The sequence below is a fragment of the Gorilla gorilla genome, chromosome 11 (assembly GCF_029281585.2).
Source record: "Gorilla gorilla gorilla isolate KB3781 chromosome 11, NHGRI_mGorGor1-v2.1_pri, whole genome shotgun sequence".
NCBI classification, from domain to species: domain Eukaryota; kingdom Metazoa; phylum Chordata; class Mammalia; order Primates; family Hominidae; genus Gorilla; species Gorilla gorilla.
Genome location: NC_073235.2, coordinates 130,505,004 through 130,649,182, shown reverse-complemented (window position 1 = coordinate 130,649,182; position 144,179 = coordinate 130,505,004). Strand labels below are relative to the sequence as shown.

Here is a 144,179-nt window from a genome sequence, read left to right as displayed (position 1 = left end):
TCCAAGTGCAAAGTCTCATCTGAGATGAGGCAAGTCTCTTCCACCTATGAGCCTGTAAAATCAAAAGCAAGTTAGTTACCTCCTAGATACAATGGGGCTACAGGCATTGGGTAAATACAGCTGTTCCAAATAGGACAAATTGACCAAAACAAAGGGGCTACAGGCAAGTCCGAAATCCAGTGGGGTTGTCAAATGTTAAAGCTCTGAAATGATCTCCTTTGACTCCACATCTCACTTCGAGGTCACACTGATGCAAGAGGTGGGCTCCTATGGCCTTGGGCAGCTCCACCCCTGTGGCTTTGCAGGGTACAGCCCCCTTTTTCACTGCTTTCACAGGCTAGCATTGAGTGTCTGTGGCTTTTCCAGGTGCACAGTGCAAGCTGTCAGTGGATCTACCGTCTGGGGTCTGAAGGATGGTGGCCCTCTTCTCACAGCTCCACTAGGCAGTGTCCCAGTAAGGATTCTGTGTGTGGGCCCACACCCCACATTTCCCTTCCACACTGCCCTAGCAGAGGTTCTTCATGAGGGCTCCACCCCTGCAGCACACCTCTGAAGCCATGGCCTGAGCTGTGCCTTGGACCCTTTTAGCCACGACTAAAGTAGCTGGGATACAGGGTGACAAATCACTAGGCTTCACAGAGTAGGGGGGCCCTGGGCCCCACCCATAAAACAATTTTTTCCTTCTAGCCCTCTAGGCCTGCGATGGGAGGGGCTACTGCAAAGATCTCTGACATGCCCTGGAGACATTTTCCCTTTGCCTTCGCAATTAACATTTGGCTCCTCCTTAATTATGCAAATTTCTACAGCAGGCTTGAATTTCTCCTCAGAAAATGGGTTTTTCTTTTGTACTTGTCAGGCTGCAAATTTTCTGAACTTTTATGCTCTGCTTCCCTTTTAAACAGGAGTTTCAATTCCAAACCATGTCTTTGTGAATAAAGCTGAATGCCTTTAACAGCATCCAAGTCCCATCTGGAATGCTTTGCTGCTTAGAAATTTCTTCCACCAGGTACCTTAAATCATCTCTCTCAAGTTCAAAGTTCCACAGATCTCTAGGGCAGGGGCAATATGCCACCAGTCTCTTTGCTGAAGCATTGCAAGAGTGACCTTTACTTCAGTTCCCAACAAGTCCCTCATCTCCATCTGAGACCACCTCAGCCTAGATTTCATTGTCCATATCATTATCAGCATTTTGGTCAAAGCCATTCAGCATGTCTCCAGGAAGTTTCAAACTTTCCCACATCTTCCTGTCTTCTTCTAGCCCTCCAAACTGTTCCAACCTCTGCCTGTTACCCAGTTCCAAAGTTGCTTCCACATTTTTGGGTATCCTTACAGCAGCACCCCCCTACCTCAGTACCAATTTACTGTGTTAGTCTGCTTTTACGCTGATATAAAGAACTGCCTGAGACTGGATAATTTATAAAGGAAAAAGGCTTAATGGACTTACAGTTAAGCATGGCTTGGGAGGCCTCAGGAAACTTACAATCATGACAGAAGGCAAAGAAGAAGCAAGGCAGGCCGGGCGCGGTGGCTCACGCCTGTAATCCCAGCACTTTGGGAGGCCGAGGCGGGCGGATCACGAGGTCAGGAGATCGAGACCATCCTGGCTAACACAGTGAAACCCCGTCTCTACTAAAAAATACAAAAAATTAGCCGGGCGTGGTGGCGGGCGCCTGTAGTCCCAGCTACGCGGGAGGCTGAGGCAGGAGAATGGCGTGAACCCGGGAGGCGGAGCTTGCAGTGAGTCGAGATCGCGCCACTGCACTCCCGCCTGGGCGACAGAGCGAGACTCCGTCTCAAAAAAAAAAAAAAAAAAAAAAAAAAGAAGCAAGGCACCTTCTTCACAAGGTGTCAGGAAGGAGAGGTGCCAAGCAAAGGGGGGGCAGAGCCTCTTATAAAAACATCAGATCTCGTGAGAACTCACTCACTAGCATGAGAACAGCTTGGGGGAAACTACCCCCATGATTCAATTACCTCCACCTGGTCTCTCCCTTGACACATGGGGACTGTGGGAGTTATCAGGATTACAAGTCAAGATGAGATTTGGGTGGAGACACAAAGCTTAACCATATCATACACTTTCAAATTAGCCTTCCTAAATGTCCTCAATTAATTAAATCTGAACTCTTAATTTTTTATGTGTCAGAAATTATTAATGTGGGGGCTTGGGAAAAGTGTGTTTTATAACAGATACTCAGTTGGGCATACAAACATTGACAGCCCCAGAATTTCCATATAGTAGGAGCAGCTTAGCAGGAAAAAGCTGTGCTTGAAGTGAAGCATACTGACTTTATGAGTCTTTTATGTTTGTCTAAAGGGGCTTTAAGCAATCCGTTGGTGGAGGAAGAAAGCTTTAGCCTTCCCCTGACCGCAATCCCTTGGTGGTCACAGGTCTGCAAATATATTTTCTTTCATGGAAAACAACAGGCCCTTATAAGAATACTTATTCAGTAGTCGTTTCAACTCTCATCAGTTGTTTCAGTGAAGGAGAAAAACGTGTTAGAGTTGAAGCCTAACATTTGAAGATCCTTTTCTGGCAATAGAAGGGAAAGTGTGATTTGTATGTGCCTCTTATCCAGATCTCAGTATGAATAAAGAGACAAAGTCTAAAGATAGTTAGACCCAGACAAAAGAAGAATAGAAGTGTTAACAATTTTTTTTTTTTTGAGACAGAGTCTCACTTAGTTGCCCAGGCTGGAGTGCAGTGGCGCGATCTCGGCTCACTGCAACCTCCACCTCCTGAGTTCAAGCGATTCTCCTGCCTCAGCCTCCCAGTAGCTGGGATTACAGGCACCTGTCACCATGCCCAGCTAACTTATTTTTTGAATTTTTAGTAGAGACGGGGTTTCACCACGTTGGCCAGGCTGGTCTCAAACTCCTGACCCCAAATGATTCGCCTGCCTCAGCCTCCCAAAGTGCTGGGATTACAGGCATGAGCCACTGCACCTGGCCAGAAGTGTTAACTTTTATAATTCCACATAAAATATCCTTTTAAGTACACTGTAAGTATAGCTTAATGCTTGGAAGGGGAATTTGGCTGCCCGACTGAGCTTTAACTTGAATGCCACTTTGTTAGAAAAGCACTTAAGTATCACTGTACCCAAGCATCCTGGGAACACCAAATATAAACAAGGTCCCTGCTCCACTGAAAAGCATTCTTGTAAACAAAAAACTGTAATACACAGAGACTAGTCAAATGGCTCATCTGTTAAGTACTAAAGAAACTCTTTTTATCTTCTTCTCTTTGATAATGTTCAATTTTATAATTAGATGGTATGGGGGCGTGGTGTGTACAAGTTTGAGGTTTCCTATGAAGATGTGCTAGCTCTTGATTTAAAAGGGTCCATTTAGAATTATGGCAGATGCATAAATAATATAGTACCTGAATCCATTGCTTCAAGCTGGAAACTTTCATCAGAAGACTCAAGCGCAAAGAATAAATTTCTAGCAGGGTTCTGTCAAAGCTCATTGTTCAGAATAGGCTGTATCTGAAAACGCTGTTATTCACCTGTCTTCGTTACCTTAAAACTAAAGACTTCCACCCGGATAAAATTATACCTTTCCTGCTGGTTGATGTTTTAATAATATACACAGGTGGCTAAAGATTTATCAAAAGTGATTGCTGAAGTAATTTAGGGCAGTTTCGTTTGAGAAATGCATTTCCATCTGTTATTTTGCCATTGTGTTTTTGATAGAGCAAAACATGAAAATTATATTTAAGACTCAAAACTTTATATTTGTCAGGCTAAATATCTAAAAGGAAAACAAGACACCTCAGATTTGAAATTTATTTTGAATTACACTAAGTCTCTCTTTGACACATTTCCAAAATTATTAAATCATAAAATTTTAGAATTGGAAGAGACATGAGCAGAGCCAAAAAAAACCAGTCAGTCCTAGGTTCAAATATTGCCTATAACATTTCATTGGTCTGGCCTTAAATGGCTTTCAGGTGATACCATTTCAGAAATCACAAAGCTGAATTCATGCAAAAGAGAGTATATCAAATTCACGTTGCAGGAGTTAATGGAGGCATTAAAGACCCCTTCAATCTTCCTTTTCTTTGAAGAGGTATAGAAACAAAATTAACTCAAGGTGAAACAAGTTAAGATTCAAACGTTGTTTTTGAAGCTACAAATAAGTAATGGATACAATTAGAAATCATTGAACAAATATTTGAGTGTCTTTCACAGAAAGGCCTTGGGTGATACGTCCAAGGCCCTGGACTAGCAAGGAGTCTAGTCTGGCAGTCAATCAATTAGAGTCAGTATGACCCACCTTTGCAAAGACTATAATGGGAGAAAGTTAGCATGGCTGACTCTATCTTACTTCTACCCTTGCAAGCTGGCTGTCCTCACTCATTCCTGTGTGTAGGGTATAGGCCAAGCTAACCATGGGAAGAATTTAGTTTATAATTTACTTTTGAAGCAAGGATGATAATAGTCCCTCCCTAAACCTAACCCCTCTTTACTAATGAAAAGCTATAGCATTAGGATTATTGGAGGGGTCTGAATTTTGCTAAAATGTCAGTGTAGTTTCCTTTTCTCTCTTTTTTTCCTTTTCTTTTCATTTCTTTTTCTTTTCATTTCTTCCTTTTTCTTTTCTTTTTTTTTTTAACAGATAGGGTCTCATTATGTTACCCAGCTGGTCTTGAACTCTTGGGCTCGATTGATCCTGCTGCCTCAGCCACCCAAAGTGCTGGGATTACAGGCATGAGCCACCATGCCCAGCCAAGCATAGTTTCTGTAATCCTTTATCGCTCAGGAGTCATGGCCATAGGTCACAAGATTTGTGACTTCCTCAATTGCTCCTATAGATAACATCACTATTGCAGAACTTAAAGTTGGTCTTTTGAGATGTTGTTCAGACTTGTGCATGCTGACAACTGATTGACCCCACCCAGACCTGTGACTCGTGACTCAACTGGTGCTGTGCCCACCTCTACCCAGAGGCAGATTCAGTACACAAGGACCATTTCCCATACCCCTAAAATTTCATCACCAACCAATCAGCAGCACCCATTCCCTAGCCCCTTACCCACCAAAACATAAAAACCTAGCTCTGAGTTCTCAGGGAGACTGATTTGAGTAATAAATCCAGCCTTTCTGCTTGACCAGGCTTAAGTTAATTAAACTTTTTTTTGAGGCAGAGTCTCACTTTGTTGCCCAGGATGGAGTTCAGTGGCATGATCTCAGCTCACTGCAACCTCTGACTCCCAGGTTCAAGTGATTCTTCTGACTCAGCCTCCCGAGCAGCTGGGACTACAGGCACGTGCCACCACACCTGGCTAATTTTTGTATTTTTAGTAGATACGAGGTTTCACCATATTGGCCAGGCTGATCTCCATCTGACCTCATGATCCACCTGCCTTGGCCTCCCAAAGTGCTGGGATTACAGGCATGAGCCACTGCACTTGGCCTAAACTCTTTCTTTACTGTGATCACACTGTCTCAGTGAATTGGGCTTATCTGTGCAGCAGGCAAGAACACATCAGGTGATTACAAATATGCCCATAAAGTATAAGACTTACAAGCTAGGTAGAGGAAAAGCAAATGCTGTTCACTGACCTGACCTTGGCCATTGCCTTGATGTGGCTAGAGTTACAGCTATAAATATATCTGACTGCATTATGCAGAAGTGGTATTATATCTTCTATATCCATGCTGTCCAAAATGGTGGCCACTGGTGACATATGGTTATTGAGTACCCAAAATGTGGCTGGTGTGACTAAAGAACTAACATTTTCACTTTATTAATTTGATGTTAATCATATTGAGTTGACATAAGAATTACTGAATTTATTTAACTTGAATAAATGTAGTTTTGAAACAGATGCTTTTGCTTTAAGTTCAAATCAATTCTGGCTGGGCACAGTGGCTCACGCCTGTAATCCCAGCATTTTGGGAGCCCAAGGTGGGCAAATCGCTTGAGGTCAGGAGTCCAAGATCAGCCTGGCCAACATGGAGAAACCCCATCTCTACTAAAAATATGAAAATTAGCTGGGCGTGGTGGTGGGTGCCTGTAATCGCAGCTACTTAGAGGTTGAGGCAGGAGATTAGCTTGAACCTGGGAGGCAGAGATTGCAGTGAGCCAAGATCGCACCACTGTACTCCAACCTGGGTGACAGAGCAAGACTCTGTCTCAAAAAAACAAAAAGAAAAACAAACAAAAAAAACCAATTCTTCTAAAAAAGATATACCAGGCCTGTCAATGTGGGTGTGACTATTAAAGAAAAATGATTATTTGCTACTCAGTTTAGTTATTGGACAATTTTTACAACATGGTTGGAACAACTTGGATCACAATCTAGTTTTTCAACTGGGAATTTTATAAAACCTAAATACAAACAGCGTATTTCCAATGAAAATTTAGTGTCTGAATAAATATGAGTCTGTCTTCATTTTCTCTCTACTATGAAAATGTTCTCATTCTAATTGGTCTCAGGAAAGAGGGTTTCTGGTGAGTTTGTCCTGTGGAAGTCTCTGTCAAGTGAACCTTCCTTTTGAGGTGGTGATACCTGAACAGTTGGGGTTGGAAAGTGCAGAAGCTTGGCAGGTCACTGGTAAGATTCTTGAAAAGCCTTGACCTCAGGACAGCCTGTCTTTCCCTTTCTAGTCAAGTCACCATTCTCCAGAGCTATGCAGATCTGGGGATGCAGGGACAGCACTAGCCAGTGGTATGTATCTGACCAGGGGAGCAATCCAGGAACTACATTACTGACTCACAACAGAACTTATCTGGGTTTGTTGCAAAATGATTTTTTTTTTTTTTGTCTATAGAAAATAGAGTTGTCTCTTCCCTGAAACTTATTGTGATATTTTTGAATAATGTGTTCACTGTTCTTCCCAAGGTGGGTCAGTTTTATGTGTCTACTTGGCAAGGCTATCGTCCCCAGTCATTTAAACACTCTGGAAGTTCTATTTGCTTTTTTATTGAGTATAAATGAGAAAAATCTGAAAACGTGAGTGAGGATCAATGAGTAGTTGGAGTGTCTGTGGTGGCACTATCATTGTGGTTGAGGTCACCTTGGATCTCACAGCTATAGGTATGGGAATCCCAGCTCTGCTCTTCCACTCCCAGAGATAGCAAATCTGCAGAGCTATAGACTCGCAGAGCCAATATGCAGAGATGCACCTGCCTGAAGAGAAAAATACACATGCACAGACATGCATGAACACACACAATGATGCATAATCTCTAACAGTGAAGAAAATGTGGCACAGTAGTTTCCCCTTATCCACAATTTCACTTTCTGTAGTTTTGTTACTCAAGGTCAACTGTGGTCCTTGAGTAACCAAGGACCCAAAAATAATCAGTAAAAAGTTCCAGAAATAAACAATTTATATATTTTTAATTGCTTTCCATTCTGAGTAGCATGATGAAATCTTATGCCATCCCACTCTGTCCCATTTGAGAAGTGAATCATCCCTTTGACCAGCATGTGGCGGTAGACACTACCTGCCCTCAGTCACTTAGTAGCTGAGGGAAAAGAGAGATCACATTCACATAATTTTTATTACAGTATATTGTGATAGCTTTTCTAACTGTTCTATTTTATTATTAATTATCATTGTTAGTCTCTTATTGTACCTAATTTATAAATTAAACTTCATCATAGTATGCATGTACAGGAAAAACATAGTATATACAGGGTTCAATATTATATATATAGGTTTCAGGCATCCACTGGTGATTGGAACATATCCTGTAAGGATAAGAGAGGGATAACTTAATGTGGATTCCTGAATATCTAGTAAGCTCTCACACTATGAGAGTTATTAGGTTAAGTGCAGAAATATAAAACCAAACAGGCTAGATATTACTAATGTTCATCAGTATCTATTTTTCTTCAACTTCCATGTACTCAAAGGATTACATTCCTCCCCACATTTTTAATAGAGACAGGGTCTCACTCTGTTGCCCAGATTGAAGTGCAGTGGCACAATCATAGCTCACTGCAGGATCAAACTCCTGGGCCCATGTAATCCTCACCCCTCAGCCTCCTGAATAGCTGAGACTACAGGCACATGCCACCTGCCTCACTAATCTTTTTTTCTTTTTTTTCTTTCTTTCTTTCTTTTTTATTTGTAGAGACAAGGTCTCACTATGTTGCCCAGACTGGTCTTGAACTCCTGGACTCAAGTGATCCTCCCACCTTGATATCCCAAAGTTTTGGGATTACAGGCTTGAGCCACTGTGCACAGCCCTTTCCCCCTTTTTTTGAAGTTATGTATGGCCAGGTGACCAAAAAAACTGAACAGAAGTGTCATGTGTCAGTTGTCAGTTCTGAACTCTACAACCTCTCTGCCCTTGTCTCAGTGATCCTGAGACCATATGTTGATGTGGAGCAGCACATGAGTCATCCACAGAGAACTGGTGCCCTGAAGAGTCACCTAGAGTCACAGCAGGCTTACTTTACAGAAGTGAGAAATAAACTTCTGTTTTGTGGATCACCTAAGAATTGAGAGGGGAGCAATTTGTGTATTTCGTGTTTGTTTGTTTCTATAGCACAACGTTGCCTATCCTAATGAATGTCTAAGTAACACGTGGTACCTGCCCTCCATGTGCTTACAGTCTAGGAAGGTGATTTCAAGTGTCTCAGTGGCTTTAATAACATGTATTTATTTTTACCGAAATAATGAATTATTTCCAATTTATGAAGGCATTTATTTCCAAAGATGATGGAATGATCATTTCAATATCAAAACATGTATAAAACAGGAAAACCAAAAAATTCAAATATATTTAGAGCATTTATTCTCAACCTTGGCTATATCAGAATCACCTGGGAACATTTTCAAAATCCCAAGGTCAGGGCCCTAACTGTCAGAGATTCTGATTTAATTGGTCCACAGTGGAGCCCAGGCACTGGTATTTTTAAAGTTCCCTAGTTTCAGATTCACTGACTTTAATAATTGCATTAAGCTCCTGGGATAAGTCTTTTAAGTAGTCTTAATATTAAACATTAAATTAAAAATTAAATTTAACGTTAGTTAGCTTCCAGTTATCCAAAGGAAAATAGAAACACATTTCTCAACTGACAGGTGACTGAAAAAAAAAATGGCAGATGGGAGGCAGTACTAAAGTGCAGCTCCCACTCTGGATAGACAGAGCAGAATGTGGAGACTAGCATTGTGGACTATTGCTCCAAAAACTACTGCTGGAGTATACCAGAAAAGCCAAGAGAATCCACAGACCCTTTGAAGAAAGTGGATTGCTCCTGCAGGATCCAGGAGACATCTCAAATACTGCGCTGGTATCCACAGCTGAGAGAACTGAACACAGTTCACCTCACAGGACTCTGTCCGGACACCCCCAGTACCAGCCCAGAGCCTGGTAGCCCTGCTTGCTGGCTAGATTCAGAACAGAAATAATAATTACTACAGTATGTCTCTCAGAAAGCCACATCCCTAGGAAAAGAGGGGGTGTATTACATCAAGGGAGTACCCTGTGGCACAAGAGTCTGAACAGCAGCCTTGAGCTCCAGATCTCCCGTCTGACATAGCCTACCCGAATGAGAAGGAACCAGGAAAACAATTCTGGTAATATGACAAGAGAAGGTTCTTTAACACCCCAAAAAGTCGCACTAGCTCACCAGCAATGGATCCAAACCAAGAAGAAAAATCTGAATTGCCAGAAAAAGAATTCAGAAGGTCAATTATCAAGCTATTCAAGCAGGCACCAGAGAAAGGTGAAGTCCAACTTAAGGAAATCAAATAAATGATACAAGATACGAGGGGAGAAATCTTCAGTGAAACAGGTAGCATAAATAAAAAACAATCACAACTTCAGGAAATAAAGGACACACTTAGAGAAAATGCAAAACATACTGGAGAGTCTCAGGAATAGAATTGAACAAGCAGAAGAAAGAACTTCAGAGCTCAAAGACAAGGTTTTTGAAATAACCCAATCCAACAAAGACAAGAAAAAAGAATTTTGAAAATGAGCAAACCCCCAAGAAGTTTGGGATTATATTAAATGACCAAATCTGAGAATAATTGGCATTCCTGAGAAAGATCAGCATTCCTGAGGAAATTTAAAAGTTTGGAAAACATATTTGGGGGAATAATCGAAAAAACTTTCCCCGGCCTTGCTGGAGCTCTAGACATCCAATATAAGAAGCTCAAAGAACACCTGGGAAATTCATCACAAAAAGATCATCGCCTAGGCACATTGTCATCAGGTTATCTAAAGTCAAGACAAAGGAAAGAATCTTAAGAGCTATGAGGCAAAGCATCAGGTAACCTATAAAGGAAAACCTATCTGATTAGCAGCAGATTTCTCCCACCTTGGCCTCCCAAAATGTTGTGATTATAGGCATGAGCCACTGTACTGGGTCTTATGAAGGTATTTTGTAGAGGTGATTAAAATCCATAATCAGCTGACTTTAGGTAAGGGCAATTATCGTACACAGTCTGAATGGCCCTGATTCACTCAGCTGAAAGATCTAAAGAGAAGAATAAAAGCCTCTCAGGAGAATGAGATATTCCGCCTGTGGCAAAAGTTTCAGCTGACACTTATCCTGATGGCCTTCCCTAAGAATTTCAGACTTGCCTAGTCAGCCTCACAATCCTGGAAGACAATTCCTTACAGTAAATGTCTTTATGTTTTCTACTTACTCCGTTCATTGTTTGAACCTCGATTGATATACTCCCCCACCCTCACTAAATTATAAACCGTGAGGGAGAGGTGTCTGTCTTCCTTTTTATGAATCCCAGTACCTAGCAACACGCCTGGCCCATAACAGGCACCCAGTGAACATCAACACAAACAAGGCTACTCTGTGATCATGATGTGGGCCAAGACAAAAGACAAAACAAAACAAAAAAATCACCATACAGCCATCTGAACAGACACAACATGAGCATTGTCCAAGCCACGAAAATGACTTAACAGCCCCCTCTCCTGGCTGGTATGAGTGACAGCTGCTCCTTTACCAATTACAACTTTAACCTTGCTCTAGTTTGCTTTCTCAATGGATAATTTATGAAGACACACAATCATATAAAATTATTCTCACTTCCTGAGAGTATTCCATCTAAAGCAAAGAGCAAAGCCGGAAGGAAGGAAGGAAGGAAAGAAAGAAGGAAGGAAGGAAGGAAAGAAGGAAGGAAGGAAGGGGAAGGGAAGGAGGAACAATCTGGTTGAAGAGGTAAAACATGCAACATAAAGGGCAGGCCTTGAGACACAATAAATGCTGTTGGAATTCAGCATAAGGAGTGAGCACATCTGGCCATGGAGATCAGGGAAGATTTATAATATGACCTGGGGTTAAAGGATAGAGCGTGGCGGAACAAAAGTGTAGAGATTAGAAAGGGCATATCTGGACACGTCGGACAAGATAAACTAAACAAAGAATTCATGTGATCGAGTGAGGAAAAACAAGTGTGGAATAACAGATCATGACCAGATTTTGCACAATTAAATGCAGAACTTCATTCTTGCAGCCAGTGGTATCTTGCTATCTATCTATCTAACTATCTATCTCTCTATCTCAAGATTCAAAAAATTTTTCTTCAAATGCTTTTTACTTGGAGGCTAAAATCAAAGACAAAAAAAGTGTTTTTAATGGCACTCCTCTGGCTAAAGTTCAATATGGAAGACAGGATTCCGTGTACTCAGCTCCTCACTCACTGAGCTTTGAAAAATAGCTGAGGCTCCATAAAGCTGAGTTTGAAAATCAATGCTAAAGTCATGAGCCACGTTAGTATTAATTCATTCATGTATTTACTCCATCAATCAATCAATTAATTCACTATTTAGAGCACTCTAACATGCCACATTTTGGAGAAGCTCCGAGTAAGAAGAGAAGCTTCGTCTCCTGGTGGTAGGACCTGATTGAAAAGGGACAATAACACTCCTGAGGTTGCAGGTCTTTCTGGACATTACTGAGGTCCAGCAGCAGCCTCCAGGTCCTATGAGGCTTATTCCAAAGACAATGAGTCCCTGACAGAGGAGGCAAACTGTTGTGAACACTGTGGATGTGTACTAGCCACATTTTTCCTGACCTCATCTCTCCTCCATGAACTTGTGCCACAGCCCTGGGGAGATAAGTTAAAAACAAAGTGCTCCATCACAAACATCTCTATGAAACATTGGGGCAGCAGCAAAGCTGCTTTACAGCCCACACAGCAAACTGCTATAGCAGTGCCAAAAGGCACTTGAGGTGGAATAGATTTTTAAAATGGAATATGAGAAAATGTTATCTATGAAACAGGAAAAGGTGATGATCCCAGTGCCCAGTGGACAGAGATAGAAGCACTTGTCACTTCACCCGCATCCTGTCTTGGAAAAAGCAGGATGTTTGACAAATCCATGTAGTCCCAGGAGAATTCAAAGTCTATTTGCCTGGACCTTCTTGCAAGACTTTCCATTTTTCCCCAACCTCCTTATTTCCAAATGGCCTAGGTTCTTTCCAGCCAATGATCCTCCCATCACCCAGCAGGGCTTCAGCTCAGAACATTCTCTAAAAGATATCTAGTCTCCTCTTTTCTTGGTGGTTAGTCTTTTCATATTCTGTCTTTATTCATGGAATAGCCTATTCCTCACAGGGAACCAACAGATCTGTGCTCCCTGGCACTTTCAACTCTGAACTCCTGTCCTTTGTCCTGATCTCTTTGTAAACCCCCAGCCCAGGGCCAGTGTTAGGATGTGCCTTCTCCACACCAGTGCTGCACAGCCTAGCCCCATGGGAGAGAATCACACAATCAGAATGCCGATCGCTCCAGTAACTCCATCAACTCCAACTTTGGCTGCACCGCTGATGCTCCCCATCAGCCCTATATGATTCTCTTCAGTGACTATTCTCTCCGCAAAAAACACCTCATTCTCAGCAGACATCACCAGAAAGCAAAGTCATCAGGCATTAATTACTCAGGTCTTGGTGTTGCTACTGGCCTGATACTCAAAGCCAGGCCTTGGTGTTTTCCAGTTGAACACAACTTCACAGAACATCAGCATAAACAAGGCTACTCTGTGATCATGATGGAGATCAAGACCAAAAACAAGAGCACGCTAGAATCACGTCTGAACAGACGGAACGTGAGCATTGTCCAAGCCATAAAAATGATGAAACACCCCCATCTCTTGGCTGATATGAGTGACAGCTGCTCCTTTGCCAGTCACGTTAGGCTTGCTCTAGTCTGCTATCCCTATGGATAATTTATGAAGTACCCCAACATGCAGAATTATCCTCACTTCCTGATAGCGTCCAATATAGAGCAAAGTCCCTAAACCTAACCGAACACAAGCTCACATCCTATAAAAAATTCTCTCTAAAATTCGCTGAGACATTCCATTCTTTCCCAGGGAGTGCATTTTCTCTCCAAGGCATCATCAACCAAATTCGTTCAACTATAGTCATGTTCCTGGTGGTCTTCAGCCGGGGGATATTGACAAGAATGATAAAAAAAAAAAAAAGATTGTTTTTGTTGGGTTCTGTACTAAGTAATTTACATGTGTTATCCATTTAATCCTTTGATGATAGTGAGGATTTGTACTCATTGTAGACATGGAAACACTAACACTGAACCAAATAAAAAGCCATCCAGGCCGGGCGCAGTGGCTCACGCCTGTAATCCCAGCACTTTGGGAGGCCGAGGCGGGTGGATCACGAGGTCAGGAGATTGCGACCATCTTGGCTAACATGGTGAAACCCCGTCTCTACTAAAAATACAAAAAATTAGCCGGGCGCGGTGGCAGCCGCCTGTAGTCCCAGCTACTCAGGAGGCTGAGGCAGGAGAATGGCGTGAACCCGGGAGGCGGAGCTTGCAGTGAGCCGAGATAGCGCCACTGCACTCCAGCCTGGGCAAAAGCGCGAGACTCCGTCTCAAAAAAAAAAAATAAAGAAAAGCCATCCAAGTCACAGATCCAGCATAAAAGGTAGAGGGATTCAGGAGTCTGGCTCCTGAATGAAATAATGTATACAGTGGTCCATTTCCAAGACAAAGTGCCTTGAACCGGCTTAGGTCAGCAAACTACAGAAGAAACAGAGTATACTAGGCCCCTGCTTGGATAGCCGATGCCTGCTTGTCAGCCTCCCCCTCCCCCCGCGGCAACTTAGTTGCCTTTACCCAAACCGAAGAAGTTTAGTCTAAGATGAAAGTTTTCTAGCCTGCAAAACAGCTCGTTTTGTCTGTTATCAGCCTGCCCAGCTACTTAGGTCATAAGTCAAATACTTCAAGAGCCCCTGAGCTAGCTAGGATTGCAATGCATTGTGGGCTGCAACAAAATGCAGCAAGACAACCCTAAAAAAAAACACCTGGAGCCCCTGTGCAACAATTAATAGGTGACATGTGTGAAGACTGTGACCTCCCATAGTACTCAGCCTATGAGGAACCAGGGGAGGGACCTGTGCACTGGGGGTTAAATTGCCTGTGGAAACTGCGCTGGGTGTGCCTGCCTATCAGACACCTGATCTTGTAAGATCCTCATTAAAAGTCTCACGCTGTTCTCCGGGTCTCCGAGTTCATCCTTTGGGTTTGGATGGGTGAGTTTGTCTCACACTCCGGAGCTCATGCTCTTAATGATTTTAGAAATAAAAACAAAGAAAATTTAGCAAGACCATTGTCTTCCTCACATCCTCTCCTCCAGTCTCAGAACAGGAGCTGTTTCTCCTTATAATGTCAACCTCCCCCTCTGTCTGCTCTTTCATCCCTCCTCTTCCTCCTTAAGCAACTGGCTTCAGCAAATACCAATTTTCTTCATTTCTCTTTCCCCTAGGACCATCTTCTCAGTCAGAAGTAAGCCTCTTTCATTCTAAAAACAAACCACAATTACCTCCAATGATCCATGGTTCCTTCACCTTTTCCATCTCCAGCCCAAGTTCTGAAAACCCTAGTCTACATTTGCAAGAAGAGGATAATTAATAGGCATGCATGAATGGAATTTTGGAAGCCTATCTTTTCCAGTGTGGAGGGCAAGAGTCGGTAGGAGAAACTCAGAAAAGAGTACAAGAAAATAATGATATCTGCAGCAAATTCTAAAGTATGAGGGGGTAAAACTGTCCAGTTGTAGGGATAGGAAAAGGAATTTTAGAGTAGTTAGGTAAAAGTAAAATCACAGAGAAAGGAAAGCATGGCACATTTTTAGACCTAGTGAGTAGTCTATCTGCCATATTAGTTTACTAGGGCCGCCATAACAAAATACCAGACTGTGTGGCTTAAACAACTTGTTTACTCACAGTTTTGGAGGCTAGAAGTCCAAGATCAAGGTGCTCCCGTTCCTTCTGAGGTCTTGCTCCCTGGCTGGCAGATGGCACCTTCCCACTGTGTCCTCACATGCTCTTTCCTCTATGCATTTGCCTGCCTCGTGTTTCCTTCTTTTCTTATAAGAACACCAGTCATTGGATAAAGAAAAGATGGCACATATACACCATGGAATACTATGCAGCCATAAAAAATAATGAGTTCAGGTCCTTTGCAGGGACATGGATGAAGCTTGAAGCCATCCTCAGCAAACAAACACAGGAACAGAAAACCGAACACCGCATGTTCTTGCTCAAAAGTGGGAGTTGAACAATGAGAACACATGGACACAGGGAGGAGAGCATCACACACTGGGGCCTGTTACGGGGGGGTGGGGGAAAAGGGGAGGGAGAGCATTAGAACAAATACCTGATGCATGCAGGGCTTAAAACGTAGATGACAGGTTGATAGGTGCAGCAAACTACCATGGCACATGTACACCTGTGTAACAAACCTGCATGTTCAGCACATGTATCCCAGAACTTAAAGTAAAATAAATAAATAAATAAATAAATAAATACTTGAGGGGATGGATTAAAAAAAAAAGAGTACCAGTCATATTGCATTAGGAACCCCCCCCCCCCCCCATAACCCCGGTGGTCTCATTTTAACTTAATTACCTCTTTAAAGACGCTATCTTCTAATAATTACATTGTGAGGTACTGGGGGTTAGGACTTCAACAGATGAATTTTAGGAGGGACACAACTCAACCTATAACATCTGGGATATACAGGAGCAGGAAAGATGGGGCCAGAAATGCGGATTAGGATCAGCTCACAGATACCTGGGAATATAAGAATGGGAAACTTGAACTTCTTTAGATAGTGAGCTATATGAACACCTGAGATGACATACTTCACTCATTTAACCTTCAAAATTGAAGGTTAAATATGCTAACATGATTCATTTACAAATAAATTATCTTTGAATGTTATAATGTGTATTTTGCAGCAATCAACACTTCCCTCTAAAGAAACTCGCTTTCAGATATATATAGATATATATATATATCCACATTCTCCTATTTTTATCCTCTCCTTTCAAACCAACCCTAAGAGGAAGATCTTATAGATAGCAAGAGATTATCTGAAATGTACATATAGCCAATGCTACAAAAAGGTTTGGATTAATACTCATTAAGTATTAGCTCAAATTCTTGGGAAAGCAGCTAACGCTATTCTAAATATAGACCACCTGCTTTCCCCAAGGGAGTCAGTAAAACCTGAGTGACTCAGAAGCACATTGGAGAGACAAAGGCTCTGCTGCAGCAGCAATGAATGGTCTTCAGAAAGGCAGAGGAGCTGCCCTTGCACTTTGCAGGAAGGACAGTGCATGCAAGATCTTCCCTCCTGTCACACAGACAGAACTGATTCCAGCCTAGAAATGGCACATTCTCAATGGAGAAAGGGAAGGTCATTTTGTAGGTGAGAAAACTGAGTCACAAACGGAATTCTCAAGGTCTCAGAACCAAAACCTCGTGGAGCAGGATATTAAAACAGGCATTCTGATTCCAGAGTCGGTATTTTCAATCACCAAAATACTGTCACTCGTGAGAAATGGGCTGTCATGGCAGCCACCCCTCCTCTCAAATAAAAACCATTATGACAGTTTGATGTCAACAAAGCACCATTGACCTCCACTTATTCCAGGAAATGGCCACCACAGAAAACCTTCCACCCATAGCATTGAGAAATCCTTAAAGAAACTGCCAAATGTACCTGAAGACCAATTAGAAAATCACCCCACTTCCAAAGCTCCTGTCTTCATAGAATGCTTGTTAATGAGAGGCTGCCTCACATTTCCTGTTTTTACTCAATAAAACAGATTCTCCTCTGAACCTCTGATCGCCTGTTGAAACGCAAGTGACAGCAGATGGTTTCCCTGTCTGGTCTCAGACTTACTTTTGTCTTTGACAACCAAACACAAATCAGTTTGACCCTTTAGGTTTATAGTCATGTAAAAGTAATCAAATTCAAAGTACTTACAATTATTACACACTGAATCTACTGAAAACACAATAAATTTTATTAAAACAAAAATAATCCATGTCATACTCTGATCAGATATTAACATTAAAAGACATAATTGAGTGTTGAATTCCCTGACCACACGTGGTAGTCATGACTGAATCAATCCAGCTTTATAGTAACTTTTCCCCTTTGCAAATCTCTAAACCTCTAAGTAGGTTAAGAAGCCTCCTCCGTTCTGCACAGCAATGGAAATCATTGTTCATGAGGAGGAAGATGTAAATATCATTAATTAAGAGCAACTGACAAATCTTGAAATCTTCCTCCCAGTACTTCAGATGATAAAGTATTTTTATAAGAAAAATTAGAGCGAATTCATCAAATACTTAAAAAAATATTAAGGGTAAAAGTATTTCCCAGGGTGTTCTCATGTTTTAATTTGAACAGCAGTCCTGTAAAATAAATGATCATAATATGGCTTTCAACAGAGGGGCCTATGGAAAAAAATGGAACTATCACTTACTCACATTATTGGTCTATGTCCTCACAAATAGAATAGAAGATGTCTCTACAGTGCATCAGGCATTTGCCCCAATCTGCCAGTGTGGTCCTAAGTTTAACTATACCACAATCTGAGCATTGTTATGTATCCACTCAGAAACCTGATCTGTAAGGGACACAATACAAAGGTTACTCTTTATTCTTATGCAAGAAAAGAAGCAAGCGCTTACTTACCTGCTGAAAGATGAACACTGCCACCTGCTGAGCAGGAGAACTAACAAAAATGTGCAAAGTTATGCACTTTTAAAACTGTGACATTTTCTAGTTTTCATTAGTGAGAGCAGTAAAAAGTATTCACTTCGTTGTTAAGTGAAATACATGAACATCTGGCCTGTTGTGGTGATTACTTAAGATCCCATAGTCCCAAGAAAATAATAGAAAAGGCAACTTTTTTCAAAGCAGTCCATCCAACATTTCCCAAAAGGCATGACAAAGAGCAATCTTCACCTTCATGGTATTTACAGCTCCCATAGAGCCTTTCTGGAATTCCCATTGTTTGCATGGCCACAAGTACCCATATACTCATTTTTAAGCTTCTAAGTAACACAACGTGAAACTGCAAAGCACGACAGAAAATTTCAGACCAGAGAGAAACTGGTGGTTTTGCTCTGATGTGCAGCATTCACAACTGTATCACTTCCCCTTCATATGCTGAATCGATATTCATCCTACGAATTTCTTATATAGACCAGGGTGTTCCAGAGGAAAGGCAAGGAGAAGAAGGTGGGGGCGGGTAGTAAAAAGGGATAAAAGACTCAAAGTTATACCACCTCCTAAACATGTGTTGTCAGCTTAAATTAAGGCTCTAAGAATTCCTACTTTGTTCCTATTATTAAATGAACTAGTTATCCAAAAGTCTCGTAAATTGTAAAATATACAGATATTTGGAATTTTTTCTGATTATATTAGAAAGAAGTAACCTGGTAGGGCAGGAGGAAGCTCGGGCAATTAGCTAGAGGATTGTTTCAGTTTCTAGTGCCAGGGTGATAATGAGATTCTAGATTCTAGATTAACATGGAATAAGACTGGATAACTAGGATTTTTTAATTGAGGGAAATCTTTATGATTTGGGGGATAGATAGAGAAAATAAAGGAAAAAGGGAATGATAATTCTATTGTTAGCAGAAATAGCATTGCCGAGATGATACAGAAAATGGAAGGACTAGGGAAGGGAGTAAGCAGTTCTCTTTTAGCCTTGATGAGATTAAAATAGATGGCAAAATGCTTAAACTAATAAAGCTCTGTCCTCAATCTTGCAAGCAGGAAGGTTACTCAGGAGGACAGAAGCCAACATGCTAAGGATGGAAAAGTGGAAAGTCACCAAACTCTGGGTCCTTGAGTCCTCATGCCATTGCATAGCCACCTTTGGGACTGACATTGTTTTAATCATGATATTAATCATGGTATTTAATCATCGCAAGTATTCTGTTGCTTGCAACAAAAGCATTTCTAACCAAGACAGCAGCGAATTTGAATTCAGCAAAATATAAAGTAATCTTGGTAAGATAACAGGTTTTTTTTTTAACTTCAAATTTTGCTCCTTTGGAAACTTAAAAAGATAAATTGTTTTAGAGTAACAGTAGCAGCGAAAACACAGAAGATAAATTTACTTATAATTTAAGGATGATTGATGTGTTTTAAATGGCAATGTGAGACACACATGTATAAAAAGCATTGTTCAAAAGTGCATTTATTTTAATTTTAAAATGGGAATTATGCTAAATCATGAGCTAATATATTTTTATATATGAGCTGTTAGAAACTCTATTTCTTTTTATAAGAATAATCCTCTTTCATAGACTCATATAAGAAATCTAAACATATGAAGAAGATGGATTAGATCATAATAGTCCATATTGATGATTTCTTTACTTCTCAGTTCCTCTGTTCAATACAGAACCTTTAAAAGGATAATACTCTAAGAACTTTAACTTTTATTTTTAATTGATAAAAAAGATCTAGATAATTCTCCTTACAATACCTATAACACATTAAAGTCAGTTATATCTCAAGTATGATTTCTGAGGAAATAATACCGTGTTTTTTCTGGAGAAATGTGTTTAAATAAGATGACTAAGGTTTTATTCATAAAAATAATAGTAAATGTTGGCCAGTACAGGGGCTCACACCTGCAATCCCAGCAATTTGGGAGGCTGAGGCGGGCAGATTGCTTGAGCCCAGGAGTTCAAGACCATCCTGGGCAACATGGCCAGCCCTCATCTCTACAAAAAATAACAAAAAATTAGCTGGGCGTGATGGCGTGTGTCTATAGTCCCAGCTACTTGGGAGGCTGAGGTGGGAGGATTGCTTAAGCTCTGGAGGCAGAGGTAACAGATCACACCCCTGCACTCCAGCCTGGGCAAGAGAGTAAGGCCCTGTCTCAAATAATAATAATAGTAAATGTTGATTACTATGTTTATTATGTGCCAGATATTCCATTTTTTTTTTTTTTTTTTTGAGACAGGGTTTCACTTTGTTGCCCAGGCTGGTCTTAAATTCCTGGGCTCGAGTGATCCTCCTGCCTCAGCCTCCCAAAATGCTGGGATTACAGGTGTGAGCCACCACACCCAGCCTGTGCCAGGTATTCCTAATCCTAAAGAAGAGAACTATTATGATCACTTTTTAAGTAAGGAAATTGAGACACAGAGGAGTGGTCAGGTAACTTGCCTAATGATTAAGAGTTGGAATCAGAATCCACATGCAGGCAATCTGACTTCCAGACCCCACACATACCACACTACAACTCTTCAATGTCTTTTCCTGCAAACAAAAATAAAGTGGGCATATTATCACTTTTCTTATGATTCTAAGTATTCAAACACTTATTTTAAGTAGGTTGGAATATCTGAAAATCATAATAAATATTAAGAAAGACTTCTTCAACATATAAAAACTAGAGAAATAAGCCATTTTCTGGCCAAGGCCTTCCTCCACCTAAATTGGTCTATGGGATGTTGGATCTCCACTGCCATACATTGGCTGACTCTTTTGAATGATGTTACAAAAGCATATCACCCTTCCCTAAAGCAATCAAAGAGTTAGATAGGCAAGAGTCAGCATCTGCTTCTATTTTTTTTTTTTTTTTTTGGAGTTTTAAAAGAAGTAACCACAATGGGAAAAGGATAGACTCTTTAATAAATGATGCTGAAAAAACTGGATATCCACATAGAACAAATGAAATTGGATCCTTATCTTACATCATACTCAAGAATCAACTCAAAATGGATTAGAGATTTAAATATAAGACCTGAAACTGTAAAAACAAATCCCAGAAGGAAACATAGGGGGAGAGCTCCACAGAGTTGGTTGTGGCAAAGATTTTTTTTTTTTTTTTTTTTTTTGGTCATGACAGCAAAAGCACAGGCAGTAAAAGCAAAAAAAAAAGCAAATAAGATTACATCAAACTAAAAATATTCTCCACAAATAAGAAAATAATCAACAGAAAGAAAAGGCAACCACAGAATGGGAGAAAATATTTGCAAACTACATGTAAGATAAGGAGTTATGGTACAGCCATTATGGAAAATAGTATGAAAGAACCTCAAAGAATTGAAAATAGAACTACCATATGATCCAGCAATCCCGCCTCTAGATATATACATCCAAGGGAAATAATATCAGTATCTCAAAGAGGTGTGTGAACTCCCATGTTCACTGCAGCATTATTCACAATAACCAAGACATGGAAACCACCTAAGCGTGCATGGATGGATGATGGATAAAGAATATGTGATATCTATATATCCATATGGATATAGTGATACATATATGTCTATATCAATAAAGAAATGTAATATATATGTATATATGTCTCTTTATCTGACAATGTAATGTAAGAAAATCTAATACACATATATGTATATATCTTTATCATATATATATCACATTTTATTTATTCATATGTTCATCAATGAACACTCAGGAGGTTGTTTCCATATCCTGACAATTGTGAATAATGCTGCAATGAACACAGGTGTGCAGATGTATAATATAGATGCAGGCAGACCTTGGAGATATTGCAGGTTCAGTTCAGATGCCTGTGGCAGTTTCTTAAAATAAGACTGCAATAAAGGTTGCTGCATCAATTGACTCTTCCTTTCATGAAAGATTTCTCTGTAGCATGTGATGCTGTTTGATAGCATCTTACCCACAGTAAACTTCTTTTAAAATTGAAGTCAATTCTCTCAAACCCTTCTGCTGCTTTATCCACTAGTTTATATAATATTCTAAATCCTTTGTTGTCATTTCAACAATGTTCACAGCATCTTCACCAGGAGTAGATTCCATCTCAAGAAACCACTCTGTATATCCATAAGAAGCAACTCCTCGTCCACTCAAGTTTTATTGTGGCGTTGTAGCATTTCAGTCACACCTTCTAATTCTAGTTCTAGTCCTTTTGCTATTTTGAACCACATATCTTGAACCCCTCAGTCATCCATGAGTATTGAAATCAACTTATTCCAAACCCTTGTTAATGTTGATGTTTTGACCTCCCCAAAATGATTCATCATTCAAGATGAATCATGAATGTTCTTAATGGCAACTAGAATGGTAAAAACCTTTTAGAAAGTTTTCAATCTACCTTGCCAAGATCCATCAGAGGAATCACAATTTATGGCAGGTATAGCCTTACAAAATGTACTTCTTAAATAACTAGACTTGAGGGTCAAAATTACTCCTTGATCTATAGGCTACAGAATGAATGTTGTGTTAGCAAGCATGAAAACAAAACTAATCCCCTTGCTCATCTCCATCAGGGCTCTTGGATGACCAGGTGAATTTCCAATGAGCAGTAATACTTTTGAAAAAAAAAATCTTTTTTATTGCTGAGCAGTAGGTCTCAACAGTAGACTTAAAATATTCAGTGAACTATGCTATAAAAAGAAGTGCTGTCATCCAGGCTTTGTTATTCCATTTACAGAGCACAGATAGAGTTGATTTCACCTAATTCTTAAGGGACCTAGGATTTCAGGAATGGCAAATGAGCATTGGCCTCAACTAAAGTCGCCAGCTATCTTATCCCCTAGCAATAGAGTCAGCTATCCTTTGAAGCTTTGAAGTGAGGCACTGACCTCTCTAGCTATGAAAGTCCTAAATGGCATTTTGTTCTAATGAAAGGATATTCATTTACATTGAAACTCTTTTATTTAATGTAGCCACCTTCGTTAATGATTTTAGCTAGACCTTCTGGATAACTTTCTGCAGCATTTGCTGCTCACCTTGCACTTTTAAGTATGGAAGCAGTTTCTTTCCTTAAACTTAATGTACCAACCTCTGCTAGCTTGAAACTTTGCTTCTGTACCTTCCTCACCTCTCTCAACACTCATAAAATTGAAGATGGTTAGTACCTTGCTCTAGATTAGGCTTTGGCTAAAGGAAATATTGTGGCTTGTTTGCTCTTTCGTCCAGACCACTAAAACTTTCTCCATATCAGCAATAAGGCTGTTTTGCTTTGTTATCATTCATGTGTTCATTGGAGCAGTACTTTTAATTTCCTTCAAGAACTTTTCCCTTTCATTCACAAGTTGGCTATTTGGCATAAGAGGCCTAGCTTTCAGCCTATTTCGGCTTTCACTATGACTTCCTCATTAAGTTTCATCATTTATATCTTTTGATTTAAAGTGAGAAACATGTGACTCTTCTTTTCACATGAACACTTAGATGCCATTGTAAGGTTATTAATTGGCCTAATTTCAATATTGTTGCATCTCAGGAAACAGAGAGGCCCAAGGAAAGGGAAAGAGATGGGAAACGGCTGGTTGGTGGGGTAGTCAGAACACACATAACATTTATTAAGTTTGCTGTTTTATATGGGCATGATTCATGGTGCCCCAAAGCAATTATAATAGTAATGTCAGAGAATACTGATCATAGATCACCATAACAGATACAACAGTTTGAAACATTGTGAGAATTACCAAAAAGTGACACAGGGACACAAAGTGAGCACAGGCTATCGGAAAAAATGGCACTGACAGACTTGCCCCAGGCAGGGTTATCACAAACCTTAAATTTGTTTAAAACATGTAATATCCGAGAAGTGCAATAAAGTGAATTGCAATTAAACGAGACATGCCTGTATAAAGATATATGTAATATCATTTAGCCTGGACAAAGAAGAAAATTCTTTCATTTGCAAAAACATGGATGACCTAGAGGACAAAGTGAAATAAGCCCAACAAAGAAAGACAAATACCGTATTATCTCACATATGGAATTTTTAAAAGTAAAACTCAGTAGAAATGGACTAGAAGAGTGGTTACCAGGGGTCAAGGAGTGGGGAAAATGGGGAGAGGTTTGTCAAAGGGTACAAACTTGCAGTTTCAAGATGAATTAGTTTCAGAGATCTAATGTACAGCTTGATGACTATAGTTAAAAATAAAGCATATTTGAAATTTGCTAGGAGAATAGATCTTAAGTATTCTCTCCACAGGGGGGAAAAGGTAACTGTGTGAGGTGATGGATTTGTTAATTAGCAGTTTGACTGTGGTAATTATTTCATTTTGTGATATCAAAATATCACATTGTATACCTTGAATAATACAATTTTTATGTGTCAGTTATACCTCAATAAAGCTGAAAAACTAATAAAGCTTAAGAGGTTTGCTTTTAGAAAAAAAAGAAGCAGCCAAATTTTGGCAAAGTTTTCTCCAATCTAAGTTCTTGGCTTCATCATATTGGAACCTCCTCTTCCCAACAGTCCCAACAAAGGTTTGGTTTATTTTCTTTTGTGTTTGTTTACTTAATTTTTTTCCTTTATTAATTTTTTTTGAGGCAGGGTGTCACTCTGTTGACCAGGCCAGAGTGCAGTGGTGTAATCACAACTCACTGTAGCCTCAACCTCCCAGGCTCAAGCAATCCTCCTACCTCAGCCTCCCAAGTAGCTGGGACTACAGGCCTACACAATCAAACCTGACTAATTTTTAAATTTTTTGTAGAGATGGGGTCTCACTATGCTTCCCAGGCTGGTCTTGAACTCCTGGGCTCAAGGAATCTTCTGACTTCGGCCTTGCAAAGTGCTGGGATTACAGGTGTGAGCCAGCACACCCGGCCTGTGTTTGTTTTATTTTTTTCTTCTTGAGGGTTAACATCTATAGATAACCCAAGAAGTAATTCTCACTTCAATTCATCCTACCTATACATCTGATTCTCCTCTCCCATATTAAATCTTTTCTACTTAAGAACGCAGTGTAATGGAGCCAGCATCCCTGGTTTCTAAAACCAGCATCACCACCTAATATCCAGATGCCCTTGGCAAATTACGTAACTTCTCAGGGACTCACTTTCCTCGTTTTTAAATCAGGGCTTGTATCTACTTTGTAACAGTTGTTAGGAAGATTAAATGAGATGTTCTACGTAAAGTGGTTGGGCATTACTGGCACATGGTAAGCACTTAGCCATATTGGTATTATTTGCATTATTAAGAAAATGAGTTCTAGAACACGTTCTGGGGATCTGCTGTACACCACAGTACCTATAGCTGACAATAAAGTATTATACACCTTGAAATATGCTAAAAGGATAGAGCTCATGTAAAGTGCTTGTACCAGCAAACAACAAAAACCACAAAACAACACAAGCAAATGGTTGAAGGTGATGAGTATATTTAGTACCTTGATTTTGCTGATGGCATCATCTATGTCCAAACTCATGAAAATGTATACATTAAATATATGCAATATTTTATATATTGATTACATATCAATGAAGCTCTTTTTAAAAAATGATTTCATAAGATTTTCAGGCATTCTCTTGCTTCAGATTCAGGCCTTATTAGTGCTTGTACTTTTAACATTAATTTTAATATGCATTTGGGTACTTTTACACAAACCAAGCTTTTAAAAAACATTTTAAAATATTTCAGCAGTATTCAGGTTGGTATTTGATCATTTTCTCTCATACGTCAATTGTTTCCCACCCAGATTTTATTTATTTATTTATTTATTTATTTATTTATGTTTTAGTGTATGTGTGAGATGCAGTCTCCCTCTGTCACCCAGCCTGGAGTGTAGTGGCGTGATCTCGGCTCACTGCAACCTCCACCTCCTGGGTTCATGCGATTCTCCTGCCCCAGCCTCCCGAGTAGCTGGGACTACAGGCCCCCACCACCACGCCTGCCTGATTTTTTTTTTTTTTCTGTATTTTTGGTAGAGATGGGATTTCACCTTGTTGACCAGGCTGGTCTCGAACTCCTGACCTCAAGTGATCCACCTTCCTCGGCCTCCCAAGGCACTGGGATTACAGGTGTGAGCCACGGTACCCGGCCCCACCCAGATTTTTAAATGCAATAGTCTGAATATTCTGTTTAACTTTTCCTTAGAAATAAACCTGCCAACATTTTTCTCAATGTATCAATACAGAAGATATTTGCCATTAAATGAGATCCACATTATTTCCCTTACTTCACCCTAAAAACATACATCATAAATACACATGTACAAGGAATTTCCTCCAAACACTTTATTCAACAGAAATTATAACAATAGGCTTCAAAGTAAAATCCAGGAGACACGTTGTTAAGTTGTTCTGGTCTCCTTTTCCAGTATCATAATGCTTTTAAAAAACAAACACAACTGAAATAACTGGTGGCATTAGCCAAACATTACGCTGTGTCCTGCCATCGCCATCAAATAATAATATTGGAGTGGCATAACTTTGTCATGTTTAATGGTCATATCCGTGAAATGAAGGACAGTTGTAGAAATAGTTGACTTGCAGAAAAAGAGAAAGTATAAGAAATATTTAGAGAGCTGCTGTCTGTGAAGTTCCAGTTCTTGATTACCGTTGCTAGCAAGGTTGCTCACTGACCAGCTTCCTTCAGTCAATGCCATATCCTACAGGTATTATCCTTGCTGCCTAATAAAACAGATTTCATGGAGTTATTTTTTTCTTCATTTCATTCACCTCATTCTCTCTTTCTACAAGTTGACATTTTCTGGGCCATTGGTAATTAACAACTTGCTAAATGGGCTAGGTTCTCCGCGCCTAGCTGCAGAGTCTCTGAGCAGCTCAGGCATTGTTGAAGTAGTGATTTTTTTTTTTTCACGATACCAGCTAGTTGTAAATTAAGCAGGTACGCATCCTGCTTACTTACACTAGCAAGATTCATGGCTTCTTAGAATGGGAGAGAACTTGAGAATGCAGCCACCTCAGCCATCCCCTCTGTCATCCCCTCAAACATCACCACCCAGTGGTAATACAGCAATTTTGAATATCTCCAGGTTTGGGTGATAAGCTTAGGAAGAGGCAGGACGTACCACTTTGGAACATTTCAAATTTTAGGGGGTTTTTCTCATCATCAGTGGGCACTACTGGTTTTCTCACCTTCAGGGACCAGGCACATAACATCAGTATAAGAAGTGTGAGTGCCTTAGGAATTAGGAAAGCCTATAAAAACCATATCCCACAAAATGACACTTCATGTTTTAACAAATGTAACGGTCATGCCAGCTATTTTTCTGCCATTTACTTTGTGATTCTAAACCCAGCCTCAGGCAGCCCACTACAAAATGCCTGCAGTTTATCACACCGGGGTCCACTGGGAAAATAGAGTAGATTCTTTCAAATGAAGTGATTGCTCTATCGATGGCAAGAGAAAAGTGTCACCCCAATCTAATAAGCTCTGTTGTCTAGTGAGCCAATGTTAAGCACTTTGGTGCTTTGGGATACACTAAATTAATCAGTGGTATCTTTGAAGAGCTCAGGAATGTATGTGCTGGCACCAAAGCAAGACACAACAACAAAAATTCTTTTGCTAAACTCTCCAGGGTCTTCTGTGAAAACCGGTTGAGGGAAGAAGTACTGCAGAGCCAGCCTCACATGAGGCCATGTGGACTAGGAAAGGCTGGTCTTCCTTCTTTCTCACTCCCTGCAGGAGCGCCCTGTGCCCTCCATCATAGTCCCTCACCTCTTTTCTCATCAAGGAGAAGGATTTGATATTGTGTTCACAACAAAAATCTATGGCTTGTTTTCCCTGTGCTTTCAAAGTACCTACATCTTAGTTAACACTTGAAAATCATAAGCCCAAAGATTTTGAAGATCATAAGCCCTGTGATTTTGGAAACTGTCCATCATTAAGTAGACTGGGGAAGCATTTTAGGTGGTAAGGGGAGATAATTCTCAGCATCCCTGAAGTTATCTGACAAGGAAACCACCTAACTGGCCAATATGTAAAGCCAGCCTTGGGCCTGTGGCATTTAACTTATTAGACTAGTAATTTTTAAATTTGCTCAACATGATGAGAATCACTGGTACTTAGGCAGATCTGGTCTTCTGTGCTCACTTAGGGTGCCCTACTCCACACTACTGTGGCACCCATTCCCTGCCAAGGCCTCCCCTTGAGGCACTGCACTAACATGATACCATCATCTTGTCATTTTTCTCCCCTTTCCACAATCTAAACTACCCTTTTCTTATGAAATGTTGCTAATATTATTAATTCACCTTAAACTGTTAATGGTTGAAAAATGGTTAATACATGTTCTTTTCCCCCCAGACATTAGTGCTTTAGCAGGGGAGAAAACAACTCTGCTCAAAGAATAAATCTCTAATGGGCTATAAAGCCAACTGGGGAGAATTTTGATCCTGACTTGTTTTGGTTACTAAAGCCAACTGGGGAGAATTTTGATCCTGACTTGTTTTGGTTACTAACACTTACTAACATAAACTGAACTTTTTTCTTGAGACAGAGTCTTACTCTGTCACCCAGACTGGAGTGCAGTGGCCTGATCATAGCTCACTGAAGCCTCCAACTCCTTGGCTCAAGTGCTCCTCCAGCCTCAGCCTCCTGAGTAGCTGGGACTACAGGTGCATGCCACCATGCCCAGCTAATGCTCTATTTTTTGTAGAGACGGGATCTCACTATGTTGCCCAGGCTGGCCTCAAGCATTGTTTCTGCCTCAGCCTCTCAAAGCACTGAGATTGTTGGTATGAGCCAATGTGCCTGGCTGACTAAATATTAACCATTCAATTGATAGAAAACACCTGGGGAAATTTAGTAACCTGTAAGGCAGGCTATCAAATTGTTACCTTATCTAGAGCAAATAAAATTCAAAGTTCACAAAGCCTTACTACAGTCAATGGCAGCGCTCACTCCTGTGGGTCCTCATAAAACTAAAATTAAATAATGAAAATATGAGGGCAGGCCAAGATGAGCTAGTGACTCCAGAAAAGAGGTAGGGAATGGGAATGAACTCCTGTTAGTATTCAGCTTGGGAACTCTAACAGCCAATCAAGAAAAAATGAGTCTATGGTGTTGATGTCTTCCATACCTGTAATGACTATGTTGCCTTTATAGTTGAAAGCACATGAAAAGATTTCATCAGTGTGCCCCTCAAGAACCTGGAGGCACTGGCCAGTCTGAGCATCCCAGATTCTAGCTGTTTTGTCAGAGCTGCCAGTTAGAAGACGGTTCCCTTGAGGGTTGAAAGAAATCTGCAAAAGAGAAAGAAAAATGATCACAGCTTTGTGTAATGGTTCCCAAAACATTTCTTATCAGCAAAAAAAAAGACATTACAGCACATGTCACCTTCCTAGTCTGGTATTTATTCTTGCATAGAACAATTTCTTAATGATGGAAAAAAATATTGCAGGGACTAGTACATGGAAACTAAAATCCAGAGAGAAAATTTAATTGCCTACTCCTCACATTTCTAAGAATAAAGACCAAAGCATCCTTATAATTTGAGTATTCCCTACCCAGCTTCTTTCCAAAGATGCACGATGCCCTTCTCTGTGCAAAGACGCAGGGCCCTGATGTGGATGAACACACGAGTCAGGATCCTTCGTAGCCAAACCCTGGTGTCATCTTTGTGGTCAAAAGCACACAGATCCGGGCCAGGGGCGGTGGCTCAGGCCCGTAATCCCAGCACTTTGGGAGGCCAAGGCAGGTGGATCACCTGAGGTCAGGACTTTAAGACCGCCTGGCCAACATGGCGAAACCCCGTCTCTACTAAAAATACAAATTTAGCTCGGCATGGATGGTGGCACACACCTGTAATTCCAGCTACTGGGGAGGCTGAGGCAGGAGAATCGTTTGAACCTGGGAGGTGGAGGTTGCAGTGAGCTGAGATCATGCCACTGCTCTCCAGCCTGGGTAAAAGAGCAAGACTCCATCTCAAAAAAAATAATAAAAAATAAAAATAAATAAATAAAAAATTTTAAAAAAGCACACAGATCCTTCTGTAATCTGTGCCATAGAATAAGTGAATGTAGAACCTACAAGAAAGGATGTTCTCATCTACTGCCACCCCAAGTACAGCATTTTCCATAAATACGCTTCTGTGCCTCCCATGTGCCAGGTGTTGCCAATTGGCATCTGAGTGACTATCAAAGGAGCCTGTTAGTCCTGCATCTCTTGGGGTGTCACACTTACATCCCCCTCTAATCACCAGAAGACAGAGATTCGGGCCATCTCCTCAATGACTGAAGGTTTGAGGAGGGCAGGGCCGTATCTGTTTTTATCACTCTGTTACCAGTGGCTGTGCAATGCCCAGCACAGTGGACACTCTCTAAAAGTGTTTGTTGAATGAGTGAACACTTTAGCTTTGCACCCCATAGAAATGCCCTTACCAGATGCCAATTCAATAAGTAATATGTTCATTTAAAAAGCATAAAATGTAATGAAATAGCACTAGAGAATTCTTTGTATTCACTCATTCATGAAAATAGATGTTTACTTGTGGAGGAGACACACAGATGTCTTAATAGCTACCTAGCCAGACACTCAGAAACATGGGCCAGGCTTCCTCCTCATCCTGCCTCCCACACCCCACTTTTCCATCCCCTCCTGCCATCCATAAGCCTCCCAGCTTATGAAGAGGCCATAGTCTGCATGCGCTGGAGACCACCACTGACCAGCCAGAGGGCAATGATCACCAGCTGTAGGTGCAGAGGCAGAAAGGCCGAGAGTACAGCCTGGGGCGGGGTTCCAGGGTCTAGAAGGGGCCTTTAGAAACCTAAAATCATCAAGCTGATATTTTGCAAAGCAGGAACAAATCTGATCTCAGACAGGGAACCAAGGGATTGGGCTGAGCTGGGAGGTGAGAGCCACCAAGTCCTAGCCTACTCTACGAAGTTCTGATGACACATCTAAACTTCAGATCACTGACTGGGTGGGCCTGCTCTGTGAATGATCCTTCGGGGGAAGTTTATACAAAATCCTAAAACACAGCTTTGTAGTTTCAAAATGGATAATTTTATAATTTAATTTTAATTATAATTTTACATATTTCCAGGAACTACTTCCTCAATAGCATCTAACTTACAGAACACTTGATACTTGCTGCACAGCATATTTTTCACACAACATAAACTTATGTGTTTACCGGAACCAGGAAAAGCAGTTTACACTCTCCTTAAATTGCCGTATTAAGTATCTTCAGCTAACTAAATCTTTTGCTGACAGTGGAGGCGAATGTTGTTCCACACTTTTTAAGAGGTTTTAGAAATCATTTATTATGCTAAGTTTGAGGGCACAGTTAAAAATAAAGTCTTTAGGTAAGTGATTTCTAGAAAAAAACATGAGACAATAGAACAAATCTTAATCTTAGTACTTCAATTCCAATAGACCTATTTATACTGAGCATGCTTTTTTTTTTTTTTAGATAGGGTCTTGCTCTGTCACCCAGGCTGGAATGCAGTGGTGCAATCACATCTCACTGCAGCCTTGACCTCCTGGGCTCAAGCAATCCTCCTTCCTCAGCCTCCAGAGTAGATGGGACTACAGGTGGGTAACACTATGCGCAGCTGACTTCTTTTGTTTTTTGTAGAGATGAGGTATCCCTATGTTGCCCAGGCTGGTCTTGAACTCCTGGCCTCAAGCAATCTTCTCACCTCTTCCTCTCAAAGTGCTGAGATTATAGGTGTGAGGCACTGCACCTGGGCCCTGCTCTTTATTTTTTGAAAGTAAATAAACTCCTCCAAATGAGAAAGCGACTCACCTTTGAAATTTCACCTTCATGACCTTCCAGTTTGGCAATGCATTTTCTTGTGGCAGCACTGAAAATTCTTGCTGTTCCTTTTTGAGAGGGGTGGGGATATATATAAATTCATCTTAAATATAGAACTTCGGATAAAAGACTTTGCATTGTATAAATATATATCCCCCGACACACGAGCTCTGTGCTAAGTTCATCTTCTTGCCTGTGGTGAGAGCCAGATACTTAATACTCTAAATGCCTGCTGGTCCCACTGCAGGAGAGGGTGAGAGGGAGCTCCTCTTTAGCCCTGAGCTTATTAGAAGAAATAATGTATTCCAAGGTAGAAAAGAGACCAAGAAACAGGAATCCAGAAAGAAAAAACTTTAACAGAAAAAGAGGAATTAGAGCAAGTTTCAAGAGGCAGGTGATGAAATAAGCAGCAAGACCAGCATGATACAGTAGGTGTGAGTCTGAGTTTCTGCAAGGTACACAAGGAACATCCCAAGAAGGAGCATCAGCCGCTACTCAACAGGCAAAAAACAGGCTTCAAAAACCCTTTTCTACAGAAAAAGCTAATAGAATGCTTTTTCCCTGCTCTGCCTCCAGAGCCAAAAGTGCCAAGCATATATTAGCCATTCAATAAATAGCTGTAGGATGGATGGATGGATGGATGGATGGATGATGGATGGATGATGGATGGATGGATGGATGGATGGAGAAATGGATGGAATAAGTACTATGGACATTTCCTCATAAGTAAAGGATGAATAAGTTAAATAAATAAGTATTGAAAGTGAAAAACATGAGTAGTAAAATTTTTGTTAGAAGAAAAGTTACAATTTGCCTTGCCAGATGAAGACTGCTTTTTTAAATCTCTGATTATAGCATTACATAGTAGTAAAATATAGCAAGGATACAAAATTGTAGGTACTTGATTTGCATCCAGAGAAAAGTAAAATATCATAATAAATTTTTTACTTGCCTTTCTGACAATGTCAACTTCATGAGGAGGTACAAAAAATGACAAAACCTGCCATTTTAGAATTAACGTGATTAAAAAATATATAACTTGAAATTCGGTTGGACATTTCAAAAGCCTTAAAGGGAAGTGACCAATTTGGTTTCAGAGTCAATAACATGAAAGAGAATGTCCTGCACAGATCTACACTCTAAGTTTTATAAAACTATATGTCTAAACTTCAGAAAACTCAGAAATAATATGGCCTGCAACACTGTAATTTTTTTACAGATAGGGATACAACTAAAGAAACAAAAAAATCGGCTGGGCGCAGTGGCTCACGCCTGTAATCCCAGCACTTTGGGAGGCCGAGGCGGGTGGATCACGAGGTCAGGAGATCGAGACCATCCTGGCTAACACGGTGAAACCCCGTCTCTACTAAAAATACAACAGATTAGCTGGGCGCGGTGGTGAGCGCCTGTAGCCCCAGCTACTCGGGAGGCTGAGGCAGGAGAATGGCGTGAACCCAGGAGGCGGAGCTTGCAGTGAGCCGAAATAGTGCCACTGCAGTCCCACCTGGGCGAAAGAGCGAGACTCCATCTCAAAAAAAAAAAAAAAAAAAAGAAACAAAAAAATCAGCCTTCAGAATAATTTCAATAAAGAAGAAAAAGTAGATAGATAGATTGATAGATGGATAGATGGATAGATAGATAGATAGATACTGTCATGCATGGTCATGACGGAGACGACACAGACATAGCTTAGTGTCACATGTTGTCAGAGAGATGACATAAACATAGTGTAGGGTCAAATGTGGTTATCAAGGAGATGACGCAGATACAGTGTAGCGTCATACATTGCTGACAAGGAGATTATACAGACATAGGTCAGAATTATGGAGCTGACACATACACAGTGTAGCATCATACATGATCATCAATAAGATGATCCAGATGTATAGTAGTATCTACACAGGAGTCAGAATGTTAACATAGACATGCTGTACATCATATGAGGATTTAAAGGAGATAATGCAGACATAGTATAGCCCGATGTGTGATCACTGTCAAGTTCAGGTAGATGAAAAAGACATAGTGTAGCATCACATATGATCATCAAGAAAATAATGGAGACTTCACGGGTCATATGTGGACTACAGAAGATGATACCCAAATAATATAGTATACATGGCCATCATGGATATGACATATATCCATGATTATCATGAGTAATTGTCTAGAAGATGATGCAAAATAGTATAGCACTCTACAAGGTTATCAAGAAGATTACAGAGAAATAGTATAGCATCATACTTGGTTTTCAAGTAGATGACATGCACATTGACATTCATAATACGTGACTATCAAAGAGAATGACCTTGGTTTAAACATCATACATAGTTACCAAAGAGACAACACAGTCATAACAGCATCATATGTACTTCTCAAGCAGATTTTGCACATACAGTGTGGCACCATATATAGTTGTCAAGGTGATAACACAGATATCTTGCAGCATCAAATATTGTCATCAGTGAGATTACTCATAATATCATGCATAAGTATTTTTAAATTGATGTGAACATAGTATAAATTAATGTACTGCTGTTAAAAACAATGCAGGCATAGCATATAACCATAAGTGGTTGTCAAGGAGATGATTACATATTAGATAGAGTGTAGCAGTACATTATTTTCAGGGTAATAGTCATACAGGGTCTCAGTAAGACAATGAAGACATAATGTTGCATCATACATGGTTGTCAGGGAAATCACAGAGATTTAAATGCCACAGATGTTTACTAGAAATATGTGACTGATAAAATAGCTATCATGAAAATATGCAGAAATAATGTATAATCATATGTAACTTTCAAGGTGATGGCACAAACACTGTAGCATTATAAATTGTCCTAAATGAGATGAACTACAGCATAATATCATAAGGAATTTTCAAGGACATGATATAGACAATAGTATAACATTGATGTGGTTATCAAGAAGAGGAAGTAGATACAGTGTAGCATTATATATGGCTATTAAGGATATGACACATAAGATAGCATCACATATGGCTGACAGAGACAATTATATTTTAGCATAATAACTGGGAGTAGTGAGATGAAACATAGTACATATATTCAGTGTTATCAAGAAGACCAAAACAGAGTCTAGTACCATAGGATTTACTACAGACAGGGTATGTTACAGCATCACACATCTTTCTCAAGGAGATGATTATCAGAGGTTATTGTCAAGGAGGTGTCACAGAAATAGTTTAGCATCACACAGGGTCATTGCAGAGAAGACATAGTTATAGTATTAATCCCACTTGGTGTTCAAAGAGATAACGCAGACATCTTCCGGCATCAAACATGGTCATTAGGAAACTGACCCATAAAATAGCATACTTTATGGATATCAAGAAAAAGAGGCAAATATAGAATAGCGTATACATAGTACTTAAGTTGATGACACATAAGTGATGACACCTACATAGAGTAACACCATACATTACCATCAAAAAGATGACCCATAATAGATTGTCATTTGAGAATACTGTGGAAATAATAAAATCATAGTATAGCATCATATATCATCATCAAGTAAAGGATGAAGATATAGTTTACATCACTACACAACATGGATAAAAGCAGAGCATCATATATTTATCAAAGTGTGCTACAGTAATACTATACCATGACACATACTTAATAAAATTATGATGCAGACAGAGTGTGGCACCATATGTTTTTGTCAAGGGTATGATGCAGACATTATGTAGCATCACTGTCATCAGGGAGTTTAGCCATAGTACAGCAGTATCATACATGGCTCTCAAGGAGGTGAAAAAGTCATAATGTACCAATATATGTAGTATGTTAAAAGATGATACAGACATAGTATAGCATGATATGTAGTTGTCATGGTGGCCTATAGCCTAGAATTATATATGATTATCAATGATGCAAACATATCATGTGATTAAAAGGATGACATATATTAGTACAACATTATCTAAGACAGATATCATATTGATTCCAACATAAATTTCAAGATGGTGATGAAAACATGTAGCATCATAGGTGGTTTTCAAGGTGATGACCCTGATAAGAGGTAGCACAATACATGTTAATGCAGACAGTGAAGTAGACATCGTGTATCCTCATAAGTGATCATCAGTGAGATGCGGCAGACAATACAATGCCAAATATGGGCATAAGGGAGATGACATAATCTAGTGTAACATCATATGTAATCTTCTTGGATATAAGGTGCACAGAGTGTAGCATCATACATGGTTTCCAAAGAGATGACACAGAGTGGCATCATGTATGGATATCAATATGATGGCTCAGCATAGAATCATAAGTAGTAATCACTACTTATGACAAATAACATAGATCACTACTTATGACAAATAACATAGATCATCAATGGTTGTAAAGGAGATTTGGTATACATAGTATAGCATCATAGGTGGTTATCAAGGAGATGGTGCATATAGTATTATAGCACCAGCCACGGTTATCAAGTTTAAGATGCAGACATATTGTAGCATCATACATTATGGTCAGAGAAATGACCCAAAATATAAGATAATCCTCAGTACAGGATCATAGATGATGAAGACACAGTATAGCACCATATTTGTTTATCAAGGAGGTGGTGCAGACATTGTACAGCATCACTCACGGTTATCAAACAAATGAGGTAGACACAGATGTGATGTGAGGTCCTATGTGTTTATCAAAGAAATGCCACATAAATATTGTTGCATTATAAAGGCCTTTAGGAACATGAATAGACCTAATGTAAAGAAAGAGAGAGAGAGAGAGAGAGATACAGATATATGACTCTCTCTCTCAATAGATTAGATAGATGATGATGATGATGATGATGATGATAGACAGATAGATAGATATGATGACTGTCTTCTGGCAGAAGGTGTAGACATGTTGTAATGTCATACATGATGATCAGGGAGATGACAGAGACACTGTAGCATCTTAGTGGCCATAAAGAGCATGACATACGCATAGTACAGGGATATATGTGGTGCACAAGGATTCTACAAAGATTGATTTTAGAACCATACACAGTGCCAAGGAGATGACACATGTATAGTATCATATGGTTATCAGTGGGATGATGTGCATGTAGAGTACCATCAAATATGGGAATTTTAAAATGGCACATAGGATAGCATTACACATGAATATCAAGGAGATGACATGCATGAATGCAGCACTGTGGGTTTTCCTCATGGAAATAACCTATATTATGGCATCATAAATGTCACAAAGGAGCTGGTCCATATAAATATCAGGCATCATATGTGGTTATCAAGGAGAAAAGCATTATCCGTGATTTTCAACATGATGAAACACACAGTATAATGTCACATGTGGTTATCAAGGTGATGACTCAGAAATAGGGAGATATAACACATGGTTATAAAGGCGGTAACTTAGTATATCATCTATAGTTATTAAGGAAATGAAGTACACATAATATAACATCATATGTGGATATGAAGGATATTATGGGGTCATGTTTTAACACAATATGTGGCGATATCAAGACCCAAACAAAGGATAGTGTCACAAATCATCATCAAGAAGATGATCTTCTTATGCATGGTTCTGAAAGATGAATCCTAAAATTGCATGTCACTTTGTTATCTAGGAGATGATTCAGATATAGTACAGACTCATACATGATTGCGATTGTAAAGGAGATGACAGAGAAATAGTTTAGCAATATACATGCTTGCCAAATGTTCAAGCTCCTTTGTAGCATTTACGATGCTATAAGCAGTGATAATATTGTACAACATATAGCTGTCAAGGATGGGGCATCAAACATGATCATCAGTGATAGGACCCAAAATTTGGCATCATATATGGTTGCCAAAGAGATTTGGAGTGATAGTGTAGCATACATAGTTGTCTAAGACATACAGATGCAAACGTATGTGAGCACAATCCACAATTATCATGTTTATCATTGCAGACACATGGCAGCTTTTTATATGATCATCAAGGAGATAACCCAGAATATACCATCCTACATGATTAACAGGTAGGGGATGATGGCAGTATAGCTTATGTATGGTTTTCAACAAGGTGACACAGACATAGGGAAACATTTTTGTTTTCAAGGAAATGAAGAATACAAATGAAGCACAATAGGCGGTCATCACTGAGATGACAAACACAAAGTGTAGCAATGTCCAGACCTCCAGTGATATGAAACAGACATACTAGACAGTGCAGCATTATATATGATCATCAAGAAGATAAGGAACACAGCATGTAGCATACCATATTGTTGACAGCAGATGACACAGGCATAGTTTAGCATCACATCCAGTGATCAAAGAGATGAACACACCGGATAACATCAAACATGATTACCAAGAACGTGACATAACTCGGGCGGCTGAGGCAGGAGAATCGCTTGAACCTGGGAGGCACAGGTTGCAGTGAGCCAAGATCGTGCCACTGCACTCCGGCCTGGGCGACAGAGCGAGACTCCATCTCAAAGAAAAAAAGAAAAAGAGAAAGAAGGTGACATAGATATAGCATAACATCATACACGTTGACCATGGAGATGAGGCAGAATGTAACATTATACTTGGTTCCAAAAAAGACAATGTACACACATAAGTCAGTATAGTATGGTATGGTATGGCATAGAAGAGTAGAGCATAGCGTAGCACAGTATAGACAAACAGACACAGCACAGAGCCAAATATTGTTGTCATGAAAGGATCCACACATAGTGAAGCAGGATATATGGTCATGAGAAAGATGAATCAGATAGTATAGGGGCATACGTGTCAGAGAGATGGCACATATGTAATGTAGCTGCCATTTGTGGCCATCAGGGAGATGACGTAGACATAGTTCAATCTCATAAAGGTCCTAAAGAGAGGTAAGAGATAAGATAGCATCACATGTGGATATCAGGGATATAACACATACGTTACACGCATCATATGTGGTAGTCAGAAAGATGATACAGAAAGAGTACATGTGGTTATTAAGGCAATGACACAGACATAGTGGAGAAATTATAAGTTGTTGCCAAGGAGAGGATGAAAACATGTTCTTACAAATAAAATGATCATCAGGGAGACAAAGTAAATATATTGTAGCATCATCCTTAAATAACTAGGCCATGTCACCCATATAGCACAGCCCTTTGTACAGGGCATGATGAAGTTACAGTGTAATATAAGTGGTTTCAAGAAGATGATAAAAACATAAAATAATATGCAGTTGTCAGGCAGATGCAGCAAACACACAGTATGTCATATGTGCTATTATATGCTGAATTGTGTCCTTTTAAAATTCATATGTTGAAGTCCTAATTCACAATATCTCAGAATGTAATATATATATAATATATATAATCATGTATAATTATGTATATATACACATATATGTATGTGTATACATATATATAACTATACATGATTCCTAAATATATGCAAGCATAGTATAGTTTCATCCATTGCCAAAAACATGATGAGACATAGTATAGCTTCATATACAATTGTCAAGGATATGGCTCAAAAAATAGTATAAGCTTACTTAGGTTTTCAGAGAGATAATGCAGATATACGGCAGTGTTATACGTTATCAGGGAGATGACACATAGCATAGTGTCATACAAGACATCAGGGTCTCATGGATGATTGGATGCAGAAAAAAAGTATTTGGGTGATGACACATGATTTTGTGTCATATGAAGATACCATGGATTTGACACAGATATGTTGTAATGTCACAGGTGCTTAACATGAAAATGAAGCAGACATATTGCAGCATCATAAATAGTAGTCAGGGAAATGATGCAAAAGTATTGTATCATCATACCCTGTTTTCCAAATGGCATGGACATAGTGTAGTATCATATTTGTAGGTCCTGGAGATTAATTGTAGCCTAGTGTAATAAATGGTTATTATGAATATGATGCCGAAATAGTATAAAGTAACATATAGCATCTTATGGGGTTGTTAAAGGGGTGATATAGTAATAATATAACATCACACATCATTGTCCAATACATTTCAAATAATGTAACACCACATATGGCTGTCTAGAATATGAGGGGTGTGTGTGTGTGTGTGTGTGTGTGTGTGTGTGTGTGTGTGTTCATCAACGAATATATTCATCAAGAAGACAGGGTCTCACTCTGTCACTCAGACTGGAGTATAGTGGCATAATCATAGTTCACTGTAACCTTGAACTCCTGGGCTCAAGTTATTTTCCTCAGCTTACTGAGTAGTTAGGTCTACAGGTGCATGCCACCACACCTGGCTAATTTTTGTTTTAATTAGCTAATTTTTGTTTAATTTTGTAGAGATGGGGTCTCACTATGTTGCCCAGGCTCGTCTCAAACTCCTGGCCTCAAGCAATCCTCCCACCTTGGCCTCCCGAAGTGTTGAAATAACAGGCATGAGCCACCACACCTGGTCATGATGCATATATTATATAGCATCATACATGATCATCAAGGAAATTGTCATAGTACAACATCATATATGACTATCAAAGAATAAGGTAGGCATAACACATGTTTTAGGATACCTCAGAAACATCACGATGTTGTATTTGGTTGTCAGGGAGATGATGCAGATATAGTATAATGTCATATGTGGGTAACAGGATATACACACACAGTGCGGCATTGTGATGGTTAATTTTATGTGTCAACTTGACTGTGTTAAGGGATACCCACGTGGCTGGTAAAACATTGTTTCTGGGTGTGTCTGTGAGGATGTTAGACTGAGTAAATAAGAGCCACCCTCACCAATGTGGGCAGGCATCATCCAATCCATTGAGGACCCAGATACAACAAAAGGTGGAGGAAGGATGAAATTCTCTCTTCTGGAGCTGGGACATCCATCTTCTCTGGCCCTCGGTCATCGAGCTTCTGGTTCTCAGATCCCCAGACTCCAAGACTGACACGAGTGCCCTCCTCAGTTCTCTCAAGTTTTTGGCCTCAGACTAAGAGTTACACCATTGGTCTCCCCAAGTTTTTAGGTTTTCAGACTTACACTGAATTATACCACTGACTTTCCTGATTCTCCAGCTTGCAGATGGCATATGGCAAGACTTCTCAGCCTTCATATATAAATATGTGTGTGTGTATACTTATATAATATTGGTTATATACTATATATATATGTGTGTGTGCATTTATATACTATTGGTTATATACTATATATAGTATAAACAGAATTATATATATAGTATATATAGTGTAATACATATAAATATATAATATATAAAAATGTACAAATATATAATATTAAAAATACATAAAATTATATATAGTATAAAACAGAACAAATAGGAGATAGATAGATAGATAGATAGATAGATAGATAGATAGATAGATATCACCACCTTTCTAAAGGTGGTGATGTGATATAGTGGACCCTGCAGACATGTTGGCCAGGGCAATGAGGTATAAATACTATAGCATCATACATGGATTTCTAAGAAATACTAAGATATGGAATAGTATCATATATGGTTATAAATAATTGGATAAAGATACAGTATAGTATCATACATTATTATAAAGAGGATAAAAACAGTGTAAATTAAACATAGTCAGATACATGACATAGATACAATATAGCATCATATGTGGTCATCAGATAGATAACATAGACTTGGTGTAGCTTCATACGTGGTCATCAGGTAGATGGTATCGATGTAGTTTAGCATTATCTGTATCTTCAGGAAGATGACACATAGTTCATACTTCAAATTCTATGCCTCACAGAATAGCATCACGCATGGTATGTGATGTCATGATATGACATAGACTTAGTATAGCATCATATATGCTTGCCAAGGAGACATAGGATGATAGAGACCTAGTATAGTACCATGTGGTTATCAAGGATATGGTGTAGACATAGTTTAGTGTAAAATAGGAAATTGTCAGGGAGATAATGTAGAAATTGTATAGTGTTAACACATGTTTTTCAGGAATATGCTGCAGACATAGAGTAGCATCATAAATACTTGCCAGGGAAATAGTGCAGACACAATGAATCATCACATATGTTTGTCAAAGAGATGACACATAATATAACATCATATATGGTTGTCATGGGAATGACTTGTTGTTCAGTATCATAAAATGTTATCCAGGACATGACGCATGCATAGTACACCAATACAGATGGTCGTCACTGAGATAATAAAAACATCATATAGCATTGCATGTGGCTTCAATGAGATGACGTGGACAGAGTGTTAGTATCATACATATTTGTCAGCAAGATGATCATGGTTTTGCATCATATATGATTATCAAGGATATGATGCAGATATGGCCCAGCATCAAATGTGGTTTTAAAGGAGTAGATGAAAACACAGTATAGCATAATATGCAACTTGCAACAAGATGATGCAGATACAGTGTAGAAATAAACATGATCCTTAGGCGATAAGACAGACACAATATCATGTCACATGTGAGCAACAGGGAGATGACAGATATAGTGTAGTGTCACATGTGACTGTCACAGGATTGAAGCACACCTAGGATAGCACCATATATGGTTATCAATAAGATGACACATAGTGTAGAATCACAGTGGTAATCAAAGAGACAGTGTATAGCATAGCATAATGTATGCTTATCACAAAGATGCAGTAGACATAGCGGAACAGCACATGTGGTTATAATAAAGGAGATTATAGCACCATTGATGGTAATTAAGTTGACAAGGCCAACATAGGGTAACATCATATGTAATCATCAGGGAAGCTGGGCGCAGTGGCTCACTCCTGTAATCCCAGCATTTTGGGAGGCCAAGGCAGGTGGATCATCTGAGGTCAGGAATTCGAGACCAGCCTGGCCAACATGGAGAAACCCCGTCTCTACTAAAAATACAAAAATTAGCCAGGCATGGTGGTGCATGCCTGTATTCCCAGCTACTCGGGAGGCTGAGGCAGGAAAATTACTTGAGCCTGGGAGGCGGAGGTTGCGTTGAGCCGAGATCGCACCACTGCACTGCAGCCTGGGCAACAGAGTGAGACTCCGTCTCAAAATAATAATAATAATAAAAATCAGGGAGATGACCCAGAATATAGCATCACATACAGATATTAAGAAGATGACAAAGACCTCATATACCTCGTTATGTAGGAGGTGACACAGACATTGCATAACATTACATGTGGTTATCAGGTATACGGTATAGACACACTATTGTGCCATACATGGTCACGATAGAGATGAGACATGGTTTTTTATCATAGCTGGTCATCAAAGAAATGACCCATAGTGTAGAATTATGCATGGTTATCAAGCAAAGCATAAATCTCTCCAGAAATTAAAAGAATGAACAGATCACCTACCATCGGCTGAAGCAGTTGCAATAAGCTTTCCAGTGTAATCAAAGCAGCTGTCTAGTATTTCATCATCATGGCCTGTTAAGGTTGCCACACATTTTCCATTTGTAGCATCCCACAGCTACAATTAAAAGAACAAAAAACAAAACAAAAAATACTATGACTTTCTGTCTGAAGTGTGAAGATGGCCAGTGGTCTTCATGACATGCTTACGGCTGGTTAAATAACTGTGCAAAAATCACTTGTGTAATTCATGCATGTTCAGTTAGATTTACTTTGATTCATGACCAGAGACCACAGCCAACCATCAAGCAAGGCACACTCTAGCCACAGAGAAAACCAAAGTCAGACATTTAGAATCTGCCACTACATTAAAGAAAGAAAAAATATCTCAACGTGTATGCTTTACTGGTTGGTGAAGAGTTGTGCTCTTTTTATAGGAAGGACATCAAATGATTAGGAGCTTGATATAAAACTACAATGTCAGAAAATGGAAAGTACATTATAAGATTATATTTGTTACATAAACAAATGATAATTCCATAGCATAATCTCTTAGTAACCATTTTTTAAGTATAGAAACTTAGGGACAAGGAAACACTGTGTTTGAGGCTCCTTGAGGGTCACTCTACTAATTGAAGTTCTATAAATGAACAGTGGGATATTAAATAAAAATAAAATGCCTTCTCAAATAAGATATTTAATATACTTGAAGCAATTCAAATTGCTTTACTACATCACAATTCCTTCAAATTTGGAAAATCCAAAACTAGAAATTTTAAAAATTACCAACTATTTTTTGTAAATTAATATCTTAATTTTATATCATCTTTGAAATCTGTTAATGTTACAATGGATATCTGACACAGTAAAGAGTATAGACACAACATAAAGCAAAGATATTTATTTATTTCGCTCACCATGCAGGTTTTGTCCATAGAGCCAGTTAATATTAGAGAGCAATCCCAATTGAACGAGGCACTGCTAATCTCAGCACAATGACCAATTAAGATATTTACCTTCCTACAACACAAAAATAATTAAAACTAGTGAAAGATATCTTACTTCAGTATATGCACATGAATAATGAGGCCAAGCCCATCTGTGTAAGCTAATCTAAAATTTGGTTTTTACAAAATAATATATTTGATGACAAATATGGCTCTACTATTGCTCAAAAAGAAGCTACCAATAATTTCATTTCAGCCGGGCACGGTGGCTCACGCTTGTAACCCCAGCACTCTGTGAGGCCGAGGCGAGTGGATCCACGAGATCAGGAGATAGAGACCATCCTGGCTAACACAGTGAAGCCCCGTCTCTACTAAAAATACAAAAAATTAGCCGGGCGTGGTGGCGGGCGCCTGTAGTCCCTGCTACTTGGGAGGCTGATGCAGGAGAATGGCGTGAACCTGGGAGGCGGAGCTTGCAGTGAGCCGAGATCACGCCACTGCACTCCGGCCTGGGCAACAGAGCGAGACTCCGTCTCAAAAACTAACTAAATAAATAAATAATTTCATTTCAACAAAAATGTACTTAGATTTTAAACTATCAAAATAATGCTACTTAAGGCAACATTTCAAAAAGACATGGGTAACAAATAGTAAAGGCCGTAAGAAGTATTCTTACACCGGATGAGCGCACCCCTGGTTGTTCAGAAACTACACATTAAGTAACTGAAAGGTCCTTCTTCCTCTATCATTTCTTGTTGCATACATCTTGGTTGTCACCCCTGATAATTAGCCCCTCTATTAAATCACAGACAAATCCAAGAGTAGAGTTTTCCAACACAAATATGCTAATTTAGTTAACTTCCTAGCAACTAGGACCAAAAATCATTAGGAAGGAAATTGAAGTTCTTGGACTAAATTAATTTGGGAAATTAACTAAGAGTTTTTATTTATACATGATATTCATGCCTAACATAATGACAAGCCATTGAAATCTGATTATCCATGGAATAAATAATAGCTATATAACCAGACTATTGCTAACATTCTCCTTTTATGTTGCTGTTTGTCATTATTTGCTCAGAATTCAAAGAATGCACATATTTTGTGAATCAGAAATATCATTAAAGAATGAATTAATTTACATTTTCAATATGTCCTATTTTTATGGAATCCAAAGCAGAGTTAATAGATAGTAGCTTAAACTAAAAAATAACAGAGGGTTTTCTGAACCCCCTGATCCAGGTTAAAACAATTCTTAAGAACTAAGAATTACCTTCCAGTATCAGCGTCCCACACTACAACTGTATGATCAAAAGACCCCGTGATGATTCTGTCTCCTGAGGTGTTAAATGACAAGGAGATGATTTCGGCAGAATGTCCCTAGAAAAAGTGCAGATACTGTCAAGTATACCTGCAGATAAAACAATTTCTGCAAGCGTACAGTATCAGTCTAAAAGGAAATGCTGGAGAAGGCCGAGCTCTAGGAACGGAGGTCAGCGGTTGGCTGGGGTGAGGATGGGGAGTGTCTGCACGTGGGCACAGGGTTCTTTTCGGGGTGATGGAAAGGTTTGAAAACTAGGTTTTGGTAATGGCTGCACAATTCTGTGAGTTTACTAAAAATTAGTGACTTACACACAGCTAGTTCATTTAACTTAATAATATTTATTAAAAACAAAAGAAAGAGGTTGTATTTGGGGAAACTAGAGGACGTCCTTTACATTGCCTTGGAAACACTACAAAGCAGGGGATGCCATGGGCTAATAACACATGGTGTGCAAAAGTAAACAGTGTATGAAATAAAACTAATTACTTTTAAAAAGGAAATTATTAGGATAACTTGACATGAAATCGATTGATAAATTCCTGCCTTTGGCCTGACTTTCAGCTGGTTACTATCTAGTGTTAGTGAATCAAACTGTAAGATAATGGGAAGAAACCACTTTCCACAGAAGATTCTGGAACTCTGATAAGGGGATCCTGGTTGGAGTACATATATCCCTTGATTCCTTCATTTTTTTAGTAAATTAACATAAGTATATTTTTAAATAATACAAAGAATTAGAAAAGTTGAATTATAACTTGATTTTTCTGATTGATTTCAAAGGACAAAATGAAATGTAGTTGAATATTCGAATTCTAAGTACGCAAAACAAATTCACCCTCTGTCGCAGACAGGTGTGCCAAGCAGGACCCCTCCCATTGAGTGCTCTTAGGCACGTCTGTAAAAGGAGTCATTTTAGTTGAAAGTGCGGCATTAATGGGGGCCTTTCCCTGCACATTTGCCTGAAAGAAGAGATAGTAATGATTTAAAAAAAAAACGAAAAAAGAACTGAGAACAGAAAGAGTATACTTACACTAATAATGCTAGATACTCAGATTTAAGAAAGAAAAGCCATTACTGTTATTTTAAAATGGTGATTTTTTTTTCTTTTGCAGTCCATGTTTTAACTTGCTTAGAAAAAGCTTTCTGAGGAAACAAATCATGTTTTTAAAAATGTATTTACAATTTTGAAAGGACAAGGAAACTGAATTTCCCATCCGGCTGTTCCTGCTGATTACAACATAGGGTCACTCTAGTTTTGTTGCGGTGACTTGGGCTGGGGTGGGAGGAAGGGGAGAGTGACAGATGGCGGGGAGGTGCTGGGCGCATGGTGGTGACACACAAGAGCATGCCCCACAGCACTCACTCTGTGGGCAGAGCCCTTTGGCCTTTTCCCCTCTGGTCACTTGCCCCTCTGTCATTTCAGACTTTGTGATACAGGATGGCTGAAAGACCAGCGGGCAGAGGAGAGTGTGCTCACAGTCATTGCTCTAAGGATTCTCTTGTCATGGTTCTCCAGTTCTGCCTCTTCCAAAAGTGCCAGCCTCCACCTGCTTTCCTTTTAGCCAGAGAGATGGTGATGGTTTCTAAGATATAGTTTATGTGTTTTGCAGACTAAAGTTAGTCAAAATAAAAAGCTCCTTGGACTTCCCCAGCACCTCCACCCAAGTCTTTGGAATAGCCAGGAAACCAGTAGGGACACTCTTTCACCATTAAAATTTGAAAACCAGCAACTCAACAACCTCCAACTTAGAGCTCATTTTGTAACAAAAACACAAATAAGAATGAACACAAATAACAGGCTTATTAACATTATTGACATACTCTTAAGGTGTTAACTTCCTCGCCATTCTGAATGTCCCACAATTTGGCTGTTGTGTCCATACTTCCAGTCGCCACCAATGTGCTTTGAGGGTTAAATGATAAACACACCTAAATTAAATAAAATGGGAGAAATTTTAGGAAGACAGAGTTTCAAAGTGTAAATTATACACAGAAAATCTTCCAGATGCAATTACCTTACCAGATTCCGTCTAATTCTTTGTACAAAACCCCACGTATGTGTGACCTGCTACCCCCAGGTTGAGTCCTTCAGAGTCCTCCTCTTGAAAAGAGGCTGCTTGTTCTCCCACAGCACCCAGCTAAGGCTTGGAGGGGCACTAGCTCCCTTTGCCACTTCCAGACCACAGAAGAACAAGAACAAAAGTGAAGCCCACCTCCTTTAAGATCCGTGCTATATGGCTCTCCTTCTCCTTGCTGCTGTCACCACAGTCCTTCCAATCACAGCCCCTCACTCATCAAGAGACTACTGGCTTGTAGTCTCAATGCCAAGTCTTAGGTGGCCTTCACGTGGGCAATCCATCCAGTTCCCCCAGACCCATGCCCCGGACAACTCTTCAGTAATCTCTCCCATGGCCACACCATGGACCTTAGTATTATCTTCTCTAGAAGATTCACCACCAATTCACCAATCCAGGGTCAAAATTTCCCTTCCCACTCCCCTCCCCCAGAAGATCTTTCATCTCATTGAGACATCTGCCTTTTCTCCTGGTCCATCCTCCCCATTCAACTGACACCCCGGAAGCATCACTCCTCCCAGTATCCTCGATACTGTTAGTCCCTATCTATCTAATGCACCTTCCGTACCAACTCCTAACATTAACTTTTATCAGGCAAGGATTTTATCCAACCACCTGCCTCCCTGCCTCATCACCCAGCCAAGGTAGCTTAAGAGAACAGCACAGAAAGTTACTGGTATTGCTCTTTCATGCCTCTGTCCTCAGTAGAGTCCTCAGCACTGTTCCCTACTTTGTTTAAGATGCCTCTGGCTCTATACATTCTCCCATTCCCCACTCCTGCCTCTACTTCCATCGTCACCCCTCCTCAACAGACATCCTGGCCTCCTACCACTTCCCCGAGAAAACTCTCCTGTCAGGTAGGAACTTCCTGATCTTACTTTCCTTCCCCTCAGTCTCGGATGCAGAGGGATCCTTCCACCCATTCTAAGAACCCCTTCCCTGCACACCTAGGGGAGAGGCACCTGCTAACTTTTCCTTCCCTGTAGACTAGATCCTTTTCAGTGGCCTGTAAATATGTTTGAGTAAATCCTCCCTTGATCTTATGTACCCCTCTTAGTAACTCTTCTTCCTCCTTTACAACCAAATTTCTTGGGAAACAGTCTACCATCATTTTTGTCCATCTTCTGCTCACTCTTCAACTCTTCTGAAACCACTCTGGCTAAATGCCCAATCCAGGTTTGACCGGTCATCCCGCTTAACCTCCCTGACATCTGCAGCACTGAATCCTTTGTTCTCTAGTTTCCCTCCCTTTCTTCTTGTTTTTCTTTTTTCTTTTTGTATCATTTGAAGTTCTCTCTTCTCCATCCTCCCAAGATTCTGTCAGTCCCTCTCCATACTCTACATTTTCCTCTGGGCAATTTCAATTGTTCATTGGTTTCTACTGCCACCCAGATGCCAGTGACTCATGCATCCAAGTCTCTTTCCCAGACCTCACTGCTCAGTTCCAGTCCCAAAGAGCCAACTGCTAAATGGATGCCTCTGTTTGGCTATCACACAGGCAGCTTATATCAATCTAAGACACAAAAGTCATATAGGTGCAAACCTGCTCCTCCTCTTTTACGCACAGAATTGGTGAATGGCACTGCCCATCATGCAAACACAAAATCAGGGAATCCATCCTGGGTTCCCCTTTTCTTTTATGCCTCATAACTACTTAGTAACCAAGTTCTACTCACATTCTCTTCATCTATCTTTACAACAGGCCTTCATCATTTTTCACCTGGATTTCAGCAAGATCCCCAACTGGCCGATAACTCTGATTTTACCACCCTCCCATTTCTTTTTCACAGTGCCACAGAAATAATCGTTCCAAAGAGCACACCTGATCATACCATCTCCTAGCCAAAAAGTCTCAACAGACTTTTATTTTGCATTACCTACAAAATAAAATCCAATTCCTTAGCATAGTATATAACCTCCTGCATACTATGGCCCTTGCCTGCCTCTCCTACTTTAATTGCTCGCACCCTGTGACCTGAATTTGAATGGGCTATAGGTGTGCCAAGGCATGGACACTTTTAACCCAGGCAGCTGGGCAGCAGCAGGAATCCTTGCCCATCACCTCTGGCCATGCACAGCAGGCAGCTCCCTTCAGTGTGCTGCAAATCCACATTCACATATTCTGCACATGCTACCACATGGAGGGTCAGGAAGTTCTGCTCTGATCACACAGAGCCACCTGAGTTTCAGGCACACATCACTGTTGCATACCTCTTCTCAGCATTTTCCAGGGCTGCTCGGTCTGCCTGGAATGCACATGCCACCCTTCTGGGAAGTCTTTCCTGAACACCTTTCCTTGGCTCAGGAGGCCACACTGCTCCCTCTGTGTCCACACTGAAATCCCCATCCACTTCTGACACTTACAACACATCTTTGAACTTATCCATTGACACTTTTACTCCTTCTATTGAATTGTAAGAATTGTGTCTGATTCTCTCAGATACCCTAAGCGTGTAGGCCAGGGCTCCACCCATAGTCAATATTTAATAAATATTTATTGGATGGATGTTGTTGACTGTGAAAAAGATGAATGTCTCCCTAGGAATTATATCTAAAGAAAATATCCCCCAAAATCTAAAGGAGTGTGGAAAAATGGTCACACTCTAAGGACACACATTATATTTTTCTTTGACTTTGGGCAAGTTACTTAAGCTTTCAATGCCTCAGTACCCTACTCTGTAAAATGGGAAAATACCTTCCTCTTAGGGTTGCTATGAGGCAAAACTAAGCTAATACCTGTCTATGTAAAGGGGCTTAGGACAGTGCCTCTCAAACAGCAAGTGCTGTCAAAGGGTCAGTTATGTTTCACTGCAGTATTTCCAGTCACTAGCAAAGTAACTTCAACATAGCATGAGTTCTTTATGGATGAATATACCATGAATTTTTAGGATGAGTGTAAATAAATTTTACTTCTAAAATAAGCAGCTTGTTTTTGTTCCTGTTTTAAGGTGTACATAAATAAGCAGAATACAGGACCCTTTCCCATCTCCAGGTACTTTCCTTATCCTCAAGACATATTTCCAAGCATTTCACAGTCTGTTCTAGGTATCTTGTTCCTAAGTTCCAGGGGTGGGTGTGGGTGCTAGCACTTGAACACTGCTGGCAGATTGGCTGTCACCAACTATTCACAAAAGCTGTCGCCACTGTGGCTTGCTTTTCCTCCCTCCACCCCTGTATGTTCTTGTTTGCTCTTTCTGGTTCACAGCAGGTATCTTTTTTTCCAGTGAATACTGAGGTTAAAAGACCTGTCACTCTTTGTTATCAATCTCCGCTCTTCATCAACTAATAGTTATTAGCACATTCTTTTTATGTCTCTGTTCAATTCAAAAAGTACTGAGCTATATTTCCCTACTGACAGTTACGGGAGAGGTGGTTATATTTTGTTTCCTCCTTTAGCCTTTTCTCTCTTTGACCCTCAAAAGTCTCTATTATTTTTATACTACTACTGCATTGGTAAAGTGAGTACCTTCTATTTGTGGATTCTCTTTTGGTATTATCCACTTAAGAGTAACTTCAAAGTACAACAAAGTTAGTGAGTTAAATATTTAAAGAATCATTCTACCTAATGAAGGCCAGAAATGGAGGGAAAGGTGTGATCCCCATTAACAGACCAAAACATAACTTGGGGATTTGTTAAAATCAGATCATTTTTTCCTTATTTAAATCTTTGATTAAAACCATTTAAGGTATTACTAATCATTAGGAGCAGCAGCCTGTTTATTTTTAAGAGCTATCATCTGTTCTTATGGAACGCCAATTATTGCACTAATTGTTATCAGATATGTCTCAGAATTGGTCAAGGACAAGGGCTTCCCAATATTGAAAGCTGTTTCGAGTATCAGACTATTTAGGCAAATTTGAGCTCTAATGCTATACAGAGAACAATCAGCCTAAATATTTAAATATTTCACATAGTAGTTTAACAATTATTTTAAAAACCGTTTTTATAACTTAATTGACCCTCATTGAGTCAGTACTTTAAAGAAAAGTCAATTAAAAAGTAAGATTGGTTATTATATTTATAAATTTATCATATTACGTGTCTACTTAGTCAATGTAGGATACAGTTCTTTACAGAATCTGCAAGATATTAACTAGAGTAATTTTTAAATTATATTGGTACCACCATATAAATATAGGCAGACTAAAAACATGGGGTAGAATTTGAAAATTAATTATAAAAGTAGCCCCACTACTTTTATAATAGAATCCTAAAAAGACACAGCAACATAAAATATAATAATAAGGCCAGGTGCAGTGGGTCCCGCCTGTAATTCCAGCACTTTGGGAGGCCGAGGCGGGTGGATCATGAGGTCAAGAGATTGAGACCATCCTGGCTAATACGGTGAAACCCCATCTCTACTAAAAATACAAAAAATTAGCGGGGCGTGGTGGCGGGCGCCTGTAGTCCCAGCTACTCGGGAGGCTGAGGCAGGAGAATGGCATGAACCCAGGAGGCGGAGCTTGCAGTGAGCCAAGATTGTGCCACTGCACTCCAGCCTGGGTGACAGAGTGAGACTCCGTCTCAAAGAAAATAAATAAATATATATATATACATAAAATAATAATAAATTGTTAAATATACTCACTATTTCTGCGGTATGACCCCTGAAGGTATGGTAACATTTTCCTGTTTCCACACTCCAGAGTTTACAAGTTTTATCAAAGGACCCAGTGGCGATTTTGTCACTAAGATTTAAAAGAAATGTAGATTATTAAAAAAAAGACACATTATATAATAAACTGAACTAAGATAAGAGATATTCATACATGAGTAAAAAATTTACTTCACTTCTAAAGCTATAAGCAATCTTAAATTTGTTTCAGTGGATAATAAAATAAAAGTCTAATTTTTGAGTGGTATCGATTTACACATTTAATTTTAAAGGTTTTATATTAAAGTTATAGGTATATTTGTTTGGGATTATAATAATTTTTAAAATGAGTTTAATGAATGTAGCAAAAGGTTTAGTTTAGAAAATTACTTACAAATTAAAATAAATAATGTATAGTATGAACTGTGTAAACATAGAAAAATGTTAATAAGTATATGGAAAAGAATAACATTGAATGTAAAAGAAAAATGAAAAAAGATAAATCCCATTAAAAATATGGTTAATAAGGTTTTGAGAATTTAGACAGTGCTTGTCCTCTTAAGGAAATAATGCCTATATTATTCCAGTTGTAAGAGGGTTTAGAAAGGAAATACAAAGACTTCAGTCACTTTCAACTAAGAGGCTTCTCATATTGACTGCGGGGCAGAGCTAACATCAACATCCAACAAGCAAGAGTAGATTACCCTGTTTGTCCTTTGATCTTGGAACTAAAACCTTTCTTTTAACCCTGGCTTACAACTGTCTTTTACACCAGCTCTTCAAGATGTTCACCCAATTGGATTATCATTTACAGTACAAGCTCAATTTCCCAAAGTGTAAGAGATCTCACGACCCAACACATATATCCTAAAGCAGACTAGAAATGTATATTTATCCAGACTAACATTGATGCCTTGATTCTCCCCCTTGTCCCAGGACACCCATATTTCTATAGTGTCTAGGTGGTCTCTCAGACTAAAGCAAAGTGCCACCCTCTTTGTCAATGCTCCAAGGGCAGCTTGTACTGGCAAACACTTACCCACCCAAAGCTTCCTAACAGCGTGTCTGACCTGGATTTCTCCTCTGGTTTCCAGCCCAGGGCATTTTACTTCAGCTGCTGATGTCTTCCAATACGTGCTCAAGATAAGCTCAAAGCCCTGTGCTTTTTTTTTTTTTCTTTTTTTGAGACAGAATTTTATTCTGTCACCCAGGCTGGAATTCAGTGGTGCGATCTCAACTCACTGCAACCTCAACCTCCGGAGTTCAAGCAGTCCTCCTACCACAGCCTCCCGAGTAGCTGGGACTACAGGCACATGTCACCATGCTTGGCTAAATTTTTTTTTATTTTTTATAGAGATGAGGTCTCACTATGTCCATTCTTTATCAGTTCCATCAATTCATTTTTCCATCCTTCCTGACCCTCAAACATGAGTGTGGAGTTGCTGTTGTTTCTTGACTGATATCTATTCTATCACAAACTGTTCTCTATATCCACATGACACCACATTATAGAAGATATCTCTCATGTCAATGTGTTTGAGAATTACTTTATTGAATCAAAGCTTACTCCTGCCCTAAGGTATAAAGCAGATAAACAATAAATTGGTTGAAGTTTTTCCTTTCTTTCTCTCTCTCTCATACACACACACACACACACACACACACACACACTCCCTCTTATTCTTTGGTGATTGTGTTGAATTTATGCTACTGAAACCCCAATGACCCCAAAGTGCAATGAGAAACACTGCATTCACGCATACATGAATCATCAGGCGAAGATAACTGATTGGACACGTGGGTTTTTCATCAGGGGCTCTTGGTAGAATTCAGTTGAAGAGTCAAAAAGTATCCCTCACCTCCCCAACAAGAGAAAACTTCATTCTCAGATAGACACCCAAACACATCATGTTTGTTAAGTAGACTATTAAAGGATATGGCATTATGTTATAGAGAATATCCTTTAAATAGCATTGCAGTGAAAGTAGGAATTATACCAGATGTAAAATAGTGTCATTTATAATTTCAATAAAATCTTTATCTTTTCATAAGCTGGTATAATAAGGTATTATAAAAACTGTCATTCTCTGGAATATAAAAATGCATAGATCAAAGTTAAATTTTCTAAAACTTAATTGGAACGCTTAATCATTTTAATATACCAATTTAAGTTGGTGCCATCACAATTAACATGTTTTGAAAGGGTACTACATTTCTAAAAGATATTATATTGGCAACCTAGATATCAAGTTTTTTAACTGTAATATAAAATGTCTATTCTAAGTGTATCAAATTTTTATGAAATTCCTCTATTCTTCCTGCCCCTTCCCAAGCAATGAGTGTATTATGGTATCATGAGTGTATTGTCATATCTGCATCCTAAATGACCTCATTGTGTCTTGTTTCTTCTCACATCCAAACCCTCTGACCTCTTCTGTCTGCCAGAGCTATCCTTCTATTTAAAACATCATTTTCATCTTTCCCCTTTTTGTTCCCAAATCCTTGATGGCAACTCGGTCCCACAGGACAGAGTTTAAACTCCACTGAATGCTCTGACCTCACATACTTCTGTTTCTCAACATGAAATGCTCACTGCAGAGACTGGCCACTGAGTCACTACAGAGACTGGCCACTAAGTCACTACAGAGACTGGCCACTGAGTGTGCCCGATGAATCCCCTCCTGGAGACACTGAGCTGCTGAGGTCTCTTTGCCCCGTGTGTCCTCTCCACTGCTCACCACCCTCCATCCTTCTGGCGTCTGCTTTCGGCTCACACCATCTCTAAAGACTCTTACCAGGAGAAATCAGGGTGATCACTTTCTTGTCTTAATTGTTAAATCATTTACTGTTTTGTTCTAGTCATCATAACACTATAGTAAATGAACCATATTTATAGAACCAGCTTCCTTTATGGAAAAATTCATTTAGCATGTGCAATCATGAAAAAATACTTGCTTGTCTAAAAAAGGTACATTCCATTAGATATAAATATGTATTTATTTGCCAATCTTTTCACAAGAGGCCACTGTCTTTCTTTGACTGTGTGTCAGCTAAGTGGAGTTCACCATCTGTCTTTCAGAAATCGTATCAAACCTCTACAATATCTAGTTTTCTTTTCTTGCAAGTGGAATGAGAACTTAAAGAACTTAAACATACGTGCAGAACAATCTTGAGTGCAGAATTTTTCTAGATTTTGACAGTGTGCTTTCCAATTGAACATTGATCTCCTCCACAACTTCATTTAGTTGTGAAACAATTTTTCAAAGATTTGCCTTATTTATGCTTCGCTAGAAAAGACCAGCTTTCTTTTCACACTCATATTTTACTGGTTTATGTAATATTTAGTTAAATTACACGTTATGTTACACAATTACAATTGAAAGTACAACCAACATAAGCACATTGGTTGACAAATACAACTAACTCTTGATCAGCTTAGAACCTAACCAGTGGGAGGAGGATGCCCATTCCAGTGGGTATGTTCACTGCTATAGATGTTCAGGGTGCCATGGGAATCAGCAGTGTGTCATGAGGAAGAATAGAAGACACTGTGTAATCTCCTGTTCATTATCTAGAGGTTGGTTTAAAAATACTTCTGTTGTACTTGGTATTGTTATTTAGCATGTTGCCACACACATTTTTTTCCTGCCTGGCAAGACTGTAAATTAACTTCTAAATGAAGTAAACCATGCTGTGTGTGTATGTCACATTCCCCCAGAGGCACCAGCCCAGAGCTGTGAACATCAATAGGCAGTGCCTGTCGGAACTCCCAAGGATTGAGAGTCAAGTCTTGCCTGAGCATGAACTCCAGCTCTCCTCTTTACTACCGTGTGATCCTTAGAAGCATATTTGAACCTTGTATTCTTTTTTTTTAAGACAGAGTCTCACTCTGTTGCCCAGTCTGGAGTGCAATGGTGCGATCTGGGCTCACTGCAACCTCTGCCTCCTGGGTTCAAGTGATTCCCCTGCCTCAGCCTCCCGAGTAGGTGGGACTACAGGCATGCGCCACCATGCATTACATACATTAGCCCAGCTAATTTTTGTATTTTTAGTAGAGATGGGGTTTCACCACGCTGGCCAGGCTGGTCTCAAACTCCTGAGCTCAAGTGATCCACCGCCTCGGCCTCCCAAAGTGCTGGGATTACAGGTGTGAGCCACCACGCCCAGCCTTAAACCTTGTATTCTATATGAGGATAGTGATAGCTAACCCAAAGACCCTTTTAAGCTTTGAAGGAGGTATCTAAAAGGCTTCCAAAGCACATACCAAGCACTCAATAAATTTAGACCTCTTGTCTTCTTCCCTTTCTCCCCAAGCAGATGGAGGGATGAGTAAATGAATTAATAAACAAATAAGTGAAGGGATGAACACACCCGTAAGGATTGTTGAATGCTATGGCATAAACCACATTCCTGTGGCCCTCCAGGGTGTTCAGCTCCTCTCCAGACGCAGTGTCCCAGAGCTTGCACGTCCGATCATAGCTTCCTGTGATAAAGCTAACACAAGGAATATAAACATGTTGCAGGGAAGAATGGCAGTGTGTTAATAAAGACTTCATGTTTTACCTGTAGGATAATAACTCTATTTATTATGCTGCTTGTTTGTTTGTTTGTTTAAGAGGGAGTCTCGCTCTGTCACTCAGGCTGGAGTGCAATGGCGTGATCTCAGCGCACTGCAACCTCTGCCTCACAGGTTCAAGCAATTCTCCCGCCTCAGCCTCCTGAATAGCTGGGATTACAGGCACCCACCACCACGCCTGGCTATATTTTTTGTGTGTGTTTTTAGCAGAGATGGGGTTTCACCATGTTGGCCAGACTGGTCTTGAACTACTGACCTTAAGTGACCCGCCTGCCTCAGCCTCCCAAAGTGCTGGGGTTACAGGTGTGACACACCACGCCTGGCCTATTATGCTTTTTACAATGGAAATCATGTGTGCAGAACAAAAAGTTAAATTGAGAACAATGTCTAAATTGTGATATATTCCATTGTTCCCTCCCCCAACCCCCACCCCACCCCCGAGACAGAGTCTTGCTCTGTCGCCCAGGCTGGAGTGCAGTGGTGCGATCTCAGCTCACTGCCACCTCTGCCTCCGGGGTTCAAGTGATTATCCTGCCTCAGCCTCCCAAGTAGCTGGGATTAGAGGCGGGCCACCACGCCTGTCTAATTTTTTTTTTTATTTTTAGTAGAGACGGGGTTTCACTGTGTTGGCCAGGCTGGTCTCCAACTCCTGACCTCGTGATCTGCCCGCCTCGGCCTCCCAAAGTGCTGGGATTACAGGCGTGCGCCGCCACACCTGGCCTATATTCTGTTTAATAAACAAATGAATGGTTCCTTTAACATAGCTATTCTTCTACAGGAATAGTGAATAGAGTGTAATGTAAAATAGCAGCATCTTAATCATTCCTTCAATATTCAATTAGGAAAGAGACTTTCTTTCTAAAATATCTCTGAAATCAAAATATTGCTTCAAAAGTATAACAAAAATATATTTCCCCAGCACAGAAAACAATCCACAAAATTGAAAAGCCAGTCTGAATGTCAAGTGGTAACAAGAAAAGGTGAAGAAAATTCTAATAGCAAAACTCAACTAAACAGGCAGGTTGACAAGACAAGGTATCTTTGATTCTCTCCTAGGTATTTTCCTTCTACCATCTTCTCCCACAGACTTCCTCTACCTTTGGACCAGATGCAAACTCACATTTGCAACTATACACATATATACTATAGATACTTTTATGGGTTGAAATATATACCCTCAAAATTTATATGTTGAAGTCATAATCCCCCAGAACCTTAGAATGTGAATGTATTTGGAAATAAGATCTTGCAGATATAATTATTAATAGTTAAGTTACAGCTGGGCATGGTGGCTCACGCCTGTGATCTCAGCACTTTGGGAGGCCAAGTTGGGCAGATCACCTGAGGTCAGGTGTTCGAGACCAGCCTGACCAACATGGAGAAACCCCGTCTCAGCTAAAAATACAAAAAATTAGCTGGGCGTGGTGGCAGGCACCTGTAATCCCAGCTACTGGGAAGGCTGAGGCAGGAGAATTGCTTGAACCCTGGAGCTGGAGGTTGCAGTGAGCCAAGATTGTGCCATTGCACTCCAGCCTGAGCAACAAGAGTGAAACTCCATCTCAAAAAAAAAAAAAAAAATTGTTAAGTTAGGATGAGATCATGCCGCAGTAGGGTGGGCCCTAGTTCAATACATCCTTATAAGAACAGGCCATATAGACACAGACACGCACAGGGAAAACCATGTGAAGATGAGGGCAGAGCTCAGGGTGATGCTTCTCCACACCAAAGATTGCCAGCAAACCACCAGAAGCTACAGGAGCTGTGGAACAGCTTCTTTCCCAATGCCTCAGAAGGAACTGACCCTGATGACACCTTGACCTCTGACCTCTAACCTCCACAACTGTGACACAATACATTTTGGTTGTGTAAGCCACTCAGTTTGTGCTACCTTATTATGGAAGCCTTAGCAAACTGCTTATTTTATGTCTAGTTTATGTTTATTTTATGTCTGTAGGTCAAGACGAGGCATCTCCCTCATCTCTCCTACCTAGCACGTCGCTCCCAAGCTGATCACAGCCATGCTCTCAACAGAGACTTGAAGCTGCTGTTTGCCATACCCCAAATCACTGACCTAGATGGAAAGTGCCTGCTCTGAATAGACTGATCACAACCAACCAAGTTAGATATGAGGCCACCCTGCCCGACTCATTCCTGAGTTGAGTTCTTCAGCAGCTACATTTGCTGAGAACCCAATATGCCTCCCATTCACTGCAGCACAAACACGACACAAAACTCAGATTAGAAGAGTGGCAGAAAGGGTTTATATTTCTCCTCAGTATCCAGGGGGTACTGAAATCAGAAAAATGAATATATTATATACTTATCTAACTGGAATCTTTGATAAATAAACACAGAAATTTGTTTCATTGCTAAAAATTAGAAATAAAAAGAGAATCTTACCATGAGCCCGATTTGTTAAGTGCAATATTAGTCAGTGGCAATATATGTGCTTTGAGAACCTTCAGTGAAAGAAAACACCGTTTTTTAGACTCAAACCAAATTAAATTTGTTAGTTATAACTTCAAACCAATGAAGACATTCAATTTTTTCGTAATTACACATCAGAAACGGGCAATATCTGATTTACCTTTAGACAGTGCTATGTGGCATCTTATTGATAGCACTAATTTGTAACATTTTCTTTTACATATGGCATGTGGTTTTGTATATATGTATAAACTGGGTATGTAGGAAATACACTAAATATGTTTCAATAAAGATTTGACAATGTATTATGACTTTATGAATCCTGAAGCTCCTTTAGTGTCAGAATATGTCTTCCTTATCTTTCAATCCCTACAACATCTAACACACAGTGAATGTTTAATGAATATTTATTGAACGCATATACATAAATTGGACAATCTATTAAGAGTGATTGGCTGGGCTGGGACAGTCCAAGTTATGTCTGTTACCAAAATGTAACTATGAATAGCATCTACTTTCACCATCAAAAATGTTCCCTTTGGAGAATAAATTGAGACACGCTAGTTATACAGCTCATATTTGAAATTAAACAGTGCCACCTACTGGACAAAGAAATGTTACAAGACTATAACATCCTCTTCCAGAAACGAATGCCTGGATATTTTGTATCAGGCGAGTCTATAACTAATAATTATATGTTACTATCATAATTATATTCAAATCATAAAAGATAAAAGCAGTGTAATATGAAGTAATTCTAAGGTAATGACAAAGGAAAATTAAAAGCTTTCCTTGAAGTACTAAATGACTATATTTGCTATATTTAATCATCAAAAAAACTATTTAAAAAGCATATTTACATCACATTAAAATTATATGTCATACAAATAAATAATTTACTGAAATATGGTTTAGTTCACATGAAAGCAGAAAATACGAAATGTTGATTTGTCATAAAACACAACTTCTTAATGTTACTTTAACTAGAAAAAAGCTTTAGTTATTTCATAACTTAAAACTATCTTAATAATAATAACCCTTTAAATTTATCATTATATGAAGAGCTGAAATCTTTATTTAACCTCTCAAGGAATAAGTGTTTTGGATTTCACTCATTCATTTAACAAATAATTATTGGGACAATCTTAGCAAACATATGTGAGGCACTACAATCAATCACTGACATGCCTTTTTCATGAAAAAATATTTTTAGGGAAAGAAAAATTAATAAAATATCAATCATTTCACTGAAATTCTTCTATCTGATTTTTTTTAAATCCATTACCTTAAAAAGATAGAACGTGTGGTTGCTGTACTGGCCGAGTTTCTCTTGCAACCTCTGTATCAAAAGTTTGACTTGCTCTGTTCGTGAAGCTGTGAGTAGAGGTTCTGCCTTCTGGATTTCTTCTACTAACGCACTGACATCAGTGCTGAAATACACCCAAAAAAGAGTTTCTTTCATTTTATGTCAAAATTTGCATATACCTATATTACATGAAGAATTGATTGTATTGCTTCATGAAGCATTTATAAATGTCATTTATAATGTCATTTATAAATGTCATTTGACATTTATAAAATGTCAAAAACACCATTATCTTTCCCAAGAGATATCTGGGGGTGGGGCGGGGAGTATCATACAAATCAGTAAATAGATGATGGCAGGAAAGGAAGAAGCTTGGAATTTCTACAACACGTTTTTCCAAAGCTAAGGCTTGTTTCGTGGAGGGTGTGCCAAGAGTCTAATGTTCTCACCTAGTGTTGTGGTTTGAATGTTTGCGTCCACTCTAAAATTCATGCTGAAACATGTTCACCAATGTCACAGCATTAAGAGGTGCGGCCTGAATAGGTAATTAAGTCACAATGGTGGAGCCCTTCTGAATGGGATTAGAAGCCCTGATAACAAGGCTTGACAAACAGAGTTCATCCCTTTTGCCCTTCTGCCCTCTGCCATGTGAAGACGCAGCATCAAGGTGCCATCCTGGAAGCAGAGTGCAGCCCTCATCAGACGCCAAACCTGTGGGGGCCTTGATCTTGGATTTCTCAGTCAGAACTATGAGAAACAAATAACCCTGTTTCAGGTCTTTCTTGTTATGGCAGCACAAAATGAATGAAGACATCTAGGAAGGCCTAGTCCATACTAGTTCTGAACATGAGCTCTTTTTCTTTCTTTCCTGTTTCTTTTGAATGAACATGTATTGAATGTTCCCAGCAGCATACTTTTCACTTTACATATGTTCTCTTATTTAATCCTGTAACAATCTGCTAATGTAATGCTTTTATCATAATTATTTTAGAGATGAAGAAACTGAGGTTCAGAAAGATTAGATTTAAAATATTTTTAGGAAAAGAGAAAAATGCCTAACCATAAATTTAAAGCATCATAAGACTAATATTAATATTTATTATAGACTAAAATATTGTTTCCCTGAAAGATAACTGGTCTGAAAAATACACAGATAGATTCAAATTTTCTCTAGCATTCAAATAATTCATAGAAATTCTGAAAAATGTTGCTGGCACAGAATAACATTCGTTCAAAAAAAGGTATCAATGTATATAGACCATGAAGCATCCAAAAAAGAGCCATTTTACAAATCATGTCACACACGTGTCCAGAAGATGTACTATGCAGATTCCCCCACCTTTAAGAAAGAATCAGGCCCAGAGTCAGGGTTGGAGCTTTGTTGCCTGACAGCTTCTAGCTGCAGCTCTTTCAGGCTGCACCTTGGCGTTCCAGGCCAGGGCTGCCTCTTCTCTGGTGGCTCTCCGTCCACAGCTGAGCAGGGGCAGAGCTAGAGCCTGGCCGTTTCTCCCTGTGAGGCACTCCTCTAGCTGGCAAGTTTTGCTCCTGAGCTCTTCCAGATTGGCAGAGATTCTGTTGTCCTGCCTCCTTCATCGAGGTCAGATGGCTCCTCCTGCCTGATCCTGCTTCTGCTTCATGCCCTGGACTGTCACAAGTGTCACTGCCCAATAAACCTTTGACTCACCCACTTCTGTCTCAGTATCCACTTCCCATGAATGTGGCCCCTGATAAGTATCCCCCTCTTCACCTCATCAACAAACATTAAGCTCCAGTTTTGTGCAAGGCACCTAGCTAGGAACCTGCTCATTCAATTGACATTTATTGAGTTGGTACTATTGCTTTAGCACTGGGTGTGTAAAAGATATGGTCCCAGCTCTCAAGAAACATAATCTATTAGAGTAGGAGTGAATATTCTGAACAAAAATGAACCAGGGACCATCCATAATAATAACTTGGATAAACCCTGAGATATTTCATTGTCAAAAAGATAATTAATTTCATAACAATTAAAAGGGTAAAAATGCCCCTTTGAAAAGTTTTCAACAACTTGTATAAAAACAGATTTCCTCGCAAGATCCAAATTAACCAGATAATCTACACTCTCCAACCCTGTAGGATTTTCATGCAATAATTCCAGCATGTCATCTATGGTGCCAGTGTTTTTACAGGCACAATACTTCCAGATTCTTGCACAAAACTAGAAATAAAATTCACACTTTTTTGAGACATTTATTTACTTTCTCATATCACCAAAAGGTCATGTTTATGAGTGGCTATGCCTTATATCTCCTCAGGAAAGCATAGCACGATTGAGTGACTATAGTTAATATGAAGACTTTCAAAGTGTTGAGTGCCTGGATTCACAGCCCACAAGTCCTTTTTGAAATCACCTAATAATTCATACTTCTTAGATATAAAAATCTGTGGTTTTGCAGAATGTCTAGCTGGAGGTTATTCTCTCATATAGAAGCTTATCTGTACCACTTGTGTGATGTTCTATGTTGTACAAGTTGTTTCTCAAACTAGACAAAAAGCCTATCAAGTGTAGGGATTATGAGTAATATCTTTACAGCCTCTTATAGAATCTAACCCAGATTAGATTCTTACGTATGTGTTGAAGGTACATATACATAATTGCTGACTAAATAAACGAATGTCTCACAAAGAAACTTCCTGCGTGCTAGCATCATCAAACAAATCAATAACATGTTCCATTTACAAAAATCACAGGTTGGGTTTGATATTAGGCCTCATCTTTTCTGAAAATAACAAAGATTATTGTATTCAATGACACTATCTGTGCCACTGTTTATTCTTTGATTTTAAAAAAATATCAATTGACTACCTTCTTTGTGCCAAGCACCTGAAATAAGACTTGGACCCTACATAGACCATCATCCTCTGAGCCATGCCCCATCCCCACCCTAGACACGTGCTCCCAGGAACATCAAACCTCTCAAGTGGCAGCAACTCCAGGATTAAGAGAGCCCCTCTCTCTTCAGTTATGCTGTCAAGCGGACTCATTATAAAACTAGAGAGCAGCCCATATAAGAAAGCTCCTTTTGCTTACGGTCTCAGGCCACAAACCTAAAACACAACATTTTTGTTTTGTTTCTTTTGTGATTTTCACCCATTGAGATTATTTTCACCTTATCTGAACTTAGGCTCTCACAGGATAATCACTAGTCTGACTCTCTCTTGAAGTAGGATGTTTGTTTGTTTGTTTGTTTACAAAGACAGGGTCTTGCTATTTTGTGTTGCCCGGGCTGGTCTCAAACTCCTAGCCTGAAGTGGTCCTCCTGCCTTGGTCTCCCAAGATGCTGGGATTACAGGTGTGAGCCACCACACTTGGCCTTGGCCTTGAAGTGGAGTTTTGTATGAGATTTCTTTTCTTTTTTTTTAAAGACAGAGTCTCACTTTGTCACCCAGGTTGGAGTACAGCGCCGCGATCTCAGCTCACTGCAACCTCTGCCTCCTGGGTTCAAGCAATTCTCCTCCCTTAGCCTCCTGAATAGCTGGGACTACAGGCATGCACCACCATGCCTGGCTAATTTTTATATTTTTAGTAGAGACGGAGTTTCCTCATATTGGCCAGGCTGCTCTCGAACTCCTGACCTCAAGTGACCCTGCTGCCTCGGCCTCCTAAAGTGCTGAAATTACAAGCGTGAGCAACCACGCCCAGCTATTTGCATTAGATTTACTAAAGAGAATGAACTCTGGGTGTTATTACATCACAAGGGGTTTCCTCTGGGCTAATACCAAGCTTCAGTAATAGAGATTAGGTCTGCCTTTTCTGCCCCATGACAATTAATGAGGAGGAACATATGCAGTCAGCCCTATGAAGTATTTAATAAGAAAATAACAGGCTCAGTAATATTCTTAAAACTCAGTAACAAGCACTTCTCAAAAATGTAAAGGTCACTGGTTGGGCACAGAGAATCGCTTGAACTCAGGAGACGGAGGATGCAATGAGCCGAGATCGGGCCACTGCACTCCAGACTGGGCAACAAGAGTGAAACTCTGTCTCAAAAAAAAAGGAAAAAAAAAGAAAGAAAGAAAGCTCAGCAAAAATAAGGGAAGTCTGAGAAACAGTCGCAGCTTAAGGAAGCTTAAGGACACATGATGGCTAAACGTCATGTAGGATTCTGGATGGAATCCTGGAACAGAAGAAAGGAATTAGGGAAAAACTAAGAAAAACTGAATAAAGTGGGCCTTAGCTAATAATTATGTATCATACTGGTTCATTAATCCTAATAAATGTACCCCGCTAATCTGAGATGTTAACATCAGGGGAATCGGGGTGTGGAAACTCTACCTTCACAGCCTTTCTAAAATTATAAACTAAAAGGTTTATTTTTTTTAAGACCTTAGAAAAAAAAGAAAAGAGTGATAACCCTTTTCCCACTTTCTCTTCATTCAGCAAGACCCTCAGATACAACTCCCTGAAACAAACAGAAACTAACACACCACAGAAGAACAATTTTTAAAAAATAATGTATTATCTGCAGTTTATGCAGCTCATCCACACATCACTCTGTGTCAAGGCTTCCCAGCGAACATTTACTTGTTGAATCCTACAGCTTACTTACCTGGGACCAAGATCAAGCAAATCTATGGACTTAGTCTTTAATTCTCCATGTTTTTCATATTCCAACATAATTCCTATAGAAATAAACAAACATGTTATAAAACACTTACGATGACCACCTATGTCAAAAGTTAACCTACCTTGCCACAGTTTTTTCCATTTTTATTTTTAAAATTTTTAATTTTTTAACAAAAAATAAGCAGTGATATCTAGTTCCAAAACAAGATCATGTAGACAAACTTTTCCCCGGTCCTTCCCTCTAAATATAACTAAATACCCTTGAAATTGTCCAACAGACAATGATAAAATAATAGAAAGTTGGATGGAAGAAGGTAGACTGGCTATAGGTTTCAGGGCTTGAGGAACGACTACATGGTGAGATTCCTGGATTTTCTTTTTATCGCTGCATTCCACACCCCAAAACTAGGACAAGAGGGCCCTATTCCCTGACCCACAAATGGGGCCCCTGCAAGCAGTCTGATCCCCCAGTGGAAGCTTGGGGCTGTTCCAGTTCCCAGTGCACATTCTGGGCCCCAGCAGGCAGTTGGATCTGGCTGCAGCCCCATCAACAAAGTCCTGGGACCTCCCAGACCCCACTCCACAGCCAGGCCATTGGTGGACGATCCTATCCACTTGCAAAAGGGGCAACGGTGACATCCAGGGATATCTCAGACCTCATTCCACAACCAGGCACTGAGGCAGCCTCAGCAAAGCCCTGCGTCTCCCTGCCTTCCAGCCAGCAGCATAATCAGGCCGGGAAGTGACCAGGAAGGTCACTCAGTGACAGCAGGCCTACTAGGGAAGTACCTTCTGCACCCTGCAGGTGGCTCCAGCAGTGACTGAGCAGGAGCCTTAGCAGTACCCGAAAAAACAAAGGACAGTAACATTGCAAGGGCCTAGGAAACTACAGACACCATTGTAACTAACGCCCGCAAAAGTAGCCCAAGAGCACATATGCCAAATCTAAGCAGATTTCGCCAAATTAGAAGGTTTAGATAGGATCAAGGATCCCCGTAATAATCAAAATGTCTAGGATACAATTTTTAAAAAATCACCTATTATACCAAGGACAATCAACAAACACCAATACCAAGATGAATCAGAGGTTGGAATCATCTGACAAGGACTTTAAAGAAGATATTATAAAAATCCTTCAATAATCATTTACAATTTCACTTGAAACAAATGAAAAAATGGAAAATCCCAGAAAATATTTATTAAACCAAATGAGGATTATAGAATTGAAAAATATGATAATGAAAATAAAAAACTTGCTAAGTGAGTTCAAAAGTAGAGACGACAGAGAATAGAATCTGTGAACTTGAAGATGGATCCATAGAATATATTCCATCCGAACAGCCCAGCGCTAATAAAAACTGGACAGAGCCTCCTAACCACCTTACTCTACTGCCTCTGTCTGTGGATATAAACTAGTACATCTCAAAAATTTGGCTTCAGGATCACCTTACACTCTTAAAAATTATTTAGGACACCAAAGAGTTTTTGGGTTTTTTCCATATTAAAAACTAAAATTGAGAAATTTTTTAAATATTTATTAAGTTGTTTTAAAACAACAGTAATTCATAGCATGTATTTTTATAAAGTTTTTGTAAAAATAACTATATTTTCTTGCCCCTAAAAAGACTAAGAAGAGTAGCACTGTTTTATACTTTCACAAATCTCTAATATCTGGCTTAAGACAATGGATTCTCATCTCTGCTTCTGCATTCAAGCTGCTGCTAAATGTTTTAAACAAAGTATAAGAAAAGAATGTAGTCAGACACTGATACGTAGTTGAAAAATGAAGGAGTATTATAATTGCCTTTTTATATCATTGTGAACATTTTTTGATATTATATTAAAACACAACAAATGGTAACTTCTTAAAATTAGTTGCAATATAGAATCTGAAACCATATTAGTGAATTTTCCATATGCTTGCATTAAACCTCATTGGTCTATTTCACACTTTCGATGGATCTTTTATTCATGCATGGTCCATGCATAATCATGCACTGGACATTTGAAAAATACTGATCTACTAAGTTATGCATATATTGTAACTGTTGACATATTTCATCACACAGTATCAGAAAGTAACATTTACCATTTTCACTACCAATTTTTATCATAAGAAAACTCTTACTGTTGGTAAGCTGTCAAGATTATGGTGGTAAACAAAAGTTTTCTGAACTTATACTTTTTGCTTGAAAGCTAAAATATATCACTAGCAAGAAATGCTGATATTTTTGCTTGAAAGTTGTGGGCTCACATTCTTCATTTTCAAGAAAATGTCTGCCAAAATGTCTGAGTCTGAAAACCATGTTGTTTCTCAGTCACTCTTTCAAGTAAAAACGCTTTTCCATGAAAAAAAGTTGGTTCATCTCGTAATTCAAGCAACCACCTATATTTTCCTTAAGACAACTGTATTAGTTTATTTTTATATTGCTATAAAGAACTGCCCAAGACTGGGTAATTTATAAAAGAAAGAGGTTTAATTGACTCACAGTTCCTCATGGCTGGGGAGGCCTCAGGAAACTTACAATCATGGTGGAAGGAAAGGAGGAAGCAAGGCACCTTCTTCACAAGGTGGCAGGAAGAGAATGAATGCAGGAGGAACTACCAAACAATTATAAAACCATCAGATCTTGTGAGAACTCACTCACTATCATGAGAACAGCATGGGGGAACTTCCCCCTGATCCAGTTACCTCCACCTGGTCTCTCCCTAGACATGTGGGGATTGTGGGGATTATGGGAATTATAATTCAAGATGAGATTTGGGTGAGGACACAAAGCCTAACCATATCAACAACTATCAGACTTCACTGTAGAGCAGAAGTGCTTTCTTAGTACTTCCTATTTCATCACCTGGAATACTCAAAATACATGCACTCCTATGTTAATATTTTGCTACATTAATAATTTTTACTGCTTCATCAAGGAAATCCTCAAGCAGAACTAGGTTGTTCTGTTGGGATTTTTTTTGTTGTTTTCCTATTGTGAGTGTGTGTCAGTGAAGAATAAATACAGTGACCACTATTAGAGTTTGGTGTCACTGCCTCGATTTGTAGTAAGGCACCAGCAGTTTCACATTCCACTGCTTCTGCACCATTAGTGACAATGTCAGCACAGTGTAGAAAAGGAAGTAACATCTTATTGTTATTATGAAAAATAAGTTTGACCTTGAGACCCTGCTGAAAGTGTTCAAGGGTTCCCAGGAGTCCTCTACAGTTTGAGAATCACTGCTATAGACCACAGTTTGATATAACAGATATAATTTAGCAGTATTTCAGATCAAGGGAAAATAGGAAATGTTGCCAAAACACTCTATTTACTTTTCAAAAGCACTGAGCCATTGAGAAAGAATGTGGCAGAGGCCAAGTGCAGTGGCTCACGCCTGTAATCCCACCACTTTGGGAGGCCAAGGCAGGTGGATCACTTGAGGTCAGGAGTTTGAGACCAGCCTGGCCAACATGCTGAAACACCGTCTCTAATAAAAATACAGAAATTAGCTGGCATGATGGCAGGCACCTGTAATCCAAGCTACTTGGGAGGCTGAGGAAGGAGAATCGCTTGAACCCAGGAGGCGGAGGTTCCAGTGAGACAAGATTGCACCACTGCACTCCAGCCTGGGCGACAGAGTGAAACTCTATCTCAAAAAAAAAAAAAAAAAAAGAATGTGGCAGAGTTAAAAAGTGTATACTTGGCATCAGATAGATCTTCAACCCCTTATTTATGTCACGATCTGGCAAATGTCAATTTTCTCATCTATGAACCTATAAGTTTGCTGGTTGAGATTAAATAAGATGTATATGAAGCACCTGGCATAAAGTCTTAATGAATAGTGCTTATTTTCTAGCTATTAATCAAATGCTACCTTGTGGCATATGCTACATGGTCACCTTGTATTACTTAAATTGCATTTATGCCTTCTCTTTCCAGTGAGATTGTAACATCTTTGAAGAAGGAAACATATCCATGTTATATGCTTCCCTATATTCCCAAAAAGACCCTTCTCAGGGCAAGTCATGATTTAAGCACAGCAGGCCTGTGATTTGTGTTCAGGTTCAAGTACGAGCAACACATTCAGATCCCTCTCTGAATTCCATTTCTCTATCAGCAGTGCCTGCCGTTATCTAGTATCTTCACGATCTTTCAAAATGCTCCAGCAGTGCTTGCCGAATACATGAACTAACTGGTGGATGATGGGAAGACTGTCCTCAAATTGCTTAATGCATTGGACATTCTCTGTCCTTATAGCACCTGGCCTTTCAGAAATAATCAATACTATAAAGAATATGTCCTCCTTCCTCAAATATACCCTCTTTAGGCTTTTTATAAAATCTCTTCTTTCTCTTTTTCCAATCACTTTGTTATTTTTTGTTCTCCTTTGTCCTCTTTTGCCTGACCTTTAAACACTAAGCATCTTTAAACTTCAGGTCTACAGATTCTTCTCTTCTCACCTTACATTAAATTCATCGGTACCATGTCTTTAATTACCATCAACATGCTGAGTATTAATTGCAAATCTCCAGTCTATATCTCCTCTGAGTTCCAGATACATAGACGTCTCCCTATCACCTTAAAGAGTTCAGGATCTTCTCCTTCAACACTGCTTCTCCTCTGGAGTTTCTTCCTCAGTGTTGGACATCACTACCCACTCAGCTGCACAGCTATGATCTCTCAGAAGGAATTTTTCTCAACCCTGTCTTGCTGCACGGATGTGCTGAAACCTAAACAGGTAATCCTAGCAGCTGTTGCGTAATGAACTGCAAGATTTTAGAACAGAAAAGTAATTAAAAATGCTTTTAGTGACTCAAGAAACTGCCCAGAACACTACAGCACAGCAAGCAAATGCTAGTTAGAGGATAGTTTGGCATAATTTTGTTTTGTTGTTTTCCCCCCAGGAAGTAGTTCTTTTGTACTAAAGACCTGAAACCAAACTCTAGTATCAAAAGCAAACTTAAAAAGAAAAAAAGAAAGATTCTGTGGAGAGCCAACCAGTACTTAGTTCCCTAGAGTAAAAAAAAAAAAAAAAAAAAAAAAAGACTGTTCGTGTCACATTAAACTTTTCAGCAAAATATGGACATTACAGCATTGTTAAAATATTTTTAAACCTAGCTGTATGCCACATGTTATAAAAAAGATTTAAGGTGCTTACAAAAGATAAATAGAATAAAAAAAGCTAAGACTGGAAGAAGATAAGAAAGAGATGCTGTATCCATTGAAGATACAGTTAATGGCAAGATCACATTTATAATTGCAAAGAAAATTACTGAATATCTAAATATAGAATTAACAAGAAATGTGCCAATCCTAAATGTACTATTGAATATAAAAGAAAATTGTGATAAATGAGGAGGCACATTTCTGGATGAGAAAACCCAAGGCTGTAAAGATGTCAAATTTATGAAGTTAATGTAATTATAATAATTTTACTTTTTGAAATGTGAAAATTTACTCTACCAGATATTACAATGAACTATAAAACAATAAAGTATGGTTTTGATACAAAATTAGATCAGTATAATAAAATCATCTATGCATCAAAATTTAAAAATAAAGTGAAGGTAATATTTCAAGTTAATAGAGAAAGAATGTATTGTTCAATAAATGATGTAATAATATTTCAAATTAATAGAGAAATAATGTATTGGTCAATAAATGATGCAATAATCAGTTGGATTTTTTGAAAAGTTAATAAAATAGATTTCTGCCACAAACAATGTACAAAAATATTCCAGGTTGATTACAAATTTTAATATTAAAAATAAAATATAAAATATTCTAGATAATATAATGGATTTGTCTCTTAGTGTCTGTAATCACCTTTGTAAGTACATGAAATACAATAGCTATAAAAGAAAAAATTGACAAATTTGTCTAAAATAAATTACAAGCCTCTGTACAATAAAAGATACCACAAAGTTAAAGGCAAATAATAATCAGCAAAGAAGTTTCAACCATAACCACAAAGCTTTAAGAACTTAATATCCCATTACTGGGTATATACCCAAAGGACTATAAATCATGCTGCTATAAAGACACATGCACACATATGTTTATTGCGGCACTATTCACAATAGCAAAGACTTGGAACCAACCCAAATGTCCAACAATGATAGACTGGATTAAGAAAATGTGGCACATATACACTATGGAATACTATGCAGCCATAAAAAATGATGAGTTCATGTCCTTTGTAGGGACATGGATGAAATTGGAAATCATCATTCTCAGTAAACTATCGCAAGGACAAAAAACCAAACACTGCATATTCTCACTCATAGGTGGGAATTGAACAATGAGAACACATGGACACAGGAAGGGGAACATCACACTCTGGGGACTGTTGTGGGGTGGGGGGAGGGGGGAGGGATAGCATTAGGAGATATACCTAATGCTAAATGACGAGTTAATGGGTGCAGCACACCAGCATGGCACATGTATACATATGTAACTAACCTGCACATTATGCACATGTACCCTAAAACTTAAAGTATAATAATAATTTAAAAAATAAATAAATAAATCAATAAATAAAATAAATAAAAATAAAAAAAGAACTCCAAAAATGATTTTTAAAAAGAAAATTGGACAAAAGTCAGGAGCGGTCAACTTACAAAGACAGACAATGACCAATAAACAAACCAAAACAAAAAGTCCCTAACTTCGTTATTAAGAAAAATTACAAAACAAAATAGATGTAAGTTTTACCCATCAAATTAGCAAAGATTACAAAGACTGATAATATTCCACATCAGCAGCTTGAAGACACAGGCACTGTCACGTGTTAGGTGGCTTCTTTCAAGGCATGACTGCATCTTCAGGGGGATGAGGCTCATCTTAGCTATTCCTTGATGTATTTTTCATTATTTGACTATACATAAATATTTTATAAAAGTAAGAGAAGCCAGGCATGGTGGCTCATGCCTGTAATTCCAGCACTTTGGGAGGCTGAGGCAGGCAGATCACTTGAGGCCAGGAGTTCAAGACCAGCCTGGCCAACATGGTAAAGCCCTGTCTCTACTAAAAATAGAAAAAAATAGCCAGGTGTGATGGCACACCCCTGTAGTCCCAGCTACTTGGGAAGCTGAGGCACGAGAATCGTTTGAACCCAGGAGGCAGACGTTGCAATGAGTTGAGATTGTGCCATTGCACTCCACCCTGGACAAAAAAAAAAAATTAAATTTAAATTTAAAAAGTAAGAGAAAAACAAGAAAATAGAAAAAATGATAGGGATCAACATATTTTCTTCTTCATTTTGTTAGAGACAGAGTCTTGCTCTGTTACCCAGGCTGCAGTGCAGTTGTACAATCATCACTCACTGTAGTCTCGAACTCCTAGGGACCCATGCCATTCTTCTGCCTCATTTTCTTGAGTAGCTAGGACTATAGGCCCATGCCGCTATGCCCAGCTAATTTTTTAATTTTTTGTAGAAACAAGATCTCACTATGTTTCTCAGGCTGGTCTTCAACTCCTGGGCTCAAGCCATCCTCCTGCCTCAGCCTCTCAAAGTGCTGGGATTAAAGGCAGGCACCACCATGCCCACTTGATCAACATTATTAGAATATAAACCCTTGAAGATCAAGATCCCTAAAAAGCTATTTGAAAATTCAAGAAAGCTACATATTTTAAACATACAAGGTCTGTATCAACGCGAGGTGTCATTATCATCAAGGGAGTGTTTCTTTCTGTACTATAATTTTAGATTTTTTGCATTATATATGAGGGTATTTACTATGTGCTATTTATTATTGAGGAAATAAATGCTTGAGTAAATAAATGATGTACACAATGAATAAGCAATAAAATAATAATCTGTAACTCAGAGAAAGGTTGGAAAGAATTAGCACTTGGCAGTCCACAGAGTATGATCTAATACCCTAAGGAAATGCATTTTTAACATTTTAGCAAATAAGTTAACAAAAGTCTGCTTTCTTTATTCACTACTTGTTTGTAATAAAGTAAAAAGGTTCGAAGTCTTCAAGCTGACTACTAAAAATTGGTGGGGATGCTGTACAAATGGATCTGGAGAATACACTACAAAATTGAAACATGTACATTTGACTGCTTCGCTGTGACAAAACCTCTAGGCCAGGGGTCCCCCGACCCCACTGGGCCCTGGACCAGTACCAATCTGTGGCCGTTAGGGCCCAGGCCACACAGCAGGAGGTGAGCGGCAGGCGAGTGAGCATTACTGCCTGAGCTCATTCAGCCTCCTGTCAGATCAGCAGCAGCAGCATTAGATTTCCATAGCAGCAGGAACCCTATGGTGAACTGTGCATACAAGGGATCTAGGCTGCACACTCTTTGTGCAAATCTAACTAATGCCTGATGATCTCAGGTGGAACAGTTTCATCCCAAAACCATCCCCCTGGTCTGTGGAAAAACTGTCTTTCATGAAACCAGTCCCTGGTGCCAAAAAGGTTGTGTAACATTGATCTAGGCAATATGTTCATCCCTCTCATTACTGAGCTCCAATATGAGCAAAAGGCTGTGATATGTGCCATGAAGAATAAAAGCAGAAAACAAACAGTCCAGGAGCAGTGGCTCACGCCTATAATCCCAGCACTTTTGGAGGCCAAGGCAAGTGCATCACTTGAGTTCAGAAGTTTGAGACCAGCCTGGCCAACATGGTAAAACCACATATCTACTAAAAATACTAAAATTAGTTGGGTGTGATGGCACATGCCTGTAATCTCAGCTACTCGGGAGACAGAGGCAGAGGTTGCAGTAAGCCAAGATTGTGCCACTGTACTCCAGCCTAGCTGACAGAGCAAAACTATGTCTCAAAAATAAAAATAAATAAACAAAGATGCTGCCAGAAATACATGCTTTTCTTCAGTGACTGTTTCCCATAGTATCTTAATAATCTTGATTTTCCCTTGATTGTGCATTATTCAATAAATATAATTCCCAAAACACTTAGGTAAGAACCCTCTATTCCTCAAATTTTTCAGTATATTAAAAGGGCATGCTTCAAATGATATTAGTATTCTTTACTTAGATTATATATTCAATCAACAGAAACCTTTAAAATGCTCAGAATGTTAACTAGTTTAGTTAATGTTGACTTAATTCCTTCTCCTGGTCTGAGAACTATGGACTTCACACAATAAATGAAATATAAAAATTGTCATAACTGAGTTAGCTGAAAAGCACATAGTCAACACCCACTCTTCCCAAAGCAAAGAGCTTATGAATTAATAAATATGACCAAGATGAAAAGGAATGTCCCATGTTTGGTTAGCCATGTCACTGGCATGTACATTTAGCCTTTGGGAATGTAGGCAGGGAGAGGGATAATTCAGTAGATAGCAGCAAGACAATGCCCCTGACCTATACGTTATTCAAAAGAAAGCGGGAGGGCGAAAATCAGAGGATTAGGAGGCAAAACAAAACTGCTCTATATGCAGAAGGGATAAAGGCAGCACGGGAATGATTCAGTGGAATAATTTTTTCCTATCTGATAATGCTATTATTGAAACACCCACCTGCTATTCAGTAGTATCTTGGAAACTTGCATATGATTTGGCTCACCAAAGATTGGAATTCAGAAATTAAATGTCAAGCATGCTAAGTAATATGACCTCATTATAAGATAAGCATTAAGGCAATAGTTGCAAACATGAGTCAAGAGAATTACGTGAGCCTAAGAATCCTAGGCTTGGCCGGGCACAGTGGCTCACGCCTGTCATCCCAGCACTTTGGGAGGCCAAGGCGGGCGGATCACGAGGTCAGGAGATCAAGACCATCCTGGCCAACAGGGTGAAACCCTGTCTCTACTAAAAATACAAAAAAAATAAATTAGCCTGGCGTACTGGCGGGTGCCTGTAGTCCCAGCTACTCAGGAGGCTGAGGCAGGAGAATGGCATGAACCCAGGAGGTGGAGCTTGCAGTGAGCCAAGATCATGCCACTGCACTACAGCCTGGGTGACAGAGCTAGACTCCATCTCAAAAAAAACAAGAGAATCCTAGGCATTTAGAGCTGAAGTAGATCAAAGATCACTTATCTGGCCCTTTCCCACTTCAGGAAGAGTTTGAGGCATTCTGCTTAACACACATCATCTCATTAAACTCACTTATTCAACAAAAACATTAATGTCATTTTATGCACCAGGCTCTCCTCTGGGTGCTAGAGATAAGGAGCAAACAAAATAGACAAAGTTCCTACCTTCATCAATCTTTTATTCTCGTGGGGAAGAATAAGCAAAATAAATGAGTGAAACAATGATGAGTTGGATTAAGATAGCCCCAAGGAGGAAAGACAAACCAGGGAAAGGGGCTGTGAAATATCATGGGAAGAAGATAGAAATGCTCAGAAAGGAGACATCTAAGTCTTCACTTTACACAATTTTGAGGAAAGACTTTAAAAATATGGGGCACTAGTGATACAAATGTCCATGGGTAGATTATTCGAGGCAGAAAGAACACCAACTGCAGACCCTGGGTGGGGACACCTCTGCCCCATCCAAGGAACACCAAGGAGAGGAGTGTTGCTGGAGGGAAAAGTCGAAAGTGGTGAGGTCAGGGAAGCAACAGGGGGTGAGATTTTGCAGGGCCTTGGGGATCATGGCCCTTTTACTTTAAACGAGCTGAGAAGTCATTGGAGGGCTAGAGCAGAAGAGTGACATGGTCATATTTATGTTCTAACAGAGCCATCCCATTGCCATATAGACTGAAGAGGGGCAAGGGTGGAAGGAAGCTTTCAAGCTAAAAAGAATGGTAGTGGTCAGGTAGTAGAAATTGTTGGATTCTGCATATATTTTGGAGGCAGGACTAGCAGGATTTGTTAGTGGATGTGGAGATGAGAGAGAGGAGACAAGGAAGAGTCCAAAATGTTTGGCATGAGTAAGTGGAGAAATGGAGCTGCAATTTGCTGAGATGGGGAAGACCATGGGAGACCCCCATATGAGATGTATGGTGGACATTCAAATGAATGTGTCGGGTGGGCACTCAGGTACTCAGGACTATGCGGGATGGTTTGTTTTTTGTTTTTTTGTTTGTTTGTTTGTTTGTTTTGAGACAGAGTCTCGCTCTGGCACCCAGGCTGGAGTGCATTGGCATGATCTTGGTTCACTGCAACCTTCACCTCCCAGATTCAAGCGATTCTCCTGCCTCAGCCTCCTGAGTAGCTGGGATTACAGACCCGCACCACCACACCTGGCTAATTGTTTTGTATTTTTAGTAGAGACGGGGTTTCACCACGTTGGGCAGGCTGGTCTCGAACTCCTGACCTCAGGTCAGGATAGTTTTTAAGCCTTGAGAATGGATGAGATTGCGTAGTGTATGAGTGTAGATAGAAAGGAGAAATCCAAGGTTGGGGCTCTGGAGCACTCCAACATTAAATAATCAAAAAGAAGAAGAGGAACCAACAAGATAGACACAGAAGAAGTGACGTGAGACAGGAAGGAAAATAGAATATGTGTCCTGGAAGCCAAAGAAAAGCAGAGTGGTTGAATGCTGCTGTCAGGTCAAGGCAGGCAAGGACTGTGGCTTGGCCAGTGGATTAGCAATGTGAATGTCATTGGAGATCCTAAAGTGGGCAGTTTCAGTGGGGCAATCAGCGTGAAAACATGATAGGAAGGGAGGACAGCACTTGGGGAGAGTATTCTTCCAAAAAGTTTTCTCTACTCTGAAGAGAAAGAATCAAATAAGATAAGAAGCTGGAAGGGTCTAGTAGACCTGTGAGGTGGTGCTGTTGTCACCATGTACCCATGCTTTGATAGAATAAAACAAATTGCCCAAGTTTTTTTATTATTGTAGATGGTGAGAAGCCGTTATTCTGAACCCAGAGCTCATATTCTTAACCTACGCTCCACAACAAAGGGATGAAAGCAAGAGCTTCATTTATTGGTACATCTATGGGAACCAGCACAGGCCTATGGGCAAAAAGAGCCGAAAGAAAATTATGGAATACTTAAAGGAAACAGACTATCAGTCTTAATTTTAAATTTTCTATATACTATATACCTATGCCTAATTTAAATTTCGTAGATACTCTCAGCCTGATGCAGTGGCTCACACCTGTAATCCCAGCACTTTGGGAGGCCAAGACAGGTGGATCACTTGAGGTCAGGAATTCAAGACCAGCCTGGCCAACATGGTGAAATCCCGTCTCTGCTAAAAATACAAAAATTAGCTGGGCTTGGTAGTGCACACCTGTGATTCCAGCTACCTGGGAGGCTAAGGGATGAGAATCATTTGAATCCAAGAGGTGGAGTTGGATTGCACCACTGCACTCCAACCTGGGTGACAGAGCAAGACTCTGTCTCAAAAATTAAATTAATTAATTAATTACATAAAATAAATTTATCTAGATACTGTCATATATATAGCTTTCTCATATTATTTTAACTGGAATTCTATGAAGGAGAAAATGCATGTCTTTTCTACAAATGTCAACTTCCCATTGGAGAAAGTAGCTGTCCAGGATCGGTCTTCCAGGGAGGCAGAAGCAGCATCCCTTAAGATTTTCAGTGTTTATTTTCAGTAATTTCCATACCTGACCTCTCATCAAACACATCCATTTATCCATACATTCATTCAACAAACATTCCTGATCTTCTATGTCACCAAATCTCTTCTGGAAGCTGAGGGTGCTACAATGATCAAACCACACTAAGATCTTAGTTCTCACGAAGTTTACATTAAATGGGAAAGGGGCAGACATTTGAAACAAAACAAGTAGAGTTTTGGATGATGACAAATAGAATTTTTAAGCACTTTATGGCATAGAGTAAAATCAGCGCAGGCTACTTTGAGTAGGTAGGAAAGTCTCTTCAGGTGGTTGACATTGATTGAAACTGAATGAAGAAAAGGAAGGAGCTTTTCCTAGCTCTAGGGAAAGCTGGGTCCAAAAAACGAATGAGTGAAAGGCCCTCTCTTAAGTCATAGAAGAACAAGCTAAAGAAGTCAGAAGTATAGTGAGGGTAGACAAGTGAAGTGTTAGAAGTCAGCAGCACAGGATGAGCCAAATCCCACAGGTTGTGGATCGTATTCTAAGCATGATAGGAAGCTATTGGAGATCTTGAATTCAGATCCCACTGGCTCCTAGTGGCAGATGGATTGTAGGAGATGAGGGCGAAAACCAGGAATCCAGTTGAAAAGCCACTGGAGTGGCTCAGCCAAAGGGAATGGTGGCTGGAATGGAGGGTTGGACTAGGTTGGCAGCTGGAAGGGATATTAGACCAAGAAATCTGTGCTATGGAAAGAGGGATAATCTGATGGATTCACAGAATATTTTGGACTTAGAGCTGGCAGAATGATAAAGAAATGCCGGGGGTTGGGGGGGTGGGGGAGGCAGTGAATGATCACAGGAGAGAAACAAAAAGTGACCACCTAGGTTTCTGGCAAAAAACAGGCTGGGTGATGATGCCTTCTACTGGCAGGGCACAGTTTGAGGAAGCAGCAGGATTGGGATGGGACTGGAAAAAAGAAATCATGAGATCTCCGTGCGATACCTCATCGGCGATGTTGACCAAGCAGTTGGATGTGTTGCGGGGAAAAGTGAGATACTCAACCTTAAATTCAAGTCCCACCCCTCATAAAGCCATTCTAAACAAAACCGGTCCAAAGTATCTTACCCTCCTTTGAAATCTTTATGACACTTCCTATCCAAACTTCACTGGGCAAGTGTATTTGGTTATCTTCTGCCTTGTGGCATGTTTTGCAGATTTTTTCTTTTTTCTTTTTTCTTTTTTCTTTTTTTGCAGATGTTTCTAATTCAGAAGACGAGTTCTGAATGAGAACCCAAGAATTGCACTCCTATTTCTGTCCCTAAGAAGCTGGGTGATCAATGGGTGTCACTTATTCTTTAAAGGTGACCATGTCCTCACCTAAAATTAGTTAGGCAAGGATTAGGTAATTAATGTATTGCTTATGTTACTAAGTAATAGTTAAGTAATTTATTTCATAATTACTTCACTCACTGAAATCAAGCACTATGAACTTCTTTAAAGGTCCATAGCACAGAGCACAAAGCGTGTACGCAGTAGGCACTCAATAAATGCAGACGGACTGATATGCACAGTCAAGCTAAACTCTTTAAATTCCTAAAAGAGTAATTGTTAATGTTTTGAGGAAAAGTCCGGCATCTGAAGGAATGAGGGGCACAGGTTGGGAAGTGCCCGACTTCCTGTCCCACCTGGGGACCCCGCCGCCTTTCAGTCGCCGCGCCCTCCTCCGCCCCAAACCCTCCCAGTCTGGGAGCCCAGGGTCCCACGTGGGGATGACGGGGCCGGGCTGGTGCGTACCTGGCGGGTAATACCGGAGCAGGAGGCTCTTGAGCTTCATTTTCTTGCTCTCTTACCCCCGGCCGATGGGCTTCGTAGCCTTGGAAACGGCTAAACAGCAGCGGGACCCGGGTGCGCATGCGCAGGTTGCACCGAGCGGTCCTGGGGCGCAGAGCTGGCAGGTCTGGCTCCGCGGACGGTTGGTGGTGACCCGGGGCTCCGGCGCGCGGGGGGCGAGTGTTCTGGAGGTGTCTAGAGTGAAAGAGGTGAGGGCACCTCTTGTCCTCACTAAGGGCGACCTCAGAGGAGCTAGGCATGGCCGGGAACCGACGGCCTAGGCCACAGCCTGGGCTGCATGCGCTTTTTTAGCACACTGCGTTTCCCAAAAGGAAGGCTGGGAGGAAAAGCCCATCGCTAGTTACTACTCTGGGGCCCCAGCCCGTGCCCTGTCCTTGTCCTCCCAAAAGAAAAATGACCTCAACTTAATATTTTGCATTTCCTGACTCTGTGCCCTACATTGCTTTAAACGGTGTATGCACACATACTCATACAATCCTAACAAGGTGCGAGTTATGCACCACTTCTTAAGGATGAAGTAACTGAGAATTAGAGAAAGTGGAGAACTACCAGAGGTCGCAGCCTAAATGGATAGGTGGGAATGGAAGGCAGGTGCTTCGGAACCTATACCAGAAAGCCTACACCTGTGCTCTCAACCTGGGCTTAAAACTCTCCAGGCCTTCATGCGGCTTGTCCAATTTCTTGCCAGCATCGTTGTTTGCCTGCCACGTTTCCATCAGAAAGCCTGCGGAGAGACAGAGTCAGCCAGCCAGCTTGTCAATTTCCTTTAAGGAATTTGGCCTCAATTGGAATTTCTCAAACTTGAGTAATTCCTGTGTTATCTGCGCAACTATGAGCCATATCTCTCCTTACCTCTTCCAGAGATCCATACCTAAGTTTTAAGTTCTTAAAATGTCTCTAGATTGACTCACTTATTTTACTTCACTTTGTAAAATGTAATTTTAAAAATTACCTTTACTTTTACAGTTACTGGCTGTTTACTGAAAATTATATGAAATTTAATTCCATCTGTGAAGTTTTTATTTCTAAATTTAAAATTATATGAAATTTTCAGTAAACAGCCAGTAACTGTAAAAGTAAAGGCAATTTTTTAAAGGCGTTGAATTGCTTGTTAAAGGCTGGGCCATCGGGAACTTGTGCGTCCATCTCAGGGAGACCTGGCCTTCAGAGATGACAGCATTCAGCCCCAGGAGGAGCCTGCAATTCGTCCTCGGTCTTCCCAGCTTGTGCCCCCCATGGGGATACAGGACAGTAAGGAGCCAAACAGAACCTGCTGCCTGAATGGGGGAACCTGCATGCTGGGGTCCTTTTGTGCCTGCCTCCCCTCCTTCTATGGACGGAACTGTGAGCACGACATACGCAAAGAGAACTGTGGGTCTGTGCCCCATGACACCCGGCTGCCCAAGAAGTGTTCCATGTATAAATGCTGGCACGGCCAGCTCCGCTGCTTTCCTCAGGCATTTCTACCTGGCTGTGATGGCCTTGTGATGGATGAGCAACTCATGGCTCCCAGGACTCCAGAACTACCACCGTCTGCATGCACAACTTTTATATGCTAGCTGGCATCTGCCTTTCTATACAAAGTTACTATTAACTGACATTGACCTATTTCCAGAAATATGATTTTAGATATCATGCAAATTTCATGACCAGTAAAGGCTGCTGCTATAATGTCCTAACTGAAAGATGATCATTTGTTAGTTGCCTTAAAATAATGAATACATTTCCAAAATGGTCCCTAACATTTCCTTGTTACCAAATACTTCTTACCTCTTTGCCCTGCCCTCCCCACAAAAACTACTTCTTTTTTCAAAAGAAAGTCAGCCATATCTCCATTGTGCCTAAGTCATGTTTCTTGATACATGTAATTCTACCAAGGTCTTCTTAAAATGTTCTTTTAAACAATTGAATTATTATCTTCAGATTATTAAAGACCAATCCTAATGTGGACCTTAGGATACAGTTTTGAGTAGAGTTGATAAAAATCAATTAAAATAGTCTCTTTAAAAGGAAAGAAAGCCTCTTTAAGGGGAGGAAACAGAGGGCTGAAGGAATGGAAGTTCATCTGCATGTATGCAGGGAGACTGGGTAGGAAAGAGGAAGCAAATGGGAGAGAGAGGTTGGAAAACATAAAATGGGTTACTTGATGGTGATTAGGTGGGTGTAGAGAAGAAAGTTAAACGGCTAAATGGAAGGGCAAGTTTCCGTCATCTATAGAAAGCTATATGAGACAAGGACTCCGATTTTTTTCCCAAAGGTGTTGTAAAAAGAATGAAGTCTCCTTATAAAAAAACATTATACCTCAATGTCCCCAAGAAGATTGCTTAATAAATTATGTTTCCTCCAAGCTATGCAATTCTTTTAACTGTTGTAGAAGAGAAAATGTTCACAATATATTTAGTTGTAAACCAAATGATAAAACTACATACTGTAAAGCCAACTTTTAAAATACATTATATATATGCGTATGCCCAGTAAAAATGGAAAATATATTGACCTAAAGGCATTGAATTACTATATACTACTATATATTACTATATTACTATATACTAATTACTATATACTGCCAAAGACTCTGAACCCAAAACCATCCCTTTCTTTGTAAACAAAGGAAGGAAGAAAGGAAAGAAAGAGGGAGGGAGGGAGGGAGGAAGGGAAGGAAGGAAATTAGCAACTGTTTGAGATTGTTAAGACAGGCTACAAGACGGAATAGCACTCAACTGAGCCTTCCTACTTGATGTGTTCAGAAGATTGAAAAGATCGTTGAGATAGCAAAGCCTTTGCTACTAAGTGACACAATTTAACCCAATATAAACGTGCAAAAAAGAAATCATCTTTTTCTCACCAGTAGTAAGCATCCCATACTTGGAAAACAGGGAACCATATGAAATCCAAGCTCTCTCCCAGCTCAAACTTTCTCCTAGCCATTAAGACACTCTGGAAGGACTTACAGAGGGAGGGGCAAAGAGTTTGTTCTACAGAAATGAGAAAGTCTTTCGTAGATTTTGGTCACCTATGTTATTGCTTGTGCTCATGCCATTTACAATGTGATCTTTGGGTGGGGCACCCATTTAAAACGTGATCTTTGGGTGGGGCACAGTGGCTCTTACCTGTAATCCCAACACTTTGGGAGGCCAAGTTAGGAGGATTGCTTGAACCCAGGAGTTCAAGACCAGCTTAGGCAACAAGGCAAGATCCAGTCTCTACAAAAAAATTAATTAGTTGGGTGTGGTACACGCCCCTACTGTCCCAGCTACTCAGGAGGCTGAGGTGAAAGGATCACTTGAGTCAGGGAGGACATCACCAATAGTGGGACAAACTGACATATATTACCTAGTATTACGATGCACTGAAGAGAACACAGCAAAGCCGGGTGCTGTGGCTCATGCCTGTAATCCCAGCACTTTGGGAGGCCAAGGTGGGCAGATCATGAGGTCAGGAGATCGAGACCATCCTGGCCAACATGGTGAAACCGCATCTCTACTAAAAATACAAAAATTAGTTGGGCGTGGTGGAACGTGCCTGTAATCTCAGCTACTCTGGAGGCTGAGGCAGGAGAATTGCTTGTACCAGGGAGTCGGAGGTTGCAGTGGGCCAAGATCGTGCCACTGCACTGCAGCCTGGTGACAAAGCAAGACTCTGTTAAAAAAAAAAAAAAAAAAAAAAAAAAACAACCAGCAATTCTCTGGAATTCCTGCCCAAAATGAATTACTTGACTCAAATCATAAGGAAACATCGGAGCAAACCAAATTGAGGAAATTGTATAAAATAACTGTTGACAGTCAAGGAAAGAAAACTCTAAAGAAATACTTGAGATTAAATAAATCTAAAGACGACAACTAAATGTACTGAGTGATGATAGATCCTGAACCAGAATAATAATTACTTACAAAGGGCATCGTTGAGACAATGGATGAACTCTGTATATAGGGATTGTGGTTTAGATAATAGTATTTTATCAATGTTAAGTTTCTTGACTTTGATCATTGTACTGGTTATGTAAGAGAATGTCCTTGTTCTTAGGAAAAGTATACTGATTTATTTCAAAATAAAAGGGCATGCTGGCGCCCTGATCTCAGACTTCCAGCCTCCAGAACTGTGAGGAAGAAGTTTCTATTGTTTGTGAGCCACCCAGTCAACGGTACTTGTTATGGAAGCCTGAACTAAGACATTCCCACCAGGACCTGCCTTGAACAACCAGAAACTAAATAATGAGTAGCAGTAATTTTAATCTCCTAAACCAATCCAGGCTAATACAGTGAAGTCACTCTAGGCTTCAGTTCTCCAAGCATGGTCCCCGGACCAGCAGGGTCAGTATCACTTAGGAATTCATCAGCAATGTACCTTTTCGCCTCCCCCAAGTCCCGACCTACTGAATCAGCAACGCTGATGGTGAGGTCCAACAACCCATGTTTAAATGTGCTTTCCTGGTGATTCTAGTGAATGATGAAGCTTCACAGCCACTGTGCTAGCTTAATAGGTTACACTGGCTTGGACAGAACGAAGTGAGTGAAATTGGGCTTCATCTCCAATGATCAGGTCTTTCTGTGTATTCCAGGCAGTCTTCCCTGATTGTCAGGAACAGTAAATTGGTTGTTCAACCACATCCTTGAATGTAAATGAGACCCAGAAACAACACGGGAAGAAGCTGGAATTTTCTACATAATTGGGTTTCAGATGCTCCAATGCACTGAGAGAGGACAGTGGACATCAGGCTGAGGGAGGAATCAGAAGGTACCTGGGAGGATGGGAGTTAGGGAGGGAGGTAGTCTCTAAAATCAAAATATGTATGGTGGCTCTGGTGGCTCACGCCTGTAATCACAGTGCTTTGGGAGGCCAAGGCAGGAAGACTGCCTGAGCTCAGGAGTTTGAGACCAGCCTGGGCAACAGGGAGAAACCCCATCTCTACAAAACGTACAAAAATTAGCCCAGTGTGGTGGCACTCACCTGTAGTCCAAGCTACTCAGGAGGCTGAGGTGGGAGGATGGCTTGAGCCTAGGAGGCGGTGGTTCAGTGAGCTGAGATCACACCACTGCACTCCAGCCTGGGTGACAGAGCCAGACCCTGTCTCAAAAAAAATATATATATATGGATGTAGTATATCTATACATACATATATTTATATTTATAGAGAGAGAGAAAGAGGAGGAGGAGGAGAAGGAAGAAGGAGTCAGCCCGGGGGATCCAGATTCTGTATTTTTGAGGCTGGGCAAGGTAAGAGAGGAGTAGGGCTTCCGGCTGTGGCTGGGCTTGGTGGATTCCATTTGGCTCAGCTTCTCCTGGAGAAAACCAACTTCAGTGAGATGACTGCATCACTGGTGTTGGAGCCTCACTGAGAGCAGCAGATAAAAAGAGAGATGCAATCCTCTCCTAGAAAGAGAAGGCACAGATGCTCAGAGCCAGGCAGGAGCAGTCTGCTGTGCACAGGGTTTAAAGGTGGCCTCATCACAGCAGGCCCCAGAGCAGAGGAACGGCATCAGGGTTGGGGTATATGGATCAGACATCGCCATTTACCCTCTTCCTCTGCCTGCCTCCATCCCCACAGCAGGACTCAAAAGCATCTGATCTTACCTGGGACTTGAAAACTAACAGGGCCAGGGCCACTAATTGTATCATTCAATAAATGTGTATAAAGGACCTGCTGTTATAGATCTAATTCTGAAAAATATTGCAAGGGAGTTATTCACAGAAAGAATCAGACTTCGGGTGAGTTTGAAATGATTGTAGGTTGCCAGGTGAGGTGGCTCACGCCTGTAATCCCATCACTTTGGGAGGCCGAGGCAGTGGACCACCTGAGGTCAGGAGTTTGAGACCAGCCTGACCAACATGGTGGAACCCTGTCTCTACTAAAAATACAAAATTAGCCGGGCATGGTGGCACCTGCCTGTAATCCCAGCTACTTGGGAGGCTGAGGCAGGAGAATCGCTTGAACCCAGGAGGCGGAGGTTGCAGTAAGCTGAGATCATGCCATTGTACTTCAGCATGGGTGACAAGAGCGAAACTCCGTCTAAAAAAAACAAAACAAAAAAGAAGAAAGGAAGAAATGATTGTAGGTCAGTGGGAGAGAGACCTCTAGGTGTGACCAAATTTACATTCACTGATGGGTCAATGCCAGTACATGGCAGGCTGATAAACAGCTGGCACAGCTGATAAACAGCTTTGCCACTGAGGCATTAGAGCAGAATGCCTGACTTGAAGCCTACCGTTTTCTAGACATGCGATCTTGGGCAAGGTCCATCACCTGTCTGGGCTTTAGTTTCCTCATCAAAAAGCTAGAAATGATCATCGTATCCAATTCATAGAGTTGTCACTATGAGCCTGATTCACTTGAAACATTCTGTAAGAATTAGGGACGGTGATGATAATAATAAGCATTATTACGCTAAACTTGTTTGAAACTGAGGAAAGGGCATGTACATATCATTTCCATTTCAATTGATGATCTAGGTCAACAATTGCTCCAACTGCAATTTGGAATCTTTCGTGTGATCCTTGACAAGTATACCTTGCTAATTATATCAATTAGTGTTAGTACAGTTGGCTTAAACATTAAAATTAGTTTACATTTTTAAAAACATAACTACTTTCTCTGCGGACCCAAATAGATTTACTTTCTTAAATAAATGGCCTAGAGGATCTGGAAGGGAAGAATGGATTCTATACCTTACCAAGCTAGAGACAGTCCAGAGAAGAACGATACAGGTGCAGAAAGACCAGAGATATCTGGAACATGAACCAGAGACCCTGGGGTGGGCATAATGCCACCCTTTGTGACTGGCACACCATAGGTCCTTGATTAGTGAGTGATTTTCATTATGATTTGGAAGAGGAAGTCATTGATTATGTGCAGAACTAGAGGGCAAGGCTAAGAGAGTTGGATTCATGGAGGCAGATGTTGGCTCCCTATAAAGAACTCCATGCCAGTTTGTCCAGTAATGGATGAATAGACTAAGCTGTGTCCAAAAGTATGAGAATTTCCCAGCACTGGAAATGTTCTAGCTGAGGCAGTTTGACCGGTTGCCAAGATGATTGTAAAACATGATACTAAGTCGGCTGAGAGACAGGACTAGATACAATTTTCCTTTCGTTTCTGTGGTTCTATGATCTTGTACTCGCTGTGCGTCTGTGTGTTTTCACAAAAAGATAAATGTGGAAAGGTATGAAACAGTGGGTTGCTCGTTGGAAGACAGAAGTTCCAATCCTGCCCTTTCATTGATGACCTTTAAGCAAATCGTTTGCCCTTCTAATCCTCAGTTACTCAACTGCAAATGATTTTCGCTCATTCCATTCAGCACTCACGCACCACGACTCACTTATTCCTGCTCTAGCTTTGATTCTTGTCATTCCTGCCACCCAGTAAGCCTCCCACGTCAGCTGTTCTAAAGCCTCACCCAGCGAAGAATGCCTTGTCCACATGCTCAGTTTGATTTTCTGCAACAGTATGTGCTGGATGTGGAGTTCACATCACATACTCCAAAATGTCCCTACCATACAATGCCTGCCTCCAATCCCTATGCCAACAACTGCATCTGGCCACTTTCAAGTAAACTCGCGGGACCCTAGTGATGGTTCATTCATTCATGTTGAAAACTCCATTCTATTTGGTGTTACTTGTCTGATTTTTCTTCTTCTTACAGGGTTTACTCTAACCTCCTGAAGGATCTGATACAATAGCCCTTTGCGGATTAATGGAGAAAAGGTCTGAAATTATTAGCCTTGGTTGTCATTGGTTCTATGCTCCCACTTGCATTATAATGCCCTCCTCAGCTTGTCAGGGTGCCTCCTACCACCTCACTGCAGCAACTTGCTGAAATGTCACTGCACCCTGTTTCAGCCCCCAGAGGACGGTCTGCTGTATGCCACTTCTGGAGTCTCTCCTCTTGGCCCTGGGTCCCTTAAAGAACCTGTAGTTCTTGGTGACTTCCATGCCCCACCCTGGGGTCCAGTGAACTTCTAAATACCTAAACTTGCCAGTTTGACAGATAAATTAGTCATCTTTCTCCAGCCTGCATCAGGCTGCCATTTCCACTCAATGCCCACTCCTTTTTGCAATGCATGAAAGCTGCTTTGTGAGGCTTGCTGGATTTACAGGATCACCTCAGAGAAGCTCGGCGTCATTTATCTCTCTTCTTGGATCCCAAAATTCCAAAGAAGTTCTCTCCTGCCCTCTTACCTCCAACTGTGACTAATTGTCTCCCTCCTTCTCCCTTCTACCCGGTTAAATGAGTCATTCTCTAAATATGCTGATGGTAGTGGGGCTGGGGGTTGACTGGAATCAGATCACTGGTGCCCTCTGCCTTGCCTGAGAAAAAGGCCCTGGCTAGGCTTGTGAATTTCATGCAAACAGGTAAAGACATCCTGCCATGCTTTACATGGTGCCACCGCTAGCACAAGCCATGACTTTGGGCAGATTAGGGAAAGGCATCAGCTGGACCTCCAGGCCTAATGGGGGCATTCCCGCGGCCAGGAAACCCAAGCTGAGCAAGGGCCAGCCTTTGCCCCACTCACTGGCAGGGCTTTGGGAGCTATCCAGACTGCTCAGTGGGCCACCCAGCCCTGGACACGTGCCCAGGGGGCAGCTGATCATTGTAGGCTCCCCCTAGACTAGCCCTGCTCACAAAAAGCCTTCACCTCTCCACACTCCCTCATGAGCTTATACTCTCCTCTAATGTACTTGGTTGCAAGTTGCTTTTCAATGAAAATGAAGTGAGGGAAAGATGGTGCAATGTGTAATTACATCAGACCTGCCAAGAGTCAGACTTTTGATGTTGCTGATGAGTTCGTCCTCTTTAGGGAGGCCTGATGGCCTGGAAAGGACACAAATGTGAGTCAGAGGAGCTTGACGTTTGAATGCCCGTTCTGCCACTTACTAGCAGATCCCTTTTAGAACCTCGATTTGCTCAAATCAAAACGGGGATAATAATACTATCTGCCTCATGGGGCTACTGTATAAAACAAATGATGTAAATATATACAGTGGGCTGTATACCCAATTTCTAGGCACCTAAAATATTTTTTCGTTGAACATTATCGTAACGGAATTAACCACCTCTATAACTAAATTGTTTAACTCTGGAATACGTGTTGATATGCAAAATACATCTAACCATCTATTCCAAATAAAATACCACATCGAGGGATTGTTGCAATTAGGTCAAGGTTATTTATCTGCTAAATAGCTCACTGCCAGTAGGGGGCAGCAGTGTACACCTGTTTTATAAGAGCATTTACATTCTTTCCGCAGGGTGACTACCGTCAATAATAACTTAATTGTATATTTTAAAATAACTTAAATAATGTAATTGGGTTTTTTGTAACTCAAAAGATAAATGCTTCAGGGGATGGATAACCCATTCTCCATGATGTACTTTTTTTTTCCAATCCTCAGAGACATCTGAAATGTGCTTATTTCACATTGCATGCTGTGTCAAAATATCTCATGTACCCTATCAATATATATACCTACTATGTACCCACAAAAATTTTTACAAATAATAAAAATAAAACTTTTTATAATAAGATAAACAATAAATACAACAAAATATTCAGAAAAGGAAGGAAGGAAGGAAGAAATGAAGGAAGGAAGGGAGGGAAGAAGGAAGGGATCCCAGAGCCTAGGCCAGACAAAAGAGCCTAAGTATTGAGCAAACTCTTTCCTTTTAGCTACCTAAAACTTATCTTTGAAATAACTTGGCCGGGCGCGGTGGCTCACGCCTGTAACCCCAGCATTTTGGGAGGCAGAGGCGGGCAGATCACTTGAGATCAGGAGTTTGAGACCAGCCTGAGCAACATGGTGAAACCCCGTGTCTACTAAAAATACAAAAATTAGCTGGGTGTGGTGGTGGGCGCCTATAATCCCAGCTACTTGGGAGAATGAGGCAGGAACATCGCTTGAACCCGGGAGGCAAGAGGTAGCAGTAAGCCAAGATTGCACGCCACTGTACTCCAGCCTGAGTGACAGAGTGAGACTCCGAGAAAGAGAGAGAGAGAGAGAGAACTCCTTGCCATGACACACAAACATGCTAGCAATGGTAACAATGATAATAATTAACATTTATTGAATGCATACTTTATACCAGGCTCTGGGTTAATTGTATCACCCAAATCATCTGCTTCTATCTTCACAAAAACTATGCAGTAAGGACCATTGTTCCCATTTTACAGATGACAAATTGAGGCTTTGAGAGAAGAGCACAGCTTGATACGCCCTCTCTGTTTGAGGCCATTTTGAAATAGTTCTTTATTTAGCCAACTTTACTTGCCTTGGTCTAAATTTTTTACTTTTTAAATTATTTTCTTATTTCCTTTTGCAAATACAGAACTGTTTATACTACTGCTTCTCTGAGGTGCGTCTGTGCCGACTCAACACCACACGGTCCCTGCAGGACTTACCGTAACAAATTCCAAGATGATAATAGCTTGAATGTGTCTCAGCCAGGATTTTGGCTTTGTGTGTGTCAACTGAACTGAATATGTGCTTGCTGAAAAGTGACATTTTAAAGCAGAAAGGGAAATATCAGCTTGTTCTTATTTCTTGTTTTCAATGGAAATATATACAGGAAATACTTAAAATGATAAAAACTTTTAAAGCCTATGGTTTTATGCTTGTTACTGCCTCGGTTAACTTTGTTCCCAGGACATAAATCTCACAGACTGCCCAGCATCTCAAAAGAGCAAGAGTAGTAGGTAATGGGGGGAAGGTGTAGCTGCGCAAACCTTGGCTACTCTCCCAAAGGGGGATTCCAGATCCTCTCCACCTCCTCTTTCTTTCTCAGACTCTGTTGGCACTCCCTTTTGTCTTGAAGCTCCTTTCGCTTTTTCCTGCCTTTCTGTCTTTTTTCTTTCTCTCTTATGTTTTCGTTCCATGTTTCTGTCTCCAACTCTGCCTTTGTAGCAGCTCCTTTTCCTAAACCATCTCTTTCTTCTTCAAAGCCCTCCTGAACAATCCCTTTCCCCTTTTCCTCATATTTTATCAGTTAAGTCCTTTTATTTCCAAAACTCTGACATGGCCACATTGGCAGCTTTGGTGGGTTGGCTCATTCAGTTCTGTTTCATTCCCCTGCCAGTGGGCCTAGTGCCTGCTGGAGACCGCAGACAGCTTCAGGGCCCAGGTTCCACATGTGGCCTGATTCCCATCAAGCAGGCAACACCCAGGTGATGCCCGTGCCATCTGGGAAGCAGAAGCAACATTGGCAGGTAGAGTCGGGGCTGCCGCAGGCAAGCTCAGCCCGGTCATCATGGGGGTAGTCTGTTTCCTTCTGCAGCAGCTCTAACAGAGCTCTTCACAGCTGGGCTCTAGCATCATGGATGGTGACAAGCCGAGTGCAGGCCATTCAGAATGCCAACGAGATTGTGGCCCACAGCCATCAGCTGTGTGCTGGTGTCCCAGTTCCCTATTCCCTGATCACAGCAGAGTCGGCCACAGGCCTAGTGAACAGTTCTGCAGTGTTATTTTGGCAGACCCACCTGAAAATTCTGCTCAGAATCTGTTCTCGCCCACTAATGATTTGGAAAATGTACTTCCTGTTTTGATCACTTTAGTTAAAACTACCACCGAGTCCTACCCAATCATTAATTAGTAAAAGAAGTGAATAGAGACTGGGCTCAGTGGGTCACCTCTGTAATCCCAGCACTTTAGGAGGCCAAGGCAGGTGGATCACCTGAGGTCAGGAGTTCAAGACCAGCCTGACCAACATGCTGAAACCCTGTCTCTACTAAAAATGCAAAAATTAGCCAGGTGTGGTGGCGTGTGCCTGTAATCCAAGCTACTCAGAAGGCTGAAGCAGGAGAATCACTTGAACCCAGGAGGCGGTGGCTGCAGTGAGCCGAGATCGTGCCACTGTAATCCAGCCTGAGTTACAGAATGAGAGAATGAGACCCTGTCTCAAATAAATAAATAAATAATAAATAAATCCACACTGGCTGTCAGTCAGCCTCCTCCCCACCAACTCCAGTTTATGCTCAATGGGCTCGTTAATAAAGTGGTGTAAGAAGCTGGCATAAAGGTAAGGCATGGCCCATAGAGGATTCCTTGTCACCAAGGCTGGCCTGTCTATTGCCACTGGGCTGGCTTGCCAATTGCACTGCTACGTATCCAAATTGCCTGCAGCAGCAATCAACCTTGCAGCCCATTCTTTTACCATCCCTGGAGAGCCAGGCTGACACCCACCAGAAGGTTGATTATGTTGGAACTGCTCATCACAAAGGGGACAGAAAATTGCCCACAGTGAAAAAGACTTATGCTAGATAAGAATTTTCCATATCTGGCCGGGCGCAGTGGTTCACGCCTGTAATCCCAGCACTTTGGGAAGCCGAGGCGGGCAGGTCATGAGGTCAGGAGATTGAGACCATCCTGGCTAACATGGTGAAACCCCGTCTCTACTAAAAATACAAAAAATTAGCCAGGCATGGTGGCGGGCACCTGTAGTCCCAGCTACTTGGGAGGCTGAGGCAGGAGAATGGTGTGAACCCGGGAGGCGGAGCTTGCAGTGAGCCAAGATCTTGCCACTGCACTCCAGCCTGGGCAACAGAGTGAGACTCCATCTCAAATAAAAGAATTTTCCTTATCTGCCTGCTGTGCTCCCTCCTGCAACACAATCTGCCTTGTCCATCATCCTGGTATCCAAACAATATTGTTTCTCACAAGAATCAAGGCAGTCAAATGGTTCTCTTCTCTTACCACATACCTTGCCTGAGCAACTGGCCTATAGAACACTCAGCTCCAGGGCCGAGTGGAAAAGCAACACTTGGCCGGGTGCGGTGGCTCACGCCTGTAATTCCAGCACTTTGGAAGGCTGAGGCGGGTGGATCACTTAAGGTCAGGAGTTCGAGACCAGCCTGATCAACATTGCAAAACCCCATCTCTACAAAAACACAAAAATTAGCTGGGCATAGTGGTGCACATCTGTCATCCCAGCTACTCTGGAGGCTGAGGAAGGAGAATTGCATGAACCCAGGAGGCAGAGGGTGCAGTGAGCTGAGGCCGTGCCAATGCACTCCAGCCTGAGTGACAGAGCCGAGACTCCATCTCAAAAAAAAAGAAAAGCAATATTTGTTAGGTTGGGGTGTGTTGTTCTTGATGTGGTTTTTTTGCTGTGAACCAGCACCCGACCATCTTGGGTGCTGTCTCTCATGGTCAGAACACGTTGTTCTGGATGCCAATGGTGGGAATGTGAGTGGCATCTCTTCACATTCCACCCAGTAATTTACTCAAAAAAGTCTGATCATGATCTATTCGACTGTGATTCTGCTTGTTTAGACGTCTGAGATCGTAAGAACAAAATTATTCCACCATTAGACACACCCATGTTCCCGTAACTAAAAACTACCCTTTGGCCATTTCAGGTTCCTTTTGTCCCTGAATAAACAAGCCAAAAAAAAAAGCAGGGGAGGTATTTACCACATTGACTGGGAAGAGTAGACTGATTATCAAGGGGAAATGGAGTTCCTGTTAAATCATACAGTTGATGGGAGAATATTCCTCAAACCCAGAAATCTTGTCATGTCAGGTGGTAAAAGTCAGTGGAAGACCATGGGAACCAACATGACAAGGACCTTCCTAGGGTTCATGCCATTCACAAAGGAAGGTTTGGATGACCCCCCCTAAATAAACACCCTAGCCTGCTGAAGGCAAAGAGATCACAGAATTGGCAGCGGAGGAGGAAATAGACACAATAAATACCAAATAAACCTCATGATCAGTTGCGGAAATGAACACTGTTCATCGTTATAGCAAACTTATTTCTTCTTTCCACGCTGTGTCTTATTTTTTTCTCTCTCCCATTTTTCTACTATTGAGACAGCCAGGTGGGAGAGGATCCCCAGAGAATCTCCAGCCTCTCCAACCGGCCTGCGTACTGGGAGGAGCCACACAAGTTCATGCTGTTTGCAACAGGGAGGAGCCTGGCCTGTCCTCTTCCTGTGTGGAAACTGGGATTCAAATGGCTGAGCAGGAAGTCCTCTAATGGGGACCCTGGCCTAGCTGAGAGTTCCTGTTTCCATCTTTTCTAACTTTTTTACCCACTAAAACCCTGGGTTTTTTTTTTTTTTTTTTTTTTTTTTGAGATGAAGTCTTGCTCTGTCGCCCAGGCTGGAGTGTAATGGTGCAATCTTGGCTCACTGCAACCTCCACCTCCCAAGTTCAAGTGATTATCCTGCCTCAGCCTCCCGAGTAGCTGGGATTGCAGGCACCCATCCTCATGCCCGGCTAATTTTTGTATTTTTAGTAGAGATACAGACAGTCTATTGGCCAGGCTGGTCTTGAACTCCTGTCCTCAGGTGATCTGCCCACCTCAGCCTCCCAAAGTGCTGGGATTACAGACGTGAGCCACCTCGCCCGGCCATAAAACCCCGTCTTACCATTCAAATTGTCAGCGAGCCTAAATTTTCATGGCTGTGGGACGAAGAACCCCATCTTCAGATGAATTAAGGAAAAGTCCTGCAACACGATTTTACATGAGGCTTTTTGGCGGGTGTTAACTTCATAATTTTGTCCATAGGTTATAGTAAAACCATACAGGACTGTGGTTAAACTAAAGAAAGAAGGACTAAACCCCAGAGATGAACGCTGCAACTGATGACATTTGCGGTCCCTGCTTTGGGAAAAAAGTATTCTCATTTGCATGAGGGATGGTTTATTGCCATCAAGAGAGCATTTTTTGTTGCTATTGTGGTTTGAAAGTTTAAGTGTGGGAAGATGGGGACGCATGGGTGTCAAGTGGTCAAAGCTTTGGTCTATGGCAAGAATTGGACTTTGGCTCCATCAGCTCCATCCCAACCCCCATGGACTTGGCTCCACTGCAAGCTGGAGGCTGAGAAACCAAAGACTGCATTTCTGAGGCATCCTTCCAGCTCAAGTTTTTTATGTGACCTTCCCACCCAAGCCCTCTCTGAGCTGTGAGAAAGAATGGGAGCAGGGTGTTTAAACCCAAATCTGAGCTATGTTCTTAGCTGTGATGAAAAGTTCAAGAGTGTTAGGAGGCCGGGAGTGGTGGCTCACACGTGTAATCCCAGCACTCTGGGAGGCCGAGGCGAGCAGATCACCTGAGGTCAGGAGTTTGAGACCAGCCTGACCAACATGGTAAAAGCCCATCTCTACTAAAAATACAAAAAAAAAAAAAAAAAAAAAAAAAAAAAAGAAGTGTTAGGGTCAGAATGGTGGGAGTTCGAATTCCTACTCTGCTACCTAAACCCTATGAGAATGTGGACAATTTACTGACCTTCTCAGAGCCAAGCCTCAGTACACCATGTGTAAAATGTTTATCTGTACCTAGAAGAATTATCCCAAGAAGTAAGTGTAAACCACCTTGTAAAGTACCTGGCACAAATCATGAAATGTCATTTCCCTATCCCTTAACAATGATGATCTCTGTGGCAGTCAGACAACTGGCCATATCTTTTTCAGGGATACAATGAGTAAAAAGTGTGCAACATTACAGGAATGATAAGAAAAGAATTTCTATTATCTAGCAGGGCATAAAGCCAGGGAAAATCTTATCCTAACTGGGGTCTGATTTCTTTTTGCAGGTAGAAAGTTATCGGGGTAAAACCTCCTTTAGAATACAGGGCCAATATCATATTAAAACTTCTGGACTATATCACTGTTTAAACGTATGGTTAAATGTACCTGAACATAGTTTACAGGTAACAGAACTGTGTTCATATGCAGCCTCCTGCTTCCACTACTACCTTGATTTATTTCTCTCTTGAAGCAGGAAGTGCTATTGCCTACAGGGATTTTTTTTTTTTTGTATTCAAGTTAATGTTCCTAAAATATGTTGTTATATGCTCTCCACTTTCATGGTAAAGCAGAACTATATTGAAATGCTTATTATCAAAATTCACGCATGATTTTAACCTATAGACATGAAAAGAAAAAAATTCAAATCATTTTTTCACAGTGGAAACCCCCACTTTTTAAACAATGAATTGTCAGGGTTGGCTGTCCTACTGAGACTACTGTTCTAGAAATGTTTGGCACCTGATAACCCTAGGCAGAACAAGAAAGCTATTCATTATCCAGTAACAAAATATACAATGTTAGATGTATTTTCTGGTATCAACTTCTCAGTACTTCCCATGACTAAGGTGGAGGAAGGAAGTTCTCCTTTCAGAGAGCTGGTTTGGAGGAGAGAAGGGATTATTTTCTCTTTTATTGAAATATGTCATGGGTTTGATGAAAGTTATGTGTGATACTTAAATATTTGCAGACTATACTAATTTGATTTTTCTATTGTAACCAGGAATATAGAGACAATGAGCAGATATTTAGATATATACCTATATAAGTAGAGTACACCCATACATTAATGGTAATAGGAATGGAATAAGTGAAAGAATAGGAGATACAAGAAAAAATAACTAAGAGACAGATGGCTTCAGAAGAGGAAAAGAAGATACTAAATGTAAAGAAAGAGGGACATAAAAATAAAACAGAGAGAGAGAGAACTCTAAAATATAAATAGAAGGCTGGGCACAGTGGCTCACGACTGTAATTCCAGCACTTTGGGAGGCCAAGGAGGGAGGATTGCTTGAGCCCAGGTGCTTGAGACCAGCCTGGGGAACATGGAAAAACCACATATCTACAAAAAATATAAAAATTAATTCAGTGTGGTGGTGCACATCTGTGGTCCCAGCTACTTGGGAGGCTGAGGTGGGAGGATCGTTTGAGCCCAGGAGGCAGGGTTTCAGTGAGCCAAGATGGAGCCGTTGCACTCCAGCCTGAGTGACAGAGCCAGATCCTGTCTCAAAAAATAAAATAAAATATAAATAGGAAACACAGTGATAAAGAATCTGAACTCACTACCTGGGTTTTGGAGTAAGTATAGGAATGGAGTTGTTTATTTCTCTGTCTCCTTTACCTGCCAAGTCAACGAATTCACCACTGCATCACTCAAGCTCAGCACAACGCCAATAAACCAATAAAGTCTTGTTCCATAACTGAGTGAGGCTGAGGAATCATCATAGAACTACTGAATGTTAGTTACAAAGACCTTGAAAGGTACACTCTCTTTGAAGCCAATGTTCACCCTATCTTGGTTCTTTCTGGTAACAAACAATACACTTCTCAAGACAGTTGGAGATAGATAGCTTTCTTCTAATAGGATAAAACCTCCTGCCTCTACCTACCAGTTTAGCCCTTGGAACTGTACCTGGCATATCTAACTTCTCTTCTACAGGACAGCCCAGCGGAAGCCAGCTTTACATGGCCTTTAAGATCACCTCGAAACCCCACTGATTCCTCACACCACAGTTTCCAGTGCCTTCATCTTTATGACTCCAACCTGTAAGAGCATTTTCCTGATCTTCTTTTTTCCTTTCAAAGCATGGCTTCTTCTCTTGGTGTGGTCGGAACAACACAAAGGAAAGGGCCATGACTGCCCTCATTCCAGAGACTGAACGTATAATACTATACCTTCGATTCAAATGACTTTTCTTTGAGTGGCCACATGGTAATAAGAAGAGCTCACCACTGAAGAGCACTTTACAGCTTACATGCCTCATGCCTCACACCGAAACAGTCTTCATCCTCTCCTTTGGGTACAAAGCTCTGGGGAATTTTTGAAATAGGACAAGGAAGTTTGTCTTTGATCAAACAAACTTCATGCACCAACTCTCCTTCCCACCCAGGGATGTTCCCAAGTGCCTTTCCACCAGCTTCTGCACTTAGCAAAGCTGACTCACCCTTACTTGCCAACATGCTGGGAGCTTCTCCATTAACTTCCCTTCTCAACAATCCCCTCCAAACCCTTTCCCAGCCAAGCTCTTCTTCTTCCTGCCCAGCATTCTGGTTAAGGGGATAAGTGCTGAGCCAGGTTACGTCATTACTCAGGGCATGAATCCAGACAATTGATTTGACCTTCATTCCCTTTCCTGTAAAATGAGGATAATAAAAATGCTGACCTTCTTAAGTCCCTGAGAGACATAGCAGTAAGTGGAAACCCCTCAAATGGGGCTGGGGAACCAGAAAGTCCTCAAGAAGCATTAGTTAGTATCACAATGCTTGTCCTGGGTCTGCCACCTGAGGAAGCCCCGTGATTTATTCAGTCACACTTATAAAGACTGGCTGACTACTGGCTTCAAACTGTCACGTGCAGGATTCCTTACACTGAGCTCCTGAAACTGTGTGCACAATTATGTGAATACAAGCATATTTCCCCTGAAATTCTTTACCCCAGGTGCAAAGTAGAGTCATCTGGAGAGCTTTCAGAAACCACTGATGTCCAGCCCCATCATCCCCAGCCAGATATTCCCATGCAAAGCATTCCTAAGTAAGGCCCTGGCACTTCTCCCAGTAAACGTAACAGGCAGCCAGGGGTGAGAACCACTGATGCATGGCAAGATTCTTAACAAAGGTGAGGTCATTTGTATGGTTTAGGAAAAATAAAATACCCATGCCAAACCTCCCAGAAACTCAGACCCTTTAGGTCTGAGTTGGGATCAAGTAACTGTTTTAAAAGCAATACAGGCGATTTGGCTAGAGGCAGGAGGCAGATAAATTCTAGGTAGACAGGGGCAGGACCCCACTGAAACTCCACCTTTGAGCCAAAAAGCCTGAAACCCATGACCCAAAGTGAGAACTTCTATCCCTGTTTGCCTGCTCTCTCCCAATTGGTTCTTTCTGAATAATGTCTTTTTACCAATCAAACGTTGCCTTTTCCAAAACTACCTACAGCCTGCCCCACCCCCGATCCTGTGCCTGTAAAGACCCCAGACTCAGTTGGCAGAAAGAGAGAAGTGGCTTGACTGGAGAAAGGTGACTTGACTTCAGAGGGACACCTGGACTTCAGAGGAGAAATGGCTTAACTTTGGACTTCGGGAGATTATTGTCTGTCCTGCCCCATCTCCAGCTTCCCTCTCTGCTGAGACCCATTTCCGTCGCTAAATAAAATTCTCTGCCTTCACCATCCTTCAGGTGTCCATGCTACCTCATTCTCCTTAGATGCCAGATAAGATCTTGGAACCCACCTAGTGCAGGTACCCAAAAAAGGCCATCACACTGGCCTTTGCTCTCACTGGTGGAGCGATGGCACTGTAACATGCCCTCTGGGACTTTAGGGTTGCAGGAACACCCACCTGGGTGCCACTGCATGGCCCACATGGAGTCTGCTCCTTCCAGTGCCCAAAGTGGCCGGCTGGATCCTACACTCACCCACTCATGTGCTTCCTCCTGCAAGAGGTTGAGCGTGGCAGGCCAAGTAAACGGGTCACCCCTCTTGCAAGTCCAGTGAAGGGGTTGAGAAAAACCCTGCTTCAATTCTGATGTGCTCCAGAGAACCACTGGCTGGCAAATTTTCCTCACATTTTCCAAACATAATAAAAAAAAGTGGCTTCCTAACAAAAGTCAATGGTGTGGTATCTATCTAGGGTGAGGTTTCTCCTGCCAGGCTTCTCTTCTCCAGCCTCAGATGTTCAGCCCTAAGCTCCCTGGGGGCCAGCCCTGGCTCTTTTCCTTGCTAATCAGGCAAATCACCTACCAGATCAGCTTTCATCTTTACTGAGAATGAGGAAAAGCAGGAGAAATGGCTGAAACCATGGGGTTCCTTCTTCATCTTTATTCAGAATATTTTAGATTGAGTGAAATAGCTTTAAGAAAGTTGTTTCTATTTCTGTCAACATATGCATGTGGGAACAGATTTTTAACAATAACTGATAAAAATGAAATCCAGGAAGAAGTAGGATATTGTCACTTCATTTCACACTGCACCAAATATATATGTGCAAATTGACAAGCTTGTATAAAGAAACAAAAAATAAGCCCAAGTAAGGTAAGATATCTGAATTCCTTAATATAGTCTCTTTAAAAATTTATATATCAACATAATTTTACCTCCTGGGCTTTCTTAAGATGAGTTTTTCATTATAACAAAATTGTTCTTCCCATATTTATGGTGTTAAAATGTCCTTTGTTTAATGAAATGATGGCACATTTGCTTTTTCATTGGTTTGTAATGACTTTGCTCTGATAAAGAACTGGAAACTGTATGTTGGTCAACCCCCATCTGCTGTGCATCCCCCACAACTTTTTAAAAAGCAATCTGTGAAATCCCAGAGTCTTGCAAACGGGTGGTCTCTGCATATCACTTTTCAAAGTGCTTAAGTGATGTATAAACACCTGAACCCCACGCAGACCTACAAAATGAGTATCTCCCAAATACTGGCTTTTAAACAAGTGCCCCAGACGCATGCTGAAATTTGACACCCAAACTGGAGGTATTGCATTTTCGTTGTTGTTTGTTTGTTTGCTTGTTTGAGACGGAGTCTTACTCTGTTGCCAGGCTGGAGTGCAGTGGCACAATCTGGGATCACTGCAACCTCCACCTCCTGGGTTCAAGTGATTCTCCTGCCTCAGTCTCCCAAGTAGCTGGGACTACAGGTGTGCACCACCATGCCCAGCTAATTTTTGTATTTTTAGTAGAGACAAGGTTTCACCATGATGGCCAGGTTGGTCTTGATCTCTTGACCTTGTGTTCCTCTCGCCTTGGCCTCCCAAAGTGCTGGGATTACAGGCGTGAGCCACTGCACCTGGCCGGTATTGTGTTTTTAAAAGGAAAGTTTCTTTACTCAAATGGATCTATAACTAGTGACACAACATAATGAAAGGAAGGATGAAGGATAAAATGTGTCAAGTATTTTGGGGAAGTGGGGATGAGTGAACTTGAAAAGTACTTTTTTAGAGTAATGAAAATAAAGCAGGGAAGAGGATGATGGATGGATGGATGGATGGATGGATGGATGGATGGATGGATGAATGGATGATGATGATGGTTGGGTAACTGATAGAGAAAAGAAAAGCAATGGAAACAGGAATAGAAAGAATTGGGAAGAGGGAGAGAATTAAACGAAGAGGAAGAGAAAGATAAGAAAGTGTGTAGATAGTGTCAAGGAAAGAATGCCAAGAGTTACTCTACAAATGGAAATAGTGATTACGTCCTCAGTTTTCTTTTCTGAAAATGAACAAAAAGGTTCTGCTTTCCAAGTGTAGCATTGTCTATATCTATGGGGTAGACAAAGAAAGAGAAGGAGGAAAAAATGTGTTAGATTATGTATTCATTTCCTATTGTCACTGTAACACATTACCACATTTTAGTGGCTTAAAATACAAATTTATACTTTTATAGTTTTGGAAGTCAGAAGTCCTAACATCTAGGTAGCCTTCCTGTGCACTTCTCTTGCAGCTCTGAGACCCAGCAACATCTTTGGGCTCTACTTTCTCATGATTCCCAAGATTGCCCTGGGGATACAGTTGCCAGATTTAGCAAATCAAATACAGGACACCCCAGCAGCTTTGAATTTCAGCTAGACAGCACATGGGGTTTTTTTGTTTGTTTGTTTTTAAGTGGGCTCCAAATATTGCCTGGGACATAATAGCACTAAAAAAAATATGTTGTTCATCTGAAATTTGAAGTTAATGAGGTATCCTCTATTTTATTTTATCTGGCAAGCTTCCTTAGGGATTATACCTATTCCAACCAGCCAGATGGGGAAAAGATCATGAGTAATCATACTCTAGGGAGTATTTATGGTCCTGGCCAGGATGCATTTACTCATCAAGAATCAATTTGCTTCTCACTCTGGCCAGTTTTCTCTCACATCCCTCCACCAGCCACGCCTGTTTCTTTTAATCTGCTTTAATCATATTGCCACTCTTTTTATCATCCTCCCAAACTCCTCAATGTGTCCTGGGAGTCCCTGCCCCTAACCTAACTGGGCAGCCTCATTTATTCCTCACTCCTCTCTTCCCCAACTCCTGACGCCTTTCTTCCATGCCTCATAGAAATTGCTGAGGAAAAGAGTCAAACTCTAAAATATCTGAAGAGACTTACTCTGAGCCAAATATGAGGGACCAATGGTCTGTGACACAGCCCTCAGGAGATCCCAAGAACTTGTGCCCAAGGTGGTCGAGGCACAGCCTACTTTTACAAATTCAAGGGAGACAGGAGACATTAATCAAATACATGTAAGATGTACATTGATTCAGTCCGGAAAGCCAGGATAACTCGAAGCAGTGGGGCTTCCAGGTTATAGGTAGATTTAAAATTTTTCTGATTGACAATTGGTTGAAAGAGTTATTATCTAAAGACCTGGAATCAATAGAAATGAGTGTCTGGTTTAGGACGATAAGGGGTCGTGAAGACGAAAGTTTTATCAATCAGATGAAGCCTCTAAGTAGCAGGCTTCCAAGAGAATAGGTTGTAAATATTTCTTACCAGACTTCAAGGTCTGTGTCGATATTAATGCTGGTTGGCTTTTCCTGAATTCCAAAAGGAAGGAGGGTGTAATGTGGCATGTCCAACCCTCCCTTCACATTATGGCTTGAACCAACTTTGGAATACCCTTGTCCGAGAAGTCCATTCAGATGGTTGGTGGGGCCTTGTAATTTTATTTTTGGTTTACCAACTCTTTGAGCCAAAATGGAGTTCTTCTGCGCCTCAGTAATTGCTCAGAGAGGGAGGAAAGTCATGACTGAAATGGGCTGATTGTCACTTAAATTAACACCCAGGGCCCCACCAGGAGAAGGTCCGAAAGCAAATCTTCCAACTTTCCTATGAAATCCCTGATTCCTTTTCATCTGTCGATGGATTCTGAGTCCAGGGTCTTTAACTGGCTTGAGTAATTTTTGTTAGCATCTCCAAAAAGGTAAAAGAGAAACTGAGTATAGAAAATACTGCAAAAATATAAATTCATTTAAGGGAGGGTGGTTTTTAGGCTTCCGTTCAAGAAAAATAGTCTGACCCAGTTTTCAACTAGGTCAAGATGTGGTAGACTGAGTTAAATCATGAAAGGCCCAAATTACCCTAGAGCAGAGGAAGATTTTTGTGAAGTCACTTCCTTGCTGCTTCATTTGCTGGAGTGAAACTTGCCTTTCCAGTCGAGTGAGTATGGTACCATGAGGGGGCGAGGGAAAATGAACTCATAACTTTAACAACCCTCTTCTTGCAATTTCCCATCCTCCTCCCAACTTTTATCAGGCTCACCATTCCTTTCTGCAATAGTTGGTTTTTCCCTGTTTTAATGAGTTGGAATGACCCAAAAGGGGTGGCTTTGTGGTGTTTTTCATCTCTTCCTTCCGCCTTTTCTTTTATTCTTAGCAGAGTAAGAGGGAAAGAGACTTGCAAGTTAGAAAACCTAACAGTGTTTATTTTTTTCTTCTTCCTTATTTTCTCTGGCATCATAACTCTTACAAAGTTTTTGGTTCTTTCGCGTGAGTATTTACCTTAGCCTGTTTAAATGATCAAACTATTAAGATTCCTCTTATGCCATTCTTGTTTCTCTTATAAAGGTTTTTCCCATCACTTGGTTTTGTTGATCTTTGAAATTTGAGCCCTTTTGATTTCCTGCAAATGTTTGCTCTTTTAAGAAAGAGAAATAAAAATAAGCCACATTTTATTTTTGCCCCATGAACTTCTAATTTTCACGTTTCTATTAAACATTTCTGATCATTTCTTTTTCTGCTAAAACTTTTTTACTTTTCTCTCATTTATCTCTCCCCTTTTTCATCTAAGAGAGATCTTAAGAACGCAGCTTCCAAAGTCTTCTTTGCTTATTTCTTCCCTTTCACACTGCAATGCTTCCCGATACTTTTATCTTTTTATGTCTTTAATCTCTTTTCTCTGTTTCCCTCCTGACTCATTCCCTTCTCTCTCTTCCCCTTTGTATCTGTGCCTCAATTTTCTCAAGTTTTCCTTAGTTTTCTCTTCTTTTCTTTACATCTTCCTTGGTTTTTCCGTTAGTTTGTATTTCCTTGTTCTAAGGGAGAAGGAGGGATATCTTTTTTTTTTTTTTTGAAACGGAGTCTGGCTCTGTCGCCCAGACTGCAGTGCAGTGGCGAGATCGCGGCTCACAGCAAGCTCCGCCTCCTGGGTTCACGCCATTCTCCTGCCTCAGCCTCCCGAGTAGCTGGGACTACAGGCGCCCACCACCATGCCCGGCTAATTTTTTGTATTTTTAGTAGAGACGGGGTTTCACTGTGTTAGCCAGGATGGTCTCGATCTCGTGACCTCGTGATCCGCACGCCTCGGCCTCCCAAAGTGCTGGGATTACAGGCTTGAGCCACCGCGCCCGGCCGGAGGGATATCTTAGATATTCCTTTTTACTTCATAACAAAAATGTTCTTCCTTCCAAAAAGTCTCCAGTAAATCTTCTAAACATGAACAGAACATATTCTGGCCTCTGACCTGCTTTGGAGGACCCATTTCTTAAACCCTCACACTTACCTGGAGGGCCGGAGTAGAGGGAAGAACTGCAGTGCCGAAGGAGTGAAATAGGCAAAGAAGACTTTAGCGTGAGTCTTGCCTCTGCCTAGACAGCTCTTTCCTTCTCTGCTAATTTCCTATTTTCCCTCTAAGACTTATCCATGGAGTGAGGACTTACTCTCACCTTCCTAGCCCTGTTGGCCAAATCTCATTTAACTTCATTATCACTCTAAATTCAAGGTGGGGTTGAAAATTTGATCTTTAAAAAATTTTTTCAGTTACAGCAACATATGGAAGAATGCATAAAATAAATATACAGAATATTGAATCATTACTTTTTGAAAATCTGTGAACCTGCATGCAAATCAGCACTCCCTGAAACCTCATGTGTCTTGTTTCAGCCATACCCTGCTCACATGCTCCTGGAAACAACTACTGTCCTTTCCCTTCTGATAATCACTTCTTCACTTTTCTTTACAGTTTCACTAGCTTTGTATGCATGCTTAAAAATAAAGTTTAATTTTTCCTGGTGTTGAATTTTATAGAAATAGGGTCATCTTGTGGGTGTTCTCTCTTGTCGTCTTCCTTTCAATCAATGCCATGTTTAAGATTCCGGGATGTTACTGCATTCAGCTGTAGTTTATTTTCTCTTCTGTCTAGATTTCCATTGTGTGTGATACCCCACAATTTATTTATTCTTTCTAAAGTTGATGGCCCAGTTTGGAGCTACAATAAACAATGCTTCTGAAAACATTCATTTACAAGAATCCTGGCACATGTATGCATGCATTACTCAGGGACACGTATGAGAAAGAATTGCTGACTCACAGAGTATACATGTGTTCAGCTTTAGTAGAAAACGCCACACTGGGCCAGGCACAGTGGCTCACACCTGTAATCCCAGCACTTTGGGAGGCCGAAATGAGAGGACTGCTTCAGCCCAGGAGTTCAAGACCAGCCTGGCCAACATAGTGAGATCCTGTCTCTAAAAATAATAAAAATAAAAAAATTAATCAGGCTTGGTGGCATGTGCCTATAGTCCCAGCTGCTTGGGAGTCTAAGGTAGGAGGATCATTTGAGCCCAAGAGTTTGAGGCTTCAGTGAGCTATGATCACACTGCTGGACTCCAGCCTGGGAACAGAGCGAGACTCTGTCTTCAAAAAAAATTTTTAAGACAAACTGTTTTTCAATGGGGTTACCACAGTTTTCTTTCTCACCAGCAATGTATGGGAATTCCTTTTGCTCCATAGCCTTGCCAAAAGCCTTGCTTAACCAATGGGCAGAGATGGTATTTTCCGTCTCTATATACCTGGAGCTACAGGATTGACTGGCACGTAGAAGATGCTCTCATTTGTTATTTTATAAAATTCCCTTATGTTTATGAATCATTATAGACTTAGCCCAAGTCTAAAATTTTCCAAGGATCCATCTTAGGGGGATTCATGGTCAAGTGCATGTGAACAACACCAACTCTGGACATTTTTTTTTTTTTTTTGAGATGGAGTTTCACTCCTGTTGCCCAGGCTCGAGTGCAATGGCACAATCTCAGCTCACCGCAACCTCTACCTCCCGGGTTCAAGCAATTCTCCTGCCTCAGCGCCCAGAGTACCTGGGATTCCAGGCACTTGCCACCAAGCCCAGCTAATTTTTTGTATTTTTAGTAGAAACAGGATTTCACCATGTTGGCCAGGCTGGTCTTGAACTCCTGACCTCAGGTGATCCACCCACCTCAGCCTCCCGAAGTGCTGGGATTACAGGTGTCAGTCACTATGCCTGGCCTATATTGCTATGTTTCTTATGGAACATATCCTTAAACCCTCACCTCTAATACATAAATAGATGCCTAGTAAATTTTGTAAAATTACAAGTCATTATGTATGGGTTTTTATTAAAAGATGTCAAAGAAGACACATTTGGACACACCTAGCACTGTGTCTTCATACTTTTCTGGAGATCATTTACTAGGAATGAGTGAAGTGAAGGGCTTCATGCACAGAAAGCTGAAACTTATAAACACATGTTCCAGGATTTTTTTTTAATGTCAGTGAAGTTTTGCTAATAAAAATTTCCCCACCTACAAGTGAATGTTTCCCTTAATTCAGATGTTAATTGAGTGTATGAGGTAATGCTCTGCTTTTTTTTTTTTAATGCCATTTGGTTAGGGTCTCTGTGATAAGGTGGCTTAAAATTCTCAACTTTAAATCTCTTCAACCTTTAAAACTTTTTCCCTTAAACAATGTACATTTGAAAGGGTTCTTCAGATAGAACACAGGTCTATTAGAAAATTATTTCCCTTTATAAAGAATTTTTAACAAGTTTATAAGAAAAGAGAATATTAGTCATTGAAAATTTGTGTAAATTGTTGTTACACTTCAAAAAACAATGTTTGACACACAGAAAGGAAAAAACCCCCCGGGGCTTCATCTCACCCAGTTATCAATCCCTACCGACTTCATGAAGTCATTTCCTAAATGATGGGTAAATCCTTGTTAGAGAGTTATAGTCATCAATCAATAGAACAAAAAAAGATTAAAACTTTATTCCAAATGATTGCATTTTAGGGCCAAGCACAGTGGCTCACACCTGTAATCCTAGCATTTTGGGAGGCTGAGGCAAGAGGATTGCTTGAGGCCAGGAGTTCAAGAGCCACCTGGACAACATAGAGAGATACTGTGTCTACAAAAAATAGAAAAGTTAGCCACCAGGTGTGGTGGTGTGTGGTTGTGTTCCCAGCTATTCAGGAGACTGAAGTAGGAGGATTGCTTGAGCCCAGGTGGTCAAGGCTGCAATGAGCCATGATCACACCACCACACACCAGCCTGGGTGACAGCGCAAGACCCTGATGCAAAAAAAAAAAAAAAAAAAAAAAAAAAAAAAAAAAAATATATATATATATATATATATATATATATATATATAATTTGCCCTCTTGGTCAGCCATGTTGTTTTTTTGAAGTCAGAAATAAAGGATGTTTTGCAAGAAGAGGTTGTCATCAGCAAAGGGGGAAAACACATCATTAAATGACAAGGACTTTGTTGAGTAGAAAGAGCAATGAGCTGGGGCTGGGAGGTTTCCCATGCTATAGCCTTCTTGGCGTATACTTGAACAAGCTCCCTGAACATCAATTTCTTCACTTGTAAAATTAGATAAATTAGATAATATCCAAAATCACATGCAGGCTTTAGTTTATGTGATTGAGTGATTGATACTAAGGTCCGGAAGTAATGAGAAAGTAAAACTTTTATTTTAATCAGAGAAAGATCACAATGTAACTGCCCTATGGGTTCTTCTTGCCCTGATAGAATCAATTTATCAAGACAGGAGAATTTCAATAGAGAGTTTAATACACACAGAGCCGGCTAAACAGGAGACCAGAGTTTTATTATTACTAAGTTCAGCCTCCCTGAAAATTCAGAGGCCAGGTTTTTTTTGTTTTTGTTTTTGTATTTTTTTGTTTTTGTTTTTTGTTTTTAGACAGGATCTTGCTCTGTCTCCCAGACTGGAGTCCAGTGGCATGATCACGGCTCACTGCAACCTCAACCTCCTGGGCTCAAGCAATCCTCCCACTCCAGCCTCCCAAGTAGCTGGGACTACAGATGCATGCCACCATGCCTGGCTAATTTTTGTATTTTTTGTAGACATGGGGTTTCACCATGTTGCCCAGGCTTGTCTCAAACTCCTGAGCTCAAGTGATCCACCCCTCTTTGGCCTCCCAAAGTGTTAGGACTACAAGCATGCTCCACCACACATGGACCAGAGGCTAGGATTTTTTTTAAAGATAGTTTGGCAAACAGAGGCTAGTGAATGCGGAATGCTGATTGGTTGGGCCAGGGATGAAATCATAGAAAGCCATCCTCTTGCTTTCAGTCAGTTCCTGGGTTGGGGGGCACAAGACCAGATGAGCCAGTTTACCATTCTGGGTGGCAACAGCTGGTTCATCAGAATGCAGTCATAAAAATTCTTTGAACACCAATCGTCTTAGGTCTTACAATAGTAATGTTATCTATAGGAGCAATTGAGGAGGTTGGGAATCTGGTGGCCTCTGACTGCATGACTCCTGGGCCATAATTTCTAAACTTGTGGCTAATTTATTAGTTTTACAAAGGCAGTCTGGTCCCCAAGCAAGAAAGGGCTTTGTTTTGGGGTAGGACTATTATCATCTTTGTTTTAAAGTTAAACTATAAGTTAAATTCCTCTTATAGTTAGCTCAGCCTATGCTCAGGAATGAACAAGGGCAGCTTAGAGGTTAAAGGTAAGATGGGCTCAGTTAGGTCAGAACTTTTTCACTGTCATAATTGTTCTATGTCATATTTTTCTCATTGTCATAATTTTTACAAAGATGGTTTCAATAATGTATTACATATTCAAGAAATTAAACAAAAAACCCACTATGCATTTACCAAAATGGCTTTAAAAAATTTAAAAACAACAGCACTAAATGTTGGCAAGTATGTGGAGTAACTGGAACACCTATGTATGGTTGGTGGGAGTTTGAAATGTTATAACCATTTAGGAAAAAGGTCCATCGCTTTCTTATAAAACTAAACATACATTTATCCCCGACCCAGCAATTCCGCTTCTAATGTACCAAAGAGAAATAAAAATATATGTCTACAAGAAGATTTGTACAAGTGTGTTCACAACAGTGTAAAACAAAAATGAAATTCTAAGCCTCCCATCTGACTTAACGGACCCTCTCTCCTGATTGGCCAAGGGGATCCTAAAGAAAACCTAAAAGCTATTTCAGGCTATGAGGGGAAGGGAAGTCAAACGTGCCTCATTATACCCCATGTTGTTGAAGTTTAAGCAAAATTGACCAGCATTAATATTAAAACAGAGATCCTAAGACTGACAACACAGACTATTTGTAGCAATGAGATACTGTACCCCAACCTACCCCTGATATAGCATCACATGAAGTATAGCAGGCCCTGAAGGAAATCAAAGTGTTTTATCCCAAAATATATTTCTTTGACATGTATTGAAATGGCCCTGCAAAGCCATCTTTTATGGGGAAAATTTGCATTTTGTAGAGAATTCCCTTCCCTTTCCAGGTCTTCTCCTTATTCAGGAGAGACTTAACTAAGAGACTGGCATCTTTTAAGGTCTAATAAGAGACTGTTATCATCTATTCTCTCTGAACCCTGCTACCTGGAGGCTTCATCTACATAATAAGAACCTTGGCTTCCCCCTTATCTTAACTCAAGCATTTCTTTCTGCTAACTTCAACTCTTCAGGCACAGCTTAACCTTTTCAACCAATTGTCACTCAGAAAATCATTGACTCCACCTATGACCCATAACTACCCTCTTCAAGATATCCCACCTTTCTGGGCCAAATCAATGTATATCTTACATGTATTGATTTGCATCTTTGCCTGTAACTTCTGTCTCCCTGAAAGATATAAAACCAAGCGGTAACCCAACACCTTGAGCTCATGTTCTCAGGACTCTTGAGGCTGTCTTCTGAGCCATGGTCCTATATATTTGGCTCAGAATAAACCTCTTCAAATATTTTACAAAGTTCAGCTTTTTGTTGGTCAACAACAGCTTTATTCATAATAATCCAAAACTGAAAATAGCGGGGATGTGCATCAAGAGGTGAATGAATGAACAAACTGTGGTATATCTATACAATGAACCACTATTCAACAATAAAACAGGAAATACACTATTCAGTTAGTAGCATTGCTAAGAAAAGAAATAAACAAAATGGGCTACATACACGTTACAACATAGATGAATCTAAAAATCACGCCAAGTGAAAGAAATCACATACTGTATGTTTCAGTTGGTTCTTGCATTGCTATAAAGACATACTTGAGACTAGGTAATTTATAAATAAAAGAGGCTTACTTGGCTTATAGTTCCACAGGCTATATAGGAACCATGATGCTGACATCTGCTCAGCTTCTGAGGAGGCTTCAGGAAGCTTACAGTCATGGCAGAAGGCGAAGGGGGAAAAGGCATGTCTTACGTGGCAGGAGCAGGAACCAGAGAGCAAGGCGGGAGGTGCTGCACATGTTTTAACAACCAGATCTCATGAGAATTCACTCACTATTATGAGAACGACACCTAGAAGATTGTGCTAAGTCACTCATGAGAAATCCACCCCCATAATTCAACCACCTCCTACCAGGCCCCACCTCCAACATTGGGGATTACAATTTGACATGAGATTTGGTGGGGACACAGATCTAAACCATATCACTGTATGATTCCATTTATATCAAGTTTTAGAACTAATCTATGTGGGAAAATTAATAACAATGTTTGTCTTTGGGGTTGATGTTAATTATTGATGAAAAAAGGTGTGAGAGAACTTTCTAGGGTGACGATAACACTATATATCTTTGGGGTTTGGATTTGCACTTTGACAAGTGCATGCATTTGTCAAAATTTATGGAATGGTACACTTAAGATTTATGCATTACATTTTATGTTGATTACGTTAAGCATGATAAACAAATATTGAACCATAGTTAATGATAGGTAGTTTGAAATAGGGAGAGGTAGAGAACACTATGTCTGCAACTTATTTTGAACTTTTTCAAAAAATATGTTGGGTTGATGGTGGATAGAATTAGAAGATGAAGCAAATTGGAATTACATATATTAATCACAGTGTCTTGTTAGTGGGGAGGTGTGTTCACTATACAGCTGTTTCAATATTTTTATATAAATTTGTACAATAAAATGTTAGGAAAACAAATCAAAAATTAAAGTGAAAAGGAAAGAAATGAACCTGATTATTTGTCAAGATGATACTATACCATAGAGAAAAAAAGTTATTTAAAGTCATTTTTTTAACACAACGCTTTGTAATAACTTAGTGGGATAGGGTGGACAGCAAGATGGCCAAATAGGAACAGCTCCAGTCTGCAGCTCCCAGTGAGATCAACACAGAAGGTGGGTGATTTCTGCATTTCCAACTGAGGTACTCAGCTCATCTCATTGGGACTGGTTAGACAGTGGGTGTAGCCCACAGAGGGCAAGCCAAAGCAGGGTGGGGCATTGCCTCACCCAGGAAGTGCAAGGGGTCAGGGAACTCCCTCTCCTTGCCAAGGCAAGCCTTGAGGACTGTGCAGTGAGAAATGGTACATTCCGGCCCAGATACTATGCTTTTCCCACAGTCTTCGCAACCTGCAGACCAGGAGATTCCCTTGGATGCCTACACCACCAGGGCCCTGGGTTTCAAGCACAAAATTGGGTGGCCCTTTGGGCAGACACCAAGCTAGCTGCAGGGGTTTGTTTTTGTACCCCAGCTGTGCCTGGAATGCCAGCGAGACAGAACCGTTTACTCCCCTGGAGAGGGGGCAGAAGCCAGGGACCCAAGTGGTCTTGCTCAGTGGATCCCAGCACCACAGAGCCCAGCAAGCTAAGATCCACTGGCTTGAAATTCTTGCTGCCAGCACAGCAGTCTGAAGTCAACCTGGGACACACTCGAGCTTGGTCGGGGGAGGGGCGTCCACCATTACTGAGGCGTGAGTAGGCAGTTTTCCCCTCACAGTGAAAACAAAGCTTCTGGGAAGTTCAAACTGGGTGGAGCCCACCACAGCTCCGCAAAGCCTATCTAGCCAGAGTGCCTCTCTAGATTCCTCCTCTCTGAGCAGGGCATCTCTGAAAGAAAGGCAGCAGCCCCAGTCAGGGGCTTATAGATAAAACTCCTATCTCCCTGGGACAGAGCACCTGGGAGAAGGGGCACCCGTGGGCACAGCTTCAGCAGACTTAAATGTTCCTGCCTGCTGGCTCTGAAGAGAGCAGTGGATCTGCCGGCACAGCGCTTGAGCTCTGATAAGGGATAGACTGTCTCCTCAAGTGGGTCCCTGACCCCCATGCCTCCTAACTAGGAGACATCTCCCAGCAGGGGTCGACAGACAACTCATATAGAAGAGCTCTGGCTGGCATCTGGTGGGTGCCATTCTGGGAAGAAGTTTCCAGAGGAAGGAACAGACAGCAATCTTTGCTGTTCTGCAGCCTCTGCTGGTGATACCTTGGCAAACAGGGTCTGGAGTGGACCTCCAGCAAACTCCAGCAGACCTGCAGCAGAGGGGCCTGACTGTTAGAAGGAAAACTAACAAACAGAAAGGAATAGCATCAACATCAACAAAAAGGACGTCCACTCAAAATCCCCATCCAAAAGTCACCAACATCAAAGACCAAAGGTAGATAAATCCACGAAGATGAGGAAAAACCAGCGCAAAAAGGCTGAAAATTCCAAAAACCAGAATGCCTCTTCTTCTCCAAAGGATCACAACTCCTCACCAGCAAGGGAACAAAACTGGACAGAGAACGAGACTGACGAATTGACAGAAGTAGGCTTCAGAAGGTGGGTAATAACAAACTCCTCCAAGCTAAAGGAGCATGTTCTGTCCCAATGCAAGGAAGTTAAGAACCTTGAAAAAAGGTAAGAGGAATTGCTAACTAGAATAACCAGTTCAGAGAAGAACATAAATGACCTGATGGAGCTGAAAAACACAGCATGAGAACTTCATGAAGCACATACCAGTATCAATAGCTGAATCAATCAAGCAAAATAAAGGATATCAGAGATTGAAGATCAACTTAATGAAATGAAGTGTAAAGACAAGATTAGAGAAAAAAGAATGAAAAGGAATGAACAAAGCCTCCAAGAAATGTGGGACTATGTGAAAAGACCAAACCTACGTTTGATTGGTGTACCTGACAGTGGCGGGGAGAATGAAACCCAGTTGGAAAACACTCTTCAGGATATCATCCATGAGCATTTCCTCAGCCTAGCAAAACAGGCCAACATTCAAATTCAGGAAATACAGAGAACACCACAGAGATACTCCTTGAGAAGAGCAACCCCAAGACACATAATTGTCAGATACACCAAGGTTGAAATGAAGGAAAAAATGTTAAGGGCAGCCAAAGAGAAAAGTCAGGTTACCCACAAAGGGAAGCCCATCAGACTAACAGTGGATCTCTCTGCAGAAACCCTACAAGCCAGAAGAGAGTGGGGGCCAATATTCAACATTGTTAAAGAAAAGAATTTCCAACCCAGAATTTCATATCCTGCCAAACTAAGCTTCATAAGCAAAGGAGAAATAAAATCATTTACAGACAAGCAAATGCTGAGAGATTTTGTCACCACCAGGCCTGCCTTACAAGAGCTCCTGAAGGAAGCACTAAACATAGAAAGGAAAAACCAGCGCCAGCCACTGCAAAAACATAACAAATTGTAAAGACCATCGTGACTATGAAGAAACTGCATCAACTAACAGGCAAAATAATCAGCTAAAACCAAAATGACAGGATCAAATTCCCACATAACAATGTTAACCTTAAATGTAAACAGGCTAAATGCCCCAATTAAAAGACACAGAATTGCAAACTGGATAAAAAGTCAAGACCCATCGGTGTGCTGTATTCAGGAGACCCATCTCACATGCAGAGACATACATAGGCTCAAAATAAAGGGATGGAGGAATATTTACCAAGCAAATGGAAAGCAAAAAAAAAAGCAGGGATTGCAATCCTAGTCTCTGATAAAACAGACTTTAAACCAACAAAGATCAAAACAGACCAAGAAGGGCATTACATAGTGGTAAAGGGATCAATTCAACAAGTAGAGCTAACTATCCTAAATATATATGCACCCAATACAGGAGCACCAAGATTCATAAAGCAAGTTCTTAGAGGCCTACAAAGAGACTTAGACTCCCACACAGTAATAGTGGGAGACTTTAACACCCCGCTGTCAATATTAGACAGATCAATGAGACAGAAAATTAACAAGGATATTCAGGACTTGAACTCACCTCTGGACCAAGCAGACCTAATAGACATCTACAGAACTCTACACCCCAAATCAACAGAATATACATTCTTCTTGGCAACACATCACACTTATTCTAAAATTGACCACATAGTTGGAAGTAAAACACTCCTCAGCAAATGCAAAATAATGGAAATCATAACAAACAGTCTCTCAGACCACAGTGCAATCAAATTAGAACTCAGGATTAAGAAACTCACTCAAAACCACACAACTACATGGAGACTGAACAACCTGCTCCTGAATAACTACTGGTTAAGTAACAAAATTAAGGCAGAAATAAATAAGTTCTTTGAAACCAATTAGAACAAAGACACAACATACCAGAATCTCTGGGACACAGCTAAAGCAGTGTTTCGAGGGAAATTTATAGCACTAAATGCCCACAGGATAAAGCGTGAAAGATCTAAAATCAACACCTTAACATCACAATTAAAAGAACTAGAGAAGCAAGAGCAAACAAATTCAAAAGCTAGCAGAAGACAAGAAATAACTAAGATCAGAGCAGGACTGAAGGAGATAGAAACACAGTAAACCCTTTGAAAAAATTGATGAATTCAGGAGCTGATTTTTTGAAAAGATTAATAAAATAGATAGACCACTACTGGCCAGACTAATAAAGAAGAAAAGAGAGAAGAATGAAATAGACACAATAAAAAACGATAAAGGGGTATCACCACTGATCCCACACAAATACAAACCACCATCAGAGAATACTATAAACACTTCTACACAAATAAACTAGAAAATCTAGAAGAAATGGATACATACACTGTCCCAAGACTAAACCAGGAAGAAGTCGAATCCCTGATTAGACCAATAACGAGTTCTGAAATTGAGGCAGTAATTAATAGTATACCAACCAAAAAATGCCCAGGACCAGATGGATTCACAGCCGAATTCTATCAGAGGTACAAGAGGAGCTGGTACCATTCCTTCTGAAACTATTCCAAACAATAGAAAAAGAGGGACTCCTCCCTAACTCATTTTATGAGGCCAGCATCATCCTGATACCAAAACCTGGCAGAGATAAAACAAAAAAAGAAAATTTCAAGCCAATATCCATGACAAACATCAGTGTGAAAACCCTCAATAAAATACTGGCAAACCAAATCCAGCAGCACATCAAAAAGCTTATCCACCACGGTCAAGTCTGCTTCATCTCTGGGATGCAAGGCTGGTTCAACATATGAAAATCAATAAATGTAAAACAAAAATGCAAAAAATTAAGTAAAAACTCTGTAAAATTAAATGTTATTGGAAATATCAATATAAACTCACACATTTTCACAATATATTTCCTAGTTCTTCCCTTATGGATAATATTAGGAGCTATAACACCTGTTTGCAAAGAGTACCTTAGAATTCAGACTTTGGTTTCTATATGCCATCACCTGCCATCCACAACATAACCATGGCTTCTTGGAGAAATAGCTGATTCCAGGTCTGAGGTAGAGAAGGCCAAAGGCAAGCCTGAGACATCTTGTTACAGAAAGCCAGAAATGCTCAAAGACTAGTGGGCACATGTCAAAAGGGCACAGGAGCTACATCTGGGTTAACATGGGCTCCACAAACCCTAACCCTAACCCTAACTCTAACCTTAGTGCTAACCCTAACTTACGTTTGAGTCTTTAATCCATCTTGAGTTAATTTTTCTATAAGATGTAAGGAAGGGGGAGGTAACATGGGTTAACATGGGCTCCACAACAGTAAGTGATTGCAAAACCTTGAATAAATAAAAATCCATACCATATAGAAAGAGGAAGGGAAACATACATTTGCTGTCACTGACAGTTGTCTGTCACACCAAATCCTTACTCTGAAAAATTGTTACATTTTTCTAACTCTATCCTCAGGGACTGAGGAAAAGCTCATTTTTACAGAGGAATTATAGCTGATCAATGCAGAAGGAATAATAAGAAATTTTTTAAAACCATCAAAAAAGTAATTGATGCAGGCAAGGATCATCCATGGATTTAAAATATTTAAAATTTAAAATTTAAAATTTTAAAATTTAAAATTTAAAACTTTAAAATTTAAAATTTAAAAATATTACTATTCAAAATCATAATGGGGAACAGGATATTGGCATGATGTCAAAATGTCACCCCATGGATTACTCATTATTTGCATAGGGAAGACCCTCCCTTACAATGGAGAGATCTGGCTGGCATCCTGCGATGGTCACCAAGTGATCAAATTCGCTTCACTAATTATGCAACAAACTACCATTATTTGCCTTGTAATCCAAACATCACCTATAAAATTACGTCAATTTTACCCAAATTTACTCAGCTTTTAGACTTAACTTCTAGTTTGAAGAAAATGTGGAGGTCAGAGAAAATATTAAATTAAAAGAAGCAACCACCAAATGCAGAATGTAAAATGTAACAAATAATTCTTTTTTAAATTTTTCTTCTTTTTTTTTTTTTTTTTGTACAGACAGGAATCTCACTATGTTGCCCAGGCTGGTCTTGAACTCCTAGCTTCAAGCAATCCTCCTGCTTTGGCTTCTTAAAGTACTGGGATTACAGGCGTGAGCCACCATGGCCGGCCCACATTACTCTTCAAAAAGTCAACGTGGGCTGGGTGCGGTGACTCGTGCCTGTAAGTTCCAGCACTTTGGGAGGCCAAGGGAGGTGAATCACTTGAGGTCAGGAGTTCAAGACCAACCTGGCCAACATGGTGAAATCCAATCTCTACCAAAAATACAAAAATTACCAAGGCGTGGTGGTGCTCACCTGTAATCCCAGCTACTCGGGAGGCTGAGCCAGGAGAATGGTGTGAACCCGCAAGACGGAGGCTGCAGTGAGCTGAGATCATGCCACTACACTCCAGCCAGGATGACAGATCTCAACTTGGTCTCAAAAAAAAAAAAAAAGTCAACTTTTTTTTTTTTTGAGATAACTAGAGAAATCTGATGAAATTTCTAGATTAAAAAAGGTATAACTTCCCAGGCACAGTGGCTCAGTGGCTCATGCCTGTAATCCCAGCACTTTGGGAGGCAGAGGAGGGAGGATTGCTTGAGCCCAGGAGTTCGAAACCAGCCTGGGTAACATGACGAAACCCCATCTCTACAAAAAAAATAAAAATAAAAAATAATTAAATTAATTTTAATTAAATTAATTAAATTTAAAAAACCTTTATCAGAACCTAATTTGGAAGGGAGAAAGAACAGCCAAAAAAGACATGTGGAACACAATTCAGGGAATTGTAATATGGATTGGACAATAGACGTATTAAAGAATGAGTGGTAACTTTATTAGGTGTGATATTGACATTGATGATGGAGGAGAATTTCTGTAGGAGACCCATGCTAAATTCTTAGAAGTGAGATCGCATTGTGTCTGCAACTTACTTTGAATACTTCAGCTCAAAAGTTCAGACAGAGAGAGACTGAGCAAGAGCAAGAGAACAGTATGGTAAAACAACTGTTGAAATTAGCGGGTGGGTACCTGGTGCTCATCGTACTGGCCTTTGAATTTATTTGTATTTTTGAAAATCTTTTATAATAAACTGTTTTAACAAAAAGGAGAGTAATGAATAAGATCGTCTTTTATAAGCTCATAACAGAGAGTGTGTTTTGAAAATAGGACAATATCAAATCAAAATGAATTTAAATAAAATTATTAAATATTTGAATAAAGTAAACAAAATCGTGGTTCTGTTCACCATGAGTAACACAAGGGTATCTGACTTCTAGTACTGGTCTTTTCTAATCTATCCTATGACTTTCTGCCAAAATCAGTTTTCAAAAAAAAGATCTGATCATGTTATTCTTCTTTCGATGGCTTAGGATCAAATCCTAACTTCCATTGGAAGACTCCTGACACACATCTATTCACATTCCCCACAACAGCCAAACAAATGACTTGTTCTTCTTCATAAAAATGCCCTTTTTTTTTTTTTTTGAGACAGAGTCTTGCTCTGTTGCCCAGGCTGGAGTGCAGTGGTGGCACAATCTTGGCTCACTGCAATCTCCGCCTCCTGGGTTCAAGCGATTCTCCTGCATCAGCCTCCCAAGTAGCTGGGATTACAGGCATGTGCCACCACACCCGGCTAATTTTTGTGCTTTTAGTAGAGATGGGGTTTCACCATGTTGGCCAGGCTGGTCTCGAACTCCTGACCTCAAGTGATCCACCCTCCTCAGCATCCCAAAGTGCTAGGATTACAGGCGTGAGCCACCGTGCCCGACCCATAAAAATGTCTTTTGTACCAAAGCTTTCTTTGTTCTCTCAGTATGATGGATATCATAGATTGGCTCACTCAACTTCCAGTCAACCTTTTTTTTTCTAACTGGAGAGGTTAGAAAGTTAAAAGCAACGTTTTTGGAAACTGCCTTTCAGCTAGAGTGCTGGATGTGAATGGGGTCTGCCTATTAGATGAACTAGTACAAGATTTGTAATGCAGAAATGAGGAAGGGTCTTGTTTTTGTTTTTGCTTTTGAGACAGGATCTTGCTCTGTCACCCAGGCCAGAGTGCGATGGCATGACCATGGCTCATTGCAGCCTCAACCTTCCAAGCTCAAGCGATCCTCCCATCTCAATCTCTTGAGAAGCTGTGACCACAGGCATGCACCACCATGCCCGGCTAATTTTTTTTTTTAATTTTTTGAGACAGGGTCTTGCTCTGTTGCCTAAGCTGGAGTGCAGTGACACGATCTCAGCTCACTGCAATCTCCACCTCCCAGGCTCAAGTGATCCTCCCATCTCAGCCTCCCAAGTAGGTGGGACTACAGGTATGCACCACCACACCCAGCTAATTTTTGTATTTTATGTAGAGACGGGGTTTCCCCATGTTACCCAGGCTGGTCTCAAACTCCTGAGCTCGAGCAATCCACCTGCCTTGGCTTCCCAAAGTGCTGGGATTACAAGCATGAGCCACTGCACCCAGCCCAATTTTTTATTTTTTTTGTAGAGACAGGGTCTTCCTATGTTGCCCAGGCTGGTCTCGAACTCCTGGCCTCAAGCAATCCCCCTGCCTCACCCTCTCAAAGTGCTACCATTACAGGCATGAGCCACTATGCCAGGCTAGGGTCATCTTTACATCTATTTTTTCTGGTCTTTGCTATCTGGAAAATTCATAGATCATGAAGTGTTTCTGCAAGCATTCCATATCCTTCACCAACTTCAAGGGTAACAAGCTGTTGGGGCTTCTTGATGAGGCTTTCTAATCCCTGGATTGTAGCTATTGGGGGTCCAGTCTCTAGTTTCTTATTAGTCTAGGTGTGGGTGAAGTGGTGGTCACATTGCCAGCACAGCAGTTGGTGACTCCAATCAATATTCTTTTTTTTTTTTTTTTGAGATGGAGTCTCACGCTGTCACCCAGGCTGGAGTGCAGTGGTGCGATCTCTGCTCGCTGCAACCTCTGCCTCCTGGGTTCAAGCAACTCTCCTGCCTCAGCCTCCCAAGTAGCTGGGATTAGAAGCATGCACCACCATGCCCAGCTAATTTTTTGTATTTTTAGTAGAGACGGGGTTTCACCATGTTGACCAGGAAGGTCTCGAACTCCTGACCTCGTGATCCACCTGCCTTGGCCTCCCAAAGTGCTGGGATTATAGGCGTGAGCCACCATGCCCGACCTACTCCAATCAATATTCTTAATTCCAGCACAGCTCTCATGGTGGGTCACTTCTTTCTGTTTCTATAATTATTCCCAGAGAACCAATTATGAACCAATCCTTTCAGCCCTTCCAGTAATTTTCTATGGCCAGATTTCCTGTATTAAATCCTTTCTTGATTAAATTACTTGCAGCAATTTTCATTTTCCACTCTGAACTCTGATAAAGCTCTATGAATCTAAGAAATAAATATCTTTTAAAAATAATGTTTTGGGCCAGGCATGGTGGCTCATGCCTGTAATCCCAGCACTTTGGGAGGCCAAGGCAGGTGGATCATCTGAAGTCAGGAGCTCAAGACAAGCCTGGCCAACATGATGAAACCCCATCTCTACTAAAAATACAGTAATTAGCCAGGCGTGGTGATAGGTGCCTGTAATCTCAGCTACTTGGGAGGCTGAGGCAGAAGAATCACTTGAACCCGGGAGGTGGAGGTTGCAGTGACCCGAGATCATGCCATTGCACTCCAACCAGGGCGACAACAGTGAAACTCCATCTCAAAATAATAATAATAATAATAATAATAATATTTTGAAATGACAGGAACTTACACTTAGGCAAGGATACCAAAACCTGGAATATCAAACCACCCTTGGACACTTAGAAAAAAAAATTGATTTCCTGACTCCACCCCAGACCTATAGGATAAGATCCTCTCAAGGTGGAGTCTGGAATACATTTTTAAACCCCCAGGTGATAACGATGCAACCTACCTAGCACGGAAGTGCATGGACTCATATGTAAGACTTAAGGGTGTCAAGTCTCATAGACATCATGAAACCCAATCTGATGCAAGACTCTCAAGGCTGACATTTTGTTATTTCCCAACTTTCCTCTCCTACAGATTACAAATTATTATCTGCAGTAATTTATTAGCCTGGCAGGGACAGTCTACTAAGGAAAGCCCCCTTTGCAGAAAAAAATGAAATCACTTCTTTCAAAACTGCATAACAAAGTAAATTCACAGATTAAACTGTGACTTAAAAATCCACATTTTACTTTACAAAACATACAGTGAACTTATAGTAGTATGTGATATACAACTAAGCTCTTTAAAGATATTTTTAATAACTCAAAACACATTCCAGATATTATTAATATACTAAAACAGGATCTCAAAGTAATATATCACAGAAACATGGTATTACAAGATTAGAAGCAACCTTCAAGATAATTATTCACCACAGGGACCTATAGTGGAAAGCATAGTCTGAAAATAAAGACACTGGGCCCAGCGCGGTGGCTCAAGCCTGTAATCCCAGCACTTTGGGAGGCCAAGGTGGGCGGATCGCCTGAGGTCAGGAGCTCAAGACCAGCCTGGCCAACATGTTGAAACCCAGTCTCTACTAAAAATATAAAAATCAGCTGGGTGTGGTGGTGGGCACCTGTAATCCCAGCTACGTGGGAGGCAGAGGGAGGAATCTCTTGAACCCAGGAGGCAGAGGTTGCAGTGAGCTAAGATCTTGGCACTGCACTCCAGCCTGGGTGACAGAGTGAGATTATGCCAAAAAAAAAAAGAAAGAAAGAAAGGAAAGGAAGGAAGGAAGGAAGGAAGGAAGGAAGGAAGGAAGGAAGGAAGGAAGGAAGGAAGGAAGGAAGGGAGGGAGGGAGGGAGGGAGGGAGGAAGGAAAAGAAAGAAAAGAAAGACATTGAAAAAAAGGGAATTCAGAGGCCCTTCACCTTGATCTTTTACTGAGTCGCTGGTTGAACAACAAACACTGTATTTAATGGGGCATATGGGGCTCTTTTCAAATAAATGCCAATCTGTGTTCACTATCCTACTTAATCATTCTTTAATTTTTCCTGAAATCTTACCTTGAGGTGTTTCCTAACCTAATCCCTTCTGTTGATCCTGCACTAATGTGCAAACAGTTGGAGAGTTGATCAAAGATGAACAAGAAAAGCAAAATAATGAAAAAGTAACAAAAATCTGTAATTTTGAAAGAGGCGAGTGATTGTGGAAATGTGTAAAAGGTACCTGAATCAGAAAATGAAGGCAGAGGGGCAAAGTTTCCTCCAACATCACCTTTAAAAGCCTGAGAAATAATCGAGAATGAATGCCTATCCACTCCTAATATTCTGAGTCTGACAAGAAGGCTGAGGGAGTGCTGCTTTCTGTTGATTGCAGAAGTGGACCACAGCTGTGCCCAGATTGCTTTCAACTCCTCACCTCTCTTCTGGGTATCAATTACATTGAATTCTTTGAAAATTGTAAGACTGAATGGCTAACTGTTAATTCAACATCAGAAATATTCTGACCTGATTTTCAAGGTGGAGAATTGACATTAGTAAATAAATACACATGAGATACATTTTGAAACCCATCTGGGTCTGTTCAGAAGCAAGTTCATGTTTAATAATTTCATATAGACTCTGCATTTGATAAGTAGAATATCAGGATCTCAGAGTTTAGGGTAAAAGGTGGACCCGATACTACCAGTTCTCACTAGTCCTTATTTGCAGTGATTGTCTGTAAGGACTAGTGAGCTCATAGAAGAAAAGAAAAACTTAATTTAGCGACTTGAAATACATAAAGAAAATCAAACGTATTGTGTTGTATTTGGGCAAGTGACCTCAAGATCATGAATTTATCAGATATTTACAGGGTTTCTAGCACGTGACAGACACTCTGTCCAGCCTGGGATAGAGTGGTGAGCAGGGTCTCTGTTATCAGGCAGCTTACATTCTGGGCACGTTACAGTGTACATGAAATGCTACCAATGGTCTGATTATCTCATTCTGCTCAGAATTCTTAAGGCATGGACTTTACAGCCAAGTTGACCTATACTTGGACCTGGACCTCACCTCTTGCTGAACATGTAAGCCTGGGTGCTTGTTCCACCTACTATCTCTCCTCTCCCCCTGGTCCCCAGGGTGGACATGTCCATCAACACAGCACCATGTTGGAATGGGAAATGACCTGGTCCCATGGTGTAGAGAGACAAAACTCACCCATGTCCTTCAGATGAGGAAGGCCAGTTCTTGAAGGAAGAAAACAACATTTTCCCTGCAAACTCCCTCTTAATCAACTTTCCAGCTTCAAGGATCCATCCAGAGAGGACCTCTTCAGGCTGATCCTGACCTTCACAGAGATAAGCAGGCCTGCTTCCTCTCTCATGAACTTTGACCAGAAAGCAAACTCACCTAACCATGAGAATCAGCCTGGCACTTGTAGAAGTACAGATTCTTGGACTCTATGCCTATTAAGTCAGAATCTTCAGAAATTTCTATATTTAAAAAGCAATATGGAGAAACACTATTTCAGGATCATAGCCCCGGACAAAATCTAACTAAGAGATGAAGCCAGGTGGCTTGTGAAACATAGGAGAAATTTTTCTCCCAAGGTGCTAATAGAAATGGTAGTCATCTAATTTCTTTTAATGCCACCAGGCTAAGCCTAAAAATTTTTTTTTAATTAAAGGACATGAAGAAAGAGAAATGGCATGTCGTACCTTGTTAAAACTGTCCCTGGTGCTTCAGTTTTCTCTGAGATTGAAATATTCCTGTCCTCTTAGTTTCAAAAATATTTCTTTAGGCATCCTGGAATTTTACTAAGTCTAGATATTACATCAAAATTTTAGATAGTACTATTTTATTTTATGTATGTATTTATTTATTATTTATTTATTCATTTATTTATTTTGAGACTGAGCTTTGCTCTTGTCGCCAAAGCTTGAGTGCAATGGCGCGATCTTGGCTCACTGCAACCTCTGCCTCCCAGGTTCAAGCGTTTCTCCTGCCTCAGCCTACCCAGTAGCTAGGATTACAGGTGACCACCACCATACCTGGCTAATTTTTGTATTTTTAGTAGAAACATGGTTTCACCATGTTGGCCAGACTGGTCTCAAACTCCTGACCTCAGGTGATCCACCCACCTTGGCCTCCCAAAGTGCTGGGATTACAGGTGTGAGCCACCACGCCTGGCCCTGTTATGAGCATCTTTATCCACACATATTTATGCTCTTATGCAATTATTTCCTTAGAATGAATTCACAGGAAATGGAAATACTGTACTGTGAAATAGATACATATTTTTAAGGCTTTTGATGCATCCTGAAAACATGTATTTAGAAAATTCCTACTGAATTATACTTCTACCAATCGTATACAAGAGTGCCGGTTTCCCCCAGGAATTATCAAGTAGTTTTTCTAGCCATTCCAAATCATCCCAAAAGCACCTTCTAGCTGCAAGTCTTCATGTTAGGTACTGCAAGAAATGCAAAGAGGTAGAAGCTATGCAATGTTCTTCATCCGAAGAAAACCACAGCATTGCGGAGAGAAAGGTCATGGAGGAAGTACAGTGCATGGGAGAACAAGGCACATGCTCCATCAGTGGGAGAAATGAGACATGCTACGGACGCTCAGAGGGATGAGGGAGGAGCTTTGGCTGATCTGGGAGTGGTCCATGTAGGAGCACAATCACTCAAGCTGGATGTGCTTAATCTAGATGGAGATTGGGCAGCATTCTTGGTGAAGTTATGTATGAAGATGTGTGGACAGAAAATGGCAAAGTATGCCCATGCCATGGTAAAGAAGCCAGTGTGCCTGGAGTATGTGAAACACATAAATCACTCTAAGAGTCAGGATGAGAACTGGATCATGGAAGGCCCTGCACCCCAAGCTGAGGACTTGATAGGTAATGGGTACCCAGAAGCGATTTAGAATCCTGAGAATGATAAAATCAATATTGTGGCATAAATTTGGCAAGACATGTTCAAATAAGAAGAGAGAAAAGGCTAGAAAACCTCTTCAGAGGTGAAAGCCACAGAAAGATGAGGGCAGTGAGAATGGAAACAAAGAGTAGGGAGGAAAACTATTGCCAACCATAGCCAGCCAGGTAGGTGAGTGCCTGACTAGTGGTAAGGGTGGAAGACTAAGGGTGAGGAAGGAGCCAGACGACTTTGTGGTTTTGAACCTGAATGATTGGTAAGTGGAGAGAGACAGATGGACTGGCAGACAACAGACAGAGAGAGAGAGAGAGACAGACAGAGGGAAGTCTCAACCTCAGGGAGAGGTTTGGGGAGGAAATACTCATAGTTTGTCTAGAGAGAGAGAGAGAGAGAGAGAGAAGAAAGGGAGGGAGGGTGAGAAGAAGGAGAAAAGAAAAGAAAAAGGAAAGGAAGATGGAAGGAAGGAAGGAAGGAAGGAAGGAAGGAAGGGAGGGAGGGAGGGAGGGAGGGAGGGAGAGAGAGAGAGAGAGACAAAATGGAAAACACCTTTTTTCAAGCTGATGCTTTCACCCACACCGGTTCATTGGCAAGCAGATTTCACCAAACAGAAAGTGCGGCTGATTTTTATGGTAGGGCAGGGAGGAGGGGCGAGTCAAGTCAGGCCTAGACAAATCAGCTCTGCCAAGCTGAGCAGAATGCTGGTGGCAGGAAGAGGCAAGTGGCAAGGGCAAGCCCTGCCCTGGGAGCCCTGAGGGTGGAAACCGAGGAAATGGAATCATTTCAACAAGTGAAACAGCATCTGGGCCAAATGGAACTGCACCCAACATGCCAAACCCAGGGAGCCAAGAAACGAGGTGGCAAAAGAGGGTGGAGGCAAGCACTGCGACCTCCTCAGACTTGGCTGCGTTGAAGGAGACAGACACCACGTGCCCTTTCTAATTGCGTTTGACAACATGCCCAGGGACTGCCACGGAACTGCTGCAAAACAGGACAAAGAGCCTCTGCTGTTACAGAGGGTGGTGCAGGGGGACACAGGGATGCCCTGTGTGTTTTTCAGGGAGAAAGACGTGCGTCACCCTTTGGCTTGAGATGTGAAGCAACTGCTGCCAAATAATTCAGGTGAGATGGGATGTTCATTAATTCAGAAGTTTTTCCAGGACTACGCCACTTGATAAACAGTTCTACCCCCAAAATGGGGCTAAGATTGATGTGGGAAAATTTCTGGAGTAATTCACATAAGAAAAGAGAGGAATGTGTAAAAACATGGTTTTGGTGAACAACGTTAGAAATAAATTGGCCGGGCGAGGTGGCCCATGGCCATAATCCCACCACTTCGGGAGGCCGAGGCAGGTGGATCACTTGAGGTCAGGAGTTCAAGACCAGCCTGGCCAACATGACAAAACCCTGTCTCTACTAAAAATACAAAAATTAGCCAGGCAGGGTGTCACATGCCTGTAATCCCAGCTACTCGGGAGGCTGAGGCAAGAGAATCACTTGAACCTGGGAGGCAGAGGTTGCGGTGAGCTGAGATCATGCCACTGTACTCTAGCCTGGGCAGCAGAGGGAGACTCCATCTCCAAAAAAAAAAAAAAAGGGTATGAATACATGCAATAAATCCCAAAGGACCCAGCATGAGCCCCCATTTGCTCTTCTTGGCTCCTTAGTCTTTAGGTCCTTTACGTATATGGATCTGCTTGTAAATTTCAACTCTCAGTACTAAGCAGGCTCTTTCTTCCCTGGATTTAAGCCTCTGAGGCACTAAGCCCATTATGGCCTGAGTATGAATGAATCTACATTCAATACTTTCCTCATCACCTGGAACTTAGGTGAATTTCTTCAAATTAAGAATTTCAACTTTAATTCACCTAAATTGAAGATTTTAGATTATTGAATTTTAACAATCTCTTAAAATTATTGTTTTTTCAGGTGAAGGGAGGGGGGCCAGAATCAAGAAAAACGAAAAAAAAAAATGTACACCAGCTTTTCAAACTTGTGAGCATTTCCTGCCAGAAGTGCTTTGATGTCAACAACAAAAGGAGTACAAATTGTGTTGTACCATTTTGGAGAACGGGCAGGATTTTCTGTAACTACATCATTGTATCGTATTTATTGCTAGACATCGTTTATTTGTTTTAATTGAGTCAGAGCCACAGAAAGAACACAAATTCGAAGAACCACCAGACTCGAGGAATGTAAATGATGCTGTGTGCTAAGGCAATCCCCAAATCACAGTTCGAATGCATATTCAAGTTTTCCGAACTTGAGTTGGCCCCAGCTGGAGTCTTGACACTTGGTAAGCTCAGTGAAGAAAATTTTATAATCTTAGGGGTTCTAACTTATGAGCTACCCTTTCAGTCAGAGTAAAGAAAGGCCCAGTGCAACAGTCTTCCACGGACCTATGTTATCTCCAAAAACTAAGACTACACTCTTGGGCCAGGCAAGGTGGCTCACGCCTGTAATTCCAGCACTTTGGAAAGCCAAGGCGGACGGATCACTTGAGGTCAGGAGTTCGAGACCAGTCTGGCCAACATGGTGAAACCCCATTTCTACTAAAAATACAAAAATTACCCAGACGTGGTGGTGTGTACCTGTAATCCCAGCTCCTGGGGAGGCTGAGGCAGGAGAATCATTTGAACCTGGGAGGTGGAGGTTGCAGTGAGTCAAGATCACACCACTGCGCTCCAGCCTGGGTGACAGAGGGAGCCTCTGTCTCAACAACAACAACAACAACAACACCACAAAAGCCATGGCACTGATGATTTATATTGGGAAAGAATGTAAGGTGAGAGGAGAAGAATCTTTAGACTTGAAGTGTAAAGATGCTTGGTGTTTAAAGGTCAGGCAAAAGAGGTCAAACCAGTAAAGGAGAATAAAAAATAACAAAGTGATTGGAAACTGCACTCCAGCCTGGCTGATGGAGCGAGACTCTATCTCAGTAAATAAATAAATAAATAAATAAAGACTACACTCTTGGACAGGTTTAATCAGACCTGTCTTCCTTGCCCTATCCAGGGTCCTTTCTAAGCCAAGGGGAAGACGGAGGCTTTGTTTCTGAGAGAAAGGCAGGAAATTGTGTCAGCCTCTACACAGATATGAAGTTCTCCACCCCCATCCTCTGTCCCTTTTCCCAACTTTATTGTCCTCACATTTCATACATTTATTTGGTGGTATGTGTTGTGTGTCCCCACTTCTAAACCATGAGGCACTTGAAAGCCGCAAGGTTGTCTTGTTTATCCCCAATGACTGCCTCAGGACCTGGCACAGAGTAAGTGTTCAATAAACATCTCTTGGTTGAATGAATAAATGAGTGAGTGAGTGGAAAACATTATTTTTATCCAATAAACTGTGAAGAGATGTAGCAAGAAAGAAAAGTACAACAGTGTGATATATGTCTGGCACTGCTAGGGAAGAAGGTGTCCACATCACAATTGAAGCTTACTCCTTGGAGAAACAAACTTTTTATTTGGAAGCCTTTTTAATCCAAAAAAAAATCTAAAATGCTCTAATACTTTGATGGTACCTTCTAGAACAGCAGAGCAAACAGATATACAAGAAGATTGCAAATAAACAGCCCCAAGACTGAGCATCAGGCACCGGAAGTGCTGCCGTCTCCTTGACACAAAAATATCTTATGCCAGAGGCCAGGAGGGAGCCGTGAGACCAACTCTAGACTCCATTGTATCTCTAAAGACTGTGTGACCTTGAGTAAGTTTCTTAATTCTCCTGAGCCTCAGTTTCTTTACCCAAGAACAGGTATAAAAATAGAGTTCAGAGCTCATATTCCAATGAGGTACATTGGCAATCTTAGCAGATGATATTAACATACAAATGCTTAAATAATCTAAATATTATTAATGACATGATTACTACCCAAATCTTTGTATTCATCTTTTCTTTCACATACTGCTAGTGCTTCCGTCCCAATTCTCCTTTGTGCCTCCAACTGAACTCCACAATGCCCCCCATGACCTTCAGTGGAAACTTTTTTCTGTTGTAAAGCAACTTCTCTGTCCTTCCATCTTCCACTTCTCCATCTCCTGGCTTCATCTGAAATCTGATTTTATGGCAAGAACACTACTTCTCCCTGGGGTCTTCTCAAGATGAAGGGGCTCCTCTCTCACTCCTCTCCACCACAGGGCCAGGAGTGGGTAGAGACCAGTGTTCTTGTGCTTCCATGATGGCACTTTCTCATTTCTACACACCTTTCCCATCATCTTCTTTGAAGCATATGGATGTCATTAGACTATCCACTTCCCCTTCCGCTGGCTGTCAGTTAATGGCCTTGATCAGTTCTTCAGCTCAGTGTTCCCTTTCATTCTTGTTGACATCAGTGTGGACAACTTTGTACCCATGTGGCACAATGCCACTTATTCAGTAGCCCTGTCCCCTTGCATAGTAAATTCCAATCCAACCCAGCCTCTATTTCTAAGTAGGGTCAAAGAACATGCTAAATAACACCACAGGAATGCAATTAACAAAACCCACAAGGTGGGAAACCACAGAACAAATGTCTTGGTTTCTCCAAAGCATAAATTGCAAAGGAAAAGGAAAGGAGATGGGGGCTGGTGGTGAGGAGCTCTCAGATTAAAAGCGAAAAAAAAAACAAGCCAAACAAATGAAGTGTGTGGACCTCTTTTGGATCTTCATTTACACCTTCATCTACATCTTTATATCTTCATTTAAGGAAAAGATGGATGCAAATAATGTTTTTTAAAACAATTTTTTTTAAGCAAGCAAGAAAATTTGAACACTGGACATTGGGTGATATTAGAGAATTAGTGTTGATTTTTAAATCCATGTGAGGGAAATTGTACGTTTTTAAAAGTTCATATATATATATGTACATATAGAGAGAGAGGGAGAAGTACTTATAAGCAAAATAATTTAATGTCTAGAAATTGCTTCAAAGTAATCCAGGGGGATAGATGGGAAGAAGTGGGTTGGGTGGTGTAGATGTAACAAGATTGGCCGTTAGTCAGTTGAATCCAGATGGTGGATACATGGGCGCTTTTTATATGATTCTCTCCACTTTTGTACTTTCCATAATAAAAAGTGGAGGGAAGCAGGGCATGGTGGCTTATGCCTGTAATTCCAGCTCTTTGGGAGGCTGAGGCAGGAGGATGCTTGAGCCCAGGAGTTCAAGACCAGCCTGGGCAACATAGTGAGACCCCAACTCAATTTTTTTTAAAAAAAAAAAAAAGAAGGAAAAAGTAGAGGGAAAATCAATGGGAATGACTCATCCATCCTGGTAGCCTTCCAATCATCACCCTGCTACCCCACCACTTGAGTTGCACACCCACAGTCACACACTTGGACTTTGGCTCCTGGAGCTGCTCCAGCCCCTCCAGCCCTCCCATTCTCCTGCTCTTTGACCACATTGAGGCCTTTTATCTGAGGGCCTCCCCATACTATCTCAGTGTCTCAGATACCTTTGGACCTCATCTCCTGTCTCTGGTCTAGACTGCATGGTTTAGCACTTTAACCCCTCTCTGAACCTCTGTCATTGACTCTTGCCCTCTTGTCGTTGCACTGTGCCTAGATGCAAAGCCTGACCCTAAACTAGTCCAACTAGTCACCACTGTCTATTCTTACACCCAAACTGCAGCAGGCCACCTGGTGTGTGCCAATGGAAATCACAGCAGCTTAGTTATCTCCAACTTCAGGGAACCCCAACACTGCGGAACAACCTTGAGTGTACCCCTGTGTCCTCTACTGACTATCTCAAAGCTTCTCCATTCATGTCAAAGCTCACTCATCACTCTCAAAAGGTGACTAGTCTTTCACCAAGAAAAGCAAGACCACCAGATTCAAAGTCTGTCAACTTCCTCCATCCCAAATTGCAAAATTCTCCCCACCTACTCCTACTCTTTCTTGAGTGAATTTTGTTCCAAAGGAAGAGATGACTCAACTGAACCATGTTCTGGAAACCCGCCTTTTGAGAGAAGTTGAGGTACCATTTGTTACTCTTTCAGAATCTTCAACTCTTTATAATATCTTCAATCTCTCTCTCATTCTCTCTCTCTCTCTCTCATCTCCCTGACTCTTTCAATACTTTTCCATCTAAAGATAAAAGGCTCCCCTTCTAGCTTTTATTTCCTCTTACCTTCATTGCCAAACTACTTGTCACCATTCATTCTTCAACCCACTGTCATTGGGATTCTCTCTCCTACACTACCTCACTGAATACTCTTACAGTTACCAATGACCTACAGATTGCCAGGGGCAAGACATTATTCCATCCTTATCTTACTTACCTCTTAAGATGACACTAATGGAAAGCACCAGGGAGGCACCGAAGAACTTGGAGACAACTCTGAGAATACAGCAAGTCAAATCCACACATACGGCCTATGACTATGGCCAGACATCAGCAGTCTTACACAAGAGACTTTTGGAAAATATATGACCAAAAACCTCAGAATCATTCAGATGGTTAGAGTGTGTTTAGGAGACAGGACTAGACTCTTACATAAACTAGCAGTGGTTCTCAAGAAGACTGTACAAACAGAAAGGGCTACTTAGCCCAGGGGAGAGCAAAGGCATCCTGTGGGGTCACCTCAGAGAGTCAAGGGGCTTGATGCAAGTTTAAAGGAGACCTTCACCGTATCACTATTGCTTGAACCTAAGAATAAGAGTGAATTCATGTACTATACATGTCATTAAAAATAAGTTCAGAGACAGAAGATTCTAGTAAAAGAAGTCAAAAACCAAAAAGTACATGCTGGATAGTTCCATATATATGAAATCAAGAAAAGGCAAATTAATCTATTGTGAAACAGGTCAGAAAAGCTGCTACCCCTGGGTTGTACAAATGGAAGGGAACATGAGAGCTCCTTCCTCTGCTGTGTTGAAAACATTTACTGTCTTGAAGGAGGCAGGGTTGTTTCACAGGTAGGTGCATATGCAAAAATTTATTAAGCTGCACAATTAGGATTTGTGTATCTGGGCCAGGTAAGGGGGCTCACACCTGTAGTGCCAACACTTTGGGAGGCCGAGTTGGGCAGATCATGAGGTCAGAAGTTCGAGACCGGCCTGACCAACATGGAGAAACCCTGTCTCTACTAAAAATACAAAAGTTAGCCAGGCGTGGTGGTGGATGCCTGTAATCCCAGAGACTCAGGAGGCTGAGGCATGAGAATTGCTTAAACCCAGGAGGCAGAAGGTGCAGTGCAGTGAGCCGAGATCATGCCACTGCACTTCAGCCTGGGTGACAGAGCAAGACTCCATCTCAAAAAAAAAAAAAAAAAAAAAAAAGATTTGTATATCTTACTGCATATAAATTATTTCAATTGAAAAGTAAATAGAAAGGCTTTTTTTCCAAAATGAAAAAAAAAAAGAGAGAGAGAGAGAGAGAGCTGTGAATTGGGAGTGGCATCCCTAATCTAAGATCATATTTAATCCAGTGAAAACTAGAGCATTAAATATTCAAATTACATAGCTGAGGCCCTGCTCTCTGATCCCAGCCTTAACAAACCAGCTTTGTGATTCCAATTTGACTGCTCAGGTAGCTTGCTTCTCTAATCTAGCCATGTGCTTGTGTCCGTATACTTGACGCTTGGATGCTTTCGTTGTTGATTAATAAATTGGCATTCCAGCCTGGAGATTTCAGTCTTCAGAAACTCACTTAATACTTAGTAGTAGTCCTGGCCTCAGAAGATTCAGACAGCTTCAGAGTGCTAACAAAATTTTCTCCTTTCCTGACTCTACAAGCCTTACCTGCTGAGGCCTTCCAGCAATGAGACAAATCTGCTGCGCCCTGAAAATGCCTTGCTTTGACTGTGCTGTTCCAACAGTGACTGATGGGAAGGAGAGAAGGGGTGTCTGGGATAAGTCCCAGGCTTCACAATCCCACCTCTTCTGCCTTTTTTTTTTTTTTTTTTTTGCTGTGGCTGTGACTGAGGTTCACCATTTCTCAGCCTCCTCATTGCAGCTGTCTCTGGTACCTCTGCTTTCCATCCACCCCACCTCCCTTTCCTCTGCCGTGCAGAGACAACATGTATTTTGAGCTTTACAGTGGTTTCCCAAGGGCTCCATGGTCAAGCCCAAACCACCACACATAGTTGAGATAACAGTTTAACTTAATCTGCAGCTACTCCACCCCTGCCCCCACTTGCATATACTCCTCTTCATCCGGTATTGCTCGAGGGTGGTGTGATTGGCGTTTGGGGTGGGACAATTCTTCACTGTGCAGAACCATCCATTGCATTCTAGTGAGTTTAGCAACCCTGGCTCCTACCCACTGAATGCTTGTTGTACTCACCCTCAGACATTGTGACAACTACACATGCCCGCAGATACTTCCAAACACTTCCTGCTGTCCCTTTTCCAACTGGCTACTTCCTACTGATTCTTCATACCACAAGTATTGGGCTGAATCTTGTGAAATTGTCATCTTCTCAGGTCAATGACATCAAATATTGGCTACTTAATGTGATTCAACTTCATAGTACTTCTTCTGGAAGCCCTCAAGAACAATGCCCAATGATTTCCTTATTAAAGTGCTTACCACCAAGTGTTGTAAGAGCTGCTTTACTCATTCCTGCCTCTCGCCACATTGCTCAGCCTTAATTATCTAGCAGCAAGTTACTAAGTTTTAAGTCACTTCTTCTCTCTAGCACTTGGCACGGTGCCCAGCACATACTGAACCTATGTGTGATGATGAATCAACACACAGGATGTTAAGCATACTTTCCCTGATGATTCAATGTTGCTGTTCCTGAGGATGCAGACGCCCTTGGGGACTATTGAGCCACTGACTCTTTTTTGGCTCCACATCAAGTGACCCACCACTGCCCTACTTTATGGCTTTATGTGTCTTGATTTTGCGTCATATCATCAGCATGTCTGCCTCCAGTGAGCCTGTGTGTCCTTTGGAATCCAAGGCACTCTGTGAACCTTGGTGCATGAATGTAGTGATAGTAACTACTAGTTCCGAGTCTTTTCATCTTGATTGCTGGGCTCTTACCAGGTTTCACACGTTTGGGGGCTCCCCGCTGGTTAGCAAGGCAGCCACTAAGAACTCTCTGAACAGTCATTTTCCTTTCGGAAACTGCTTAAAGATGACTCGGGAGGACTTTTAAATGGAGAAATGTTCGTATGCTGAGATCCTGGCTGGTGACAGAAGGATGGAAGAAGTGATGCCTGAAGGTATATTCTAAATGGTTGTTATGTCCCTGTAGTCAAAAGGTGTGTGGGCATGGTTTCTTATTTTAAACATTTTTTTTTAAATCAATAAACATTGGGTTATGAATCTCAGATATAGGATCTTTTTCAACTTTTAATCTGGATGACTTTGAATTAAAGAAAAAAAAGAACAACTGTTCCATTATAATTCATGTAAAATCAAGTCCAGGGCCATGAGGGGCCAAGATAAAGGGAACAACTAGAAGTAAGTGGAGGATATAATTTCTTAGAAAATTCTTATATTTTCTGTTCCTGGAAATGGTTTCAATACACATCATAAAAATGATATAAAACTCAATCAACAGAAGAACTTTTTGTTTCTTTATTTTCAATATTTGTCTTATTAATATTTTTCTCATTTTATGATGAAATTACAACAATTTAGGAGACAAAACAATATAAACAAAAGAATGTTAAATAGTTTTTTTAAAAAAAATAGCTTGTTGCTTGCAAGAAAGTCCATATAATCTTATTCCCCCCCCAACATAATTTTATACTTTGCACTAAACCAAAATAGCTTATGGAAAATTAGTATTAAATAGCTAAACACAGAAAACCTACAGCTATAAATAACATAAAATACCGTTTAACTTTAATGTGATGCTTAAACAAAGCAAACTATGATGCAATATGAATCAACTTCATTAATTGGACAAGTCCAGTGAGGCACAAATTAGATAAGCACTAAACCCTCAATGATGTGCAAGTGAAACCTCCAACCCCAGCAAGGTTCTTTCTGTTCTTGGGCTATGTCCAATTCCATTCCAGAAAAGCCACAGTTTTTACATGTTCTTGACTTTTTTACTGTAAAATGAAAAAGAAGAAAAGTGTAAGTAATGACAAGGTGACTGCATGGTGGGAATGACTTTGGTACCTAAAGGTTGCTTCATCTGCCCTTAATCTCAACTCAGTATGTCAAGCAGCTCAGAGTTCAGATGAGGAAATTGAGGTTTAGAGAGGATGGCCCTTGCCCAACCTAACTCAGCTCATTAATGACAGAAACAGGCTATGGACACTTATCTTGTGTCTCCAAGTTCAGTATCTATGGCATGCTGGTGTTAGGTGCCTTCTGTCCATTGATAAAGTGTTACTGTCTATTATTGTCAACGTAAATCAGAACCATTGATCTCTGTTTAACTAATGTTCATTTTTCAGTTTTTAACAAACAACCAAATGCCAGATTGCCTTTAAATTATATAAATAGTAGGCATCTTTGCAACAAGAATCAGGCAGCTAGTAACTATCAAATGCATAGAGAAATCTAATACATCATGTAAGAAATCACTAAATTAAAATAGTAATAACAATGATGATGATCTGTAAGTGGAAAAATGCATTCTTTGTTTTTGTGGTCCAACTCAAATTTTCCCTTTAAAAATTCCACAATAGTTAAACTAAAGAATCCCAGGAAACCTACGGCCCACCCCTTTGCACACTCCTCTTTCCTCAAACATTTGCAAAGGCTAAATGTCAGTGTAACATACCTGAGGAGACGCACAATATATTTCACCCAAGTCTGTTTTGGATTTGCACACACAGACAACTTTTTCTTTGTGTGAAAGCTGAAAAATCAGAAAATTTGATTTGTGTTTAACAAACTTTTCAATGAGTTTTTCATAGAACATACAATGGAAATTTTATATTCCAGTTGATTACACACTAAACATTTCAGTTGATGAGGTAAAATAAAATGCACAAAAAATGCTTCTGATGAAGATTAATGCAAAATCAAAGTGATTCTCTCTCTGCAGTGTAACAAATAATAGTACAATGACAGGAAGATAAAGTCCCAGAATTGTCATATAATTTTGCTATTGGTGGTTACATAGAATATGTATGTATCTGATCAATAACTTGTATAATTCCAAAATATAATATCCTATATAAATCAAGAAAATTATATGTGATAGTATAATTAGTCTGAGATTTTACTTTTGGTCTCAAACACTTTCTGGTAGAAGATGCTCATTTCGAAATGTGTATCTTCCCTATTTTCCTAACACATCACTTTAATAGCCTTAGAAAGTGATTTTTGCCCTATACTAGTTCCTTTTGACCAAAAAATTTTTTAAAAAAAGGTTTCGCCTTATTCCAGTCCTGTTTAAAGTGAACTTTAAAGTAGATATGTACTAAGACAAAGCTATCTTTGCCACATCATTTCTTTCTCTTTAAAATAAGATCTTATGTTCAAAACATCAGTAATTTCTGAATGAAACTCTAAAAAGGCAAACATTTTTAAAACTGAAGTTTCTAGGTATTCCTGACACAACTGAATTACAATCAATTAATAACTTACATGATAGCATTGATGTCACAGCCTTCATTGGCCAGCTGCCGTGTGAAGCCCACAATAAATTTAGGATGAAGGATACGGTCTGTGTATCCAAGACAGCAGTCAAAGTTGCTTGCTGCTAAAAAAAAAAAAAAATGAAAGGTATTGGATCCACATGAATAAACTTATCCTGTGATTGGTATTATAAAACTACCTTAAGTTGTGAAAAATCTAGTGCATCTCATGTATATGATGAATAAACCACTTAGAGGAGGAGTTTCAATGTCTTCGAAACCTTTGTAAGGTCATTGAGAACCAATCTAACATAGTTTACAGTTCTTTGAAAAAACAGTTTGTGTGCCGAGAAGTTTTGGTTCACTAATAGAATTGAGAAACACATGACTTCTCATAAGTGGGATATCTTCAGTAAGAAATACAAATTGACAATGTTTCATTTCAGTTCACTATAATCATTCAAGAACATGAGCAGCCCTTTCCCTACTGCTTGAAGGAACCCTTATGTAGATAAACTTCCAAAAGCAGAAAATGAATAAATTGGCAGATTTTAATCTATTATCTGGCTACTAAGTATTGAGAAATAGAGCTACAAAGGGAAATATGATTTATAGGAGTGAAAACACTTTGAAATTGTCCTATTAATTAATAGGAATGTTTAATTTTGTTCATAAAAGTTCAACATGTGGTTGGGCATGGTGGCTCACGCCTGTAATCCCAGCACTTTGGGAGGCCAAGGAGGAAGGATTGCTTGCCTCCAGGAGTTTGAGACCAGCCTGGGCAACACAGTGAAGCCCTGTCTCTACAAAAAAAAAAAAATGTAAAAAAATTAGCCAGGTGAGTGGCACACGGCCGTGGTCCCTGTTATTCAAGAGGCTGAGACTGGAGGTTCACTCGACTCCAGGAGGTTGAGGCTGCAGTGAGCAGTAATCATGCCACTGCACTCTGGCCTGGGTGATGAAGTGAGATCCTGCCTCAGACAAAAAAAAAAAAAAAAAAATTCGATGTGCATTTTTAGGAATGCACCTGTTGCTAAAAGTGTTGTGTGACTATTGAGCAATAAAGCAATACCTGGACATTCCCCTGAGTCAGATTACAACATGCTGTAAGGTAAGGGATTAATGTTATTTCAAAGTTGGCAAGCAATGTCCCCCATGCCTTGTGGGGATGTTGATGTCAGGTATTATAATCCACTTCTACAGGATGAGTTTTGAACTTTACCAAAACTATTAAGTTGGGAGGTACGAAAGTTGGGGACACAGGAGGATTCTCTACATTTCAAAATGGCCCCATCTACTGGTAACATTACACGCTTTATAGCACTCCCAGAAACAGCACTTTGGCTTTATCCTGAAGTTTAGGGGTCTCTAAGAGCCCACCACTCCCCAAATCTGCTGAGATTGACAGCAGAGAGGAAAGCCTGATCCACAGCAGTAACTCTTCTCTCCTCCACTCCACCATGGCAGACAACTTCCATCACTACCTCTTGTATACTTACTAACAGTTTTCCACCCCTTAGGGACCCCCAGTTGAGCTCAAGGCTAAAAGGAAAATGAAAATAGTCTTTCTTCTGTGCTAGCGGAAAGAGCGACACTTACCTTCTGATTCGCCGCAGAGGTGGAGTAGCAGCACTGACATCAAAGCAGCCAGGAGCAAACTCTTGGTACAGCACATGGTTTTTAGCTCAAAGAACAGATCTGCTCAGTGTTGAGTACCCAGTTCTTTGGGAGTGCTGTTATGTTCTGACAGCAGCCTGGGATGGCCCTATTTATAGCAAATATTGGGAATGTACACAGAAGGCGTGTTGCCACATGGGGTTTTCCCCATTGATCAACTGGCCCCATCATGTCATCATAAAAAAAACCCGCAAGGAAAACTTCCTGCTTTTTCCTCACATTGGGAAGGTGCGAAGGTCAGGGTAGGGGACAGGAAGTTGAGAAGGGGAGAATCCTGTTAAATTCTTTGTATTTGCAAAGAGCAAAAGCAGCTCAGCCCTGTGGCCCAGAAAAGACTTTCATCCAGTTTTAACTTAATCATTTTTGTGTCTGAAAATAGAGGATTAACAGCGATACAAAGGTCAGCCCCACACAGGAACATTCCAGCACTCCTATTGTTACACCCTATTTGCTTTCCAGAGCCTGTCAAGGAGGAGGGGGAGGAGGAGCAGGTGGGATGCCAGGCATACTCTGCTACACATTTACCATCACATGGTTGATGTTCAGCTGTCATGAAGAAGACCCTGAGTTGCTAGACTAACATTCAGAGCAGGTACTATAACAGTGCTACAGTACTGTCCGCAGTTAGAGTGGAAAATATCAGCCTTTAAGTAAGGCTCAAACCTCAGCTTCACCTTGATTTAATGTCAACTCCTCTAAGAATCTTATACATTCACATGGCTTTAATCAATATTGCAGTTCAGAAAATAATCCTTACCTACCTTTAACTCTCCATGATGATGTACTAATATAACTCAATATAGAGCCTCAGAATCGTTGAGGAAAAAAAAACCTATCAGCAGTAGCTAGTCTGCACAGCAAATGTCAAATAACAGTACTAATGATGATAATGTAATATGAATCCCTAACCTAAGGCAGTATAAGAACTCTCCACTAGACCCAAATAGGTTGAAAGTAAAAGGATCAAAAGAAAGGTATACCAAACAGTAAACAAAAGAGAACTGGAGTTGGTGATGCCTATATCAGACAAAATAGACTTTTTTTAATGTTACTGGAAATAAAAAGGGACTTTCATGGTAACACAAAATTAACCCATTGGGAAGATATAAAACCTATAACCATATATATACCTAACTGCTATAGCACCCCAAACTACAGAAAGCAAAAACTGACAGAATTGAAGGGAAGAATAGGAAATTTTATTTTATTTTATTATTATAATTTTTTTTTGAGACAGAATTTTGCTCTTGTTGCCCAGGCTGGAGTGCAGTGGCACCATCTTGGCTCACTACAACCTCCGCCTCCTGGGTTCAAGCGATTCGCCTGCCTCAGCCTCCTGAGTAGCTGGGACTACAGGCACGTGCCACCACGCCCAGCGAATTTTTGTATTTTTAGTAGAGACGTGGTTTCACCATGTTGCCCAGGCTGAACTCCTGACCTCATTACAGGCATGAGCCACCGTGCCCGGCAGAATAGGAAATTTAACAATAAAAGTTGACAGCTTTGGTACCACATTTTCACTAATTAATAAAATTTAGGCAGAAGATCCACAAGAAAATAGAAGACTTGAACAACACTATAAGCCAAATAGACTTAGCAGGCATCGAAGGACTACTCTATCCAACATCAACAGAATAGTTGCACATGGAATGTTCTCTAGGATAAAGCATATGGTAGGTTATGGAACAAGTCTCAATAAATGTAAACCGACTGAAATCACATAAAGTATACATTCAAACCACAATGGAATTAAATCAGAAATCAGTAACAGACAGAAAGGAAACCACATATTCCTAAATAACCAATGTGTCTGGCCGGGAGTGGTGGCTCATGCCTGTAATGCTAGCATTTTGGGAGGCCGAGGTGGGTGGACTGCCTGAGGTCAGGAGTTCGAGACCAGACTGGCCAACATAGTGAAACCCTGTCTCTACTAAAAATACAAATATTAGCCGGGTGTGGTAGTCCATGCCTGTAATCCCAGCTACTTGGGAGGCTGAGGCAGGAGAATCGCATGAGCCCAGGAGGCAGAAGTTACAGCGAGCCGAGATCACGCTACTGCCCTCTAACCTGGCCAACAGAGACTCCATCTCAAAGGAAACAACAACAACAACAACAACAACAATGTGTCAAAAAAAAAAAAAGTCACTAGAGAAAGTAGAAAAAAACTTTGAAATGTAAAAAAAAGTCCACAACATATCAAAACTTATAGGATGTAGCAAAAGCAGTCCTCAGAAGGAAACTTATAGCTGTAAACACTCACATTAAAAAAAAAAAAGAAACATCTCAAAACAATAACCCAACCTTCTACCTTAAGAAACTAGAGAAAAGCAGAGCAAGCTAAACCCAAAGCATGCAGAAGGAGGGAAATGAAGATTAGAGCAGGAATAAATAAAACAGAGAATGCAAAACAATAGAAGAAATCAACGAATGCAAAAGTTAGTTCTTTGAGAAGATCAACAAAACTAACAAGCCTTGACTAGACCAAACCAAACAAAGGAAAGGGAGGTTAAAAAAAAAAAAAAAAAAAAACAAAAAAAACTGTATGCCAGTAAAATTACTATGCCTACAGCACAGTAAAAAGATCATACACCATAACCAAGTGGGATTTATTCCAGGAAATGTAATACAACAAATCAATCAAATAAAAAATAAAAATGATTTGAAAAGCAACTGACAAAATCCGACACGTTGTCATGACAAAAACACTCAACTAACTAGGAATAGTTGAGAACTTTCTCAACCTGATAAAAGTCATCTATGACCACCTCACAGCTGATATGAACAAAGATGAAAGACACAAATTATTGACCCTCATTCAAGAAGAAAATAGAAAATTTGGGATGGGCGTGGTGGCTCATGCCTGTAACCCCAGCACTTTGGGAGGCCGAGGCGGGAGGAGCACGAGGTCAGGAAATCGTGACCATCCTGGCTAACATGGTGAAACCCTGTCTCTACTAAAAATGCAAAAAAATAGCCTGGTGTGGTAGCGGGCGCCTGTGATCCCAGCTACTAGGGAGGCTGAGGCAGGAGAATGGTGTGAACCTGGGAGGTGGAGGTTGCAGTGAACCGAGATCGTGTCATTGTACTCCAGCCTGGGAGACAGAGCAAGACTCCATCTCAAAAAAAAAAAAAAAAAATAGAAAATTTGAATAGAGCTATAACAAGTAAAGATATTAAATTGATAACCAAATATTTTTCACAAATAAAACCTCAGGACCAGATTAATTCACTGGTTAATTCTACAAAACATTCAAATAAGAATTAATACCAGTTCTTCACAAACTTTTTCAAAGTATAGAAGAGAAGGGAACACTTTTCAACTTCTTCTATGAGGACAGTATTATCCTAACACCAAAATAAGATAAACACATCACAAGAAAAGAAAACAACAGACCAATATCCTTTCCGAATACAAACACAAAAACAAAACAACATAGTAAAAGGACCATACACCATAACAAGTGGGATTTATTCCAGGAAATGTAATACTACAAATTAATTGAATAAAAATAAAAACTATATGAAAAGTAACTAACAAAATCCAGCACCTTCTCATGACAAAACACTCAACAAACTAGGAATAGTAGAGAACGTCTCAACCTGATAAAGGTCATCTATGACTGCCTCATAGCTGATAGCATACTCAGTGTTGAAAGACTTACTGCCTTTTCCCTGAGATCAAGGACAAGATGAGGATGTTCAGTCTCACCGCTTCTATTCAACACAATTTCTTTTCTTTTCCTCTCTCTCTCTCTCTCTCTTTTTTGAGATGGAGTTTCACTCTTGTTGCCCGGGCTGGAGTGCAATGGCGCAATCTCGGCTCACTGCAACCTCTGCCTCCCAGGTTCAGCCAATTCTCCTGCGTCAGCCTCCCAAGTAGTTGGAACTACAATCATGCACCATCACACCTTGCTAATTTTGTATTTTTAGTAGAGACAGGGTGTCGCCATGTTGGCCAGTCTGGTCTTGAACTCCTGACCTCAGGTGCTCCGCCCACCTCAGACTCCCAAAGTGTTGAGATTACAGGTGTGAGCCACCGTGCCCGGCCTATTTAACACAATTTCTATTAAAATCCTGGCTGGCTTCTTTGTAGAAATGGAAAAGCCAATACTCAAATTCATGTGGAATTGCAAGGGACCTTGAATTGACAAAACAATCCCAAAAAGGAAGAATAAAGTTGGAAGACTCACACTTTCTGATTTCAAAATTTACTAAAAAACCACACTAAATCAAGACATGTGAAAATTGCATGAGTGTTCACATCAATGGCATACAATTGAGAAATAAGCCCCCATGTCTATGGTCAACTGATTTTGTGTTAGGGTGGCAAGACCACTCAATGGGGGAAGAACAGTCTTTTCAACAAATAGTGCTGGAACTACTGGATATTCACAGCAAAAGAATAAAGTTAGACCATTACTTCACACTATATATAAAAATTAATTCAAAATGGATCATAGGTCTCAATGTAAGAGTTAAAAACATGAAATTCTTAGAAGAAAACATAGGAGAAAATCTTCATGACCTTGGGTTGGGCAATGACTTGTTAGATACAACACCAAAAGCTCAAACAACAAAATTAAAAATTAACGAACTGGACCAAGTCAAAACTAAACATTTTTATGCTTCAAAGGACACTATAAAGAATGTGAAAAGAAAACGCATAGAAAGGAAAGGAAAATTTTTCAAGTCATATATATGATAAGGGACATTTACTTGTATAGAGAATATATAAAGAACTCTTACAACTCAATAATAAGACGATGAGTGACCCAATTAAAAAATGATGAAAACAGCTGAATAGACATTTCTCCTAAGAAGATAAATAAATGTCCAACAAGCACATAAAAAGATGCTCAAAATTTTTAGTAAGTAGGAAAATGCAAATCAAAACCACCATGACATACCACTTCACATCCACTAGGATAGCTATAACCAAAAAGACAAATAATAAGTGTTGGCAATGATGTAGAGAAATTGGAATCCTCATATGTTGTTGATGGAAATAAAAAAATGGTGCAGTCATTTTGGAAGACACTTTGACAATTCCTCAAATAGTTAATTAGAGAGTTAGCATATGACCCAGCAATTCTACTCCCAGGTTTACACCCAACAGAAATGAAAATATATGTCCACACAAAAATTTGTACAGGAATGTTTGTAGCAGCATTATTCATAATAGCCAAAAAAGTAGAAGCAGCCCAAAAGTTATAAACTGATGTATAAATAAATTAAACCTGGCAAATCAATACAATGAAATATTATTCAGCAATAAAATACTGATAGAAACTACAAAATGAAGCTGGGCATGGTGGCTCACACCTGTAATCCCAGCACTTTGGGAGGCCAAAGCAGGCGGATCACTTGAGGTCAGGAGTTTGAGACCAGCCTGGCCAACATGACAGAACCCCATCTCTACTAAAAATACAAAAATTAGCCAGGAGTGGTGGCTTGCACCTGTAATCTCAGCTACTTGGGAAGCTAAGGCAGGAGAATTGCTTGAACCTGGGAGGTGAAGGTTGCAGTGAGCCAAGATCGTGCCACTGTACTCCAGCCTGGGTGACAGAGTGGGACTCTTTCTCCAAAAGAAAAAAGAAACTACAAAATGGATGAACCTTGAAAACACTATGCTAAGTGGAAAAGCCAAGCACAAAAGACCACATATTGTCTGATTCCATTTACATAAAATGTTCAGAAATGGTGAATCTATGGAGAGGAGAAGTAGAATAGTGACTGCCTAGGGCTGGGTTGCGGTGTCCAGGGAAGGGAAGGGGATTGGGGAGTGACTGCTAAGGGGTATGCGGTTTGTTTTTTATTTTTTATTTATAAACAAATATGGTTGATGGTTGCACAACCCTATGAATATACTAAAAACACACTGAATTGTTTACGTAAAAAGGGTCATTTTATGGTATGTCAATTATATCTCAATAAAGCTGATAACAAAACAAAACAAAAAAGGAACTCTCCATGTACCTACATCTTAACACGCACCCCAGCCCATGGATGCTTTTTCTTTCTTTACGACTACTCTTGGTTCCCTATAGTCTGTGTTCATTTCTCCTTCCTCCATTCCTGTTGTCTCTTCTCCTCCCTCTCTCTCATGTCTTAATCACAGATCTCTTTTCTTCTCCATTTAATAGCCATAAATAAACTATTTTCAGTATCTTTATATTGACTAGAATTGCATTTCCTTGTGCTTATTTTGATCGATGTACCATTTCATATTTGTCCCTTTGAAACTTTCTAAAATGTGGGTGGGTGTGGTGGCTCATACCTCTAATCCCAGCACTTTGGCAGGTCGAGGCAGGCGGATCCCTAGAGCTCAAGAGTTTGAGACCAGCCTGGGCAACATGGCAAAACCCTTTCTCTACAAAAATTAGCCAGGCCTGGTGGCACACGCCTTTTGTTTCTGGCTACTTGGGAGGCTGAAGTGGGAGGACTGCTCTAGCTTGGGAGATAGAGGTTGCAGTGAGCCATGATAACACCACTGAACTCTAGTCTGGGTGGCAGAGTGAGACCCCATCTCAAAAAATAATAATAATAATTTTTTAAAAAAACTTTCTAAAATATGACTTAAATTGTTTGGGAGGTTTTTTGGTCAGTCAATAAATGTGTTAAATGAGATTAACATTACAAAATTATTTCAAACCTAATTTATTAAAATGCTATTTATTGCACTGGAATTTATTATTCGGCCATTCTTTTGAAATATCTCAGATACATCCTAATGAGTACTAATTCCTGCGTGTAGCAGAGTCACAGTGTCTTAGACTTTTTTTTTCAGAAAAGATATGACAAGTGTCTTATGTGGAAGCTACTTAATACTAGAACATAGTATCTTTTTTTTTTTTTTTTTTTGAGACGGAGTCTTGCTCTGTCGCCTAGGCTGGAATGCAGTGGTGCGATCTCGGCTCACTGCAACTTCCTCCCAGGTTCAAGCGATTCTCCTGTCTCAGCCTCCTGAGTAGCTGGGATTACAGGCGCCTGCCACCATACCTGGCTAATTTTTGTATTTTTAGTAGAGACGAGGTTTCACCATGTTGGCCAGGCTGGTCTTGAACTCCTAAACTCAAGCTATCCACCCGCCTTGGCCTCCCAAAGTGCTGGGATTACAGGCATGAGCCACCGCACATGGCCGAGAACATGATATCTTAATTCAAGTGAAATTATAGTTAAAACACACACAAATATCTGTAAAACAAAGCAGTACGGGGTACAGGCCATATTCATTTTACATAAATCATTATCATAGAAATAATTACAATTATATGTAAACACAGTCTTATTGTGGAAGCAGGAAAATTGTTTTTTATAATTAATGGTAAAGCTCATGTTTCTCCACTAAAAATACAACATTTACCGGGTGTGGTGGCGCATGCCTATAATCCCAGCTACTAGGGAGGCTGAGGCAGGAGAATCACTTGAACCTGGGAGGCAGAGGTTGCGGTGAGCCGAGATCACGCCATTGCACTCCAGCCTGGGCAACAAGAGCGAATCTGTCTTGAAAAAAAAAAAAGAGGAAAAGAAAGAAAGATGAAGACACTGAAGCC

The 144,179-nt window shown here is 40.6% G+C and overlaps 2 protein-coding genes and 1 pseudogene across 4 annotated transcripts; 1 reads left to right on the top strand and 2 right to left on the bottom strand.

Annotated features, from left to right (window-relative positions):
* Nucleotides 1–26,207: 26,207 nt before the first annotated feature.
* DAW1 (dynein assembly factor with WD repeats 1) lies at nt 26,208–79,587 on the bottom strand. Of its 2 annotated transcripts, XM_019021648.4 has the most exons (13): nt 79,141–79,587; nt 64,882–64,954; nt 60,272–60,416; nt 58,960–59,018; nt 56,355–56,477; nt 51,978–52,077; nt 47,135–47,242; nt 45,263–45,369; nt 43,960–44,062; nt 43,046–43,160; nt 31,712–31,788; nt 29,042–29,204; nt 26,208–26,627 (listed from the first exon to the last, which is right to left on the bottom strand). In XM_019021648.4, the coding sequence occupies exons 1-13, from the start codon at nt 79,178–79,180 to the stop codon at nt 26,593–26,595; spliced, it is 1,248 nt and encodes a 415-aa protein (XP_018877193.3). In that variant the 5' UTR covers nt 79,181–79,587; the 3' UTR covers nt 26,208–26,592. The 2 variants fall into 2 exon arrangements, with proteins under 2 accessions (XP_018877193.3, XP_055236583.2); XM_055380608.2 differs by lacking the exon at nt 64,882–64,954 and having other exon boundaries at nt 79,141–79,260.
* LOC101138420 (protein Cripto-like) lies at nt 79,258–80,791 on the top strand (annotated as a pseudogene).
* A 52,172-nt stretch (nt 80,792–132,963) lies between these two features.
* On the bottom strand, nt 132,964–136,694 carry CCL20 (C-C motif chemokine ligand 20). Of its 2 annotated transcripts, none has more exons than XM_004033299.4 (4): nt 136,549–136,694; nt 134,960–135,074; nt 134,148–134,225; nt 132,964–133,467 (listed from the first exon to the last, which is right to left on the bottom strand). In XM_004033299.4, the coding sequence occupies exons 1-4, from the start codon at nt 136,622–136,624 to the stop codon at nt 133,446–133,448; spliced, it is 291 nt and encodes a 96-aa protein (XP_004033347.1). In that variant the 5' UTR covers nt 136,625–136,694; the 3' UTR covers nt 132,964–133,445. The 2 variants fall into 2 exon arrangements, with proteins under 2 accessions (XP_004033347.1, XP_018877317.1); XM_019021772.4 differs by having other exon boundaries at nt 132,972–133,467; nt 134,960–135,071.
* Nucleotides 136,695–144,179: the final 7,485 nt, after the last annotated feature.

What these genes read in the sequence shown, in the direction of transcription:
- DAW1 (XM_055380608.2), bottom strand. Translation starts at nt 79,259, where the DNA reads ATGCGCACCCGGGTCCCGCTGCTGTTTAGCCGTTTCCAAGGCTACGAA. An exon ending in CTTAACAAATCGGGCTCATG is followed by an intron (nt 56,478 to 58,959) that starts GTAAGATTCTCT and finishes TCCTTGTGTTAG; the next exon opens with CTTTATCACAGGAAGCTATG. An exon ending in ATGAAGGTGAAATTTCAAAG is followed by an intron (nt 29,205 to 31,711) that starts GTGAGTCGCTTT and finishes TCTCTTTTGCAG; the next exon opens with ATTTCTTTCAACCCTCAAGG.
- CCL20 (XM_004033299.4), bottom strand. Translation starts at nt 136,624, where the DNA reads ATGTGCTGTACCAAGAGTTTGCTCCTGGCTGCTTTGATGTCAGTGCTG. An exon ending in CCTCTGCGGCGAATCAGAAG is followed by an intron (nt 135,075 to 136,548) that starts GTAAGTGTCGCT and finishes TTTTTTTTTTAG; the next exon opens with CAGCAAGCAACTTTGACTGC. An exon ending in TATATTGTGCGTCTCCTCAG is followed by an intron (nt 133,468 to 134,147) that starts GTATGTTACACT and finishes TTCATTTTACAG; the next exon opens with TAAAAAAGTCAAGAACATGT.